The sequence below is a fragment of the Rana temporaria genome, chromosome 12 (genome assembly GCF_905171775.1).
Source record: "Rana temporaria chromosome 12, aRanTem1.1, whole genome shotgun sequence".
In the NCBI taxonomy this organism is placed as follows: domain Eukaryota; kingdom Metazoa; phylum Chordata; class Amphibia; order Anura; family Ranidae; genus Rana; species Rana temporaria.
Window position 1 is genome coordinate 31160363 of NC_053500.1, and position 144179 is coordinate 31304541.

The 144179-nt window shown below is 45.4% G+C and overlaps 1 protein-coding gene across 4 annotated transcripts; it reads right to left on the reverse strand.

Moving 5' to 3' along the window:
• Positions 1-20361: 20361 nt before the first annotated feature.
• Positions 20362-111690, reverse strand: GPATCH8 (G-patch domain containing 8). Of its 4 annotated transcripts, none has more exons than XM_040331516.1 (8): positions 111571-111689; positions 78767-78841; positions 61158-61230; positions 44881-44948; positions 40955-41041; positions 34042-34185; positions 26272-26402; positions 20362-24925 (listed from the first exon to the last, which is right to left on the reverse strand). In XM_040331516.1, the coding sequence occupies exons 1-8, from the start codon at positions 111616-111618 to the stop codon at positions 21370-21372; spliced, it is 4182 nt and encodes a 1393-aa protein (XP_040187450.1). In that variant the 5' UTR covers positions 111619-111689; the 3' UTR covers positions 20362-21369. The 4 variants fall into 4 exon arrangements, with proteins under 4 accessions (XP_040187450.1, XP_040187449.1, XP_040187451.1 ...); XM_040331515.1 differs by having other exon boundaries at positions 20362-24928; XM_040331517.1 differs by lacking the exon at positions 34042-34185 and having other exon boundaries at positions 20362-24928; positions 111571-111690.
• Positions 111691-144179: the final 32489 nt, after the last annotated feature.

Below are 144179 nucleotides of genomic sequence, written 5' to 3' on the forward strand. Positions count from 1 at the left end.
GTTTTATGTAAATCGATGATGACCTGACGTGATTGACGTTTTGTACGAACGGCGCATGCGCCGTCCGTGTACATATCCCAGTGTGCATTGCTCCCGAGTACACCGCAACGACGTATTGGTTTTGACGTGAACGTAAATTACGTCCAGCCCTATTCGCGAACGACTTACGCAAACGACGTAAAAAATTTCAAAGTGGACACGACGTCCATACTTAACATTGGCTGCGCCACCTAATAGCAGGAGCAACGTTACGACGAAAACGACTTAGGCAAACGACATAGAAAACTACCGCCGGGCACACGTACGTTTGTGAATCGGCGTAACTAGGTAATTTGCATACTCTACGCTGAAAACGACGGGAGCGCCACCTAGCGGCCAGCGTGAGAATGCACCCTAAGATACGACGGCGTAAGAGACTTATGCCAGTCGTATCTTAGGCCAATGTCGGCGTATCTTGCTTTCTGAATACAGAAAGAAGATACGCCGGCGCAGATTTGAATTTACGCTGCGTATCTATGGATACGCCGGCGTAAATTCTCTCTGAATCCGGGCCACTATTACTACTGTCACTACTATGACTAGCTACACCCAGCCATCTCTACAGTCATTATTACTACTATGACTAGCTACACCCAGTCATCTCTACAGTCATTATTACTACTATCACTAGCTACACCCAGCCATCTCTACAGTCATTATTACTACTATCACTACTATGACTAGCTACACCCAGTCATCTCTACAGTCATTATTACTACTATCACTAGCTACACCCAGCCATCTCTACAGTCATTATTACTACTATCACTAGCTACACCCAGCCATCTCTACAGTCATTATTACTACTATCACTAGCTACACCCAGTCATCTCTACAGTCATTATTACTACTGTCACTACTATCACTAGCTACAACCAATTTCCACAACTCTTGTTACTCGCTGCACCCAGCTTTCTCTACAACTGTCCCTAGCTACACTCAGCCTTCTCCACAGCTCTTGCCACTAGCTACAACCAGCCTTTTCCACAACTCTTGCTGCTAGCCATAGGTGTGTGCACAGGGTGTGCCAGGTGTGCCTGGGCACACCCTAATCACCCTGTGCTGGACAGATTCCACCTGCTTGGCTGCAGAGACAGGGACTGGGAAATCTCTGTCCTCAGTCCATTTCTCTGTCTCAAAGTGAGACATCAAGGGTCTCTTTAGACCCCTGATATTTCACCAAAGCCCCCCAGTGGGGCTCCTAAAAAATATTTGTATAAAACAATAAAAAAATGATAGTTAAAAAAAATATTGGAAAAAAATACTAAAATTGGAAAAAAGTAATAATAAAAAAAAATAACTACTACCCTACGACGTCCACTGCTCTACCAACACTGTCCATTACCCTAAAATATATATATATATATATATATATATATATATATATATATATATATATATATATACATACACACACACACACACATATACACACACACACACACAGTATATACACATACACACACAAACACGTGCATATGTGTTTGAGGGTGCACACTATGATACAATAGGCTGCACACACCTATGTTGCTAGCTACAGCCATCCCTCAACTCTTGCCACTAGCTACAACCAAACTTCTCCCCAACTCTTGCCTAATTCTCTTTCTCCAATCCCGCTTTCACAACTTCTAGCTATCTACAGCCTTCTTCATCACAATTACCAATAACTACACCCAGGCTTTTTTTTTTTTTACAAGTCAGTCTCTAGCTTTATCCAACTGTTTCACACCAGTCACTAGCTTCAACAAGCCTGTTTCAGCGCATCTTTTACTTGCTACACCCAACAGTCTCGACAATGCCTGTCATTAGCTACACTGAACCTTCTGAACAACCACTGGCAATAGGTGTATTCAGTCTTGTTTGCAAAACCCTGCTACTAGCTACATTCTACCTTGCACACAATTCATGTCACTAGCTAACTCAACCTTTTCCGAAACTAATCTACTGACTATGCAACAAAGAGAAAAAGCGGCACATCCAGAGATGAAGAAAAAATGTGTTGGTTTATTGTAAAAAAGGTTTAAATAACATGACACACTGTTCAGCAGATGTGTTTCACACAAAGTGCTTAATCATAAGCAATGATTAAGCACTTTGTGCTGAAACCAACAAATTCTTCTTCATCTCTGGATGTGCTGCTTTTTCTCTTTGTTGCATGGATTTTCCAGGTTTCGGACCTCGGCAGGCACCCAGTCTTGTTGCCACAGTAGTATCGAGAGATCTTTAATTTGCAAACAACCTTGAAACGGTGTACACTCCATCTCCCTTTTCTACTGGGCTGACTACACCCAGGCTTTTCCACCAGTACCATTTACACCAGGGGTCCTCAAACTACGGCCCGCGAGCCACATGCGGCCCACGGAGGACTTTTTACCCGGCCCACCCGACCCTGACAGGCAACGCCGGTTACACGGCAGGTTGTAACACAGCGATCCCGCTGTGTCACGGAGATCACAGTGTTAACAGTTCGGGCGTGCTGTGATGAATGTCCCGCCCTCCTCCTCCTAAACTAGCTTGTGTGATAGAGCCAGTGTTCTGTCTATCACACGAGCTGGTCTAGGAGGAGGAGGGCGGGACATTTATCACAGCGCTCCAGACTGTTACCAACACTGAGCTTCGTGACACAGCGGGACGGTGACAGCAGTAAGGAGAAAGGATGTGAGGGGCTTACGATGGTGAGGGAGGCTGATGATGATGAAATGATGCTGTAATGATGATGATGATGGTGGTGGGGGGGGGGGCTGATGATGATAAAATGATGATGTAATGATGTTGGTGGGGGGGCTGATGATGAAATGATGTTGGTGGGGGGGCTGATGATGAAATGATGATGTAATGATGATGGTGGGGGGGGGGGCTTGCAATGAGGGGCTGATGATGTAATGATGAAGAGGGGGGGGCTTGCAATGGTGAGGGGGGGTTGCAATGAGGGGCTGATGATGTTGAGGGGGGCTTGCAAAGGTGAGGGGGGTTGCAATGAGGGGCTGAGGATGATGATGTAATGATGATGGTGAGGTGGAGGGGGGGGGCTTGCAATGATCATGATCGTTTGCAATTAATGATTGTGAGGGGGGGGCTTGCAATAAGGGGCTTATAATGATGAAGGGGGAGAGTTGCAATGATCCTGAGGGGCTTGCAATGGTGAGGGGGGGCTTGCAATGATGGTCTGAAATGACGGTGAGGGTGGGCTTGCAATGATGGCTTGAAATGATGGTGAGCTCAAAATAACATATGTGCAGTGTGCATAGGAAATTGTTCATAGTTTTTTTTATAGTCCGGCCCTCTAACGGTCTGAGGGACAGTGAACCGGCCCCCTGTTTAAAAAGTTTGAGGACCCCTGATTTACACCCACCCATTTCTAAAGTCACTGTCATTATTTACATTAAGCTTTTTGCACCACTACTGTATCTGGCACCATTCAACCTTTTATACAACTCGTGTCACTTGCGACTCCTGATATTCTCCACAACCACCATCACTAGCTTCACCCAGCCTTTGGATACAGCCAGTATTCTCCACTTTCTCTACTGTTATTGGCTAGACCCAGTCTTCTCCGCCACTGGTATAATCACTTACTACACCCAGTATTCTCCACCACTGGTATAATCACCGACTACACCCAGTATTCTCCGCCACTGGTATAATCACTTACTACACCCAGTATTCTCCGCCACTGGTATAATCACTGACTACACCCAGTCTTCACCACCACTGGTATAATCACTGACTACACCCAGTCTTCTCCACCACTGGTATAATCACTGACTACACCCAGTCTTCTCCACCACTGGTATAATCACTGATCACTTCTCCCCTATTGCCACTATCAATAGCTACATTCATTCTCCTCTGCCATTGGTAGTATCACTGACTACACCCAGTCTTCTTCCCTATTGCCACTAAATAGCTATACCCAGTCTCCTCTGCCACTGGTAGCATCACTGACGACACCCAGGCCCCGTACACACGACCGGATTGAGCCGCTGAAACTGGTCCGACGGACCAGTTTCAGCGGATAGGTCCGGTCGTGAGTAGGCCCGACCGGACAATTGTCCGGCGGATCGGACAGTTTCCAGCGGATCAAAATTTCTTAGCATGCTAAGAAATCTATCCGCTGGAAACCTGTCCATCGGACGTGTTCGGTCGTCTGTACAAACTCACCGGACACGTCCGACCGACCGCCATCCCTCGCATGCGTCGTACTGATTTGACGCATGCGTGGAAGCTTTGAACTTCAAGGCCGCCCACTGTTTTCAGCGGACATGTCCGCCCGGAGATTTGTCTGATGGTTGTACACACCATGAGACAGAAATCCGCGCGTAAACAATACGCGGGGCGTGGCCGCGCCGATGACGCGGCGACGCCCACGCCCCGCGTATTGTTTACGCGCGGATTTCTGTCTGATGGTGTGTACAACCATCAGACAGAAATCTCCGGGCGGACATGTCCGCTGAAAACGGTCCGGCGGACCGTTTTCAGCGGATTGTCCGTCTGTGTGTACAGGGCCTCAGTCTTCTCCCTTATCTGCTACTATTAATGACCAAACCCAGTTTTCTCCACTATCACTACTCTTACTGGCTACACCCAGTCTTCTTTATTACAACTGCTATCATTAGCTATATTCACCCTTCTCCCCTACTTCTACTACTAAAGGCTCCACCATCACTGGCTAGGTGTAGACTTCTCCACTAACGCAACTATCACTAGCTACTCCCCATCTTCTCCACTACTACAATATACCCATAGCCTTCTTTTTTATAACTGTCTCTAGCCACTCAGGTCTCTTTACTACTACAATTTATAAGTGCATCTAGTTAATTTAAACTCAATATAGGCACTGGCTTCAGCTGCCTTTGAGCATCAGCTTTGAGTTATATATAAACGTATTTTATCATTGTTCAACTCCATCTTCTACAGCCTAATAAAACCACAAGTTTTTAATTTTCCTATACCGGTTTGCACCAAATTGTAACATAAAAATGGAACAAGCGTTAGGACTTTTCTATTCGGTGATCAAATCATGGAACGGGTGAACCCTGGCACTCATAGATATGGGCCACATTTTTGTAATTGTGCTCTGTAGGGGTTAATTTAGTGTTTGGTATTAAGTTAGGGTTAGTGTTAGGAACAATCATAAGTGAACTGGCCTGGGTTTGGTTCACTGGACATTGCTAAATAAGACTTTGTGAGGCAAATCTTGTTATTATCTTAATCAACGAATATAGGCCCCTTAGCCTTGTCGAGTGCTATGAGAGCAAGCCGCTTGCTCTGGGGGAACTTGTGCCCGCTTGCTCCATGCTCGCTGTGGCTCAGTCCCGTTCCCTGCTTTTTCCTCACTGGCGGTGATTGACAGCAGTGGAAGCCAATGGCTCCTGTTGCTGTGTCTCAGCCAATCAGGAGGGAGAGTCCTGGGAGAGCTACGGCTCTCGTGCACATAGCTCGATCGAGTTTGGACTCAGGTAAGTAATAATGGAGGGGGGGCTGAACTCTAAAGTTTTCTTTTACCTCCATGCATAGAATGCATGAAAGTCAAAAACCTTCAGTCTTTACAACCACTTTAAGATCACTGTATCATTTGACAACATGTACTAGATCGTATCACTGTATTGGAAAACATTTGTAAACCCTAATTAATTCATAAGAAAGTGTACTTGAAATCTTCATCTTAATGTGGAAGAACAATCGGGAGGCAGGGACAAAGCTTTGTCACCCTAAAACAAGAAATGCCCAAATAATGACCTCTATGGGAGGATTGCCATGTGGTATTAAAGGTTTGGCTTTTGAAAAAAAAATACAAATATGTTATACTTACCTGCTCTGTGCAGTGGTTTTGCACAGAGTGACCCTGATCCTCATAGTCTGGTACCCCATCAATGCTCCTGGCTCCTCCCCCTTGACCAGTGCCCCCCAATAGAAAGCCACTTGCTATGGGGCACTGGTGCATGCTCGCTCATAAGACCCTTGCCCCTCCTCACTCTCTCCTCATTGGCTCACTGGCTGTGATTAACAGCAGTGATGGACAGCAGTGGGAGCCAATAAGGAGAGGGAGTTCCGGGACTTCCGGTGCTCTTGTGCACATCGCTGGATCAAGAGGGAGCATAGATCCAGTATAGAATGCATGAAGGAAAAAAAACGTTAGCCTTCACAACCACTTTAATTTAATTAAATCTTTAGATTTAATAATACGAATGACTTTTGAAGTGATCTTAACATCCAAAAGATTATAGGAGATTTGAGTGATTGGGTTCACATACAGTATATTCTAACTTCATTCTGACTGGTGTTTCTTCAAAATATTTTTTTTAAATGAAAAAAGTAATTTAGTTGACGGTACAGAGACACGAGATGTTATTGTCTTTTGTATTGACTTTTGGGAATTAAAGTTATTTTGCCAAGTTAGTCTTGGCAAGAATACACTACCAACCTTTTATCTCAAAGCAGGTTTGGTTGGTTTATTTCACAAGTGACTATATACTATTGTGACCAAAATGTCTTCAAGTAAAATAGGGAAGACAAATTATTGGACTTTGTTTAGGAACCAGATTCTTTAGAAATTTAAGGATGACCCCCCCCCCTACCTTTTTTTTTTCTTTTTACATATACATCTAAGGGCAGCTTTCCTCCCCTTTTCCATCCAAAACCACAGGAAGTACACGCTCTTATCACTCAACACCAGCATCTCTATGTGCTGGAAACAAGCCATTCGTAGTTATGAGTGGACAATATGGTATCTTATGTTTTGGAGTCAGTAAGGAAATAAAGCATGTTTGACTTTGGGACCCACATAGTCCCCTTTAGGGGGAAAAAATGCTTCCTTTGTCACACATTCAATATATAAATTATATATATTGAAGGAATGTTCCCCAAACTTTTTCTCAAGTTGTCGAACAAGTTCTGCTTCTCTGACACTTAAGAAGTAGCGGCTAGATTGCCAACTGAAGATACTTGATGGATATCCCACAAAAATAACAAAGACATTGTAGCAGTGTACTGTTCATAAAGATTGCATTGTGTGATTGATAGCACTACGTTATATTATAAATAAAATTGAGCAGGCCTTCTGAATCGGCAGCTACAACCAGGGAGAAAAAATAAATAAAAATCCTCCTAAAGCCAGTTTGTTTCATTGTCATGCAGGTAGCCATCTTGCTGGTGTTGTTATTGGTACAGCCTCTGACTGAATCATGTGCAATGTAGAATTTGCATTAAGATGTTATCTTTCCCACAGCCTGTGACTGGATAGTGAAAGGAGAAGCAGAAGACTGATTAGTTAATCTCTGTGCTCTGTCCTTCCTTTTTTTTTAAATGTTATTAATGTGGCTTGTTAACCACTTTTTGCTATTTGACACTGCACTACTTTAACTGGTAATTTCCCACATGAAATGTATATAAAAAATGTTCACAGAAATAAAGAAGCTTTCTTTTGGTGGTATTATAAATATAAAAAAAGGCCTAAATTTAGAAAAAAAATTATATTTTTTTTTCTATTTTCCGCTATAAAGCATAGTTAAATTAAGGCCAAAATGTATTCTGTTACGTCTTTGGTAAGAAACAGAGAAGACTGCCCTGATTCCAGCAAACATAAAAGAAACTTTCAAAATAAATTTCCCGCCACTTCTTATTTCAATAAGAAGGTTACTTGAGAAATGGCAACATGGATTACATTCATGGTTTGGAAGAAACAATGTAGTTAAGATGAGCATTTTGCCAAAAATTATGTATTTATTTCAAACACTTCCAATAACGATACCATCGGTATTTATTCGGCAAATGAATACCCTCCTGATGGAATTCATTTGGGCAGGGAAGAAGGCGAGGATTAAAAAAGAGGTGTTGAGGTTACCCAAGTGCTTTGGGGGGATGGCAGTCCCGGACATTGCCAAATATTACCAAGCGGCACACTTAACGAGATTGATTGATTGGTGTAGGAACGGGCAATATAAAAAATGGGTGGAGGTAGAACAGCAGTTCTGCTCAGTAGTACTAAAGAGGGCACCTTGGTGTTATAAGTTACTGCCAATCGAGATGAAGAAACATCCCATAATTGGCACAACGTTGTTAATTGCGGCTAAAATCTGTAAGAATCCAAAATTTTCATCAGAACAATCCCCTTTATTAGGGAACACAGGTTTTATTCCAGGTTTAGAAGGAGCAATTTTTAATAAACTGAAAGAAAGGGGTAAGTTACAGGTATCCCACTTCCTGCAAAAGGATAGGTGGCCACCAATTGAGGCTTTAACAAAGAGAGGAGGGAATTTTGAGCTATCCCCTTGGCAAGCATTACAAATAAGTCACTTCTTAAGATCCCTGGGACAAGCATCTAACTTTAGGCGTCAATTAACAAAATTCGAACAATACTGCGATGAGGAGGAACCGATACAAAGAGTGAGATCAAAAATGTATAGTTTATTGAATGCCCCTCAAGAGGATTTCGAGTTGCCGGGATTGAGGAAATGGGAGAGAGATTTGGGGAGAAAATTCTCACAGTCTCAACGTAAACATATAATTTACTTAGCATTAAATTCCTCAATATCCACGCGATTACAGGAATCCAATTATAAATTACTGTCCCAATGGTATTATACACCGGAAAAATTACAAAAATTCTCTAAAGGTTACTCAAGAGTACTGTTGGAGATGTGGCTTGGAGCAGGGAACTTTTCTGCATATATTTTGGTCATGTGTAAAAGTAAGAGAATACTGGAAGGAGGTCCAGAGGATTGCGCAAAAATTTACGAAATTTCAGATTCCGGAGGACCCAGCACTATTTCTGCTCCATAGCTCACAAATCCCAGTACAAGAGTATAAAAAGTCGGTGATATGTCATAAGATAAATACAGCTAGAAAGGGAATAACACTACAATGGAGAGACAGTAGACCACCATCCATTGCGAGGTGGCTTAATAGGGTGAGAGAGACTGGAGCAATTGAGGACTTGATCCTCTCAGCCCGGAATAAAAGGGAACAATATGTAGAAACATGGACTGGTTGGAACCAATTTGTAAATACTGAAGAAGGGAAGAGATTACTGGAGGAGGAGGAGAGTGGGTAGTACTGAACTCAATCGGGTAGGAAGAAGGTGGGATAGGACAAGGGGTTTAAGCAGGGGGGTCCTCTGTCTCAGAAGGGGGGGGGGGATCTTTTGTTTTTTGTGGTGGGGTTTTTTTTTTTTTTGGGGTTGGGAGGGATTAAGTAACACATGTATGACAGAGTAAGGGAATTGTGGGGAGGTGGGAGTGGGGAGGCTCATATAGTGGTATTAAGAAAGGGAAAAGAAGCTAATGGTAAAAAGTGGAAGCGGTTTGAGAACAGGGTTAGGGGACGAAGGAGGTATGGGTGTGTTTTGTTTATATTAAACTGAGGAAACCTCCAACATTTCCCCGTCACCCTTATATAAGAGTACTGTGAAAGATTTTTATATATATATATATATATATATATATATATATATATATATATATATATATATATATATATATATATATATATATGTGTGTGTTTGTACCTACTGTATATGTTTCTGTTAATTCCCTGTGAATCTGACATATAAAGAAAAAAGGAAATAAAGAATAAATATGAAAAAAAAAAAAAAAAAAAAAAAGAAAACAGAGAAGACTGTTCCCTCTGTACAGAACAAAGCTCTGCGTAGACGTCTCCATTCCATCTACATGTTGCGGTCGCCTGGCTTTGGCATGCTGAAGACCAACTCCTTTGCGATCCGCATACAGCAGCCACCCGTGGTAAACATCTTACAGTGGCCTTTGAGGGGAACATTATAAGATGACATGCCCATTACTTTCTGGAACCATGTCAGTTTATTTTAACAAGTTTTCATTTGCGTCCAAAAATTTGATTACACTAGGGCGGTTGCACAACACAGAGCCCTGGACTTTGATTGGTTCTGGCCATGAATTATTAGCCGGATAATGCCGACTAAAAATCAGCATCCAGAACCCATACCCATGTTACAATGCTTGTAGGAGCCATCCTGCCGCAGTATATGTACTGTGGCTAGTCGGCAAGTGGTTAATAGGTAAAGCATACCTACTCAAACCTACACTTTCATGTGAAATTTTATTTGTTGAAAGAAGAATTCCCTTAGATGAGATTGAATGTTCGAAGTTAGGTGACAAAAACACATCCCTGAGCTATGCTGAAGACACCAATAGTCTTAAGCCCTGTACACACGATCGATTTGTCCGATGAAAACAGACCGATGGACTGTTTTCAACCGGACAAACCGATCGTGTGTGGGCCCCATCGGTTTGTTTTTCATCGGTTAAAAAAAATAGAACATGTTTTAAATTTTTCCTATGGATAAAAAAAAACAATAGAAAAAAAAACGTCTGTGTGGAACTCCATCGGTCAAAAATCCACGCATGCTCAGAATCAAGTCGACGCATGCTTGGAATCATTGAACTTCATTTTTCTTAGCACGTCATAGTGTTTTACGTCACCGCGTTTGGAAGCGGTAGGATTTTTGACTGATGGTGTGTAGGCAAGACTGATGAAAGTCAGCTTCATCGGATATTCGACGAAAAAATCCATCAGATATCCGATCGTGTTTACAGGGCTTTAATGTTAAAAGAAAACCCCAGGAATTTTTTACCCTGCTGCCTTTTCCAAAAAAACAGCTCTCCGAAAAATCGGTTGGGAGTGTAGCGATACCGTTAACGCCAACACCCTATTCATCCCTCCAGTGAAATCAATCACCACAATGGTGGCCCAATGGACTTCAACTGAGGCAACTAATTTTGCAATAAAAAGGACTGGAAGCAGAATTAGAATGGGCCGGGAGCAGTGAGTAAACTGAACCAGTGCACTCATAATAGTTTTCAGGGAGCTGTAACTTGAAAAGGACATCACAGAAGTAAATGTAATTAACATAATACACTTGCATCCCACAAGTCTTGTTTAAAGAAAATTTCTGGAACAGTTGAGAAACTTAAAGGGTCACTAAAGGCAAACTTTTTTTTTTTTTTTTTAAATAACAAACATGTTATACTTACCTCCACTGTGCAGCTCGTTTTGCACAGAGTGTCCCCTAACCCTGTCTTCTGGGGTCCCTCGGCGGCTGTCTCAGCTCCTCCTCGCAAAAGCTTTCCACCTTCATGGGAGCGAGCCGAGACAGCCGACGACACACCACACCGTAGCAGAGAAATGTAAATGAGCCCTGAAGTCTCCATGTAACCTAGCTGCTTGGCTGTTGCGCTGACCAACTGGTTTTAATACGTCGAATTACTGACCTACAATAAGTACATAGATCAGCAAAGAAGTCAGAAGACCGTATCTACATGGGCAGACACAAAGGTTTTAAGCAAGGGGGAAGTATGACAGCCAGGCACCTCCATTTTCAGATGCAGGGGCCATCAGTGGTACCCTATATGTTTCCTTTATTAAAAAGTGCATATGACCTATAGAATCCTCTAGTTTTGGTCCTCATATAGGACTAAAGAAATGAAAGCAAACACAGTTGGCCATGCTTTTTATAGAAGTCATAGCCATATCGCCTTGTAATCTTTGGGTTCTTTTCCGTTCAGTCACCAATCAGCTATTTACAATTTTTTTTTTTAAATAGGACCTTTTATCCATTTCCTGTGCCTTGTTTTGTCACATGGCTGAAGGAGATATTAGTCTGTGGTTTATGTACGGAAATAAACTGGCACAGAATGATAACTGTAAAAAGGAAGAAAAAAAAAAATTATATACCGCGGGTAAAATAAGTATTGACCCGGTCACGATTTTTCTACATAAATGTATTTCTAAAAGATGCCATTGACATGACATTTCCACCACATTGTCAGTAACAACCCTTGCAATCCTTACAAAGAAACCAAAACAAATACGTTCAGAAGTTAAAGGGGTTGTAAAAGGTACAATTTTTTTTTCCTAAATAGCTTCCTTTACCTTAGTGCAGTCCTCCTTCACTTACCTCATCCTTCCATTTTGCTTTTAAAAGTCCTTATTTCTTCTGAGAAATCCTCACTTCCTGTTCTTCTGCCTGTGACTCCACAGTAATGCAAGGCTTTCTCCCTGGTGTGGAGTGTCCTGCTCGCCCCCTCCCTTGGAGTACAGGGGAGTCAGGAAGCCCACTAACACACAGCTCCTTTCTCTATCTGCAACGTAGCGAGCGTCCTGACTCGCCTGTAGTCCAAGGGAGGGGGCGAGCATGACACTCCACACCAGGGAGAAAGCCTTGCATTACTGTGTGGAGTTACAGACAGAAGAACAGGAAGTGAATCCTCACTTCCTGTTCTTCTCAGAAGAAATAAGGACATTTAAAAGCAAAATTAAAGGATGAGGTAAGTGAAGGAGGACTGCACTACGGTAAAGGAAGCTATTTAAGAAAAATAAAATAAAAATAATTGTACCTTTACAACCCCTTTAAGTTATGTGTAATAAAATGTAATGACACAGGGAAAAAGTATTGAGCAAATGAAGTAAGGGAGGTGCAAAAAGGCATGGAAAGCCAAGACACCGGCTAAAATCTATCAGTAATTTGTACTGACAAGTGGCAGGACTTCTTTCCAATTACTATTAGCTGGTTCAGTCCCAACTGACGGCCTATAAAAAAGGTGTCTTATTACCAAGGTGTCACACAAGAAACATCTCATGATGGGTAAAAGCAAAGAGCTCTCTCAAGACCTTTGCAACCTTATTGTTACAAAACATACTGATGTCATTGGTTACAGAAGGATTTCTAAATGTCTGAAAGTTCCAGTGAACACTGTTGGGGCCATAATACAGAGGTGGAAAGAACATCAATTCACCATAAACCAAAATGTGATAAGAATTATCAGAAGAGTTGTCTAAGAGCCAAGGACCACTTGTGGAGAGCTTCCGAAAGACCTGAAATTAGCAGGTACAATAGTTTCAAAGAAAACAATAAGTAATACACTCAACCACCATGGCCTGTATGCACACCCACCACGCAAGATTCCATTGCTGAAGAAAAATCATGTTGAAGCTTGTGTAAAGTTTGCTGGACAACATTTAGACAAGTCTGTGAAATACTGGGAGAATACAGTCTGGTCAGATGAGACCAAAATTGAACTCCTTGGATGACATAATACACACGTTTTGAGGTCAAATGGCACTACACATCACCCCAAAAAAAACAAACAAATGATACCAACATTAAAGTTTGGAGGTGGCAACATCATGGTTTGGGTCTGTTTTTCAGCATACGGTACTGGCAAACTTCATGTTATTGAAAGAAGGATGAATGGAAAAATGTACCAAGACCTTCTTGATAAAAATCTGCTGCCATCTACCAGGATGATGATGAAACGAGGGAGGACATTTCAGCAAGACAATAAGCCCAAACACAAAGCCAAGGAAACTCATTTGTTTCAAAGAAAATAAAGCTGCTAGAATGGTCCAAACACCTGAGGCCTTGTACACACGACAGAGAAACTCGACGTGCCAAGCACGTCGAGTTCCTCGTCGAGTTCTGGGATGAAGCCGCCGAGGAGCTCGGCGGGCCGCCTTCTCCCATAGAACAACGAGAAAATAGAGAACATGTTCTCTATTTTCTCGTCGAGCTCCTCGGCGGCTCCATCGAGCCAAAACTGTACAGACGACAGAGTTTCTCGGCAGAATCCGGGTTTTGACCGAGTTTCTCGGTGAATTCTGCCGAGAAACTCTGTCGTGTGTACGGGGCCTGACTTGTATCCAACAGAAAATCTATGAAAAGAATTAAAGATCAGAGTTCATAGAAGAGTCCCACAGAACCTTCAAGATTTGCAGACTGTGTGGAAGAATGGGGTAAAAATCACACCTGAGCAACGCATGCCACAAATTTCTCCATAGAGGAGGCATCTTGAAACTGTCCTTACCAACAAAGGATTTTGTACCAAGTATTAAATAAATCTCAGTTAGCGTGTTCAATACTTCTTCCCTGTGTCATTCCATTTTATTACACAGAACTTAAATTACTTAAATCGGTTGTAAACCCGCATACATTTTTTTTTACACCTGCAAGGAAAAAGCCATAATGAGCTAGTATGCACCTCATATTAGCTCATTATGGAAATACTTACCTCGGAACGAGGTAGGGAACTTACCTGGTCCACGCCGAGCGTGTCTTCCAGGTATCGCCGCTCCAGCGCTGTGATTGGCTGGAGCGGCGATGACGTCACTCCCACGCATGCGCGCGGGAGATTTCCTTTCCGGCATTGGTCGGCCCTTCAGCCAAGGATCCCCCCTGCTCATGCGCCGCTGCAATCAGCGGCGCTTTGCAGGGGGAATATCTCCTAAACTGTACATGTTTAGGAGATATTCTTTATACCTACAGGTAAGCCTTATTATAGGCTTACCTGTAGGCAAAAGTGAAAAAAGGGGGTTTACAACCACTTTAACTTGTTTGTACTGGTTTTGTTATATGTATGGGCAGCAGAGTGGTGTAGTGAGTAGCACTCTCGCCTAGCAGTAAAACGGGTTCCTGGTTCGAATCCCGACCACGACACCACCTGCTTGGAGTTTGCATGTTCTACCTGTGCCTGCGTGGGTTTCCTCCGGGTACTCCAGTTTCCTCCCACACTCCAAAGACATGCTGGTAGGTTAATTGGCTTCTGCATAAATTGGCCCCGATATGTATATGAATGCGAGTTAGGGACCTTAGATTGTAAGCTCCTTGAGGGTAGGGACTAATGTGAATGTACATTATATATGTAAAGCGCTGCGTAAATTGACAGCGCTATAGAAGTACCTAAATAACAATAATTGCATGGGCTGTTACCAACGTGTGGTGAAAGTGTCAATAGCACCTTTGGAAATATATTTACCTAGAAATATGGTGACATGTTCAATACTAATTTTAGCCGCTGTATAAAAGTGCCTTGAAAAAGTATTTACACCCCTTGAAATTTTTCCAAATTTTTTCATGTTACAATGAAACGGAAATGTATTTTGTTGGGATTTTGTGTGATAGACCAAACACAAAGTGACACATAATTGTGAAGTGGAAGGAAAATTATAAATGGTTTTCAATATATTTTTACATATAAATATCTGAAAAGTGTGGCGTACATTTGTATTCAGCCCCCAATACTTTGTAGAACCTCCTTTCACTGCAATTACAGCTGCAAGTCTTTTTGGGAACATCTCTACCAGCTTTACACATCTAGAGAGGGACATTTTTGCCCATTCTTTACAAAATGGCTCAAGTTGTGTCAGATTGGATGGAGAGCGTCTGAACAACAGTTTAAGTCTTGCCACAAATTCCTTAATTGGATTTAGGTCTGGACTGTGACTGGGCCATACTAAACACATGAATATGCATTGATATAAACCATTCTATTGTAGCTCTGGCTGTATGTTTAGGGTCGTTGTCCTGCTGGAAGGTGAACCTCCGCCCCAGTCTCAAGTCTTTTGCAGACTCTAACAGATTTTCTTCTAAGCTTGCCCTGTATTTGGCTCCATCCATCTTCCCATCAACTCTGACCAGCTTCCTTGTCCCTGCTGAAGAAAAGCATCCCCACAACATGATGCTGCCACCACCATGTTTCACAGTGGGGATGGAGTGTTCAGGGTGATGTGCAGTGTTAGTTTTCCACCACACAGTGTTTTGCTTTTAGGCCAAAAAGTTAAATTTTGGTTTCATCTGACCAGAGCACCTTCTTCCACCTTTGCGGTGTTGGCTTCTCACAATTTTTTTCCCAACAATGGCTTTCTTCTTGCCACTCTTCCATAAAGACCAGAGTATCCCACTTATCACTGCAGCTCCTCCAGAGTTACCATGGGCCCTTTTGGCTGCTTCCCTGATGAATGCTCTCCTTGTCCGGCCTGTCAGTTTAGATGGACTGCCAAGTCTTGGTAGGTTTGCAGTTGCACCATACTCTTTCCATTTTCGAATGATGGATTGACGAGTGCTACGTGAGATGTTCAAAGCTTGGGATTTTTTTTTTTTATAACCCAACTCTGCTTTAAAGAGTAAGTAAACCCTGATAGGATTTACTTCCTCTTTTATTCCCTGCAAAGTAAAAGGATAATGGGCTTGTATGAATCACATACTAGCCCATTATGTGCCACTTACCTGCAAACTAAACCCTGTGATGTCCCCGCTGGTGGCTGCATCCATCTTCACCCCTCTTCCTTCCGGGGCCATGTATTTTGGCTCTGTGACTGGATTTTAAACTATCCAGATACAGACAGTGGCAGGAACACACGCATTAGTCTAAAGCTCGCCATTTCCTAAACATCCTCTAGGACAATGTTCATGGGTCAGACGGAAAATGGACCACAAGAAACAAAGAGTTACTCGGATTACCAACAATACAAACCTGATCACAGATGTGGAAATACAGGACAATTTAGGAAACAGCAAGCACAGGTCAATTTGTTTGTTAAAAAAAAAAAAATCACACAAAAAGTAAACATAAGGGGAATACAAGGACACTGAATTTCAAAAGAGCAAACTTCAATAAACTACGCTCCTTGCTAAAAGATATTAAATAGGATAAAATTCTAGGAACAATGAACACAGAGGAAACATGGATATGCTTTAAGAGCATAGTAAATAAGGGTATTTAGCCAGTGCATCCCCAAAAAGAAAGAAAATTCAAAAGAGCTAATAAAAGTTCTGGGTGGCTTAACCCAACGTGAAAATGCAAATAATACATAGCGGAGTAGAGGGTTAAAAAAAAAAAAAACTATAAATGGTAAAAGAGGGAGGACAGACCATATTGGCAACATAAAAATATGTCATGAAGGGAATCTGGTTACAAAGGATAGAGAAGGTTTTGAATTTATTCACCATGGAAATGGGGGGGGGGGGGGCTTCAGTCATCAAAACGGCAATGTTTATCCTCACGACATGTCACAGGAAGCACCCATATGGCTAACAGAGGATGGAATAGACTTGAAAAACTTAACATTAATAAGTCATCGGGACCAGATGGCTTGCACCCAAGGGTCCTTAAGGAACTCAGTCAAAGTGATTGCCAGACCATTGTCATACAGTCTGACTGGTATGGTACCAGCTGATTTGAGAAAAGCCAATGTAGCACCAAATCTTTAAAAAAAGTTACTTGATATATCCCTGGGAACTTCAGACCAGTTAGCCCAACGTCAATCGTATGCAAGCTCTTGGAGGGGATAAGGAATTATATACACAAGATTTTAGTAATGAAAACTGTATTGGCAGTATTGAGAATGGATTCATGAAGAATCATTCTTGTCAAACCAATCCATTAACCTTCTATGAGGAGGTGAGCTGCTATCTAGATAAAGGAAGACCCACAGACATTTCAGAGGGTGGTGATAAATGGGGAGTACTCAGAATGGTCCAGTGTGGAAAGTGGGACCCCAGGGTTCTGTCCTATGACCAATCCCATTTAATTTATTCATAAAACGATCTTAAAGCGGGAGTTCACCGTAAAAAAAAAAAAAAAATGTAACCTTAGATTGATGCTCATTTTGTCTAGGGGGAATCTGCAATTTTTTTTTAAAATCAAACCTTTACTTACCGCTTTAGAGAGCGATCTTCTCCGCCGCTTCCGGGTATGCGTTTGGGCATTCCTATTTTGATTGACAGTCTTGCGAAAGGCTTCCGACGGTCGCATCCATCGCGTCACGAGTAGCCGAAAGAAGGGTTCGGCTCTATACAGCGCCTGCGCACCGACGTTCGGCTACTTTCGGAAAACTGTGACGCGATGAATGCGACCGTCGGAAGCCTTTCGGAAGACTGTCAATCAAAAAGGAACACCCAGTCCCGCAGCCCATATCTGGAAGCGGCGGAGAAGATCGCTCTCTAAAAAGGTAAGTACAGCTTCGATTTTAAAAAAAACTAGCCGATTCCCCTAGACAAAATGAGCATCAATCCAGGGTTAAAAATTGCAATTTCCGGGTGAACCTCCACTTTAAGGATGGGATAAAACGGCTCAATCTCAGTATTTGCTGACAATACCAAGCTAAACAGGGCAATAACTTATTTGCAGGATGTGGAAACCTTGCAAGAAGATCTTAACAAATTAATGGGGTGGGCAACTACATTTACTAAAATTAGAAGAAAAGCAGGCTAACCTTAAACTGCGTGGTGTTCTTTACTGCAAAAACAGTAAGGATGTGGAATTCTCTTCCACAGGCAGTGGTTTCAGTAAGGAGCATAGATAATATTAAAAAAAAAAAAAAAAAAAAAAAAAAAAAAGAAAAAACACAACTATTAGATAGGCAACTAAACGACCACAACATACAGGGGGATATACAAACAAATATTGACATAAAAGCAAAACACACACACACACGCTGGACTTGTCTTTTTTTCCCAACCTCACCAACTATGCAATGGGGCTAAAGAAAATTGAGGAAGGTGTAAATTCCAAGACCAGAGGTGCAACATGACTCCACACTGCAATCATCACAACCGCCAGGCAGAAAGCAGCTCCAAAGCTGTCAGAATCAGACATGCTGTTACCATGTGTGATAGCGCAATATATAGGCGCAATGCCTTACGCATTCATAAAACAGACAGGTAGAAGCAGAGGATGGACAGAGGTGACTGGAGGCGGGCAGATTGACGTTCATATGGCACGTGGAAGTAGCAGATACAGCAGGGAGATGCTGTGCACACAATACTGTACCAACCGGATTACGGCAGCGCAAGCATGGAATAAAGCCTCCCTACCTACCCAATTACGGCAGCTCCCACTGTTCAACCCAACACACTAAAGGAGTCCCCTGAGAAAGGGCACGCTCCGACACGTCAGCAGCTCCAGACTTGGGAAACACTCCGCAGCCAACTTTTACTAGAGTGGAGTCTGGAAAGTGCCTCATGTGGAACCCTGTGCCCAAATGTCACTTCCAGGCTATTTCTGCAACATCCAATCCAGCAGGGTACCGACGTGAACCTACAAAATCCAAGCCGACAACTGTGCTAGATAGCTGCATTCAAATAGACAAAGCTCCAGCAGTGATGTAGAGAAGAGTCTTGACTAAGGGGGGGGGGGTGTGTGCGGTTCGAGTAAGAAGTGCTAGCAAGAAACAAGAGTGCTGAAAAAAGGACATCTAATAATTCTAGGACACTAGCAAAAAAAAATACACCATGTGGCATTATAGTAGTAGGGGGGGGTTTGTCTGATTGCCAATATCAAATCCTCCTGTGGACAGCAGTTGTAACTTGAAGATTTAAGACTGTGTCCTTCGATGGAGAAGAAATAGGGCATTCAACTCTGTCAAAGTTCAGCTTTGATAATGCCCCATTTGACCAGTGAGCAAAACATTGCTGGTTTGCACATTTTTACTCATTCTACTGCTCATCCTTTTAAAAAGAACCCATCTCCGTTACGTGCAGTTGGTTGTTTCCTGCTCCCAAATGCTACAACAGACTGACACCTGAGCATATCCAAAGTGCAGACACAACCCAATCAGCTGAAGACCTTTGAGCCACCTTTAGCCATAAACATGAAAGACAATGTAATGCAAGCATTTTATCACAAATATTTGAGTTTAGGCCAAGGGAGGCAGATACCTCAAGTAAAACCATAACAGTGGGACAAAGTTTGCATGCCAAATCACTATAAACTTGAAATCTGAGCTGCCAGATCAGTCATCTTCAACTCTCACTGCATGTAAAAAAAAAGGAGTAAATAGCGAAAAGGTCAAAGATCAAACATTTTCTACAGTATGCTTCACATTGCAGCTCCAGTCCAGTAATCTTTCCTAAGGCCCACTTCACACTAGCAGGCCGATTGGGTCCACCCATCAGTTTTTCACGAGGACCCGATCGGACCCTCTAGTCTCCTCTATGGAGCGGCGGGTGTCAACAAACGTGTCCGTTGACACCTGATTCTATCTGCTAAAGACAGATGGGAATCCGCTCTCCATCAGTCAGGTGTAAACAGACAGGCGATCCATTTACAAATGACCGCCCTTAGAGAACGGGCTGTGTTGGTGTCTGCTGTGCATATGCAGAGCAGACACAGACCAACAATCTGCCTTCTCAGCAGGGATTAGCAGACAGATTCCATGCCAAACATGCGGATCAGAGCCCACCCCGTGTGGAAGTGGATTAAGCTGTCAGTATGTTATGGACTGTTTGCAGTCACTAGATGAGAGGATGCAGGGGCAAGCCGATCCATGAGTCATCTAGGTCAGACGATCAGTCCAGGAAGTAGATGCTTTTGACTACTGTATTCTAAATTATTACTGGTCTGCCACTAGATCAGCCTTGTTCGAAATAAAAAGGAAACCATAAACCCGTCATAAGACAAATCAGATCGTACCTTCTAAAAATGGTACTTACCTGGCTGGCACCCTGGCTTCAACACTTGCATGTCATTTTCCGAGCACAAATTTTTGTATCAATGCAAAATAAGGAAGGAATTTAACACAAATCTTTTGTTCTTTTATTAAACCTTCGTATAATATTACATGGATTTTTCTTCAAACCTTAAGGTTCTCTTTTATTACTTTTTGTACAGTTGTATCATACATAAAACGTCAAAAAAAAAAAAATCTGATAAAATATACATGCCACAGCAGCAGAAAGTTTTTTTTTTTTGCAAACTAGTTAAAAACTATACTTTTTGCCCTTTCGGTTTAATATACACTACAGCAAGAAGAAAATATGATACAGAGTGCAGATGCCTTTTTAAATCTTCTTTTCAGACTTGTTCCATCGCTGCATCCTCAACATCATGATTTGGGTTGACATCATTGCAGAGAAGCAACTGTCCATTTCTGCCAGTGGCCTAGTCTATACAGAAAATAATCACTTTGGAAGTGTCAGGAGAAGACCCACCTTCATGTAGAATGCCCCCCCCCCCTTTTCTGGATTAATGCTATAACCCAGGTCAAGTGACCAGTTTTGTACTTAGAAGGCAGTTCCTGCCAAAAGTTAAATACACAACAAAACATATATAGAACGGTTTTACCTTCCCAAAAGGTAAGCACCCACACCTGATGAGGGCGAACTTATAATCTCAAAGCCTTTGCCGGCTGTGTCACTGCCCTAGCTTCATGAGTGATCAAGACTACAAATGAAGATCCCACTACTGGAGACATTCATTTTTAGGATTTCAAATTCTAGGCGATGGTGCCGACAGACTCCTGGTAACTACACTGAAAATGAAAAAGCAAAACAAAAAAAAAAAAACATTGTGACTTTAGAAGGTATACATTAGTGAATAATCCCCCCTTCCTTAAAGTTGAATTAAAATGGAAGATATGGGAACCTACAAACAAGGAACAGACTTCGCAGTGTAGGCCAAAGTGTCCTCACCCCTCCAATAGGACACAACGTCTTTGTACTGCATTAATTGCCCTTTGCAGCTTTAATGCCCCTCTTTAGTGCCAAAATCTGGTGCAGTTGTCAAGTTCATGAAGGTGGTCTCATGTCCCATGACTAGGAGGGTGTTGCAGGTCCTGGCCTGAGAAGATGGGGTGAAGCAGAGGGTGCAGATGCAAAGCTGTAGCTGCCGAGGCTTGCCGAGGAGCAAACAGAGTCGGGTAGAGGGCATGGGGTACATGGTGAAGTATGTGAGGTCCAGCATGATGGAGGGCAGAAGCTGGGATTATGTGTATGGGGTGACTAGCTAGGAAAGCATGTGGGTGGGCTGGGATTAGAGAATGGGTGAGATGGGAGAGTGAGAAAGGTGATAGATGAGGCTGAGGGATGTGGTGGATTTGGGACAAAGACTGTGGGTGGGATGGGATGCCCATGGCTGCAGCAGCTGCTGCATGCTGAAGGATGGCATGCTGCATAGTGGTTATGGAGGCAGCAGACACTGGAGGCTGTGCTTGCTGAATGTGAATAGGCTGAAGGGAAGGTGCTGCAGGCTGTAGGGCTTGTGGAATTGCCCCTCCTGGGAAACTTTTAACCTGCTTGGCCATAAACTGTTGCTGTATATGCTGCTGGGCCGCTTGCTGTAGCTTACTGTACTTCTCCATTTCTTCAGGCGTGAAAGTGATAGGCTGGCTCTCCAGAGGTGCCAGAGAGCCCTCGTCATCCTCTTCTTCCTCCACCCCCTCCTCTTCCTCTTCTAGACGGGGGGCATTTGAATCCATTGCAATAGGTGGGTATGCTGATGGGGGGAAAAATTCACCCTCAGGTGGTGGCGGCATCATCATTCCATGAATAGGTGGAAAAGGAAGACTACCATTGCCTAAAGGTTGTGGTACAGCACCTTCTGCAATTTCTGGAGGAGGCGGCTGAAAGACAGTGCCCTCTGCTGGCAGATGTTCTGCAGTTGGTGCAGGTGGCTCCGGCGGTGGAGTATTGTCCGGTGGTGGAGTATTGTCCACCTGTGAAGAAAGCTTAGTGTCTTTGTCCTTCTCCCCATCTGCAGTAACAGAGACCCCACCCAAATCGTTCTCCACTTTCAGCAGGCCCGTGACTTTAGATCCTGCTGGCAATTTGCCTATCATAGGCAGTTGCGAAGTTTTATTGCCAAGAACAGGTGGTAACTTGGGGCCAAAATATCCCTGAGGTGGATCCTTTACTTTAGCTCCTGGCTTTGAAGTTCCAACCTCTGCTGCCTTTTCCAAACGCCGTGACTGAATTTTCTCAAGCAGCTGTTTAGCTGTTAGAGAACATCGGATATAGTCCTTTTCTGTGCTCTTATGTGGCTGGTTGGAGCTGCTCATTCCTTTTGGTTCTGATCGACTCTCCTCTCTCCGGCTTCCAGAGCGAGTAAAATGTGGAGACTGAGAACGGTATATCTTCGAACGATTAAAATCCCGCCTACCACCTCGACGGCTATCTACACTGTCTCGCCCACGTGATCCTTTCCCAGAATGACTGCGAGTGCTTGTACTCCGTTCTCTACTATAACTGCGACTACGCTTCCAACTGTGACCTGTAATGCTGCGACTTCTCCTCTTACTCCGACTTCGGCTACGACTGCTAGACCTCCCTCTGCCTCGGCTCCTACTTCCTCTTGATCGGCTTCTACTTCTAGAACGACTGTGACTATAGTCAGAAGAGGAGTATTTATGCCTAGTGGAATGTCTCTTAGAAGCCACAGAATCGGAGTCTGAACCTGGTGACCGCCTTTTGGATCGCCGCCTCGACCCACTGCTGTAATCACTGTAGTCACTGTCTGAATAACTTCGATTGTGACTGTATCGACTTCTATCTGTGGAGCCACCTGAACTGGATGAGGAGGACCGGCGTCTCTTTCCAGACCTTGATCGACTTCTGGAGCGGTCACTAGTAGAATCATACTCATCACTATATCTAGAGGTGGATTTTTTCCTTCCTGCATCATCTTCACTGTCATCTTCACCACTACTGTGTCGGCTTCTTGCCTTGCTGGGTGTATTTCGGTGAGATGAAGATGATGGGACAGTAGCAGGAGGTGGGAGTGATGGTTTAAGTTCAGTTTTAGACTTTTTGCTTTCAGGCTCTTTGGAGGAAGCAGGAAGGTCCTGTTTTGTAGTGACATTCCCAGTACTGTCCTCTTTATTTACAGACTTTTGCATGCCTAACTCTTTAGTGTGGCTTTTCAAGGCAGGAGATGGACTAGGCTCAGACTCTACCTTTAACACTGTTTTTGAGGAACCCTTTGACTTCTTGTGCTTATGTTTCTTTCTCTTCTTCGTTTTCTGCTCTGACCCCTCATCTCCTTCAGTGTGTTTCCGCTTGCGTTTGTTGCTTTTCTTGTGCTTTTTTTTCTTTTTATGCTTATGAGACTTCCCTGTTGATTCTTTGTTCTCTTCCTCAATGGATTCAGGTTTTAGATCACCGAGAGGTGTTGAGGAAGCTTTTGACTGAGTACCACATGCAAGTGCCACAGCGATGCCTTCCTTCTTTACTGCGACGTGGTCTTTATTTGCTTCAGCGGGTGGTAGGCTATCTTTGCTAGTGCCTGGGCTGTCTTTCGTCTTGCCAGCCAGCTTTCCTTTGCCATCTTTGTTCCGGGAAAGCTTGAAGTCAAAATATAAAGGGTTACAGCTGTAGGAGATTGAAGGCTCTGCTTGGGTGAATATGAGGAGCTCAGTGGGCCACTGCAGGGTTGTGCTCTCATCTTTGCTTAAAACTGGAAAAAAAGGACCAGTTGGGTGTTTTGGATGCTCTGGCTGTTCTTTTGTAGGCATTGGGGATTTCTTAGGAGGGTCTTCATTTAAATTGGTGTTGGGCTTTTCTTTGCCTTCATCAGCCTCTTTCTTCTCTGCCTTAGGTAAACTTGGAGAAGCAATGCTTTCTGCTGCCTGAGTCGCCTTACCATCACCAGCTATGCTCTTCTCCCCTTTACTTTCCGTCTGTTTTGAAGGCTTGGCCTTGCTCGAAGCAGCCTGTTTCTTCTCTTTTGAAAGTTCGCACTCAGTCTGTGTTTGCTCTGTAGACCTCATGAAAAGTAGAAACTGAAAGTTGGGCTTCACCTTGCAATGAGCAGGTGGCATGTAGTGATAATACTCTGGCTCCCCTGCTTGAGCACATCTTTCCTCCTGTTTCATCTTGTTAAGTTTGGATAAGGTGCTAGCAAGAGAGCAGCCATCATCCTCTCCCTGACCTTCCTCTTCCTCCACTTTGATTTCACTCTCTTTGCTGCACTCTGCTTCCACCGGACTTTGAACCATGCTTATAATTTCAGGACAGGCTTTGTCTTCTTCCTTCTCTTCCTCAGTTATTCCCACTTCCTCACCATGGTCCTTGAAGACAGCTGCTGACTCCAGCTTTAATGGAGTTTTCTTGGCAAAGGAGAAAGAGAAGCCCACCTTCTGAAGTAGCGAGGCACTAGCTGGACTTTTAAAACCAAAAGTAACTCCTGTTGTAGCTGTTGGTGGAGTTGGGGCAGAGATTGTCTCGAGTATTTTTTCTTCCTCAATGTGTTTTGGGCTATCTTGCCTATCTTGGTCAGCTGAACTTGGCATATCTTCATCTTCTGTACCTTCTTCATCTGCTGCAACTGTGATGGCTTTAAACCTAGGGCCAATTCCTGGAGCACTACTAGGAAAAAATAAATAAAATTATCAATTCATAGAAACTTAAAACTGGCAAGAGTATTACAAATAAGATTAAATATGCTTGACCTACAAAACACTTTTACGTCAAACTTGTACTAAAATGAAAACAAAAATATAATATATAAAATATACAAGTGAAATCCAAAAGTCGTAAAAAACTGATCTGATTGCCAGTTTGAATACAAAAGCCCAAAGGTTAAAATTTATTTTTTATGGAACACATACTATGAAGACCTAACCAGGCAACCATAGGTGAAAAAGCAGTCACCTGGGTTGCTCAGTTACCACTGTTAATCCTTTCAGGTTGATGGCATTTGCACAGCACTTAAAGTGGAGGTCCGCACAAAAAGTGAACCTCCGTTTTTTGGAACCCTCCCCCCGCTGGTGTTACATTTGGCACCTTCCAGGGGGTGCAGATACCTGTATAATAGGTATTTTGCACCCACTTGCGGGAATAGACTCCCACAGAGTCAAGCCCCTACCCGCCCGCTGCCTTCTGGGAAACACACTTGTCTCAGGAGACAGCTGGGACCAGTGAGGATGTGACTCGCGCATGCGCAGTAGGGAACCGGGCAGTGAAGCCGCAACGCTTCACTTCCTGATTACCTCACCGAGGATGCCGGTGGGGCAGCCAAGAGACGAGTGATTGCTCGGCTTACGACATCGCGGGCACCCTGGACAGGCAAGTGTCCGTTTATTAAAAGTCAGCAGCTGCTGGCTTTTAATATAAATTTTTTTTTTTAGGTGGACCTCCGCTTTAAAAACACTGGTGCACAGATCAAAATCTAAAGTCTAAAGTTCAGCATAGCATTCTTTTAGTAGTTGCAAAGGCTGAAGAATTTTTAACTTCATGCATTCTATGCTCAAAAAGGAAAAAAATAAATAAAAATAAAATGTGCTGCTCCCCCCCACAGTTCCCCCCAATACTCATCTGAGCCCCTATCAATCCAGTGATGTGCACAGGAGCCTTTGATGTCCCGGGTCTCTCTCTCCTCATTGGCTAAGATACCACAAGTGAGCCAATGAGGAGAAAGTGGGGAGTGGGGCCGAGCTGCAGCTCTGTGTGCCTTATGGAGGCATAAAGCAGGGCTCAGGAATGGGAAAGCCCCACTGCGCCACTAGTGGGGGCACTGGTCAAGGGGAAGGACCCAAAAGCGAATCGGGGCTGTGCAAAATCATTTCACAGAGCAGGCAAGGGTTGTTGGTTAAAAACTGAGCCTTTAATATTACAATATTAAAAAAAAAAAAACTGGCATTTAACATGCACAGAGCATATTGCTGAGCAACCCCAAAAAATTACCAATCCTTTGGTTTTAAAGATTTTACCCTTCGGCTTGTTTCCTCTGCTCAGCCAGCTCAAGCAGACGTCGTAATGCCTTCTCCTGTTTGCGCTCATCCTTCCGTGACCGCGAAGAAACATTGCGGGCAAACTCTCGCTGCTTCAGCTCCTTTAGCCTCTGCAAGGTGGACAAAAACCTGTGTTAGCTGAACATATCTCCAGATCTTATTTTGACACAAGTTTTTCATTATCTGCTTGTGTACCATTATATCATGTGCTCTGGTAAAATTGCCCAGGTTTGACAGGCTCCCTCAAGTCAAGCTTTAAACCCGACTATTCTTGGTAAAGTAATAAAAAAAAGACAGAATTATTCATGCACTTTTAGATCACTACTGTGCCAAAAAGTTACTGTAAGCCTGTTTGTTCACTGAAGCAATGCTCACTCAAAGCTTACCAATAACTCATGCACAAAGACAGACTTTTTTTATGCCTTGTGTAAATTTCCCAGGGCTTTCCCGTGCCTGGGAAGCTGAACATGCCGCCTACAGCCTACCCATAACAAGGGAAACTTCCATGTTCAGGAAATACGCCTGGATGTGCATGCCCAGGCAAATACTTATACAAAGAAGCATCAGCGTTTATGAGCGACTGCACACAGCTATTCGCTTCTATAGCAGGCTGTGTATAACACATGCTGCTTCCCAGGTGCAGGAGAGCATTGGGAAAATTTACACTAGGCATAACAAAATTCATATAATTTTCCATATGTATGGCCCCTAATAGTATTGCAACAGCAACAGCAACTCTTTCAATTACAAAGATATACCCATCAGGTTCAGCACTCACTGCAAACCTCATTTTTGAAAGTCTACAAATGCTTGGTGTTGCAGCCTCCCCATCATTGGTTCTCTGGGGAATCACCAGCAACAGTCACTGTTCTGTGCCGTTATTACCTTGTCCTAGCTCTTTGGTCACATCCAAGATGGAAGAACTGCTCTGATTCACGTTTAGTAAAAACAATTACAAAAAACAGCCGACCAACACGATGCGCCTCTGATGAAGTCAAACAAACTGCATTAGGCATGCTATGCTGCAGCTGGTGTTTGTAATGTTTTTTTTAATTTGTTTAGAAAATAAGTATAACTCAACATATCATATTCTTGATATGCGCCATGTAGGGTGACCACGTGTTCCGGATTGCCCGGGACAGTCACGCATTTTGCAGGTCTGTCCCGGGCACCTTCATTCCAGGACAATACAGTGTCCCGGAATGAACTCGACACAGCCACCCCCAAGCCAAACGAATGCCCCCCAAAAAAGGCCGCCACATCACCGCTTCACTCACAGACAGTACTTGTGATTGGACACAAGAGGTGGGATTTATGATTTCTCCAATCACTGTGCTGTGATTCGTTACAGCACAAGCTGATTTTTGGGAAGGGGGGTGTCCCTGAATGGTAGTTTGGAAATGTGGTCACCCTAGTGCCATGTACCTGTATGAAAAAGTCTGTTCCTTGTATTGCTTCCCTTGTGTGTACCCGCTAGTCCCTCTGCTTTCTTATTAAAAACTGACCACACCAAGCAGAACACAGCATGGTCAGTTCTCTAGCTGTGCTGGAAAATCAGCCAGCTCTCCTCCAATAACTAGACATGTCCCGACACGCCCCCCACCCCCTGCACAGTCTTTCACAAAGAAGATCAGACCGAGTGCTTTGACACTGAGGCGATGCCTTGGCAGGACGTTTAAAAAAAAAAAACTCCTGCAAGCAGCATCTTTGGAGCGGTCAAGGAGCGATGTATACACTGCTCCTCCGCATTGAAATGAATGGGCAGTGCGGCCGAATCTCTAGCAAATCGCCGCTTTTCGGGTGTTTTTAACCCTTTTTCGGCCGCTGGGGGCATTTAAAAGCGCCCTGCTAGAGGCCGCTGCTAAAGAAAAAAAAATATTGGTGCTTTACCGCTGACGCCTGGGTGTCAGAGCGGCCTTACACTCAATCAAGGGGCCCCCAAACCTCCCCGGCTCCCTGATGTGACAGGCGATCTTCTCCGGTGTTCTGTCATTATCTGCAGAGAACGTGACCATGTGGAGCTCTGCCCGGGCCACTTTACACTATATAATATAAAATAATATAATATAATCTGTGTATGAAAAACTACAAAGTCCTGCAGCCTTTGCAGCTGCCGGCTTGTAGTTCTCAATGAACTACCACTTAGTTCATTGATGCTTCTCGTTAGTGTGTTGGCGGCACAATGTGCCACCAAACTACTTACAAAGTCTGCAAGAGCCCTGCAATACACCCATGATCTGCTGATCAAAAGGTGCAATGCTTTACAGGCTCCCCAAAAAAAAAAAAAAAAAAAAAAAAAAAAAAAAAAAACACACCTGCAAAAAGATGTGCATTCATTATTTCTTTTAAAAAGGTTAACTTATCCTTTAAATAAACCGATGTTGGTTTTATTTTCGCTCTGAACTCTGTATCATGTTCCTGCAAAATCTACTGAAGGATTTTTAATTTTAATTTTGCTGCGATTTGCATTTTTACTTTTTTTTGGCCAATTGGTTGTTGGGCAGATTAAAAAAATAAATAAAAATTGCCACAAAAACGCATTACATGCTTTTCTGCAGCTTCTCCATTGAACCAAAAAAACAAAATGGCACCGTTTTGCGTTAAAAAAGGCTCTGCCCTTTCCAAATACGCAGGAGCTGAAAAAATCATGGATGTGAACGTGTCCCATAGGAAAACATCTAAATGAACTGTAGTGTGTTTCTGCAAAAAGCACCAAAAACAGAGGTGCGACCCCGGCCTGAGATGTTTAGTAACATAATGGGGTTAAAAAAATAAAAATAAAAAAAGAGCAAATAATCGCTACTGTAAGGGGTTCATTTTTTTTACTGTGGGACAGTGAAAGTAATTTACAGTAGCCATTTGCTTTTTCGTTTTTTCTTTTAACCCCATTATGTTACTGGCCGATTAATCGATTATGAAAAAATAAATCGATTAGTTGTCGATCGATTAGTTGTTTCAGCCCTAGCTGTAACAAGCGTTTACAGACCTTCAGACATGTGGGTCTGATTTTTCCAATGAGCGCTGAATCTGATGGGTATACTGAAGGTTTGTATTTGTAAAGCATGGCTGTTGGAATACCTAAAAGCTTACATAAAACCATTAACACACATTTCACAATCCAAGGTTCCCATTTTTTTTACCAATTTTGCAAATTAGCTAAACTTAATTTTACCATTACACAAACTGATTTGTTTTTAAGTGTGGCGCAAATTTTACTAACTGCTTCATAAACGGACATTTTTTTTTCTTCTCTTTAATGTCAATTTCATGGTTGTCGTCCTGCTGCTTTAGGACTCCATGGGAAAAAGTCAGCCATGATTCACAAGCAGCCAAAATTATATGACAGAGAGAAAGTAGCCAATTAAAAAAAAAAAAAAAAAAAAAAAAAACACAGCAATGGCTGCTCTCTACTTCTATAACAGGCTCACTTTGAGTGGGGAAGAAGAAATGGAGGGGAAAAAAAGCACTCCGTACATGATATTTATTCATGCTGAGCAAAATCTTAAAGCTTATTGCGAAACAAATATATGAAGCAGTTGAGTAATTTAACTGTATTGGTTTCATAATAATATGCTGCACTATGACAAAAGCCATCCAAGGAACTTTAAAAAGCCTAGAAACAGATGCTATGCAGAAGTTTTATCCATAAATGGTTACACCATTTTCTTTATTATTACTTCACCAATTAGGACTTAATGTCCTCGCTATGCAGTGGGAATTTTTCTAAACAGTATTATACCCAATAGTCTCTGTGCAAGACCAATAAATAGTAAGAATAAAAAAAAATAACTAAACTAAAAAAGTTAAACATTAACAGCAAGTCACAATTGAATTGGTGGGGTGGGAAATGCTGTATATAGTGAAATATGAACACTGAATTAAAGGCTGTCAAATGGGAGGTCAGACACCCACAGCTCAAGAAACCCCTGGCAACCTCTGTAGGAGCCCTGGTAGAGAATGGCTGATGTAGAGTAAATTTATACATTACCAAAAGTATTAGGACGTCTGCCTTAACACGCACATGAATGGCATCCCAGTCTTAGTCTTTAGGGTTCAATATTGAGTTGGCCCATCCTTTGCAGTTATAACAGCTTCAACTCTTCTGGAAAGGCTGTCCACAAGGTTTAGGAGTGTGTCTATGGGAATGTTTGACCATTCTTCCAGAAGTGCATTTGTGGAATCGGGCACAAATAAGGCCTGGCTTGCAGTAGCTGCTCTAATTCATCCCAAAGGTGTTCCATCGGGTTAAGGTCAGAACTCTGTGCAGACCAGTCAAGTTCCTCCACCCCAAACTTGCTTATACATGTCTTTATGGTCCTTGCTTTGTCCACTGGTCCAAATTATTTGGTAGAGGGAGGGGGGGGGGGGGGGTTATGGTGTGGGGTGGTTTTCAGGGGTTGGGCTTGTCCCTTAGTTCCAGTGAAGGGAACTCTTAAAGGGGTTGTAAAAGGAATTTTTTTTTCATAATAAGCATCCTTTACCTGCAGACATTCCTCTTTTCACTTCCTCATTGTTCGTTTTGCTCAGAAGTTGCTCTATTTCTTCTCTGTTCCGTTCACTTCCTGCTTGTCTGATTGTTACTCACCACCGTGACGGGAGGCTTTACTGCGGTGGTCAGTAATGTGCTCACCCCCTCCTGGGAACTACATCTGTGTGGCAGGACGCTCTCTACATGTTAGAGACTTCAAGGAGGTGTGAATTACTGGGCGTGCCGCAATGCATACTGGGAAATGTAGTTCTTACATGAACGAGCACCGCAAACCAGGAAGTGAATGAGAGAACAGAAACTAGAATTCCGGAGGTGATATAGATGAAGGAATTTAATAGGTATTTACTCGTTTTTTTAACAGAATCGTTACACTATTCGGTCCGTCTACCTTGCAGACATTAATTGTAGGCAAAACATTTTTTTCCTTTACAACTCCTTTAAGGAGTCGGCATACCAAGACATTTTGGACAATTTCATGCTCCCAACTTGACTGGCCTGCACAAAGTCCTGACCTCAACCCAAAAGAACACCTTTGGAATGAATTAGAAAGCGAGTCAGGCCTTCTCACCCAACATCAGTTTCTGACCTCACAAATGCACTTCTGGAAGAATTCCCATAGACCAGGGGTCTCAAACTGGTGGCCCTCCAGCTGTTACAAAACTATAAGTCCCATGAGGCATTGCAAGGCTGACAGTTACAAGCATGGCTCCCACAGGCAGGGCATGATGAGACCTGGAGTTTCGCAACAGCTGGATGGCCGCCAGTTTGAGACCCACTGCCATAAACACACTCCTAAACCTTATGGACAACCTTCCCAGAAGAGTTGAAGCCCTTATAGTTTCAAAGGGTGGGCCAACTCAATATTGAACTCTACAGACCAAGACTGGGATACCATTAAAGTTCATGTGCGTGTAAAGGCAGTTGTCCCAATACTTTTGGTAATGTGGTGTGTGTCCCATGGAACCCTGGTTGAGAATGGCCAATATACAGAAAATACAAATATACCATAGGGCTTTGGTTAAGGCCCCTTTCACACTTATACGACTTGCCCCACGATTTTGGACTGCTTGACAAGTAATTTCGTATGACAAGTAATTCTCTGTTTTTCAAGGACTACCATTTATATTAGCACAACCAAGTCATACCGACTTCAAACTAGTTCCTGCACTACTTTTTTTTCTGAAGTCAGATAAAAAAAAAAAAAAAAAAAAAAGTCCGATCCCCATATTAACGAATCCGACTTTGGCACGAAAGGGAACTCCACACCAATTAAAATAGAAAACGGCATGGGTTTCCCCTCAAAGAGCATACCAGGCCTTTTGCACTGGTATGGATTTTAAAGGGGGACCCCCCACGCCGAAAAAAACGGCATGGGGGTTCCCCCAAAATCCATACCAGACCCTTATCAGAGCATGCAGGTCAGGAAAGGGGATGGGGAAGAGAAAGCGCCCTCCCCCCTCCTGAACCATACCAGGACGCATGCCCTCAACATGGAGGTGGGTGCTTTGAGGCAATGGGGGCCCTGTGCCCCCCTCCACCATCCTATGTGAATGAGTATGGGGGTACATTGTACCCCTACACATTCACCTGAAAAAAAGTGTCAATAAAAAAAACACAGTACACAGGTTTTTAAAGTAATTAGGCAGCTTCTGGGGTCTCTTCCGCCTTCTCCCCTCTCGCTATCCGGTGCCTTCTGTTCTTTTGCTAGCTCTTGCCCAGTCTTCTCCGTAGTCTTCTTCCTTCTGCTCTTCCGATGTTGACTCAGCGCTCTCTCCCGCTGTAATGCAGTGTGCAACATCTTATATTAGCATGGGGCGGGGTTACTGGGTGATGTCATCCGGAGACCCTGTCCCCTTATGACATCACCACCCGGGGCATGATGGGGTGGTAATGTCATAAGGGGTGGGGGTCACTGACATCACCCGGTGACTCCGCCCCAATATAAGTTGTTGCGCACACGGCATTACAGTGGGAGTGAGCGTCGAGTCAACATCGGAAAGAAGACTGAGAAGAGTGGGCAAAAGAGCAGAAGAAACCCGGCAGAAGACACCGGACAGCGGGAGAAGAACCTGGAGCGAGCAGAGAAGAGGCCAGAGAGGGGAGAATGCGGAAGAGACCCCCGGAGCTGGCTAATGAATTACTTTAAAATGCTGTGTAGTGTGTTTTTTTTTTAATTGACACTTTTTCCAGGTGAATGGGTAGGGGTACAATGTACCCCATACTAATTTACATAGGATAGGGGGGTGGGATCTAGAAGCCCCCTTATAAAAAGGGGCTCACAGATTCCGATAAGCCCCCTGGCCGCAGACCCCGACAACAAACGGTCAGGGTTGTTGGGAGGAGGCCCTTACCCTCATCAAAATGGGGACAAGGTGCTTTGGGGTGGGGGGCGCAGGGCACCCACTGTGCCAAAGCACCCACCACCCCCATGTTGAGGGCATGCGGCCTGGTACAGTTCAGGAGGGGGGGGGGGGTCGCTCGCTCGTCCCCACCCCCTTTCCTGCCCTGCCAGGCTGCGTGCTCGGATAAGAGTCCGAAGTGCCCAGTATGCACGTAAGGGGGGAACCCATGCCATTTTTTTGTTTTTTTAATTGGTGTGAAGTGGGGACCGGGGATAAAAGACAGGTCCCCTGTCATTGAAGTCGGACTTCAGTTCGCAGGCCAAAGTTGGATCCAGTCGTATGACTCTTCTGACGAAATCTTGGCAAAAATCGCGTGACTTTGGAATCGCATAAGTGTGAAAGGGCCCTAAGGATCTCTCCCATAAGTAAGCTATATGCACCTGACTAAGCAAATGATCCATACATTTACCATTAGAAATATTTGAAGATTTTATTAACATGGAACAGATTGTTTCACAACAGATTTACTGTAATATGAATGTGAGGGGGGGAGGGGTGCTGCCTCCACAGGACTGCTTTAGAAAACGCTAGCTGCCTGGCTTCAACATTTACTGACCCACTGATGCAAAACAAGCATGCAACAAATAAAGCTGAGGAAATTGGTTTTGAGTCAATGGCTCAAAGAATTTAAGACAAAGCATCAGCAAGACACTCAGGAAGTTAGCAGTTTCTGAAGGTGGTCAGGAATCGCAGCCTGCACATTGACTTCCCCTATAGAGGGCTTTGCCCTATCAGAGCTCTGCTGGGTGGGGGGTAGCAATCTCTCCAAAAAGCAAAGACCCAGCAAAAGATCATACCTTGCCCCAATCTACCCAAAAGGGAAAGCCCATTTTGAGTAGAGTTCTGCCTTCACTTTACCTGTTTGTGTGCGTGGTCATAGGAATTGATGTGGTTGTCAAACTCCTGGTGCTTCTGATACTGCTTGTCACATAACTCGCAGTAGAAGTTCGCACGTAGCTCCTCCAGGGCTTTCGCTATGGCTTTCTCCTTGTCCACAAATTCCTGCACAGATCACAGGACATCCATGTTTAGGTATTAGTCCGACAGGCTATGATAGGACTCCTAGTTCCATGACAGGAGACCCAGAAGTGTTCACTGCTAATATATAGCATTTAAGATTTTCAGTTCCACAGTCTGGCCAATAGATGTCAGTACAAACCTGTGATTATTACTTTGACACCTCTGGATGTCCCACACTTCCCGTACAACATGGAAAGCCAAAAGGATCTGACCAAGGCCAGCTATAAATCATTAGCAAGACAGCCATAAAGCACAAGACTTGCGAAAAGAAAAATCTCAGCCCACGCACAAAGCTAGCAACATGGAACCTGAGAAAAATAGTGTGCAAGGCGCCAATTACAACACGCCCTCCAAATCTGCATAGGTGGTAGTGCGTGGCAGGCTAGCTTCTGCTCAGACAGCAATTAGTTTATTGCCCTATAGGGGGCACAGCAACAGCTGCATGGTTATAATGAGAATAGGAAATTAATGTGAAAAATACAAAAGGTAGATAAGCTAATGATTCTGCAAACTCCTTTGGGAGCATTAGATGGGCTTCATGCATGCAATTAGAGTAAGTGCTTAGAAACAATATAGAAAGCTTTCAGAAGTCATTGATTTTAACCTCCTGCAAGACTGTCACAACTGAATGTTTACCATGCTCTAAAGTGTAAAATGTGTGCCAGGAAATAACGTTGAATATACCCATGTCCTGTAGTCATTATGGAGGAACCATTCGAGCCATCATGGGCTTTATTAGTACTGTATAAAGCAGGGGTCTCAAACTGGCGGCCCTTCAGCTGTTGCAAAACTACAAGTCCCATGAGGCATTGCAAGGTTCACAGTTACAAGCACGACATGATGCATGATGGGACTTGTAGTTTTGCAACAGCTGGAGGGCCGCCAGTTTGAGACCCCTGGTATAAAGACTTCAAAACACACAGATATAAAAAATAATAATAATAAATAATAATAATAATAATAATAATAATAATAAATAATAAACATATAGAAAGACAAATTGTGCCACAAAAGCGCAACCAATGCCAACCATGAGACAACATTAGCAGAAGTTGCCCAAAGGGTGGCGCTAAAGAGCAGAAAAACCATGTCGTTTCATGAACGTTGGCTGAAAACGTTCTGCCGTCTGTATGCAGAACAAGTTCACAGCCAATATCCTTCGGACAAAAAGCCACGGATTCGTCCGATGGAAATGTGATCGTGTGCACAAGGCTTTAGTCTCTAGGGTTCAATATTGAGGTGGCCCACCCTTTGCAGCTATAACAGCTTCGACTCTTCTGGGAAGGCTGTCCACAAGGTTTAGGAGTGTATTGCAACAAATGATTTAGAGGGGTTGCCCAATACTTTTGGCAATAAAGTGTGGATGAGTCCTGACCTCAACCTACAAAGGATGGGCCAACTCAATATTGAACCCTACAGACCAAGGCTCGGATGCCATTAAAGTTCATGTGCGTGTAAAGGCAGGCGTGCCAATACTTTTGGCAATATAGGGTATATGTTATAACAGAGCCAGATTCTTCTCGACATGTTTTGCAGATGGTCCGCTTCTTCAGGAGTTTTAAGAGAGCAAGCACAACATTTTTTTCTACAGAGAGAATAATAAAATTATTATAAACGATAACAGAAGACAATATATGCTTGATCACAGAGGCAGTATAAAAATTTTACCCAGGGCGTGACATGTGTAGCACCACAGTATACGTCTAACCCGGAAAACATGGGAACACTATAAAAAAGGGGGCATATATTACTGGTCTTGGGGTACAAAGATATATAAAAAAAAAAAACCCACAGAAGATGGTCTGAAAGGATGGACACATTTTTTTCGAGTCACACACTGTACCAAAAGATTGTAGTATCATGGCTAGGGGTGATTTCTGGGGCTACACATGCTTAATGGATTATTGTCACAAAACATCACTATCTGAATACCTAAAAAAAGTGAGAAGATTGGTCCAAGACCCCTTTCACACTGAAGGCAGTTTTCAGGTGTTTTAGTGCTAGAAATAGCGCCTGAAAACAGCATCTTTGGGGCGGTGTAGGAGCGCTGTATAAAGCGCTCCTACACCGCCCCTGCAAATTGGAATGCATGGGCAGCACTTCCAAAGCGATTCGGAAGTGCCGCAACACAGGCGTTTTTAACCCCCTTCTTTGGCCGCTAGTGGGAGTAAAAAAAATTGCCCCCTTAGTGGCCAAAAGCCGCCGCTTAAACAGCACTAAAGCGCCACCAAAACCAACGGCGCCAACACGGCCACAGTGTGAAAGTAGCCTAAAGCTCTGTAGGATAAAATAAATGTGGACGGTATGTCAATTCACCTTGGGTACATAAAGATGTAGTAGGTCCACCACAATGGTAAACAAAACAAAAAAAACAATGTTAGGCAACATTCCATTATGTTGTAATTTTAATCATCGTCTTTTCAGTGGAAAACATTTTTGTGCTTGCTCGCCAACTCCTGAAGAAGCAGACCTGTCCGCGAAACACGTGGAAAAGAATCTGGACTGCGCCATACTATTGTCCAGTTGATAGGGAGCATCTGGGTGCCTTTTTGCGGCAATGTCTTTTTAAGGGTGTTTTTGTAGGAAATATAATTTTTTTTTATACATCTATGTGTTAAAATCCTTATACTGTACCATTAAAGCCCATGACAGCCTCAAAAATAGTTCCTCTATTCCCTGAACCAGAAGTGGTTCTAACGGTCTTTTACCTTAATACATTCTATGCATTAGGGTAAAAACCTACTGGGTGCAGCCCCCCCATATACTTACCTGAGCCCCACCTCCAGCAATGTGCAGGAGAGCAGCAGCTCTTCTAAATCTCTCTCCCTCTCTCATTGGCTCACACAGCAGTGGGAGACAGACTCCGGTTGCTGTCAATCACAGCTAGGAAGCCAATCAGGAGAGAGCAGGGGGCAAGGCTGACCCGTGCTCATGTGTGAATGGGCACACAGTGACTCAAGTGCTCCCATAGCAAGAGGGTTGGTATTGGGGGAACTCGGCAAGGGAGAAGCCAAGACCGCCGGCAGGATATCCAAAAAGAAGATTGGGGCTACTCTGTGCAGAACAATTACACAGAGCAGGTAAGTATAACATGTTACTTTAAATAAAAATCCTTTAGAATCTATCTTTGGGACAGTTCCAACATTTTAATTTCTTCCCACACCCCTAGTTTCTTGCTGAATGTTTTGCCAATACGTTCGTACATTTCTTAAAATCTAAAACCAAAAAGGTATATACAGCTCCTCTTTCACTGGTGGTACACATGTGCTTCCTCCTCCTCACACCCTCCCCTTTATGGTCAGATGCTCATGCTGTTTGGGAATGGGAGATGGAACCACCTTGGAGCTGGAATGGGAAAATGCACTTATTTTTCAGAGGTTGTTCCTCATTATTAGTAGATTATAATAGGGTCTTGCTTTCAAAAGTAATGTGACCTAAAAACCCTTTTTATTTTGAGTGGAGTAGGGCAGGGTTTCACACTGAAATCTCCTAACCACCCCGGTACAGCAGAGACAGGCTAGGTTCAGCCAGTCGCAGTGGCATTACCCTCAATACATGAGGTGTGTCTAAAGTTTGGTGAACGGTCCAATATCTCAAACCGTAACATGGGCCAGGTGTGAATACATGCACATGGCTATCCAGCGATGGGAAGCACTACCTAGCGTGGAGCACAGGTGACCATCAGGCCAAACCTGCGGTGGGCAGTGGAACGTAGACCGTGTGAGAGGTTAGGTCACAGTGCAATGGAGCAACAAGTGAACATCAAGTTCTGCTACAAACTGGGGAAAACAGAAAAATGAGAAGTTGGTGCAACCATACAGGGTAGAAGACATGAGCAGAAAATGTGTTGACGAACACATGGTTCAAACACATTCACGAAAAGAAGGAAAGAACTTCACGTTCAGGTCTGCCGTCGACGCAGAACACCAGACATGTTTGAGAGAGTATGGCAAATGCTGGCACGAGATCAGCGACTGACTCTACAATTGATGGCGGAGGAACTGGGCATTAGCAATGATGTGCGCCTCATCGTCCACGAAGATTTGGGTAAGCGAAATTAAATCTGTTCCTGGTTTGTGCCAACAGTCAGTTGCCGATCTCGTGCCAGCATTTGTTGCACTCGCTCAATCATGTCTGGGGTTCTGCTTGTCGACGGCCGACACAAACCAGTCAAACATATTTTCTGCTCACAGCTTCCAGTCCGTACACCTGTACCAACATTTTATGGTTTCCCCAATTTGTAGCAGAACTTGATGCTCACTTGTTACTTCATTGCACCGTGACCCTACCTCTCACACTGTCTGTAGCGCGTTTACTCCGAACGTCACATGTACTCCACGCTAGGTGGCGCTTCTCGAGTCTCTGGATAGCCATGTGCATGTGTGCGCCCACCTGGCACATGATCAAGCTACCTAAAACAAAGGACATTGAGCCGCTTTGCAACTGTAGTTTGAATCCACCTTTATTGGTCTACAGTATAGCCAATAGAAGGGATTTAAACTACAATTAAAAATGTAGCACAATGTCCCGTTTTTAGAAAGTTACTTTTATCAGGAGCATACTGTATCAGAAACAAAGTCCTCCCTGGGAAATAAAAAGATTAGTAGCTCCTCCTATGATGCCAAAACCGGTTGTCTTCAGAGAGGTACCGCTGACTGAATATTTTTTTTTCACCGTAAAATCCCTTTCCCTGCGTTCATTGAAGTACACAGCCTAGTACTTTCATCATGACCGCAGACTTAAAGTGTTTATAAACCTTCTAAAAAACGGTCACTGCCAGCCCCTTTTTTACGCAGCCGCCATCTCACACACAATATTACGCCATTTTCCCCCAGAGATCTGGGGGAGATTTTCAGGCTGGTCACATGACTCCCGCCTTCTCTTCTACTCCGATGTACAGGCAACAGCAGGAGGGGCCAAGCTCTCCCTCTGGCATCAACCGGAGGTCACATGACCGCTGTGCTGGCCGCTCAGCCCCTTCCACTGTAGAAAGGGGAGGAGAGCGGCTAGGAGTCACGTGACCAGTCTGAAGATCTCTGAAAAAACAGTATGCACAGGCTCCGTTTTCCACAAATATTTACACTGTTATGGCTGCATAAAAGAGGGGCTGGCAGTGACAGTTTAAGACTTACTTTATTACTAATAGCTGGTGTACAGACAGACACAGGAGCCAACAGGCAGTAGTGAGGGGCTGAGAGCAGAGCTGTGGATGGCAGAGGCGCGTAAACTGACCAAGGCGTCATGCCTCAGCAGCCATGATAAACCATGGTCAGTGTACAGAGGGGAGGGCAGAACCAGGCAGGATCAGCCAGGTATTTTAGGTGAGAGAAAGAGCCAAATTACACAGCACAGGCGGCTCTTGAATGGGAGCCTGCCGGAAAGTGCCGGCAATGTGCGGGAATCGTGCTGTTCTGCGCGCATGCTCGGGAGTGACGTCATCGCCTCTCTGGCCAGTCACAGCGCCGATACCCGAAATCACTCCGGGTATCATGGCGGCCGACATGTCCGAGGGGGTTCGATCTAAGGTAAGTAATTGATAATGAGCTAGTATGCTAGTCATATGAGCTCATTATGCCTTTGCCTTGCAGGTTTAAAAAAAAAAAAAAAAAAAAAAAAAAAAAGGGGGGGTATACAACCGCTTTAAGGGTTACAAAAAACACCACCTGTAAAATCTTGTGGCCAAATATGCATCCAAGGATGCTACAATATTGACCTTGTAAAACTTAAGCCTCGTACACATGATAAGAATAATCGGATGAATGATGGTCCATTTTTTTGCATGCAAGTCTCACATTGAAAGCCAATAGGTTACTAAATTTAAGAAAATACTCGTACGACAGAATAATGTGTAATGTATTCTAAAGTTTGCGTATGCGTGGTCTTTGGCAAACTATTTTTTTTTGTACAAAATTACACGCAAATCTTTCATTCTGGTATAGTACGGGGATGAATTTTCATGCTTTCCCTTTGGATAATTTTGCATGAACTGTCGTAATCTGAAAGCTGTATTTTATTCCGTTTTTCTCATTGCGTGTACTAGGCATTAGTGGGGTGTGGACAGATGACCAAGTAGCTGCCTTAAAGACCTCAGGCATGAACGCCTGATGAAAACCCAGGATTCACGTATGCCCTGGTGCAAGGGTAGGCAACCTTGGCCCTCCAGCTGTTTGGAAACTACAAGTCCCATGAGACACTGCAAGACCCCGACAATCCCAGGGGCAGGTTCTAGGTGACTATTCTGTTGTGCTATTGCCCTCCTGGAGGTGACACTTTACAGTCTATCTACAGTCAATATTAATGTACCGGGCTGTGTGCTTTAATGAAAGAAGGATAAAGAAAATCTTGAGATTTTGGGTCTCGGGTGCCTGGCCCCCTATCTACAGGCTGTATTCCTTCCTCCACCACCTATGGCACAGCATAACACAGTTTTGATCTGTACCAACATGAAGGCAAGAGAAAGGAAGTACAGTAGCCAGCAGCAGGCAGCTAATACACTCAAAAGTGCCAGATGCCATGCATGTTTCAGCCAGCGGTGGTCCTGAAGACAGCAGGGTTGGAGGAGTAGCTATTCACCCATTTACTCTGATGACAAGGAAGCTCACTCAAAGGTGTAGCAGCCCTCTCAAAACATTAGATGGTGCAAAGGTCACATTTTCCATTGTGCGATAATGCAGTTTGGCAGGGAATAATTTTATGTTTGTAACATCTCATGAAGGCACAAGTGTGTTAGTATTGAGAAAGTATGAAAGACCTTGTATTTCTGTCTCAGCTCCTCTGTATCTTCTTTTTCCACCTCCAGTACACGTCTTCGCTCTGTGGCATCCTCTGCATAATCCAGCTGGTAAAAGATAGGAAAAAATAAAAAAAATAAAAAAAAGTTACAAAAAAATAAAAAAACAAGTATAAAGACATGTTGGTTTTGTAACAAATTACACAAATGCAGAATTGCTGACCAGGCCTTTCACAGACATTAGGGCAGGACCGACGCACGAGTTCACTACCATGTGTGAGCACGTTTTAATCACTTTTGCAAGGAATGTAAACACCCCTTGTGATGATAAAGAGGACCTGTCATGCTGTATGGAGAGAACTGGGGGGGGGGTGTATATATATATATGTGTGTGTGTGTGTGTGTGTGTGTGTGTGTGTGTGTGTGTGTGTGTGTGTGTGTGTGTGTGTGTGTGTGTGTGTGTGTGTGTGTGTGTGTGTGTGTGTGTGTACAGACAAATACTATGGCCAATTAAACCAGCAAGTCTGAAGTGTGGAAGGAAAGCACAGGGAGAAAATGCAAAACTCCATGCAGCTAGTGCCCTGACCAGAATCATCTGAACAGCAAGACTGACAACTTCAGTTTTGGGAACAAGAGTATAAGAGTATATTTGCAAATAATTAAACTTCCTGGAATCGCTACTTAAAGACCGCCACATCAGCAGTCTCAAGAGGTATACCAGTATAATGCATGCAGCTAGAGGCATCATCCCTGCATCGTTTTTTCCAGCCGGCGGCCAGCCTTAATGTAAAAGCCATTCAATCCGCTCGATTGCTTTTACAGGTGGCGGCGGGGGGGGGGGTCGAATGTGTAATCAGATGCTTTTGAAGCAGAGGAGACCCCAGATCTCTCCATAAAAAGAGTAGCTGTCACTGCCTATTGCCATCACAAGGGATGTTTACATTCATTCTAAAAGAAAATAAAAATAAAGCTTAACGCACCTCCATGCTCACGCGCAAAGGCGAACGCACGGGTTGGTCCTGGGCACATATGTAAACTGTGATTGCCCCACACATGGTACTGCTGTGAATGTCAGAGTGAGAGCAATAATTCTACCAAGTGTCCAACTCTAAACTGCTAAACTCTGAGATGAGAGATTTTTAAATACCATAGTCTGGTGCAATGAAATGAGCGTGTGCAATTTTAGACATCAGGTATTCAATTACATGACGCAACACCATCTTTTATATTTTACCAAAAACGGGGGTATTATATTGTGTCTGTGTACATTAAAATGGTAGTAAAGTCAGTTATTGTAAAAACCACTGGCAGGCAATTTTATAAAACAGAAGAGACCCTAGAAATTCTCTTTCGTCATAAATCCTCCTCCTGCCTGTGAGCGAGTATTGCAATCTGAGCTGCACATCCGCAGCCCAGACCACATTTACAGCCTGCTGTGTGCCGCTGTGGTGTGACTCCCGTGGGAGTGAAGTCGCCCCGACACAGCCAATCAAGCAAAGTTGGCAAACCTGGAAAAAGACCGGGCAAAGATGGAAGCTGCCTGGTGCAAGGGAGAGCAGTGAGCACAGCACTGGAGGGCTGTGCTTGAAGGCAAGTCTATCATAATGTACTAGTATGCAGCATACTAGTACATTATGGCTTTAAGGGGTTGTAAAGGTTCAGGGTTTAAAAAAAAAAAAAAGGAAGACAAACATGTCATATTTACCTCCGCTGTGAAGTTGGTTTTGCACAGAGTGAGCCGATCCTCCTCTTCTGGGGCACCTCAGCAGCGCTCCTGGCTCCTCTTCTCAAGTGCCCCATCAGAGAAGCGTTCTTGGACACCCGTTCAGGCACGCTCCTTTGTCTATTGACACCCCCCCCCCCATGTCATTGCATTTGATCAACAGCAGCAGGAGCCAATGGCTGTGCTGCCATCAATCTATCCAATCAGGACACAAGAAACCGGCCGGAGCTGGTGCGTTCATTCCTGTCGTGGCAAGTATAAAGGGGCTGGGGGGGACTGCTGAGTGACAGGTTATTCACCTTAAAGCAGAGTTTCACCTAAAAGTAGAACTTCCGCTCATATTATTGCCCTCTCCTCCATAGGGTATAGTTTTATTGCATTTATATATATATATATATATATATATATATATATATATATATATATATATATATATATATATATATATATATATATATATATATATATATATATATATATATATATATATATATATATATATTTTTTTTTACTACCAATGGCGGCGATCAGCGTTTTTTTTCGTGACTGCGACATTATGGCGGACACATCGGACAATTTTGACACATTTTTGGGACCATTGTCATTTTCACAGCAAAAAATGCTATAAAAATGCATTGTTTACTGTGAAAATTACAATTGCAGTTTGGGAGTTTGCCACTAGGGGGCGCTGAAGGGGTAAAGTGTGACCTCATATGTGTTTCTAACTGTAGGGGGGGTGGGGCTGGACGTGCAACGTCATTGATCGCCTTTCCCTATATCAGGGAACAGACGATCAATGACAGCGCCACAGTGAAGAACGGGGAAGCTATGTTTACACACACCTCTCCCCGTTCTTCAGCTCCAGGGACCGATCGCGGGACTGCGGCAGCGGCGCTTCAGACCGGGTCGCCTTACCGTGACTAGGCACTTAAAGAGGACGTACAGGTACGTGCTTGTGCCCAGCCGTGCCATTCTGCCGACGTATATGTGCAGGAGGCGGTCTTTAAGTGGTTAAAGTGTTACTAAACCAACAGTAAAAGCAGACTGTATATGCAGTAAAACATGCTGGTTATGCTCACTATGGAACCTAAGGGGTTAATCCTCTGCATTATATAAAAAGGCTGCTTGATCCTGTCCTCCGATTCTCCCCTCCCTGCACTGTCCCCCTGAACAAGCCCGGATTAGACAGTCTTTCGAGTCAAGCTGCACATGCTCAGTTTGCTGTGTATTGCTAAAGGTTTTTTTTTTTTATTCTTGGGAGAGTGCATGTGATTGGACAGTGTGATTGGCCTTGTGCTAGACAGAGGGGCAGGAGCCTCATTAGGACAGCTCAGTATACACTTCACCAGGAACAGATAAAAATCACAAGACTGCTATATACTGCCGATGAGAAAATGTATTTAGCAGTTTATATTTTCTAAAATAATTGCACTTCCATGTACTGTGGGAGAACACATATAGTGAACGCAGGGTCCTGGGATTAGTAACATTTTAAGTGGTTAAGACATGGCTAAGGAGGCCGACACAGTCAAGTAATGGATACTTTGCTATCAAACTGGTCTTCTGCATGAACACCAGTCCAAATACGAGATGCAACAAAGTATCCATAGGAGGACCTCTAATGTTAGCAGTGACATGCGTCTTAAAGCGGTAGTTCCCCCTCAAAAAAATTGTTACCCTTAGATTGATGCTCATTTTGTCTAGGGGAATCGGCTAGTTGTTTTAAAATCAAAGCTGTACTTACCGTTGTAGAGAGAGATCTTCTCCGCCGCTTCCGGGTATGGTCTTCGGGTCTGGGCGTTCCTTCTTGATTGACAGGCTTCCGACGGTCGCATCTATCGCGTCACGATTTTCCGAAAGTAGCCGAACGTCGGTGCGCAGGCGCCGTATAGAGCCGCGCCGACGTTCGGCTTCTTTCGACTACTCGTGACGCGATGGATGCGACCGTCGGAAGCCCGTCAATCAAAATAGGAACGCCCAGTCCCGAATACCATACCTGGAAGCGGCGGAGAAGATGGCTCTCTACAACGGTAAGTACAGCTTCGATTTTAAAACTAGCCGATTCCCCTAGACAAAATGAGCATCAATCTAAGGGTAATCATTTTTTTGAGGGGGAACTACCGCTTTAAGCTGCAGGATCTGGGTGAGATTTCTGCATTTAGCACCTCTGTGCACAAACCCTTTTGAGAATTTGTCAATTTGCTTACATAGCACATTCACTCACCTCCATTTCCATGCGGCCCATTCCCATGACATCATATTTAACAACAATGGGGATAGGATCGGTTCTGCCTGTAGAAGAAACAAACAAGGAAGCAGGTGAGCGAGGGGCGAGTGGGACAGACTGAAGTGGTTACACAATGGGTTTTGGGTGGTTAGAAAAATCTTGCCTTGGAGTGCAGAGACCAGAAAGCTACAGTGGACCAAACAAGAGTCATTCTCACAGCTTACTGCTATTAAACTTGAAGGCCCACAGTCCAAGCTGCAGACTGATATTCCCTATGAACTAGTAAATAAACTGGTGGAATAAAGAAATCAAATGCCCAACCAAAACAACGATGGCCAGGGTAACTGGGCCTCGTGTATGGAAGTGTCAGATGTGGAATGCTGCATTGCCCTTCATGTCCTCACCCGCAGCAGGAACATGAAAGGTTGACTGTGGGACCAAATCTCTGACGCTTCCATATAGAAGGCCCACCGAGCCAAACAACCACCAGAGAATCAAATCTGTATCCAAATCCCACCCACATAACCTGCTCACGTGACTGATCTGTAAGCTGTGAAAAAGACTAGATGCAAATAAAGAATTGACTCAACTAAATCAAACTAGCAGCAGATTGAATTTTATATTGTTTTATTGCTTCCAGGAGTATCCGAAATCCACTCACAACCAGCCAAAGCAAGGGAGGGAGGGGGGGGGGAGATAAAATAAGGAGCAGCAGACAGGCAATTCACTACCGCGGCTGATCTCAGACTGGTGCAGATTCCAGTTTAGATTACATCACAATGGGATGTAAGTCCAGGACACAGGGAAGGGAGAGGGACTTACCTGCTTGTATCACTCACCTTCAGTAAAAAGACAAAATGTTATGTGCTTGCCCAGCTACCTGGAACATTATGTGGCACACACCTGGACATTATACCATTGGGCCAGGACTGTTAACGTAATCACTAAAGCGCCAGCTCTACTTAGTAGCCTGCAGAATTGGCCAAAAGGCCCTAATCTTTACCATACTTGTATAAAAGCCCTGGTGCAGTCACAACTATAAAGAGATTCCCTAGATAGTTTAAGGGCTTTTTCTTCATAACAAGCAGACCTATTTGAAAGAAGAAATGTGGGTGCTTTAATTTTTCATGGTGGAGAATTTTTTGAAATTCTAGATGCAGTTATGGCAATTATACACTCTGCAAAACCCCATTGGAGTGTTCTCCCAACATATATCTGCCAAAGATCCATTAAAGAGCAGGCGATACAGAATACGCTACCAGGTACAGCTAATACTTTACGTTTTAGATAAAGAGTAGGGAATAAGAAAGACCTCTGGCATACAGCAGAAAGGAGATCTCAAAACAAGGGGATATTGCCATCCGACTGGCACTAGAACAAAAAGTTGCCCATTGGAACATTTGCCCTAACTAAAAGTTCCTGGAACAACGTAAACATTTTGCATTGCCTTCAGTACTGGAGACAAGGATGACCAAGACTAAATTCTAGCCATGCACGCCTTGGCATGCGATAGTTTTCATTTTTTAATTACACTCCATCCAAAAAGTTACGTTTTCACATTAGTTTAACACCTAAAGGAAAAATAAAAATCACTGCAACTGACTATACTGGCTAGAGAGGTGGAAGGTGGTCGTCAGCAGGCTGGCAATCAAACCCAGTACTGAACGTCCCCGCTGGCAAAGGGGTTCAGTTAACAGACCAGCAGCTTATAATTCTCAAACTTGATGGACTTTGCCATCGCAGGAAAGCCCAGAGGCTGTCAATGATAGTCTCCATAAAAAAAAGGTTAATGGATACTTGAAGATCAATGAACTATGAGAGCAATCGCCAGCACCCTCACAGTACATTGAGAAATGCAAACCATCAGCTGCAGTGGCGGATGGTACTTGTAATCTATTCATTCACCAGAGACTGCAGAGGCCCCTTATATACTGGTGTAACAAGAAATGTGAACTTAGCCTTTAACCCCCCTTAATTTTACAGCCATCAGACACTTTTTTTTCTAAGAGTTTAATGGGCATGATGGCAACCCTTCGTATTTAATAGGCTCCTGCTGACAGCACCAATCACGGAACAGTCAGGAGCAAAGGGAAAGCTGTGGACTACATCTAAAAAAGTAACCAGTAGGAGATTTGACCTGCTTTAAGAAATCGCTTAGCTGAAGAGCAATTACGGATTACATTGCTGTAATAAGTGCCAGGCAAGAAAATAAATCCCCACTCCTAATTCAGACTGACAAACAGTTGTTGGCTGAACGTATACGCAGGAGTTATTTGGGCTAGAGCAAAGACAAGGATCGGTTAAAATATTCTGGGAAAGACAAAGGCTAGTGTCATCCTTGCCTGGTTTGCATTTCATTTTCCTTTCTATGCACTCAGAGTTGTGAAGAGGATCAATGCGAACTGAACCTTTTTACGAGCATCTAGAGTAGCTGGAAAATTCTGATCAGCTGTTGCCTTGTCCATGTCAAAAAAAAATTAATTGGAGGGGTCAATTAGAATCCGATCACTAAAAACAAACCCTGGATACCTTGAAATGTTGATTTGTGCTGGGAATATGGTCATGTGAACTGCACCAGGGGAGAGACACAAGAGGTTTACTGAAACCTATCATAGATCAGAGAGGGACAAATGAATGAGGAACTCAGGAGTCAGTAGGTTCACACAAGTCATAGTTTGACAGATCAATTACTTAAAGTGGTTGCGACCCTAAAAAAGAAATCCGGTTCCTTTGAAAAAGGCATGATCTTCTATTCTGTTAGATTTTATTTTATGGTTGAACTGGATGGACTTGTGTCTTTTTTCAACCCAACCATGTAATACTATGTGATCTACAGCACAGTGCTTGTGCCGTCTAATTTGTCACTTACCTGGTTGATCCTGCCTGTTACTGTGTCCCTGTATGTGCAGACCACGGTAATCATGGCTGCTGAGCCATGATAATGTGGTCTGTTTACGTGCCTCCGTCATCTCTCTCTCTGCTCTGAGTCTCTCCCCTCTACCCCTCCCTACCCGTCAGTGTGAGAGCAAATCTCCTCCCTGCCCCTCCAATATGTGGCAAAAATACTTGTATACCCTCTGATTTACACAGTCATTAGCTACTATTTTTTTTTTTTAAATGATAATGCCAAAAACCTTTTCTCACACCGCTGCTGTGCATTCAACATAACCTCCCTCTGCTGACTAACGTCAGAGGGGAATCTTGGCCCCTACCGCTGCCCTCCTTAGATCAGGAAAGGAGCACGGAAGGGGATCACGTGACCACACAGCTGTGAAAAGGTATTAAGGCTCGTCATTTAAAAAAGAAAAAAAAAGAAAAAAAAAAGACTGTATAAACCAGAGGGGATACAAGCAATGTGACTTTACAAAAACTTTAATGTAGGCTGACAAGCATCAACAAGCACATTCCTCACTGCAACGTTCGCTCTGTGCAAGGGATGACGTTTTTTTTTCTTCTCTAGAATAGCAACATTAAAAATGGATCTATACTATAAATACAACCCGCCATGACCATTCGGCTCAACAAAATATAGCAATGGCTTTAAAACACTACCCTTTGTAGCAGAGACCAATCCTGAGGGGTCCTTTAGCTGTAATTGCATTAACAAAATTGTCCTCTGCTAAAGGGGGGATTGCAGATTCATTTCAGTCTCCTAATCCCTTACTAACGAGCTGGAATTTGGGCTTGTGCCCGACTAACAAGGTGCTCTAGTGCAGTTTCTAAAGGCCAAGTATCTTGGGGTTTTCCCTTACAGGGTTGTCAGCATGGTGGGGTGACTTATAACAAAATGATTTTATGACCAGACTTGACATTCTACAGGGATCAGACCCTTGATATGAACAGAGTGCTTTGGCATCAGCAGGAAAGGTACAGTGCCTTGCGAAAGTATTTGGCCCCCTTGAACTTTGCGACCTTTTGCCACATTTCAGGCTTCAAAACATAGATATAAAACTAATTTTTGTGCAGCAAACTCTACAGAAGTTCAGTGAGGATCTCTGAATGATCCAATGTTGACCTAAATGACCAATGATGATAAATAGAATCCACCTGTGTGTAATCAAGTCTCCGTATAAATGCACCTGCACTGTGATAGTCTCAGAGGTCCATTTAAAGCGCAGAGAGCATCATGAAGAACAAGGAACACACCAGAAGTTTAAAGCCGGATTTGGATACAAAAAGATTTCCCAAGCTTTAAACATCCCTTAGAGCACTGTGCAAGCGATAATATTGAAATGGGAGTATCAGACCATTGCAAATCTACGAAGACCTGGCCGTCCCTCTAAACCTTCAGCTCATACAAGGAGAATACTGATCAGAGATGCAGCCAAGAGGCCCATGATCACTCTGCATGAACTGCAGAGATCTACAGCTGAGGTGGGAGACTCTGTCCATAGGACAACAATCAGTCGTATACTGCACAAATCTGGCCTTTATGGAAGAGTGGCAAGAAGTAAGCCATTTCTTAAAGATATCCATAAAAAGTGTCGTTTAAAGTTTGCCACAAGCCACCTGGGAGACACACCAAACATGTGGAAGAAGGTGCTCTGGTCAGATAAACCAAAATTGAACTTTTTGGCAACAATGCAAAACGTTATGTTTGGCGTAAAAGCAACACAGCTCATCACCCTGAACACACCGTCCCCACTGTGAAACATGGTGGTGGCAGCATCATGGTTTGGGCCTGCTTTTCTTCAGCAGGGACAGGGAAGATGGTTAAAATTGATGGGAAGATGGATGGAGCCAAATACAGGACCATTCTGGAAGAAAACCTGATGGAGTCTGCAAAAGACCTGAGACTGGGATGGAGATTTGTCTTCCAACAAGACAATGATCCAAAACATAAAGCAAAATCTACAATGGAATGGTTCACAAATAAACATATCCAGGTGTTAGAATGGCCAAGTCAAAGTCCAGACCTGAATCCAATCGAGAATCTGTGGAAAGAACTGAAAACTGCTGTTCACAAACGCTCTCCATCCAACCTCACTGAGCTCGAGCTGTTTTGCAAGGAGGAATGGGCAAAAATTTCAGTCTCTCGATGTGCAAAACTTTTAGAGACATACCCCAAGCGACTTACAGCTGTAATCGCAGCAAAAGGTGGAGCTACAAAGTATTAAGGGGGCTGAATAATTTTGCACGCCCAATGTTTCAGTTTTTTATTTGTTAAAAAAGTTTGAAATATCCAATAAATTTCGTTCCACTTCATGATTGTGTCCCACTTGTTGAGCCTTCAAAAAAATTTTTTTTAAAAAAATTACATTTATATTCTTATGTTTGAAGCCTGAAATGTGGCAAAAGGTCGCAAAGTTCAAGGGGGCCGAAAACTTTCGCAAGGCACTGTACCATAACCTATTCATGGATGGTCTTAGCACCACCCCATAAATGTTAATATTTTTAATTAGTAAAATGACTAACAAAGTAATGCATATTCTTTGCCAAGATACCCCATTTAAGTCTGTGTCCTACTGCAATACAACCCCACTTCAAACTGGGAAACCCAGCTTTCATTGGCTGCAATAAAAAGTGATTAAAATGCATTGATGTTTAATTTTTGGCTGCATTAGCTACTCGGCTCCTAGGGTTTGTCCAGCCCTGTCATTGAGGGTCAAGGTTTCAAGTAAAAAAAAAAACAAAAAAAAAATGATGATGCCACATATTTGAAAGGGCAAGGGGTGTCAGAAAGCAATGTAAAAAGAGGTTAGGAACTAAGTAGTGCTGAGGCTTTAAGTAAACAATCTAGGATGGTAAACACATTATAATACTTTGCAAGCAGCCCCATTAAATGGGGTCAAGTAAGACCATCATGCAAGTCTATGGCCAATGATCAGTGTATGGCATTATATACAAGACTGATACACAAGAACGTTAGGGTGTAAGGTTCATTCTTTCAAAACCCAATGGTATAATATAGAAAGCAGTGGCCACAGCAAAAGGGAAAGGACCAAAGAGTACATGGAGTCCTGAAATAGTTGGCAAGGCAATTCTGTGTTTAAAGGATTTTTACTATGACCAATTTAAAATTATTTCTATATTGTAAATGCTGACTGTCAAATGACGGTTATATTACAAAGTTTAATATTAGAGGAGTAAAGGCTTAATATTTATCTATATTAGATTTGTGAATTTTCCATAGTTTAGTGAATCTCAGAGGAAGTTGTCACACTGAAAGGAAATGCCCCATCCCAACAGATCCCCTTATCAAAATAAAGCTTCGACCGTCATCAGGGGCCACGGAGGAAGAGTAATACAAATCGTAGTTCAGTTTACACAAACCAAGTGGTTATCTGGATGTGGACCCCCTTTGGTTAAAGTGTTATGTGGGGATAGGGCTGTGTCTGAGCGTTCCTTAAGCCCAGAGGGATGGAAAGTAGAGGGGCCCAGGGACCTTTCGGTAAGTAAATAACCAGGTCGCGTCCTGCCCAAATCTCCGTTGGAGTCTGAATAGACCCACTGGCTCTTCTGGGTCCAGATGTGAAGTTGTAGAGTGGCGTTTCCCCAAGTGGTATGACATCCAAGTACTGTAGTACCTTTCAGGAAAAGCTGGGCCAACCAATATACAGCCATTTACTTATTTATTAAGCTGGCCATACATGTTAAAATGTAATTCTACAATTTCTAGATTTACCAGATCTATGTAGTTTGAAGGGCCAACCTTAATGCTTACAATTTGTGTCCAGTTAGACAACCTTTGTACAATCAATTTGTATGGCAAGATTTAGAGACTCTACAATGCTTTGCTATGGCTGCACTGGGCCACAGTGGAGATGCTACCACTTGAGAAACCATAAATATGCCAAATAGCAAAGTACAGACCTTTAAAAAGGAGAATTAAGGAATCCAAGGCCATCACTCCAAGATATGGGGCATGAAAGATTGCACCAATCTGAAGGTTTACATTTTGAACACAAATACTGCACGGATTAAGTGCTCATTTTGTCCAAGGGAGAGGAGAAAGCTGTACACTCACCAGATCATCTGCTCCACCAGCAAACAGCCCGCCCCCACCAGCTAGCAGTGGATTGTGCCCGACGTCCTAGTGTTCAGAGCTGGTCCATTAACGCGATGTCAGGAACAGTCCACCGCACAAGACTACTAGAGCGCGGGGGAAGGAGTAGGGGTTGTCAGGAGCCACAGCGACCAGTCTTGTGCAGGGAAGATCGGAGGATCAGGCAAGTATATCTCTGTTCTCCAATCCCCTAGACAAAGACGGGCAGTTAACCCGTGCAGTGTGGGCACAGCTCCACTTCATAGAAAAAAACCCTTGGGCTGCAAGGATTAGTAAGCCGCAATATATTTTTGTTCTTGTTTTAATACTGCTTTAAAAAAAGATGGTGGTTTCAGACTCCAATTAGCCCTGATCTTGCCATACTACTAAACCAAGTCATGCCAAAATAAGCCAAAACAAGGTCAATGAGAACATTAGTAGATGAAACTGACAAGCTTATCTACAATACAATGTCTAAAGTTGAAGGCTACAACCTTTTTAACTAAATGTAAAAACAGAAGGGGAGGGCAAAATACTACCAGTGCATTTGTCAGCCATGTTATTTTGGCATCGCACTGACACTTGTAATGGGTTCCTCCAAATCCACCTCCCTGGCAAAAGCATAAGAAAACATTTGGAGAAGTTTTGCACCTTGACCTCAAATTAATGTTACTGTAAAGTGAAAGCGAAGCAAGAATATCAGATATAATATTTATGCAACATTCCCAGCTATTTATTACAGCTCAGAGATCACAATGCCTTCATCTGCTGCACTCTGCAGAAGAAATTCTTTAGGCATCATCCAGGGGGAGTCAGTATCTTGTGTCGGAAAGGACACAATAATAAAATCCTGGTGCCTGTGCAGTACTCGACTGTGTTGATAAATGTCTAACACTGACCAGCACTTGCTGCATCCTCAAACCTTGTGACTTTCTACAACGTACCAATGTACAGTCTGATTACCAGGGAACAGGAGATTGGGGAAATACCCCCTCTGCCAGCAGCACACGGATGATATCATCTCAGTGTAAAATGGTAGGAGGAGAGGAGCATTGGACCACTTGGTGTTTGCGATTTGTGGTTGTAAATTTGTAGCCAGCTCTTTGGTCCTTGAGACCCATACAAGTGGTCCCTGTGGGATCATGAAAACAGACTAAAGGATAAAATAAAAGTCACTTCCCGAGTAAAAGTCAAGACTGAGCCAGGTGGGCCAATAGGTCTTAGGAGATATAAGGGACCCTCTTCATTAGGGGTACAGAAACATGAGTGGGAAGTGGATTAGACTGGGATCATGGCTAGTAAGGACTGGATGCCTATTCCAGTTATAGTTTGATAGCCTACACTCAGGCTCCATTCACACCTAGGCGTTTTGTCGCCTGTAGCGCGACGCTATTGCAGCCTGAAATACGCCGGAGGGGTGATGCAACATTGTCGGCTATGGAGATGGTTCACATCTCCACGCCGAAACGCTGTACGCCTGAAGCTCAAAACAAGTCCAGGGCCCTTTTCAGGCGGCTTGTGGCATAGCCGGCAATGTTAATCACCCCTCCGGCGTATTTCAGGCTTAAAAAACGCTGCGTTTTGTCGCAGCAAAACGCTGCAATTTGTCGCGGTAAAATACGCCGCGTTCAGGTGTGAATGCAGCCTTAATGCCAGGTTTCAGTGTTCTAAAATATACAGGTGTGAATGCAGCCTTAATGCCAGGTTTCAGTGTTCTAAAATATACCGCAGCATAAGGGTAGCTGTTTAGCACCAACAAACCCTTCAACGTTTTTTTTTTTTTTTTAATCCTACATATCTAATATTTGGTGCACATCAAACAACAGTTTAAGTCGTTAACCGTAAACCACAAGCAAAAACAAAAAAAGGGAGCCATCCAGTGTTTGCAGTCACAACCAACGCCTTTGGGCTGAAGGTTATCTTAATATTTCTCCAATGTCAGAATATTGCGGAATACGGAACTGCCGGTATAACCGGATAATCTGGCTCCGTGGGTGGACAAGGATGGAAGACAACTGATCCTACCAAGGAATCTTCCTTTTGCATTATTTAACAAGTTTATGTCAAGTATTGGTTAGCCTCCAATAACCAGAGGACGCAAAATATGTAAAATTATGTGTGATCCAATACTCCCCTAATATTAAAAAAAAATAATTTAAAATAATTTCAGGCCAACTGCATCTGAAAAAAATAAAAAAAATAAAAAGAATGTCTGTTGCCTATAGTAACCAGATTCTCCATTTACTGCATGCTGTCAGTGCAGATTAGAAATCTGAAGCTGAATGACTGCTATAGGCAACAAACAATATTACTTTTCGCAGATGTTGATAAAAGGAGGTCTACAGTTGATTCTAAACCCGTTTTTAGCCAACGAAAACCTACTTTTCTGCTTAAGTCCTTTCCCTCTTAGTAGCCACAACCTGCAACCTATTACCCAGTTATTGCAATTGCTAGTAAAAAAATAAAGAGAAAAAAAAAAGGAGAGAGAAATAATCAAAATGTCACATGGGAACAATTTTTTTTTTTTTTTGTCCCCAGAGGACTCTATTGAGAAAACTTGAGGGAGAGTGGAAGATGACAGATATAGGGAGGACAGGCTGCAATTGGTTAATTTTTTCTCTCCCTGAAATAAAAACCCCCACACACACCCATTTCAACATGTCCCTTTTTATTGGACAGGGATCAGACACGTGTGCATGGAGATAGACAGAGGAAGAAAGGACGATCCAAGCAATATATATATATGAATGCTACGACAGAACAGAAAGAGGAAGCCTAACATTGGTGCACTGATGACAAAAAAAAAAAAAAGGTAGTCAGTCTGAACAGAAAGTTTCAATTACCACGGCTAAGTTTACCATCACAAGTCCAGGGGTATTATGCTGTAAAAAAGAAACACTTTTGGTTAGGCAGCAATCAGGAGGTGAGAGGGTGGGAGGTGGCTTAGCAGGAGGAAGAAGCTTCTTCAGGGTAAGGAAGGGGGAGAGGTGGTCTCCAGAGCTTGCACTCTGACCAACAGGGTAGAAAGCCAAAGAATGTTTAAAGAAGAACAGATGGGAAATAGAAAGAGTACCGAGCTGCTGCACCTGTAGAACTTAATCAGGATATTCACACTGGGTCCATCATTATACACAAGCCGTCTTCTGAACTACTCTAAGCAACAACCTATCACAGATAATCCCGTCCCTTTACCTAAAAATGTCAATCCTGGAAAACTAATCTCCCTTTTATACCAAGACAATGGCTACTCGCCATTGTCCAAGCCTCAACAAAGCTTCTCCCTTTCAGTTGTGATTTTGTGACCAATGGTTGGGTCAAGCTGTCGGCATCAGAGGCAGATACCATCAGTTTCCACAGAATAGTTAAGCATTTTTTTCTTTGCACCCGATTGAATATTTATAGTTTTAGAGTTGCAAGAAAGTTGGGTTTGATAATGCCATTGGGTTGGCCATGCATCTGACAAGGTTGTGGCCATTTCAAATAGAAAACAGGTCAAGGCAACCCATAAGCAATTTCCAATGACATCTTCACTTGATCAAATTTGATAAAGTGTTGGGATGCCTTGATCCATTTAGTTATTTTTGTGTATCAAAAGGCAGCTTAAAATCACCACAAAACTTTGAAGCATACGGTTAGTGTCAACTAAAAGTAGCTTGCCAGGTTAAAAAACTGCCTACAAAATGTGTGTTAGGCCCCTTCCACACAGGGCAGATCAGTTACAGCGGAGTCCGCCAGCTCAGCGGGAGATCTCTGTTGATCTCCGCTGAGCTTGCGGATGACAGGTCCCTCTCTGCCCACCGAGTGTGGGGGGGGGGGCTTGTCGAGCGCCGCAGATTCCTATGGAGAGAACAGCGAAAACTGACAGCATGTCCATTTTCCTCAGATCTCACACGATCCGCCAGGACAGATGGCGAACGTATCGCCATAAGTCTGATCGGACGTCAGCGGGCATGGTAACTGCCGACATCCGTCGCTCCATAGACTTGCATGGAGCGCCCGTTCAGGTGCGCCGAAAAAACAGACAGGTGGGCCTGAACGGTTTGCCCGTGTGAAAGGGGCCTTACACGCAATGTACATAAACTTTATGGGCTGTAAGACATATGGGGTGAATGTGAAAAGCCAGCCTTACTTCTAGGGAATGAGGCTTATCTTCAAGTTGGAGGATGTCTAGACCCTGGGTTTAGAGTGGACTTGGAAACAAAGGGCTCCGCGGGTTTACATAAAACAGATTATTGGTCAACCTGGAAGTGCCCAACTGACCACTATAACTGCACCCAGACTTCCCATCAAGCAGTTATCCAAAGGCATAGATGTGCACGCTCAACCCGCAGCTTTTTTTGGGCATGCGCAGATGAGCAAATGCATTTGACTCACGATTTAAAATTAGTTTAAGATGCTTTATAGTTCCTTCACATGTGCATTTAGCCCGCTTCCATCCTGCATTTGACCCTTGGAGTTGCATTTCTGCATTAACCTGTAAAGGAAAGAGCAAGTCTGACCCAAACAAAAGCCAATGTACACAGGTCCTTCGCACTTAAAACACTTGTATTTGGTAGGGCAGTACAAAGTAGAGTAACCACGACCACCAGATAAGTTACCTTAAGTCAGATCACTGACCATATATCAGTTTCTGGTTGGTTGCCATGATCACTGCACTTGGCTTTAGAACTTGTGCAAGTGCTTTTGTTTGCACCAAAACTGGTTTTCGTCCCATACAAAATCAATCAGAATGCCAAAGAACCAATTCAGAAGGGTCACAAAAGCAAGGAGAAAACACCCAAAAAGCATGCTGCATTTGCTCAACTAAACAAACCCTTATTTAGTAGGCTTTTTATGCTAAGGCAGGAACCTAGAATACATGTAGAGATGTCAAATTTAAAGACCATTACACAGGTAATCATCCGTAAATATAAGACATTACTGACCAATAATGAAGAGTAGGTGGCTAAAGGGGCTGAGCCTAAGCTCATGGGCTGAAGTGTAGATTTCCATAAGAGCATCCTGAATAGGAGGGCTCCTGGGGGGTTACAGCAGATATCTAAAATAGTATTTCAGACTACTACCGGTTTACTCCAAAAAAAAAAAAAAAAAAAAAAAAAAAAAGGAAATGCTTTTCAAAGTTTAAAAATAATAAAACTGGTAGCTTGAAGTGGTGAGGAGCATGAAATCCTGGCTACCGACACTGGGAATGTGACAACAGCAATAGGATACAATTTTATTATATTGCTCTAGGCAACATGCCAGGAACAACGCTAAAAGTACCAAAATAGTCAAATGTATTGAGCAATATAAAAAAAAAAAAAATCTAAAATATTGTAGATGGAAGCAGAATGATGAGCCTTTAGTTCATCGATGCAGAGATGGTGAAATAAGGTAAATCGCATACCACCACCCTAAGGTTTTTTATACCAGGCCACAATTTCATCTCATTGGCTGCTAAATTCACTCTTGAAACCAGCACAAGCTATAGTCAGGTTACTTTAATTTGGCCGTTTTAACAAGGTTCGTATTCTTTTACATTGATGATTATACTATAGTGGGGATTGGGGCATTACTCTTCAGATCCAAGGATGCTTCAGGAAAGTACAGTCCATCTAGACCAGTGGTTCTCAACCTTCTAGTGCCATGACCCCTTGATAAAATTTCCCAAGTTGTGGGGACCCCTAAGGCCTCGTACACACGATAGGTTAAAACAGAGGACAACGGTTTGATGGACCGTTTTCACCGGTCAAAACCGATCGTGTGTGTGCCCCATAGGTTATTTAACCATTGGTTAAAAAAAAGCCAACTTGCTTTAAATTTAACCGATGGGGAAAAAAACGATCGGTAGTAGGCACTGCAATCGGTTAAAAATCCACACATGCTCAGAATCAAGTCGATGCATGCTTGGAAGCATTGAACTTCGTTTTTTTCAGCGCGTCGTTGTGTTTTACGTCACCGCGTTCTGACACGATTGTGAAAACGTTCCACCGGTCTGTTCTCATTGGATGGACTGATCGTGTGTACGCGCCACAACAGTAAAATGATTTCCATAGCGTGGGTTGAAAGCAGGCAAGACAAGTCATTTGCATCCCTAACCCGCGGACATTTAGCGTTCCCTGAGTGCTTTCCACTCGTACTGTATTAAAACCCCTTATGGTACATTTTAGGATGTACCACTCTCTTTGTTCAACTTTCTTTCCCTTTCATCTCTCTCTATCCTAAGTCCTTGTTTTTTCCCCCCAATCCCTCCCTCTGTCTTTCTTGCTCTCTTCCCCCCCCCCTTTTTCTTCGTTCCTCCCCCTCTTATCTCCCTTCCTGGGAGAACAGTGTGGGCTTCAGGAACAGCCTAGGATCTGGTGACCCCTGGCAAATCATCATTTGACCCCCAGGTTGAGAACCACTGATCTAGACCTTTATGTTTAACATTTTAACTAGGGCCGAAACAACTAATCAATAACTAATCGATGAAATGAATCGATTACTATTTTCATAAATCGATTAATCGTAACATAATGGATTTAAAAAAAAAAAAAAAAAATCAGCCCTTTATATAGTACAAAAAAAAAAAAAAAAAGCAAATCACTACCGTTATATTAATATGAAAAATCTTTGTACATTCGCTGAATGAAAGAATGTTTGAAATTTTCACTTGCTTTTAACATCGTTTTAAAATTAGTGTAATTTCTGAACGAAAATTACATACACGGTCTGAAAATTCCTTTGACCAAGAAGTTTTCTATTCCATTTTTTTTGAAGGAAGACGTTTTAGGACCAGCATATAATATATTACAGATCGGTCTAACTTTTTTTTTTCCTTTAAACAAATTGTTTTTTTCTGATATTTACCAGATTCACCCTCGAATAGTATATACAGTATATCTATTCTGTCAGATATTATCAGAGTGGATTAGAGATTTTGCTCCCTAACCATATAATTGGTTAGTTATATTTACCACTTCATAGGCATATTTAGGAATAAACTGTCTTTTTAAACTTTACATATTAACTAAATTATACACCACACTTTTTATGGTTATTAACCGATCAAAGCAATAAAATTGGCCAACTAATCGATGATTAGGGTTGCAGCCCTAGTTCTAAAGTACACCTCTATAATAATGCTTTATGGTGCCTAGATTAAATTTTTAAGGTTACTTTTTATGCTCGGTACTATAAAAATTGTAATTTGAAATATTCTCAGTTTTGCACAATTTAAAAACATAGTTACCACTTGCAATCAATAAATAGGTGGCTTGCTGAGGAATTAGTTGATGCTCCTGTTTGCAGGGCTAGAACTGGCTTTTAATTGCAAATTCTCTCTAAATCGTATCCGTAGTTTTTTTTTTCACCCTTTTACATTCTATGAAACATCGTCATGCAAGGTGGTTGAACATATACAATTCTCTGTGAAGCAGAAACTAGGCGTTCAAGGACTCCTGAAAGTCACATATTTACTTTGCACAAATAAGGTTTCTAGTGTTTTATCAGAATGGGTCTCGTGACACTTTGAGGAATGAGATATATGGACTCTTTTTAATTAAAGTCTTCTTGAGTTGAAGCACAGCACAAGCTCAGGTGTCTGTTGTGGGATTAAATCCTCCTCCAAGAGGCCTTGAATTGCCCGAGCTCCACACACACTTCTACAACTGCCAACATCTGATGCATTGAGAAACAAGGTAATTTAAACCTGGGCCAGATGCAGGAGAGAACAAGGCTCTAAATATCCAGTTTTGGGTGTCGAGTTACTTATGAATATTGTACACAGGTCAGACAAGTCTACAAGCAGGTCTGACTGACAGGTTACAAGGCAGTACACACTAACCTATAAACCCCCAACCTACACAACTATGTCTATCCAATATAGGACCTTCAAGGTAGAACATATACTCAGGTTTACACTATAACTTGTACATTTGTTCATTACTCAACAGCTTTTGAAACATTCCAGTACTGTGGGGTACCTTTACTTAAACCCAAAACCAAATAAAGCAGTACCCAAAATGCGGAGGGGGTCTTTGCGGCAGTATTCAGCCGATAAGGGTGCGGTTTTACCCCGCTAGCGGCCGAAAAAGGGTTAATACTGCCAGAGGCGCATTGCCGGCGGTATAGCCGCGGTTTCCCATTGCTTTCAATGGGAAGGAGAGGTGGCGGAGCGATGAACACACTGCTCCTTCACCGTTCCAAAGATTCGGCTAGCAGTACTTTTGGAGCGCTCCTGCTAGCGCACCACTCCATTGTGAAAGCCCTTGGGGCTTTCACACTGTTTCAGGTTGGTTTGCAGGCACCATTTTTAGCGCAATAGCGCCTGCAAACCGCCCCAGTGTGAAAGGAGTATGGGGGTCTGCTGAACGGATATAGAAAAATTAAGCATATTGGCCCGTGGTCTCTTTTAGTGATGCAAGAGACTAAACACCCCCCCAATCTCCTTGTTGCTCCTCATGGATATAAAATAAAACGTGGGCCCATCAAAACAGCAATACTACCCAGCTGACCAATCTTGTAGGGTGAACCGATCAATTCGTTTCCCTATTGTTCCCTGGAGAAAAACTGGGTGGCAGAAGAGCCCGCTATCGACCATCTCCTAGCATGAACCAGTACCTTAATTCACAAATGCATTTAGCTTGCAAGAGACTTTTCCTCCCAAAATGTCCTTGCTGTTTATCATGGCTATAAAATGAATGTGGGCCCATTAAAGCTGCATCACTTCCTAGCTGATCAATCTTGTAGTGGGAACTAGAGTTGCACGATTAATCGCGATCTCGATTCACATGTAAACATGTCAACAGTCTGTCAGATTTACATATACTGTATTTAAGCACATAAGCTCCGTTTTGTGTTGAAAATAACTTTAAATATTTTTTTTTTGAGAATCGCGATCTTCACTCTATGCAAAAGAATCGCGATTCTCATTTTTCCCCAGAATCGTGCAGCTCTAGTGGGAACTGATCAATTGGTTCCCCTATTGTTTCCTGGAAAAAAGGAGCCCACTACCCTTCTGACCATCTACTTGTGTAAACTGGTACCTCAATATGTGAATGCATTACTTTTATTTATTTTTTACAAAAATAATCATAAAGCATGCAGAGTACATAATGATTAAAAACTACATAAAATGTTCCCAAGTTGTTGCTTGTCTTCTGTAACCAGATCGTCTTGTCGTAAATAAGTATTGAAAGGCAAAGAGCAAAAAAAGGTATGAAGTGAAAAGAAGGTGGGGGGAAGGGGGGGGGGGGACACATGGGCATTCAAAAGACAATCATTTTCAAGAATAAATAAATAATTGAAAATAAGTTAGCAACTGACTTACCCTGAAGGGATTTCCCCAGGCCTTGGCCAAGCTTCCACCCATGCTTCTGCAGTAAGCGATGTCCGATGTTATCCTGAACGGATAGGGTAAAGTAGGAAGGGGGAGAAAAAGAAACACGAAAATATTCCAGTAATAAAATTTGCCCCCCCTCCCTTTGATCATTTGCTCTCCACTGGTGACCGAAGTTTGTGAGAACTGACAGTCATGCAAAGAAAAAAAACAAACAAAAAAAACAAAAAAAAAGGTATATAAATATAAAATTCTACTGAGTAAATTACAAAGTAATAATAAAAAAAGAAAAAAAAAAAAGAAAAGCTAAGTGTATGGTGACATAAAACACTGTGCTCCCTACACTATGGTCTGAGAGGGTAAGGTGGTATTCTTACTGGCTCTCCAGTAATCTGCAGGAGCAAGTCATATGCTGGGGTGTCTGGTAGAGACATACATAGATACAAGTTCAAAATGAAACCGGGAAACACAAAGCATAAGACAAAACACCTAGCCATCACCTGGACCACAAGGAAGGTACTGTCCCAAACAGAGCCAATGAGAAGGGCCGAGTTGAAATTTCAAGAATATTGCATTTGCCCCAATAATTTGTTTATTAGGCCCCATGTTGGATATATAACATGTTCAGCTAGAAACCAAAACTCTCCAAAGTTGTATCGTGAAATTGGAGGTCTCCAATTGTATGAAGGTGCAATGAGTTTCCATAATGCAGTGTAAAGACAAGGCCAATATGAACTGGCATCTAGCTTGACAGCTTCAGCATCACAGTGAATGGACAAAGTTACTAAAGACTACTTTTGATTTATATCCTTCGGTAAAGTTAAAGGGCCAGTAAGCCTAAATGACCAATGTTCCTGATCACCAATTAAGATAAAAAAAAAAAAAAAATTTGGAAAGGATTTAAGATGATACAGGCATACATTAAAGCTAAACTCCAGGCAAAAAGCTTAAACGCATGAAATGCTTATATGGAACCAGTTTTACTAGCCAAAGAATTTGCATTTCTGTACATCCAACCCCAAGATTTAGCCACACAGTACAGGCCTGTCTGGCAGGGCAGGAGACCCGATTTTTCTCTGCTGCAGTTATAGGATAATGGCAGGTTTGGGAACATGTTATATGTTCTGCCCATTTTCAGGGTGGAACATGCAACATGTTCCCGCGGCACAGCGATCCGAACGGTCACTGACAGCAGTACAGGGAGATGTTCCCCATACAAGCTGTCAGTTTTTGAAGAGTGCGGCCATTCAGGGCTCTGCCCATATGGCTGCATCATTTAGAGCCCTGTGAATGAACTACAACTACACACAGCCTTTGCGGCTGTTGACTTGTCGTTCTCAAGAAACAACCACGGCACTGTTGAGTGCTATGGTAGTTCAACGATTAATTCTTTACCCGCAAAAATTTGCATTCAATTTTTTTTTTTTTTAGGTGAACTTCTCCTTTTAAAAAGGAGAAAGTACAGCCAAAGCTGTATCACAGGAGTGCAGTTCCTTCTGCACTCCTTTGACCCGTTTTCAGCAGACAGCGGGCTGAAGTCCACTCTCTGCTGACAGTCAGTAAAGGCTTGGGAAAGATCATGACCATATGGTCGGGATCTGCCAACATGCCTGGACTGGCACCCGGCTCAGCCTCTCAGCTAGCCGCTGAGCAGGCGGCTCGCACCCTAGCGCTTGAGCATGGGGGGCAGAGAGCCAGTGACTGACTGTCACCAGCTCTCTGCTCATGGAGCTCTGAGAACCGAGCTATAGGCAATGTTAGGGGACCGATGCTGCATCCACCTAGGCAAGTATGATTCTACATAAAAAGATTCCCGTACTTCTCCCTTCCAGGTCTGGTCTCTTCCTCAGCCAATGACTGGACAGTGACAGGAGAAGCAGACCGATGAGCTCATCTGTCTCTGCTCTCTATCAGCACAACCCAAAGGTTCCTTGCGCCGCTTCTCCCTCAGCCTTGCTGTAGAGGGGACTGCAAGAGGTAGATACGTGGTCAAATTCAGATTCTTATACCATCTGCATGATTTATTAATGAATACTGCTGTATCTTGTGTCTGAATCTGTCTGGAGTTCAGCTTCAATGGTCAAACGATAATAGGCTATGATCTCACAGCCTATCGTAGTTTAGGTTTATTGGTCCTTTAAATGGGAAACGATGCAAAACTCATACTTCAATTTTTGGGTAGGCCAGCTTCTTACAGCTCATAATTCTGCCCATCGGTCTGAATTTCAAGAAGTTTTGCTCTCGTTAACTCTTGATGGGACAGCACGCTTCATCCCCTGAGGGGGAATTCTTGAAGACACGGAGTTGTGAGTGACCCAGAAGCCAACATTGTAGCAAGACTCGTATATACCATTTGGCTTCCAACTTGGCTTTCTCAATGACATTTTTGATCATCTCAGACGTAACTAAAAGCATGCAGCAAAAATGTTATTTGTTTTCGGAAGAAACCATTGGTGTTAGTGTTATCCAGACAAGAGTAATCATGGGAGAGAAGTAAAACAGAAGAAGAGGTACACCTGTAGGCCTGGCTTTATCAAATGGGATTTATGAATGATTGCATAGCCTCTAATGCAAAAAAGGGGTGAGACAGGACAGGGTTAACAGCCAAGGATGTGTAAGTGCAAATGATAAAGCAAAAAACAGAGAGGCATGGGGGGTGGGGGACCCAGCAGAGTGTCTCATCTTCCCTTAACGCAATCTGGTCCTAATGGCTACAAGACAGACAGTAGAGGACCCAAAACATTTTTCACATGGTGGGAGCATACATCTCCTGGGCCAAAAAAATTAAAAAGCAGAGACAATGTGGCAGGTTGTTGCCATTCGGCAGCGAGGGGTTCGATTTTGATCAACAAAATGGCTGGCTGAAGACCAAAACGAAGAACTAAACCTAAACTAGCATGTGCCGGTACTGTAGATTGCATCAATACACATAATTCTACTGCTGCTACTGCAGTTTAACAGATCACTGTGCTTTCCAAAGACTGCATACAGACGATGCAGTCTACTACGGAGACAAGATTTCTGTGCAATGATGAAGGGAAGGCGCTACAAGGCACCAAGATGATGGGAGGGGGGAAACAATGGAGAAAAGGCTGAAGGAGGGGGGCGGTGGGTGACTCATACTGCAGGGTGGAACGTAGCAGGACATAGAAGGGAGTCTTGTTCTGCATTCCTATGCACAAAGGCGCATTGCAGAAGAAGAGCGGCGTAGGGAGCTGTTCAACGCTGCCTGCTAATGACAGCTATGGGATAGAAACATAGCTGCATCGTGAATAGTAAACACTTCCTAGATCCACATGGCTTTTCCAGAGATAAAAACATAAAATTATAGCTATTAAGCTGACTGTATATACACAATAACTAGCTGTCATAAGGGCCATATCCAAAATGCAACGTTCGTAGACATCCTATAGGATTAGAACATCACAGAAGATGTGACCATGCAAAGGTCACCCTGTGTATGCAGGCCTGTTTATAAATGGCCACATTGGTCTATGGGGACAGGCAGAATTATCTGAATATGCAAGCTATAGGCTGGTTGAAACAGCATTTTTTTGCCAGCAGAAAATGCTATTTGATGTAGCAGTTATGCTGGCTGGAAGGTATGGAATGGCCAATCCTTAAAGTGGGATTAAACCCAAAAATGTTATATACCTGTATAGCAGCCTACCAATCATTAGATGTGGTGGCTGCATCAATTTGCCCCCCCCCCCTCCACTGTTCCAAACAGCTCTGGATTATGAGAACAGGAGGCACAGCAGCATTGTCAGTCTGAAGGGTAGTGTTAAATGTATTAACAGATTTAAATACATTCAAAGCCAAACTCCATTTCACACTTAGTTAGAGCAGCAGTTTTGCTTTCAGGATAAACGGTTTTGCATGAATAAACAAAAGCTGATTTTAAAGCGTAGTTCCACCAACAAATGGAACTTCCGCTAATCTGATTCCTCCCCCCCTCCCCCTCTGGTGCCACATTTGCCACTTTTCAGGGGGGAGCAGATACCTGTCAAACCCAGGCATATGCTCCCACTTCTGGGGAAAGATTGCCGCACATTGTGCAGTGAACTATGCAATGTCCGGCCCCCGCTGCCTTCTGGGAGTTAGCAAGATTTTTAAAAAATTTTTGAACGCTCCACGGGCTTGAGCTCCTATAAATTGTAATATTGTGTGTAACCTGATGATATCCCGCTTAAACTGCTATCGCTATAACGCACATCAGCACACTCATCAGCACACTCTTCTTCTGCCTCTCTATTGATTATCAAGGCGTCTTCATGGACGGATACAAAAAGGTAGGAGGGTCGAGCTTTTTCATTTAAAGCAGTGATCCGAGTCCTGGGGGTCAGATGTGGCCAATTGCTTGCCTTTATCCATCCCTTGGAGAACTATTTCTCTCACTGATATGATACCGACACCAACGATGGGGGCGCTAGTCTTGATACCGACACCAACGATGGGGGCGCTAGTCTTCCTACCGACGCCAACGATGGGGGCGCTAGTCTTCCTACCGACGCCAACGATGGGGGCGCTAGTCTTCCTACCGACACCAACGATGAGGTGCCATTCCTCCCATGGACACCAGCAGCCGACCCCCTAAAGTCTAAAGGACAGTAAACTGGCCCATTGTTTAATAAGTTTGGAGACTCCCGATTTAAAGTCACACTATGCATACACAAGTGCAGTTTTGGAGCTTCCAGGGTGCTTGAGAAGTGATCTGAGATATGCATTACCCTCAGTTCATTCCCAACAGTGGTTAGATGTCAAAACACTAACAGGTGTAAAATAAGGGTCTTTCGCTGTAAAGAAAAACCGTATGGGGGTCATAACAGACCGACTAGCAGGGATTTCCGTGCACAAAAACCCCCACAGATCGGCAAAAAAGGCAGCTCTACACCCGCACCAGACCCGATCCCACCCGTTTGTCCTTTTCAAGTAGAACATAGTTCATGGTTAGACAGCTGTGCTGCACCAAAGACACAGCTGCTTAACCTTAAGGGCTGCCAGCAACTGGATCTTTTAGGATGCTCTGAGGGGGTGGAACCACACTAGTCAAGGTGTCATGGGATGGGTTTTCCCCCCCCCCCCCCCCCCCTTAAATCAGCAAAACAGTACATAGCTGCAAAGAATGGAAAACATGACAGCCTGCCAGAGAGATTCTCAACAACACCAAGTCTGCCAAAAAGAAAGAACAAAACAGCACTCAATCTTGAAGATCGGAAAACCCAGTATGACAGATTGTGGAGAAATATCTTGGAAAGCTCCAACGGTAATTAGGATCTGGGAAATGATGCAACTTAAAGTGAACTGGCTGTGCTCAAGAAAGTGTAGAAACAAACACTGCTAGTGGTGCCTGCAGACTGTGGTGCCCAAAGACTTTGGAACATTGTCCCCGAATGCATATAGGGCTTTTCTGCAAGTCTTGCCCCCTCCTGGATCTACGCCATACCCCTCAAATGAACTGTCAATTGACACAGCCTCTCTGCCAGAGAAATTTCTAGTATATGAAGGAGAATGGACCTCAATTTCGAGGTGGACAGCTGAATATTACTGGGGTTTGCCTTAAAATAATAACCGACAGCAATATATTTATTTACCCTCTCCACCCATCATAGGAACTTATTGGAAGCAGGGCTGTGGAGTCGGAGGAAATTTTGGGTACCTGGAGTCGGAGGAAATTTTGGGTACCTGGAGTCGGAGGAAATTTTGGGTACCTGGAGTCGGAGGAAATTTTGGGTACCTGGAGTCGGAGGAAATTTTGGGTACCTGGAGTCGGAGGAAATTTTGGGTACCTGGAGTCGGAGGAAATTTTGGGTACCTGGAGTCGGAGGAAATTTTGGGTACCTGGAGTCGGAGGAAATTTTGGGTACCTGGAGTCGGAGGAAATTTTGGGTACCTGGAGTCGGAGTCAGCAAACAATGCACCGACTCCAACTCCTACTAAATTTAGATTGTCGAAACATTTAGGAGTCAAAACATTTATCTACCGACTCCACAGCCTTGATTGGAAGACGTCCCCTCTATTCCTGTCCCGCAAGCAACTCAAAGTTTTGGATTTACCCTCAATTTTCATTACTGTTGACATTGGTGACCAGGACAAAGAATGGATCTCCATATTGGGAACACAAAGAGCAATAAAAACCTGACAATGCCTCTAACCTCATAAAAAAAAAAAAAAAAAAAAGTTTTGCCCTTAAGCTGGACAAAAAAAATCCAAATTCCTCCATTCACACAAGCGAGGTGGCTAGAGGAATCCTCCCTGCTGAGACATTGGGGTTGATTTACTAAAAGACAAACAGTTGGTGCACTCTGCAAGTGCAGTTGCCCCAGAGCTTAGTTAATAAGGTTAAGTGACACTTGTAAAGCATACCCAATCACATGCAAGAATTGTTTTTCCCTGAACATGATGGGATGATGAGTCGGCAGAGCTTTCCCTCATTTAATAAACTGGAGCAACTGTACAGTCTATTTGCCTTTAGTAAATCAATTCCATTTTATTCCGACAGTGGGGACTCTCTGCTTTCAGAATACACTAATCAAGGGCTGCAGCTGACTGAATCGAGCAAACGTTTCCTACAAGCCTGAAAGGCTTGTCAAGCAGGAACAGCCACACAGATAAAAATTATTCGGTCCCTACTGAACTGACGGAATTGGATCTATGGCCAGCTTAATTCACACTTTAACCACTAACCAACCTGCCGCCGTCATACTGTGGTAGGCTGGCTCTCCTAGGAGAGGGATCAATGTAAACAGACAGATCCCGTTCTGTCAGGGAGAGGAATCTGCACCTGCTGTTTTTAGAGATTAGAAGCAGCAGTGTCTCTCTACTCCCAGTCACTACACTCACCCCAACAGAAACACCTCACCCCTTGATTACCCCCTAGTGTTAACCCTTTCCCTGCCAGCCGCAGAGGTGATCAAATACCACCAAAAGAAAGCTCTATTTTGGGGGGGGGGCGAGTAATTTTGTTTGGGTAAAGCGATGTACAACCTCACAATTGTCAATTAGAGCAACGCAGTGCCGTATCGCTAAAAAAATGTCCTGGTCATCAAGTGGGCAAATCCTTCCGGGACTGAAGTGTTTAAAAAGGCGAATAATCTAGCTTGACATTACAGAAAGGTGCCTACTGGCTCAACAAGACACCTGCCCCTTGGCAATAATGTCAATATATACACTTTAGTAGACATAACTGGTTACCGTAAATGCCGTTTCCTCTGCCCTATGCATATTACAGTGTCTAACGTATGTGGCTTTTTATACACTTTATGAACACAAGTGGTAGTACCGCTTGCCAAAAATAGGCTCATGTATAACAAGGCTATCTGTATTCTATTTATTGAAAAGCAGCAGCAACCATACCAGCCATGTGCAAACTGTGTACACTGTGGAATGAGAACTAGGTTAAAAAGAGTTAGTTATAAGCAGATGCAACCACGTCTAATGCAGGCTAGCTTCATAATAAAGGTCATGCCTTTAAAGAGGCCAGTTAGACTAAAATAAAAATAAAAAATTAATTCTAAGACTGCTAGTAACACTTCACTATATTAAACAATTTGTGATCTACGGAGATGGCCGTGTCTCCAATCTTCCCTTATTGCTTGTCCTACTGCTAATGCGCCCCTCCGCTGAAATAAATGGGCCCTGTACAAGACCACAACAATGGGCAAATGACAAATGGGAGCAGAGCATTGTACCGACAGGCTACTCCTATCCACCACAAACAAAAGCAGTGATGGTGGATGATGGGGAAAAACTCCACAAGCTCAAGAGCTTTAGGAATCCTGCGCATTATCAACCAACCAAATACTAATTTTGTTTACTGGTGTATAATGATGCTTAAAATGTAAATCAGCCAGCTAGTTTTAACCTTTAGAAGTCTACCTAAATCGAAATGGCGCCACCTTTTGTAGGCCACAAATGCACCACTGTGAGGAGGCTCGACGCCATAACCTAAAGGGGCTCGACGCCATCACCTAAAGGGGCTCGACGCCATCACCTAAAGGGGCTCGACGCCATCACCTAAAGGGGCTCGACGCCATCACCTAAAGGGGCTCGACGCCATCACCTAAAGGGGCTCGACTCCATCACCTAAAGGGGCTCGACTCCATCACCTAAAGGGGCTCGACTCCATCACCTAAAGGGGCTCGACTCCATCACCTAAAGGGGCTCGACTCCATCACCTAAAGGGGCTCGACTCCATCACCTAAAGGGGCTCGACTCCATCACCTAAAGGGGCTCGACTCCATCACCTAAAGGGGCTCGACTCCATCACCTAAAGGGGCTCGACTCCATCACCTAAAGGGGCTCGACTCCATCACCTAAAGGGGCTCGACTCCATCACCTAAAGGGGCTCGACTCCATCACCTAACGGGGCTCGACTCCATCACCTAACGGGGCTCGACTCCATCACCTAACGGGGCTCGACTCCATCACCTAACGGGGCTCGACTCCATCACCTAACGGGGCTCGACTCCATCACCTAACGGGGCTCGACTCCATCACCTAACGGGGCTCGACTCCATCACCTAACGGGGCTCGACTCCATACAAGGTTTGAAGCGCGGCCGGTTCCTGATTCGAACAGTGTATAGGCAAGGCTGAATGTACCAAGTTGACAGATTGACCAACTGGGGTACAACTAGTCTGCTGTGTTTTACCTGCCATTATAGTGGGTGCTATAGGCGCTAGCAATAATCACAGTCTTCTCCCGGCGACGGCTTGCCCCCCACTGCGAAAAGTCAATGGCTCAGCAGGAGGGATGCCCACATTACTGTGTGTTGATGGGGGAATCTAGAGAATTTTTCTGCAACCCATGTTCGTAGGAAAAAAATTGCTCTAAGAATGGGCGGCCTAAAGCAGGCCATAGATTAAGCAATTTTCTTTCCTGCAACCTGCCGGGAGAGCACAGTGTTACTGCTAGCCGCTGTAGTCGCTGGCAATTATCTCATGATGGTTGGTATCCAACTTGGGTGCAATCCGCCTGCCCACAGATGGATCAAATCTTGGACGGTCACTGGTGGACAGATTCAATCCATCTATGGCCATGGAAAACTGCCAGCTCCATATGCAATCATTGCGTCCCAATGGACAATAAGGTTGCTCATTGGATATGGGTTATTTTTTTATATACACAGGACTTGCACCAAAACAGCTGTGACCCAATTAGCTGCCATAAAGAACAGTTAAAACTTGTTATGATCTGTGTCCCCCCCACGATAAAGAAAAGTAGTACTGGAAATATACGAAAGATATTAGTGCAATCTGGGAAAAAAAAAACCTTTATGCTCCGGAAGAGCCTCACTCATAGTATGGGCTACCTCTAAAAACACACAAATTATAGAATGTTTTAATTAGTAGTACATGAAATGGACCATAGCCAAAAATCCCACTAGAGCGCTACAGCGCAAAGACAAAGTGGTCATGACAAGGCTGCTCAGGGGAGGGGAGGCACTCTGCTTGGGTAAGAGGTGGAAAAATAATCACTATGAGCTTTCTACGAGAAAGGTTAAAAAAAGACAGACAAAATGGGGAAAGCATTGCTAGTTTCCAAAAGATAATACAAGTGGAGTGAAAATACGAACCTGGCTTTAAAAACAGGGCTGTCAAAAGGAACAATTAAATGTAACACAGTAAGAAACACAGATTTTGGTTTATCTATTTTAATGTTTTGTTTTTTTTGTTGTTGCATTGTCACCAAGCCACTGCTTGCAAGTTAAAGGCTTAATATAGATACGAAAGCAGGAGAAGTGAAATGAAAAAGGCATAGACAAAGTAATATGAAGGATTGTAAACTGGAGGGCTGGGCCAAGTGCTGGAGGGTTACAGAGGAGAGGAAATGGAAGAATGAAGAAGTTATAAAAAAGGAAAAAAAATGGAGAGAAGATGGCACTTGGTAAGGGGGTGATGGATGCACTTGGCAGACATTGGCATCACTTACAGAGCCAGTCAAGAGCAGTGCCTGCTGGGAAAAGTAATCCAGCCATTACAACCCTTGCTGAGGACTCGTACTTACAAGCCTTTGCAGCTGTCCCACTGCCTAAATCTCTGCTAGATGCAGCGTTGGTCATTACTTAGGACACTTTGGTGCATCATAAAGGCTCTCAAATGTCTGCCATGACACATGCCCTGTCTAAGCTTGTTGAAGCCCCTGGGCATGTTTGGAGTCACCATCTATGAAGCAGATGACCGTCAATTCTCAATGAGACTTTGCTGACCACTGGACTTATTCACCATATACAGCAATAGTCTCTATAGAGCCAACAAACGCCATCACGTGAGGGCTGGTGCAGCAATAAAGGCTCGTAAGTGCAAGTTCCAGCAGATGAAACCCACCCTGTTCATTCAGTCATTAAATTCTCTATGGCTGGAGATCCGTACTTCATTCACCGTTACCAAAACATTGAGGGCAAAATAGAGGTAGTAACTGAACTGTTCAACATACGGGATATGGTAAAGATCACTGCTACATAAAAATAATTATATAAATAATAATAAAAAAAAAAATTAAAACATGACTGCCCTGTAGATAATTTCCTCGAGAAGCGTGCCCTCATTTAAAAAAAAAAAAAAAACCTTACGGTCTGGGTCGCTAGCAGCGGGGACATGATAGCTGTTGAAAACAAACAAAGGGTGACTATTGGTATATGATGATCATGAGATCAGCAGAGGGAAAATGGGTCCAGCGACAGCTGTCTGAATATGGGGCATGCACAAGAAAGGACCATCAGACTGCCAGTGAACAGATAAGGCACCACCTCTATTTTGCCCTCATCAGTCCACCTCTACCAGCTCTTGAGTGGGTGTTAAGTTCAGCTCAGCGTGCTCCGTATTAAGAACTGAATGCTCACTGTGGTAATCTCATGCATACTTGCAGGGCTGAGAGACCCCAACCAGCCCCTCAAAACCAAGCCCTGCAGCTCACTACAAGTTGACACCACCAAGGCCGGACAGAGGAAGTTGTTGAGTCAGGCTATGCCGTGCAGCGCCCAACTTGGTGCCAGCAAGTAACCCTTCTCACTTGCCAACGGCCTGGTTCCTTTCCAAGAACCTTCCGGTAGGGGAAGGGTTAACGTTGGCCAAGCCGGACCCAGGCAGTCTCAGAGTCCACAGATCCTGCCAGATGCACTCCATGGGAACCTGCAAGTTCTTCCTTCACCACAGCACCAATTTTCCCCAGGATACCATACCGAAGAAATGCATTTAAAGGGGTTGTAAAGGTTCGTTTTTTTATTTTCTAAATAGGTTCCTTTAAGCTAGTGCATTGTTGGTTCGCTTACCTTTTCCTTCGATTTCCCTTCTAAATATTTTTTTTCCCTTTGAATTTCTCACTTTGTTCCTCCTCAGTATGCTGTTCTGGCTGACTAACCCCCAGACAGAACATGGGGGCAAGCTTACTGAGGAGAAACAAAAAGTGAGAAATTCAGCCAAAAAAAAAAAAAAAAACACAACATTTAGAAGTGAAATTGAAGGAAAAAAGGTAAGTGAACCAACAAACGCACAAGCTTAAAGGAACCCATTTAGAAAATAAAAAACTAACCTTTACAACCCCTTTAAAAGGCAGCCCAGACACCCATATTCACAACACTCCAAAATCATTTTTTATGCAATTGTAATTTGCAAAATAGACTATTCAGACATTTTCCGATGTTGGAAGGGTGATGTTTGCATACCACAGATTGGTCTCTGCTTGTACAGTACTGTTCACGTAAAGACTCCAAAAATTGGGAGCGAGTACCGGGACAAGTACATAATTTATACCTTGGCTGCTCACCTGGAAGTGCAAGGCTAGAATCTGTAGACTCCCAGAGATCTACCATAGCCCAACACCACACTCTTCCCCACAGGTATTGCTGCAGAGGCCGGCTAACACTCCCTCAGGAAACTCATCCTTACCTCAACTCCCCAGACAACCAACCGTTACTAAACATCCTGCAAATGGAAACCCTGACATCCTGAATGACGCAGAACTGGTCCAGCCTTCATCTACTGCTTCATATATAAAAAATGATTTCTAGCTTCATTCTACCGCTTTATGAAATTGAAGACTTCCGTCTATAAAAGCCACCATAAAGGGTTCTCGATACAGCTTTGAATCCAACCGTTGGGCATTTTATCTTCGCAGTCACAGTGCATAACCTTGGCTGTGAGGAACTGAAAATTGAAGGTTGTCCATCATCTTGTATTATAAAAACGACTTGTGGACATAAGGAACAAATTACCAAATCAAAAGGGATCTTTTAAAACAGAATTCTAAACCTGTTGACAAACCAAAAAAAACACAGGAGAGCGCCATTATGCCAATTCCAACTTGAGCCTCCAGTTATGGTGTGCTCCCTGTGCCGATTCTTCTTGTTTTTAGGAGAATTCTTCGACTTTCGTCAGGAGCCCTCATCAAGTGATCTCAACGATGCCCACCCTTCCCCACCATTAATCAAAGCCATGCTACAGCTTTTACGAATGACAGGATCTCTGAATAGGTGAAAGTTGGATGATCGATTGTTCTGCCCCCTCCAGAAACCCTGTGTCATTCTTGAAAGCTGTAGATTGGCTTCTAGGAATGGTGGATACAGTAGGCATAGTTGAGCTGTCTTGACGAGAGCTCCTGACAGCCCTGTAGTTGTATAGACCCCTGCTGCACCAGAACATTATGGGGGTGGGCAGGAAAAGATGAAGATTTCTCCTAAAACATGAATCAGCACAAGGAACACATCTTAAAGCGGGAGTTCACCCGTAAAAAAATGTTTACCCTTAGATTGATGCTCATTTTGTCTAGGGGAATCGGCTAGTTGTTTTAAAATTGAAGCTGTACTTACCGTTGTAGAGAGTGATCTTCTCCGCCGCTTCCGGGTATGGGCTGCGTGACTGGGCGTTCCTATTTTGATTGACAGTCTTCCGACAGGATTCCGACGGTCGCATCCATCGCGTCACGAGTAGCCGAAAGAAGCCGAACGTCAGTGCGGCTCTATACTGCGCCTGCTCACCGACGTTCGGCTACTTTCGGAAAATCGTGACGCGATGGATGCGACCGTTGGAAGACTGTCAATCAAAATAGGAACGCCCAGTCCCGCAGCCCATACCTGGAAGCGGCGGAGAAGATCGCTCTCTACAACGATAAGTACAGCTTCGATTTTAAAACAACTAGCCGATTCCCCTAGACAAAATGAGCAGGAATCTAAGGTTAAAAAAATGTTAGTTCTGGGTGAACCTCCACTTTAACTGCACCTTCTGCCTATTTTCCGTTTAACTCAAGCTAAACTTAGGTTTCCTCTGAAAGAGGGGCCTGGGAGTAACCTAGTATAACCTCAAAAGGAGAAGCAGGTAGGTGCTCAGGAACCTGTCCTTTAACCAACAGCTATCCAAAAAAGATGCATTGGTTACAATTATTTACCAGGAACAGACCCGAATTGGCAAGTCCAGGGACGATGGGCTACTTTCAAACTAGAAAATTCCACAGCTATACTTTAAACTAGTAGGGGACATATCACCCTCCCATTCCTGGCCTTTGCCAAGACACATAGGGAGCCTGTTTAAAAAAAAACACCAAGGACCAAAAAAAAAAAGTCACCAGTACTTTCAAACAATAGGCAGCCTACTAAACACGGTCGGTCTCTACACTGGTGCTCCAAGTGCAGTGGTACCCTCCTCTGCAGCATTACCTTGTGCGCACTTTAGCTAGCAACATGCCAGCACATAGAGAAAGGGAAGATTATATAAATATAAACACACAAAGATATACGTGGTGTTCACTGGACCAAAACATAAAAGGAGAAGGGTAAGGGAAAGATGAGGAAAGAAGTCCTAGAATATTAAAAACCTTCACTGCTGGGGAGAGCAGTACCACCACACTGAAAACACCAGCAGTGAACTTAAGAAAAAAAAAAAAAAGGAAAATGTATATCATATATAAAAGAAATTTGAGGAAAAAAAATTAAATAAAAAAAAAAAAAGGCAGAGCGTGCAATACAAACCAGGTCATGAGCAGCTTAGCTAATATTGGGATCAACTGCTGTGGAAGAGAAAGGCCAGATAGGGCCAAAGTTGTGTAAAGTTCTGTAAACCATCTACACACAGACACACACGCACACACACAAACACAACACAGACCTACGACTGGGTAGAGATGCACACTGCTGCTCAGCTGGTTGCAGACATGGCAGGAAAGTGACCATAGTAGGAACTTTCTGCTAATCCTCACTGCATTGTGAGGGCTTTTCATATGGATGGGCTGTACTGGGAACAAGCCCTCAAACCAAGCCAGGAGGACCAGGCTTGGCACAGCGATAGGCTGCCACCCCGCGTCCTGAATCCTCACTTTTCGTTTGGTTTGAAGAGGATTCCTCAATGTTAAGCTGCAAAGCCAAAGATGATCGAGAAGGGTAGAAACTTTTGTCCTCCAGTCATTAAGGATTGTGTATTATGAAAACAATTTAGGATGAACATGCCGAATAAGAGGCACCATAGGGGTGCATGAACATAGCTCTTACGTTTAACGTGCCAATATTTTCTCATCTCTGGTTGTTCCCTCCCTCTTAATCAACCTGCCAATATATTTTCAGTGGTATCGCCATCAAGCAATCCAGTACACCAGTATAACAATGCGAGCCGTGTGCAGTGTTATACAGCCCAGCCAATACTACTCCACTGACCCAGCCTGACGCATTACGCCCCATGGGCAGGGCAAACCGCGTTAGGGGAGTAGCATTGGTGGAGTCTATACAACACTGCACACTGGTTGGGAGAACGAAGTCCTGGATGCTTGATTGAGATGCCACTGGATGTGTTGGTTTGAATGCTGGCACCTCTACATCTAAAGGACCGGAGGGAGAGAGGTTCTCCTCTCACGTGAAGTGGCGTACAATGTTTAGGCAAATACACTTCATTTTTTTTCTTTTAAAAAAGTATAAGTTCACCTTTGGGAATGTGTTACGTGTTCCACCCGTTCAAGGTGGAACGCGTTCCCAATGCTACAGTCGCTGCCTAATCTCCCCCTCCCTGTGACAGCAGTACAGGGAAAGTTCCCTGTACTGGCAGTCACTTTTTGAACGCAAGTGAGGCGGTGCGGTCATTCATATAGCGGTGTCTGTGAACGAACAAGACATCCTTTGCAGCCATCGGCTTGTAGCTCTCAAACTACCACGGTGCTGTGGAGTGCCATGGCAGTTCATTGATACTTTGTCAGTGTATCTGCTTGCCTGTACAGGATGTTTGGCCACACAGATCCCCTGCATATCTGTCCGTGTATCTGCTGATTTCTGCTGCAATGCTTTACAGTTTTGGAACTACATTTCCCATGATGCTCAAATACACTGCAGAGTGCAAGAGCATAATGGGAAATGAATTTCCAAAACATCTGGGGTGCCAAGGTTCACCATCACTGCTTTACAGACTCAAAAAAAAAAAAAATGCACTTTTTTTTTACCTGCAAAAAAAATGGGCATTCACCATTTTTCTAAAAAGTGAACTTATTCTTTTAATAACACCTTAACATTTTAATGACATATCTTATTTTAGACCCAGTGATGTTCTCACCTGGCCCCAGTTTCTCCATGTCGGGGTCAGCAACCCATCGATCACGGTCCACCTGTGGACCGCCAGCAGGTGACAGGTGGACCGCGAACATGTTCCTGCGCCGCTGACCCCCGCCGTCTGTGTGTGCTGATCCTGGTCTGCCCTACCAGCCGCCTCTGCGGATGAGCCATCTATGTCCCGGTGTCTCTCTCCCCCTCCCACCTCCATCGCTGTCATCAGTGAACAGCAGAGACCAGGAGGAAGCACAGCTCAAGGTGGACGGGAGGAGGAGCTGGCCAAACAAACATAACTTTTTATGTCAAACCGCTGGCGATTGGTTGCTAGCACACAGGGTGATCCTAAGCAAACACTCACCAGCTTGCAAATACGAAAAGTCACTCTGCTAGCTCCCACCCTCTGTCCAATCGCCTGCTAGAATCAGCAGACTTACGATACCTCCGAGAGCACTGAATGCCTACATTTCGCGCTGCATTCTCTGGTTCCACCTGCTGACTTCCAGGTTAACTAGTGTGCCTTAAATAGTGGTAACTAATTGGTAGAACCACAGTACTCAGCATGGGATGCAAACATCCAATAACCCCAGAGATGAAACGCCAATGATTCTAGCAGGCCTTGTAGCTCTGCAATAGAAAAAGTTTATACTCGGCAGCTGGAATAGCAAGTTGAAGGATTGTTCTTTTATAAAGGTGCTTTTCTCATCCTCAACCGAGTCTTTTATTAAGTCAGCAGCATGATTTTACCCGATGATCAGCCACTAAAGCCAAGCTGCACTGTTGGTTGGAGAGATCTGTGCCTGCTCAAAGGACTTCAAAAGTTCCCAGTGGTGTCAGAGGGATTTTAATACATTGAACAGACACGGGGCCTATTAAAGCAAAATTTTCTTGCAAAGAGTTTCTTTAAGCCTTCCCAATTGAATTTAAAAATAAAGTTCCTTTTAATATTAAGGGCTCTTTCACACGGGGTGGACCATGTGTAGACGTTCCGTCGATCCCCGCTGTCCCGGCAGGTGACAGGCCGGTCTGTGCACACTGTGCAGGGACCGACCTGTCAGAGCGCTGCTCTCCCCTATGGGGGATCGGACGACGACGAACCGTAGTACGTTGTCACCCGATCCACCACACAAGATGGAAAATAGGGCTTTCCTCCGTCACAGTTTGGCAGATCGGAGTGGGTCGGATGTCAGCGGGCATGTCACTGCTGACATCCGTGGCTCCATAGAGGATCACGGAGCGCCCGTTCAGGCCCACCTAAAAAAATGACAGGCGGACCTAAGCGGGGACTGGGATAGAAGGGGGGGGGGGGGGAGAAAGAAGAAAAAAAAAAAAGTAATTACTATGATACTTTGACCCATTACATAACTGGGGACATCCGTTCTACATCAGCTTTCTTTGCAAAGTTACGGGGGGTAGACGCAGGCCTACCTTCAAAATGTCAAAAATGAAAAAGTTGTTTGTAAGCCACTGCTCACAGATAAACCAAAATGAACCCTAGTCACCCTCAACAGTTTAAGCGACTGCAAGTCCCAGCTGAGCGTCAATGTGCATTTAACTTAAAGTGGACCTGTAACTCGCTACACACCAAGTAGATGGCCTCTTGTAAGTTTAAGTTCTGCATTAGTCAAAACCCTGACTTCTACAAAACGTGCAGAATGAATACCGCTTAAATTTCCAAGATGGCTCCCTCTCCTGTGTGTGGCGGACACGTCCACTTTAAAAACAAAACAGGTGGATGGTGCCAAAACTGGCATTATAAAGTCCACCTATTCTCTAGACTATGCGAATACAATGGAGAACGCTTCTAACCTCTCATGCAAAGGGCCAGGATACATTGCCCCTTGACTTCCAAAGGCCTGCTGGATATTGCAGGGCCTTTTCAATATGCAAGAACTTTATACAGATTGCAAAGCAAAATAAAACAAAAGAAATCAAAATAAAAACTGTAAAAATTAAAATACCACCAATGATTGCTTTAAGCTGGACTCCTACATCTTCTAAAAGTCTGTCTCAGTGGGCAAGTAAACAAAAATAAAAAGGAGATACAAAGAATATGAAGCCTGACCAAAATGCACCGTCTTACCGATTCAATGGGCTTGTCCAAAGAGGCCTGTTCAATCTCCAACTGTCCATCCTCATATTGGTCAAAGTGGTTACCCTACAGAGAGAAAACACAGAAAATTAAAGGATAAACCTCAGAGAACCGTGAATCATCGCTTAAAAATTTTCTTCAAAAAAGCAGATTCTGAGCCCAACTCAACAGACATGGCATCACAAAGGGGCAAGAATACAGTGTCGCATTGAGGGCTTTTTTTTTTTTAATAGGGATGGGCATTTTTTTTATCATTTTTTTCCCACAAATAGAGCTTTCTTTTGGTGGTATTTGATCACCTCTGCAAAAAAAATTTTATTTGCGCAACTAAAAAAAAAAATGCTGAAAATTTTGAAAAAAAAAAAAAAAAAAAAAAAAAGTTAATTTTTTTCTGTAATTTTTTTTGTGAATAAGTACGTTTTCTTCTTCGATTACGGGCACCGATAGGCACCGGTGAGGCGGCACTGGTATGCAGCACAGATGGGCACTCATAGGCGACACTGATGGGCATTGGGCATTGATGGGCACTGAGAGGTGGCACTGATGGACACCGAGGGCATCACTTGTTTATCCCAGTGCCCATTTGTGGGCACCAATTGGCATCTTATCACTGCCCCCTTCCCTGGTGGTCCAGTGTGGGCTTCCCTGGTGGTCCAGTGTGGGCATCCGAGGGGGGGCTGCGCTGATAATCAGCGCGAACCCCCTCCTGTCTGTCAGACGCGAGTGAGGAAGAGCCATCAACGGCTCTTCCTGTTTACATCGTGATCAGCCGTGATTGGACACGGCTGATCATGTGGTAAAGAGCCTCTGCCGGAGGCTCTTTAACGAGATCACCGATCGCCGCGCTGCGCACCCCCACGGACACGCGCCGGCATAAAATCCTGCAGGACGTCAATAGACATCCAGTCAGGATTTCACAACCACTTCCCGGACGTCAATTGTCTATTGACTGGGCAGGAAGTGGTTAAAAAGGGAGAAAAAATAAAAATAAAAATAAAAAATAAAAATCGCAGAAAAAGCTTCTTCCTGGCCTGCTTTGATTTTAGGTAGAAGGAACAATCAGCCTCAAGACTACATTGAGACTGCAGTTAGATGAAATGGGAGATTTCAACTGGAGGTAGATAATGCATTTAAAGATGAAACATCTTCCATATTGGCCGGTTCTGCAGGGACCGGCCGAGATTCTAGCCATCTATGGGCAGGAAGATTGTACATAAAATCAATTCATCGTACAACCAGCATGTTGGATTTTTCATGCGATTATAGCCACTGGCAATGATTGCGTGTTCCCATGGCTCCCCATGTTGGAGTTTGCATACTTTAGTAACTTCTTTCTACTTTCAAATGCCCTTAATTTATAAAGGCTGTTTTCCTATTCTAATGCCATTTGATCACAATATTTCTCTTCCATTCATCTTCAATGAATCTTCTCAAATCAAAATCAAGGCCCATCACCAGCTCCTGTCCCCCACTGACTATGACTCCCAAACTACAATGGAGCGTGCCATTGCACACCTGATGAGCATGCAACACAGCCTTTATCTCGATTAAATATGCTGAATGACATCCACTACGCATTTTGCTCAATGGTGCCAAGGTGCTACAGTCGCAGAAACATGTGGTCTGATGGAAAGTCATGCGATTCTGAACGGGCATCCAAGGCTCAAGCTAGGGCTCACAAAAACAGAAGGGTTTGGAAATATGGGTTGTGTATTATTACAGGATAACAAAACCAGAGAACAAAAATTATTGCTTTTTACAGTCTTTAGAATTAAAGGCAGTGCTGTCGGTCCCTCTGTTAGGACAAAACGTACTATAAAGTGCATGTGCTTTTAAAAAAAAATTCTAAGTACCTTTATCACCTCGCCGATCAGCGGTCACGTGACTGCTCTCCAGTTTGCTTCTCCGATCTATGCACCAAAGAGGGGAGGGTCTAAGATCGCCCTCGGACATCTTCCAGGCTGTCACGTGACCGCAGATCGGCAAAGTGAAATAAGGCATTTAGAAGAAAAATATATATATATATATATATATATATATATATATATATATATATATATATATATATATATATATATATATATATATATATATATATATATATATATATATATATATATAAATAAAAGGAAACCACCACATATACACTTTATAGTGCATGATATCCTAACAGAGGGGCTGGCAGTAATTGTGAGCTGCTGCTCGGAACAGATAGAAGGGGAGGGGTGGCTCATGCAGGAACTGAGAGGCAGGGAGGGGTGAAGAGGACCGAGCAGCAGGATGACGGAGGCATGTAAACCGACCACGGTGATCGGCAGCCATGATTACCATGGTCAGGAACAGGCAGGATCAACCAGGTATTTTAGACCATACAATGGGAGAAAAAAAAAAAATATATGACAATGCACAAGCACTATGGGGTTTAACATGCTTTTCTATTTTTTTTAAGGGTTACAATCACTTTAAAATGTCTGCCTGTTTATTCAAGCAAATCTGAATTAAACATGTTGATCTTCCTAGAAATGTAGTGCTCGTCTCTTTCTGTGAGCAGATTATTATCCTTCCTAGCAATCTTCTTACAATTGATCTGCCCCTCATGCAATGGAGATACGGACGCGTCTGTAGTCCATGCAAGGAGAGCAGCCCAGTGTGACAACCACGGCTCCCTTCATAAATCAGGAGTGACAGACACCAAGGGACAGGAAGGGTGTGATGTGAAGGATTACCCAGTGAAAAATGAAAGCAAAAAGAAGCTTGAACACAAAACATGAATGCAGCCACCACTAGTAAACATATTGGTTGTGGTTTCAGGTTTAGATCCACTTTACATCCATTCACAATCAGGAAGGATATTTTAGTGGTCTAGATTTCCATCGATCTTTTGGCATGCGGCTTATACCGATGGGACCCTCTCACGCATTAGCAGTCACAATTTTTTTTTTACTTACAATTTATGCACACAGTGGTGGAATATATGTCAGAATAGGTTATGCTAAATCAAATCTGAATATAACCGAGCTGCAAATCCTTCCCGATCAATACCCATTAGGATTATGAATAGGCAGGAAGTAGAACCTAGTGCTACAGTGACTGCCTTCCCCATTCTTTCCCAAGGTAAAAACACATTAGCTGCATAACAATGGCAAAAATCTCATTGCGCTAAATGCACATTGTACCGGCAACCAACTAACTGCCATATAGTCCATTCAGAGATAAATACCAGGGGGGAGGAGGATTAGCTGCCCGTAGAAGGTCACCAAGCTGTACGTTCATTCACAGGAAAATAAAAATAAAATGCTACTATGCTTTGCCGACAAGCACACTCCAAGACCCCCGGATGGGATGACTGAGGACAGGGCAGCTGGCTTCATTTCCTCCGTACACATTGTGTTTGTGCACGACATGTGAACTCCGCCACCCACTCCACAATTAAAATTACTTAAGACTTCTGTTTTTTCCAAGATGTTCAGGATCGGCCTCTGCAGATGGCTTCAACGTGCTCACAATCTGGGTTTTGTTTTAGGGACCCGGAGGTTTAAAAGGAAAAAAAAAAAAAAAATGTCATGTCATGTCATGTTTCTCCTCTAGATCAGGGGGAGGCAACCTGGGGCCCTCCAGCTGTTGTGGCACTACATTTCCCATTGGGCATTGCAAGGCTGGCAGTTACTTCCAGAGGCATGATGGGACTTGTAGTTCTACAACAGCTGGAGGGCCCCAGGTGGCCTACCCCTGCTCTAGATTGTGACTTTACTTCCAAAATGTTATTTTCCTTCTTGAAGGGTTTCCCCTTACGCTCCTTGTGCAAACATTTGAAGAGATGCATACTTTAACCACTTAACCCCCGGACCATTTTGCAGCTAAATGCCCAGGCCAGGTTTTGCGATTCGGCACTGCGTCGCTTTAACAGACAATTGTGCGGTCGTGCGACGTGGCTTCCAAACAAAATTGGCGTCCTTTTTTCCCCCACAAATAGAACTTTCTTTTGGTGGTATTTGATCACATCTGCGGTTTTTATTTTTTGCGCTATAAACAAAAATAGAGCGACAATTTTGAAAAAATGCAATATTTTTAACTTTTTGCTATAATAAATATCCCCCAAAAACAAAAAAAATTTCTCAGTTTAGGCCGATACGTATTCTACCTATTTTTTGGTAAAAAAAAAAAATCGCAATAAGCGTTTATCGATTGGTTTGCGCAAAATTTATAGCGTTTACAAAATAGGGGATAGTTTTATTATTTTTTTTTAATACTAATGGCGGCGATCAGCGATGTTTTTCGTCACTGCGACATTATGGCGGACAATTTTGACACATTTTTGGGACCATTGTCATTTTCACAGCAAAAAATGCATTTAAATTGCATTGTTTATTGTGAAAATGACAGTTGCAGTTTGGGAGTTAACCACAGGGGGCGCTGTAGGAGTTAGGGTTCACCTAGTGTGTGTTTACAACTGTAGGGGGGTGTGGCTGTAGGACTGACGTCATCGATTGCGTCTCCCTTATAAAAAGGATCTCGATCGATGCAGCCGCCACAGTGATGCACGGGGAAGCCGTGTTCACATACGGCTCTCCCCGTTCTTTGGCTCCGGGGAGCGATCGCGACGCTATAAACGAATAGCCGCGCCGTAGTCCCGGATCGCTCCCCGCGGGTTAGCGCCCGCCGCATGTACCGGGGGGGGTCCCGATCGGACCCCCCACCTGCTAGAAGGCAGGGACGTACAGGTACGCCAATGTGCCTGTACGTGCCATTCTGCCGACGTATATATACATGCGGCGGTCGGGAAGAGGTTAATGAAACTTGTTCCATGTCCACTAAAGCCTCCCAGATGATTGTATAAAAACACGAAGCACTCCCAGCAAGATCTGCACTCACCAAGAACAGACTGGAGCTCAAGGCTACATCGAGGGGTTCAAGAAAACTATTCATGAATAAATGCTCTGCACATACTTGTTGGGAGTCGACGTTCCTGGGTTTGGGTGGAGCTGTGTCTTAAGTAACTAATCATTTATGCAATATGGCCAGGAGGCCTTTCCAGGTGGCATGAAGCCGACACGATGAAATAATAGTACAGCTTTCCGATAACCATCAGCAGCAATGGGCTGCTACAAGGAACTAATCCGAAATAATGTCTCAGCAGGGCAAATAGATACATTTCCCAGAGCTGCAATGGCAGTACCAATGGAAAACCATTGGGGAGATTATATATATATATATATATATATATATAGGATTAAAGGATTTTTTTTTTATCTTAATAGCTTCCTTTACCTTAATGCAGTGCTGTTTTCATGTCCTCATTGTTTGTTTTTGCTTTCAAGTTGCTGTAATTTTTCTCTGTTCTCCACACTTCCTGGTTGTCTGTTTCCTGATAACCACAGTGCTGGGAGCTTTCTCTCTGTGGTCACTAATCAAGGAGGTGCGATTACTGTGTGTCTAAAACCCCACAGCACCAATCAGTTTCGTTTTCCAAACCATCACTGCCCTGTATTGGCTCTGTGGCTCTGTACATTACAGGCAGGAAACATGCAAAAACGAAACTACAGGTACATTATTTGATTGATTTTTATCTATTTTTAATCGTTTTTAAAAAGGAATCAGTTAACTATTATGTCTCTATACCCTGTAAACAGTCATTTCAGCATAAAACAAAAATCCTTTACAACTCCTTTAACTTATGTTGCAACTCCTAGGCCGAAATCAAATAGGAAAATAGGCTTCTGTGTTCAGATAAAGCTAAACGCGGTCTCTGGTCGCAGCAGCATTCTGTGCTATGGCCGCACTCAAACCAGACATTCATCTGCAGCCAGAAGTGCCAGACTCTGACGCAACCTGTCTGCGTCCAGGGCCGATCAGAGCCCCTATTCACACATACTACTCAGATGAGCAGTTCCATATGAACAGCAGTGGTGTCAACCATACATTCATACAGGGTACATAACTGGCCGCACCGCTGCTTGCTGAAGGTACCGTATTTATCAGCGTATACCACACACTTTTTTCCCCTTAAAATAAAGGGGAAAACCGTGGGTGCGCTATATACCTTGATACCTGCGTTCAGTTTGAATGCCTGCGCCGACATATACAGAGCGCAGTACACTCGGGTACATTCGGCCACGCTCAGCTTCGCTCGTAGTCATGCTCTGTGACGTTTATGCGTGAGAAGCCGAGCGTGGCTGAATATACTGCGCTCGGTATATGTCGACGGAGGCGTTCAAACTGAGCGCGGGAAGCGGGGATTCGACACGGAGAAGCCGGGAGGACACCACAGAGGCCGCAGACGGACGCTGGACCGGACGAGGCCGCTGGGCAAAACACCAAAACTGTAAGTAGTAAAATTTTTTTTTTTTTTTACAGGATTTCGGGTCTACATTAGGGGTGCGCTCTATATGCTGGAGCGCGCAATACCCCGATAAATACGGTATCTCTCTGCTGCAGTTTCTTATGGTGAAGGAACTAATTGATCATCTGAATGGGCCTTTATTGTGTTGATCCATTGCCAGCACCTCTAGAAATTCATTCCAGCACATCAAGAAATTGTTTCCAAATGCATTTACAAAAGGGTAATGTATTGAGTGGGAGGCGAGGCTGAAATGTTTTCCAATGTTAAATGCATGATGGCACCCTGGCATGCTTTCTGCTATGCAATTATGAGCCAGCCTAGGCAGAAAACATGGGAATCCTGGTAACCACCTTCTTTCACATAATTCTGCAAATAAAGAGTCATTGCATGTTCGTCTGAAAAAAGATCTATTGATTTTCAGGATTTTGTGACAACCGCTTTTGTTCACATTGCCATCTCCATGCTAGAATTCACGGTATGTGAATGTCCTTTGTGCCTAATATTTACAATAAAACTAAGCAATAAAAAATAAAATAATAAAGTCAGTATATTGGTGGAATTATTTTGCTGAGCATTTTGGCCTTTATAGTTCCAGCATTAGAGAATCCAATCAACGCTACACTGAATTCACAATCATTGTATAATAAAAGACTGTTCAATCGCACCAGATTTTTTCCTTACAGAAATCATTTATATTTATTTATTCAGCGCTATAACATTTTCAGCTCACATCCCCCAGGGTCTTAATCGATATCAATGAAAATCCACCAATATATAAATGCATTTTTAAATGAGACTTGTCTAAGTACCTGAAACTGTAATTTTATCAGTCCCTTGTAGTCACCTGTATAGGAACTTGATTGATTCATTCAAGTGAATAGGGCCGTGCTACACCCGCCTGCACTAGACGCTGTAGTACAGGCCTTTCAGGAATAATTCCAGGCACCAGCTTGAAGGTAGGTCTGTAGGTAGGTATGCAACATACCTGGCCGGCACTGCTGGAAACTGCAAATCACTGAAGTGGATACATCTACTCCAGTGATCGCCACCTGCTTCCAGGTCCAATGCTGAGCAGCTGCACCTCTTCCTACAGGAGAATCTGCTTGGCACAGGCACCAGAGAACACTTTGTGTTTCTGAAAAAAGCATTCTGATTGGACGAGGTGCAGAGGTGGGGCTTTGACATCATGCTTTACACCTCATCCAATCATATCTGTGTTCACAATGCTGCAGGTCCAGTCATTCAGCACGGGATACGGATGTAAGTGGAGATCATTGGAGTAGCAGTGTGCTCTTCAGTGATTTCCAGCAGCATTGGTCAGGTATGGTATAGAGCAGAAATGGGCAAACTACGGTCCGGTGGACCTTTTAATCCGGCCCGCGGAGCAGGGCGGAAAACCGACCAAGGAATTTTTTTTACTGCCGCCGCGTGTCTGTCAGGAGCGGTTCGTCAATAGAGGGTGCCAGAGCGCCGCCTCCTCTGGCTCTCGCACAGCCACTAAAATATATAGATTCATGCATTATATGAATCTATATATTTTCGCTGCTGCCGCCCACTATTCAGCTGGCCGGATGTTGAGCGCCAGCCAGCTTAATACCGGCAGCTGGTTGGCTGTGTGGAAGTGCCTATCAGAGCCACCGGCTCTGATAGGCTTTCTGAGTACAGCCCTGAGGCTGTAGTCGGCTTCCTGAATGTTTATCCTCGGGACGTACCGGCGGTGCGTTCCTTGGATAAGACTGACAGGCGTCTCAGCCAATCAGGTAATTCGATTCTGGCAATCGGTAACCTGATTGGCTGAAGCGTCATCGAGGGTGGGACGAGGGACGGTAGAAGCACGGCTGACCCCAGAAAGGTAAGTGCCGGGGGGGGTGGGGGGGTATTTTACGGGGCACAGTGGCAAAGATGGCACGGCACAGTGGCTGCGTTTGATTTAATTTATATTAATTCACACATACATACCGTCCATCTACTCTTGGTCCGGCCCCCGGGTCCAATATATGAACCCATTGCGGCCCTCGAGTTAAAAAGTTTGCCCACCCCTGGTATTGAGTCATATTAGTTCAAGCTGGATTAATGCTTTAAAAAGTCGATGCCCTGGAATTATTCTTTAAAATAGGCTCTAAACCTCCCAGCTTCCTGTCAACTGTCCTCTGATCCAGATTGCTTTTCAGAGGGGTGGCAAGGACTGCTGCTAGCAAAAACAAGCCCTTAAAGTGGAACTCCACCCAAAAAGAGGACGTTTCGCTTTAAGGCCTACTCCCCAACTCTTTTACATTTAATTTGGGGGGGTTGACCATTCACTATGCAGCAGCGAAGCGGCAAGGTGTCACAGCCAAGTGCCCACAGTTAATATGCTGGCGCAGAGGACCAAAGATGGCCCCTCAACAGCCCAGTGCTGGATCCGGTGTTTTTGTAGCTGCCGAATCACTTTTCAGAAAACTGACTGGAGCTCCTCTTTAGGTGTGTCGCTTCTCCTTTATTGTATCTGCAACAAAAGTCAGATGTTCAGGTACTGCTGTGAAAAGCAGAGAGGATCCCACACCTGGCTATGCCGTCTGGCAGGGGGGGGACTGGGCCATAAGCCTAGTGGAATTATTACAAAAACTTCCGACAGGCACAACCGTTAATATATTTATTTCAGGTGTATTTAGCCGCTTAAATTGTACTGGGAACCTGTCTTAAGAGAAATAGGAGAGCTACCACTGTGGAACTACTTGCATGTCCTACGTTAGTGACCACAAACAGCAATGGTGGCCTCTAATTCTCCTATAACAGGCGTGCAAGCTCTGGACGGTGACCTTTTACCTCACAGTTAGTATGTAAAAGTCTGATCACAGGCAGATGAGAGTGTGGTAAAAAGGAAAAAAATAAATTTTACAGGACGACAGCAATTACAAACTGCAATTCACATGACTAATCCGGCTTTTACAATTGTCACAGTCACGTAACTGGAAGGGGGGGGGGGCTGCAGAATGTTCTAAGCTTCCAAATCGAAACGATGCCCTGTGTCTGACATTTCACATAAACACCTATTCCTTATAGCAGGGGATTGGCAACCTCGGCCCTCCAGCTGTTTTGAAACTACAAGTCCCATGAGACATTGGAAGACCCTGATAATCACAGGCACGACTCCTAGAAACAGAGGCTTGATGGGATTTGTAGTGTCACCACAGCTGGAGGGCCGAGGTTGCCCACCCCTGCCTTACAATGGCTGAAAAGGTTTATACCCGACCCTTGATCAGGGGCATTTCCTGAATGCAGTGGGCCTTTGTACAAGGTTATAAGCTGGACCAGGGCCAAGACATTTCCAAACGTAGTGAAGATTAGCACTTGCAACTGAAATCGGACCTATTTTTAGGGTCCTATAATACAGAAAGTCACGTTCAACCTCGGTTTTGACTAGACCAGGACCTGCAAACACATTTGTGTTGCCACTTGAGGCATACTATTTACCAAAATCTTAATTCCCCCCCCCCTCTAAAAGAGGAGGTCCACTCTAAAAAAAACATGTATATACCATTCCACCCAGCATACTGCCGACATGTACAGTATGTTTTTTTTTCTTCGCTGTACATACCGTTGTATAGCTATTCCCCCCCCCCCCCTGGCTTCCGGGTAGTGGCTCCCGCGTAGTGGCCATTCCTATTCAGAGACTAAGTGATTGACGTGATGACAAAAGCTTCCTCCCGGCGCATAATGCGCGTCACCAGTTTCCGAAAGAAGCCGAACGTCGGTGGGCAGGCGCTGTATAGCGCCGACTCGCAGGTCGGCTTCTTCCGGAAACTGGTGACGCGCATTATGCGCCGTGGGAAAGCTTTTGTCATCACGTCAATCACTTCGTCTCTGAACAGGAACGCCCACTAAAGCCGGGGGGGGGGGGGGGGGGGGAATAGCTATACAAGGGTATGTACAGCGGAAAAAAAAAAACAGCATACTGTACATGTCGGCAGTATGCTGGATGGAATGGTATATACATGTTTTAGGGTGAACCTCCGCTTTAAGTACTCTCAGCTTAAATTTGTATTCTGTTTGGGACCAGCCATTGAGCTCACTGGCAAATCCATTGAGTCAACTCATTTTCCCATGACATCAGCGGACAGATTCCCCCGCTGGGCTGGCAGACTCCAATGGAGCCATTGTAAGGGGCCCAATTCAGCAGGGACCGGACAAATTTTGATCCCCGAATGACTTATGGTTAGTTGTCAACTTGTTTACCCCCCCCCCCCCCCCTTTGAAAAATCTCTGCTCGATCAGCACTGCAGACTATAGACTGCAGCGCAGATCAATGTATCAGAATAAAAAAACACAGCGGGGAGGATTCCCCACATACACCTCGAATGTGTTCATGAAAAAAATCTGGGCAGCTTTTCGGATGGCTGCCTTTGAGAAGCAGAGATTCGACAGTGTAGCAACTACCTAAATGCAAAGTGTGTGGCACCACTGCCATTTGCATTTAATCCAAACAGTCAAGTCCCTTCCACATGGGGCTGATTTGCTCAGTAGGGGATCATCTGACAGATCACCCTGCTGTGCAAAGCAAAACAGGTGGGTGACCGTTTCAGGTCCGTTCAGTTTATGCAGAGCGGACATGTACTGAGCCTATGCCATGCCCTAGGGGCAGTCGTGCGTAAAGGGAACTAGCTGTCGCTTTACACCCGACTACCTTCTAATCCACCCACACGGAAGATGACAGATCCTTTTCCAGTTAATTTTAGCAGACCAGATAAGATCGGAGGTAAGCTGCCAGTCAATTTGGATACATGGACCATCCAATCACGTCCACCTGAAATACTGACAGGTGGACCTGATCGGATCACGTGTGTGTGAGAAAACGGTCTTTACATGCGATTAGGGACACCGATAGGTTATGTAAGCAGACAGTCAGGGTCCAGAGACATCAATTCTAGCCGCATACAAACTGGCTACAGCTAATTGTGAAGTTTGTATGCAGCCATAGCACAGAGTGCTACTACGTCTGCCCTCATTGATCCATCAGAACTAGCTCTTACAGATCGTCTTCAACACATTTGGAGTCACTAACTGGCTACAAACATGAAAACTAAGGGCAAAGGTTTGGGGTCAGTAGCTCAAAAACTAGTGAAGTCACAGCCAGAAAGAACTACATTTTCAGGAAGAGACACAACCGATGACAGCCAAAATATTGACTCCGTACAGGTTTCCTTTACCAAAATTACAGAAGAATTTAGAAGGTCATCTAATCTTGGGCCCAGAAATCAAGGCACAGAGTGCCTTTTATTGGCTGAAGAGCCTTGTAAGATAACGGGGCAGTGTCAAAGCCAAGTCGAGGCTTTTGCCCATCATGGGCAGCATGGAAGATAACCTGGATGCAGCCAAATATACATATGAGGGCTTTAATGCTTCATTAGTGAGTAGGCTTGTCCCGATACCACTTTGAGACCGAGTACAAGTACCGATACTTTCTCCGACCCCCAATCCACTGCCCAGGTATCGGGTGAAGCATCGGAGCATTTCAGCCGAGTACAAGTACTCTGGAAATGCTCTATCGATGCGAGTATCGGGACATCACTATTAGTGAGGTTTTGTGACAAACTTGGTAAATTGCTCGGGATTGGACGGATCTGTCCAATCGCGAGCAAGGGGGGAGTGTCTATACACAGCGCGGCAGGGAAAACAGCTATTCAAACGAAAGCTGACTGTAATGTTCCCTGCGCAGTGATTAACGCGGCAGCGGCATCATTTAGGTACGGGGGACATGGCTGCATATGTTTGGGGACATGGCTGCATATGTTTGGGGACATTTAAAAAAAAAAAATGTATCGGTATTGGCGAGTACATAAAAAAAAAAAAAAAAAAAAAAAAAAAAAAAAAAATCGGTACTTGTACTCGGTCCTAAAAAAGTGGTATCGGGACAAAAAATATATATATATATATATATATATATAAAAAATATATCACATGAAAATACTTATGGGGTTCAGATCAGTGCCTACTCCTGTTCCTGTGTGGTTATTTAAAAGAATTGTGTCTTAACCAGAGCTAAAAAACAAACATGTTCTATAAAATTCCCTATAGAATAAGATTGCAATCTTCATTACAGCCAACTCTGGAGCCGAGCCGGAAAACGGCAATTTATCATTTATAACAGCGATTGCTGATGCTGCAGTGGGGAAAGCATCTTGAAAACCTCAATGCAGATTTATTTAAAAAAAATAAAAAAAAAATCTGGGGAGGAGGAAGAAGAGCTGGCTATAGCATTCACGCTTCCATCTACAATTAATGTGGTATAAGAATAATGAGCCATTCCCTGGAAATCCTTTTTGGCTCCTCCTTTTCTTTCCCAGCTACACATATTCCCAGACTGTCCTTGTTTGCACTGAGATCTCCGCATGGATAATCAAGTCAAAGTCAATGCAAGGACTGTGCAAACCAAATAAACCCCTTATTTGGTATGAGGAGTCCAACATACAATCATCGCTGTGTCTACTCTATAAAAATGGGGACTGCTGTCCCTGGCAACCAGAGGTCTGCATTATGTTCAAGCTGAAGTGTTTAAAGTGAACTCAAAAGATCAAAACGCTCTTACAGTGGGGAAGATGATTTTGTAAGTTTGCCACCTTGCAAAGAATTGAAGGGTCTATACATTTTTATCATGTGTATTTTAAAAGAAAATTTCAACCAAAAATGCTTAAAAAACAAAAAAATGCACGATATAAATGTTACAAATTAGGTTGCAGTTCAGCGAGTTAAATAAGTATTTGATCCCCAAGCAAAACATGACTTGGTGGAGAAACCCTTGTTGGCAAGCACATAGGCAAGACGTTTCTTGTAGTTATTGTAGTCCACTTTTCGTTACAGATCTTCTCTAAATCTTTAAAGCGGGGGTTCACCCTAAAAACAATTTTCTAACATTACATTGAGCTCAGTCTCGACATTGACAGTATGCCGATTTTTATTTATTTTTTTGCTGTACATACCTCGTATAGCTATTTTCTTAGCCGGCTTCCGGGTAGTGAATCCCGCAGGAGTGGGCGTTCCGAAGCCGAACGTCGAGTCGGCGCCTGCGCACCGACGTTGAGCATCACGAGTTGCCAAACGTCGATCCGGTGCTATACGGCGCTTGCGCACCGACGTTCGGCTTCTTTCGGCGACTCGTGACGCTCCTTGTGCGACGGGGGTGGTAGTTTTTGTCATCACGTCAATCACTAACTGCTGCATAGGAACGCCCACTCCTGCGGGATTCACTACCCGGAAGCCGGCTAAGAAAATAGCTATACGAGGTATGTACAGCAAAAAAATAAATAAAAATCGTCATACTGTCAATGTCGAGAGTGAGCTCAATGTAATGTTAGAAAATTGTTTTTAGGGTGAACCCCCGCTTTAAGGTTTCTTAAGAGGCAACTCCCTTGATATACTTCTCTATTAATCCTATAGAATTTTTTTTTTATTCTCTTTTAAAGAATCATACTTACCTAGGTGGATGCAGCATCGCTCCGATGCTGCATCTGTCCCGACACCTCCAACACTGAGAACCAAGTGATTAAAAACAGCCGATCACTCTGTTCTCACAGCTCCCCGATCAGAGAACTGCTCTCTGCTCTGCCCCCCTTTTTGCTCACTGGAGCGCTGGGCAGTGGAGGGGGCAGGGCTGCCCATGCTCAGTCTCTCAGCGGCTCGCTGAGAGGCTGAGCCGGGTGTCGCTCCAGGGATCTGGAAAAGCCGAACTCTGATCGTGATGGAGCCTGGACCGACTTCTTTGATGTCAGCAGAGAGCGGACTTTTGCACTTTTAGTTTCTGGCTGAGGGAAGAAGGTTCTCATCCAAGATTTTACAGTACATGGTCAGCCTGTACCTTTAGCAGAGAAACTACCCCAAAAGCATAATGTTTCCAGTCGAGTTAATGCCAAAGAGCGCAATTTTGGTCTAATCTGACCGCAACTCTTTCTCCCAATCCTTCTGAATCATTTGGCTGTTCATTGGTAGACTTCAGATGGGCCTGTACATGTGCCCGCAAGGTCCCCCCTCAAGAAGGCACTGTATTATTTCAATTAATGGCGGCATATTGTGTTAAATTGTTTGGCGACTATGGTCCCAACTGCCTTGAGATCATTCACAAGCTCCTCCCCTGTAGTTCTGGGCTGATCCCTCACTTCTCTCATGATCATCCTCACACCATGAGGCAAAAATCTTGCATGGAGCTCCAGATCGAAGGTGATCGATAGTCATTTTGTACCACTTCCATTTGGGAATAATCACTCCAACAGTTGTCTCCTTCCCACTAAGCTTCTTGCTGATAGTCTTGTAACCATTCCAGCCTTGTGCAGGTCTACAATCTTGTCCCCAACATCCTTTGGTAGCTCTTTGATATTGCCCATGATGGTGAGATTTGAATGGAAGAAAGATTCTGTGGACAGGTGTGTGTGATATATACAAACACACACACACACACACACACACACACACAATAAGATGGCCAAGACCATACAGCAGTTTAACAGGACAGGTTCCACTCAACAGGCCTTGCCATTGTTGACCAAAGAAGTTGAATGCCCGTGCTCAGCGTCATATCCAGAGGTTTTCTTAAGCCCTGGTTCACACTGGAGTGTTTTAACATGTCAAATCAGCGGCAAATTCCATCAATGGCACCGCCCTAAAAAGTGTGGCGGCACTGCACCGATTTTAAAAAGTATCTTCTGTACTACTTTTTGCGATTTCGGGCTGCGATTTACATTGACATCTGTGCAGAAACCGGTCTCTGAAATCGGGACGGACATGCGGAAGAGAAATTGTGCGAGTTCAGCTAAACTCGCACAGCTTCATTCTCGCTGCTCAGTGTGAACCTGGGCTAATGACTCATGAGTGCTGCCAGCATTGCTGCAGAGGTTGAAGGGGTGGGTTGGGGTCAGCCTGTCAGTGTTCAGACCATACTCTGCACACTGCATCAAATTGGTCTGTATGGCCGTCGTCCCAGAAGGAAGCCTCTTCTAAAGATGATGCACAAGAAAGTCTGCTTGTCTTCAGCAAACTGTTTGCAGGCTAAGGACATGGATTACTGGAACCATATCCTGTGGTCTGATGAGACCAAGATAAACTTTGGTTCAGATGGTGTCAAGCGTGTGTGGCAGCAACCAGGTGAGGAGTACAAAGACAAGTGTCTTGCCTACAGTCAAGCATGGTGGTGGGAGTGTCATGGTCTGGGGCTGCATGAGTGCTGCCGGCACTGGGGAGCTACAGATCATTGAGGGATCCATGAATGCCAACATGTACTGTGACATACTGAAGCAGAGCACGACCCCCTCCCTTCAGAGACTGGGCCGCAAAGCAGCATTCCAACATAACAACCCCAAACACACCTCCAAGATGACCACTGCCTTGCTAAAGAAGCTGAGGTTAAAAGGCGATGGACTGGCCAAGCATGTCTCTAAACCCTATTGAGCATTTGTTGGGTATCCTCAAAACAGAAGGTGGAGGAGTGCAAGGTCTCTGACATCCACCAGCTCTGTGATGTCATCATGGAGGAGGGGAAGAAGACTCCAGTGGCAACCTGTGACTCTCTGGTGACCTCCATGCCCGAGAGTGTCAAGGCAGTGCTGGAAAAGAATGACGGCCACACAAAATATTGACACTTTGGGCCCAATTTGGAAATTTTTCACTTGGGGGTGTTCTCACTTTTGTGCCCAGGTGTTTAGACATTGTGCGTTGAGTTATTTTGAGGGGACAGCAAATTTACACTGTTATACAAGCTGTACACTCACTACTTTACATTGTAGCAAAGTGTAATTTCTTCATTGTTGTCACATGAAAAGATAGAATTTACAAAAATGTGAGGGGCGTACTCACTTTTGTGAGATCCTGTATATGCACTTTACCTGAAAATATATTTGCATTTATTATCTTGTTAAATGTAAAACGTACCCTTTCATCACATGTCTACAGGGAACATTTAGCAATTTCTGTGAGACATAAAGTTTACCAAAACATAAGAACAAGGAAGTAAAAAATATGAAAGTCGCATCAAAAGGTTACGATAAACACAAGTCGTGCGCTACATCTCCTTCAAAAAGGGGTTTTCTACTTAAGCCAATCGCATTAAACTATAATTTGTTATAACAAAACAGACTTAAAAAAAACACACAGAAGCACCCCCCGGAGGTGCTGTGCGGCTGGTGATGCATCGGCAATCTGCTCTGTCCTGTTAGGGGATCCTTGAACACAGGCCATCCATTCAGAGCGGCTAGGACTCATGCTATACATTGCGCAGACTAAGTGATAAACAGGCCTCGTCTGCAGAGATCGCATACCGCAAAGGTAGAACAGTCCAACTTAATATCCAACGCTGGCTCAAAAAGGGGACAAGACATGTGTTGAGGCTTCCCGAAACAGCGGCTTTCCAAGCAATACCAATTGTAAAATCGCATAGCGCCTCCACAGAGCTCAGCCTGTCCCCGAGACGCCGTACTCTATTGCATTGACAAATTGCAGCCAGATCTACGAGAGGCCCTGGAAATGCCTTCCCTACAATGGCCAGTATATTACTTACACATCAGTACCGTACAATGAGCATTTACTGCAATCGTCTTCATGATCGTGGAAGGCAGCCCAGTGATGGACTGTATCTGGTGGCAAGTAAAGCCAGATGGTGGCGGGGGTGGGGAGCTAATGGTACATTGCTGACATCAGTCAAGCTTTCCTTATCTACCAGCTAAAAAAACACGCTAAAAGCCTTTTATTGTTTTGCTCTATGGAAAGTCGTGAATTTGCAGTGCTGCCGTGCAATTCAAAATACAGAACCTGGAGAATCACAAGTGCTTGAGCATATGGGCTTGTTCACACCGTGTGTGATGAGCGGCATTAATCTGCACAGATCAACTCAGGCTCAATGCAAACGCTGCACTGGGGCGGGATGCATAAAAATACCGCACGTCACCCCACCTCTGATCACACACATGTTCAGAAGAGTAGAACAATGACATCACAATGGAGCGATCAGCTTTCATGTAAAATTGATTAGTGCGGCTCTAGAGCCACCCAATCACTTCTACAAGACTCAGAAGAGTCCCCTCCTCCCTGCGCTTTTTCTAGGCTCCATTCCCCGACACCAGTGATGGCGAACCTTGGCACCCCAGATGTTTTGGAACTATATCCCCCCCCCCCCCCCCCATGATGCGCATGCACTCTGCAGTGTAGTTGAGAATCATGGGAAATGTAGTTAAAAAAAACAGGGCTGTGGAGTCGGTAGATAAATGTTTCGACTCCTAAATGTTCCGACAATCTAAATTTAGTAGGAGTTGGAGTCGGTGCATTGTTTGCTGACTCCGACTCCAGGTACCCAAGATTTCCTCCGACTCCACAGCCCTGGGCGCAACACCATGTCTTAGTGCACCAGGTGACACCAACCCTAGTGACTCCACTGGCAGTAGAACATAGTACTGCCAGTTACATGCATTTCTGTCTGACGCCGGCCGCCCGATGACGATCGGCGTTCTTGCAGGAGGAGGAGCCTAGCTGAGCAGAGGGAGGAGGATTTTTCCAGGTTTCAGGCTACAGTGCGCAGAGGTGTTACACATTGACGTGCGCTGCGCCACCTCCTGAAGGCAGCAATATAACCTAGTTGTATCAGAACAACTGACCCTGTGCCCCTAATGAATATTTATTAATAGCCACAAGCGATCAGATTTTTATTTATTGGAAAACAGAGCTGCAGAAATGACAACCCCCCACGCCTTTGAAAATGATTTTAAAGAGCTGATATTTTCTGGAGAAGCCCTGTAAACATTCTACTAAATCGGAGCTTGTTATATAGGTCAGAAACGTAGGTACTGTCCTATTACTGTGCCTACTTATTCTATAAGCAGACTCCAGTAATCCAGAGGATTAAGGACTCCGATACATAGGTATGCAATATCCCCCGGCCCCTTATCTGAACACAGGAGGTAAAACATAACAGGGATCTGTAGAATGTACTATGGTGAGGACAGCAGAGGACTGGTAAAAGACACACAGAGGTGACTGCTGAGTCAGAACACTACAAAAATGTGTTTGGAAGAGTCCCCTGGTCGGCATACCTAGAATACCAAATGTGCACGGCGTACTCCTAAAAAGGCCAGACTGTCTCCTGCAAATACCACCGCGATATGTATTTTTCATTTGTTGGGCAGATTCAAAAATGCAAGACGCAGCTTCTCTATTGGGGAGGAGAAAAAAAAAAAAAAAAGCAGTTTTGCGTTTAAAGCCCCTGACCCTTTGCAAAAACGCACAAAAAATGCATTGACGTGAACATGTGCCCCATAGGAACTCATGGTTAAAAAAAAATAAGTCAGTATGTCTGCAATAGTGAAGCACTGGAACTTCGGCAGCATAGGCGTTTTCAATAAGGAGGTGGGTGCATATTTTTTTATTTTATACACTGACCAAATGTGCAGCAAAAAGGATTTTTACAGCAAAAAAAAAAAAAAAAAAAAAAAAAAGATACCCATAATGACAGACAATAAATCCACCAATTTCGTTTTCGGCCGGAGGGGGGGCAGCCCGCGTGCCCAGACTGGAAAGGGGGGGGGGGAGAGGGGGGCAGCCCGCGCGCCCAGACCTAGACTGCAAAGGGGGAGGGGGGGCAGCCCGCGCGCCCGGACTGGAGGGGGGATGGGGGGGCAGCCTGCGCGCCCAGACCCAAATTGGAGGGGGGGGGCAGCCCGCGCGCCCAGACCCAAATTGGAGGGGGGGGCAGCCCGCGCGCCCAGACCCAAATTGGAGGGGGGGGGCAGCCCGCGCGCCCAGACCCAAATTGGAGGGGGGGGGCAGCCCGCGCGCCCAGACCCAAATTGGAGGGGGGGGCAGCCCGCGCGCCCAGACCCAAATTGGAGGGGGGGGCAGCCCGCGCGCCCAGACCCAAATTGGAGGGGGGGGCAGCCCGCGCGCCAGGACCCAAATTGGAGGGGGGGGCAGCCCGCGCGCCCAGACCCAAATTGGAGGGGGGGGGCAGCCCGCGCGCCCAGACCCAAATTGGAGGGGGGGGCAGCCCGCGCGCCCGGACCCAAATTGGAGGGGGGGGGCAGCCCGCGCGCCCAGACCCAAATTGGAGGGGGGGGCAGCCCGCGCGCCCAGACCCAAATTGGAGGGGGGGGCAGCCCGCGCGCCCAGACCCAAATTGGAGGGGGGGGGCAGCCCGCGCGCCCAAACCCGAGGGGGAGAGGGGGCAGCCCGCGCGCCCAGACCCAAATTGGAGGGGGGGGGGGGGTAGCCCGCGCGCCCAGACCCGAGGGGGAGGGGGGGGGTAGCCCGCGCGCCCAGACCCAAATTGGAGGGGGAGGGGGGCAGCCCGCGCGCCCAGACCCAAATTGGAGGGGGAGAGGGGGGCAGCCCGCGCGCCCAGACCCAAATTGGAGGGGGAGAGGGGGGCAGCCCGCGCGCCCAGACCCAAATTGGAGGGGGAGAGGGGGGCAGCCCGCGCGCCCAGACCCAAATTGGGGGGGGGGGGGGCAGCCCACGCGCCCAGACCCAAATGGGGGGGGGGGGGGGCAGCCCACGCGCCCAGACCCAAATTGGAGGGGGGGGGGCAGCCCACGCGCCCAGACCCAAATTGGAGGGGGGGGGCAGCCCACGCGCCCAGACCCAAATTGGAGGGGGGGGGCAGCCCACGCGCCCAGACCCAAATTGGAGGGGGGGGGGCAGCCCACGCGCCCAGACCCAAATTGGAGGGGGGGCAGCCCACGCGCCCAGACCCAAATTGGAGGGGGGGGGGGGCAGCCCACGCGCCCAGACCCAAATTGGAGGGGGGGGCAGCCCACGCGCCCAGACCCAAATTGGAGGGGGAGGGGGGCAGCCCACGCGCCCAGACCCAAATTGGAGGGGGGGGGCAGCCCACGTGCCCAGACCCAAATTGGAGGGGGGCAGCCCACGCGCCCAGACCCAAATTGGAGGGGGGGGCAGCCCACGCGCCCAGACCCAAATGAAAGGATAGCCCGTGCATCCAGAGCTAGATTAAAAAAAAAAAAATTTACATTTCTACGTTTGGTGGAAGTATTCCTTTATAAGCCACAGCATACAGCACAATGATAGGACGCTCCATGTCACCATCCACTCTAATGACATTCATTTCCATGACACGCCAAAACTATTACTGGGAAAGGGGACATACTTGCGAACAGCTGACGAGCGACAGCTTCTCCAAATAGAAGCAACAGCAGCACCTGAAGCCAAAAAGAGTCTGTTTAACCCCCATACTGTCATTTCTACAGACTGCTCATCAGAACAAGTCATCCGTAATCATCGGACAGATCTGAAATATTATAAAATAGAAAGACGACTTTAGTGCAGCCACTTCAATACAACCCATTGGCAGGGGTGCGATTGGGCAAGTGTGCTGGGAAGGGGGAATGCCCCTGTAAGGCGTATCATTTTTTGGCAAGAATCTGTAAAGTTGTCTGAACACGTCTAGTTTCTATGTGGAATATTTTAGGGGCCGCCGCTACTCTGGGCTGACAAAGATGAACAATGGTAGCCAGTGTCACATACCCTACATGACCACAACAGATTCTGAATTACTACAGACTGAGGTCATCCTGTGCATGCGCCGCCGCTGACTCAATCAGGGGTCACATAACAATAGTGTGCATAAAGTGGGGGTGGAGCGGGTGCCCTGACAATAGGATCCATGTATGCTGTACACATGCAGACATTATGCAAATGTATACAGGCATACAGCAGAAAATACGCTCCATACACACAACATCAATGCAGATCTTTCTAGCTTTGGTTTATACCAGGGCTGTCCCGATACCGAGCATTTGTGCGAGTACATGCTCCCGATGCCTGATCCGATACCCGGATGTCGGCGGACGGAGAGGGGGCGGAGCCAGTGGGGTAGCGTGGACGGCGCCGGGTGCATAAATTTAGGGGGACGCCAGGCAGTGTGCGTCACTGCCGGATTCGTCCCCCTAATGTTCCTGTGAATGGTCATGTAACGGGGCGGGCGGGGCTATCCGTGATCACGGCGGGGCGAGGCTAGCCTATCCACAATCACGGCAGGGCTGGTCCCGCCTCCGGACCGATATGTTGTCTTCCTATCCTCCAGGCTCCCCCTCTCTTCACCTCCTCCAGGCTGATGGAACACACAAGCTGCAGGTGAGACTGTCAGCCAGAGAGAGAGGTTAGAGTAGTTTAGACAAGTCAGTATTGGTCAGTATGTAGTGGACAGAGCAGTGGTCAGTAGTGCCCTCCACCCGTCAGTGCCACCCACCCGTCAGTGCCATAATCAGTGACACCCACCCACCCGTCAGTACCCATTTTTAAAATGGTCACATGACATAAAAAAAAAAAATTAAAAAAGTATCGGCGAGTACTTGGAAAAAAAAAAAAAAAAAAAAAAAAAAAAAAAAAGTATCGGTACTTGTACTCGGTCTTAAATAAAAGTGGTATCGGGACAACCCTAGTTTATACAGCTAAACACGCAGACGCAGATGCAAAAACCAGCGTTTAAACTGCATTTTACCACGTTTGCGTTTATAAGCGTTTAGTTAAAGTGGAGGTTCCCCCTAAAAAAAAATTCTAACAATCCATTCAGAAGCCTGATTACACTGCGGGTAGGCTGGGGTTTATTTTTTTCCGTACATACCTCGTTATCGCCGTTTCATCCCTCGGCTTCCGGGTATGATTCTTGCTGGACCTAGTTGATTGACGTTCCTCCGACCGGCGCATACTGCGCGTCACGACTTTCCGACAGAAGCCGAACGTTATAGCGCAGGCGCCGTACAGAGTCGGCTCTATACGGCGCCTGCGCAGCGACGTTCGGCTTATTTCGGAAAGTAGTGACGTCAAGTATGCGTCGGTCGGAGGAACGTCAATCAACTAGGACCGCCCAGCCCCACAAGAATCATACCCGGAAGCCGAGGGATGAAACGGAGATATCGAGGTATGTACGGAAAAAAAAAAACCCAGCCTACCCGCAGTGTAATCAGGCTTCTGAATGTATTGTTAGAATTTTTTTTAGGGGGAACCTCCACTTTAAGAAACATCATAAGATCCTCCCTAAGCTCAAAAAACAGTATTTAACCATTTCAGCCATTTTGTGAGACCAGAGTGAGTAGCAGCTGAGAGCAGCAGTGTACCTGTATTTAGCGTGTCACTTGCCACATCACCTGCCACAAGTTGTGGATTGTCCACTTGCCACAAGTTGTGAATTGTCCATGCAAGCAATTAAATTTTTTTAATGGTTTTTCATAATTTATTTTTTTTACATTAGAAATCTCAAAAAAGTAAAAAACGCATATAAAACGAAATCGTGGCAAAACGCCGGTACCGCGTTTTTGCGTCTGAACCCATTTTTTTGCTTCTGAAAAAACGAGCATAAAACGCAACTGCCGAAAAACATGACTGTGTGCATGGACACATAGGATAAGGGCTCTTTCACACGGCTCTTTCACACGGAGCGGACCGTTTCTGTGTCCGCTCCGTGTGTCCGCCAAAGCTCAGCGGGGATCCCCGCTGAGCTGTCGGCGGAGAGGGCGGTCCCCGCACACAGTGCAGGGACCGCCCTGTCTCTGCTCTCCCCTATGGGGGGGGGGGAAATCGGATGCAGACGGACCGTCTGTCCGTCTGCATCCGATCCGTTCCGCCGAACGGAAGAAAAATAGGGTTTCTTCCGTTCGGAAAAGCGGATCCCGACGGACGCGGACGCTAGCGGATGCTCCCTCCGCTAACGGACGCGATCCCATAGGGATTCATTACAAGTCCATTAAGGGACTTGTAATGAACGGACGAACGGTCTGCTCGTGTGAAAGGACCCTAACATTGAATGTGTTCAGGGGCAGTTGAAAAAGCTGTCCAAATGCCTCTGAACACGCATTTACCAGCGTCTCGTGTGCATGGGGCCTAAGTCGGCATGCAAAGACATTTCGTCCAATTTCACGCTCTTGACATTGTGGAAACAGTTTGGGAATGGCTACTTTCTGTTCCAACATGACAGCGCACCAGTGCACAAAGCAAGGTCTATAAAGACATGGATGAGCGAGTTTGGGGGTGAAGGAACTTGACAGGACAGATGTGTATAATTCTCCATTTACGCACATAAACCTTCATTAACATGCAATTATGCACCTTATTGGCCGAACCATTCGGGGCCGACATGTCACCATCAATGTGTAGCCAGTGGAGACACAGCCACTGATTACAGACTACTGAAGTTTACATGATAGCCCTGAAGAAGTTGTCATTAGCACAAACCTTACAATGTGTACAGCATACTAACAACTTTAAAAGCCCAAATCTTTCTGCCGAGCTTCTGACAGATCCTGCGTCTGAGGGAGCCCTTAGACAAATCAGGCATTCATATGTTTAGTGTTACGGGGGTGGAGAACTCTGCAGTACACTTGGCTTTTCTAGCCATTGTCCCATCCCCTCCCCCAAAATAGAAGCCATTACGGGGGGGCACAGACCACCAGACATTATAATCCCTCTCTACTATATATATATATATATATATATATATATATAAAAAAAAAGCTTTGCCTTTAGTGACACTAAGATTCAAGAGCAGATAATGAAAATCGCACGACACACAAATGAGGAAATGATGTGGGCTAAATGTAACAAACAGTGGGAGGACAGCTTGCCTCTGACCTACGAGTCGTGTTGTCTGGAAGGCTTTGTTTACAAAATCTCCAGGGCAGGAAGATGGAGTAAACATTACATAACTGGAGGCCAAAGAGTCATGTTATGAGTAGAGATCAGTAAAGAGCACCGCCCTGATACATAGAGATCAACTCCCTCCATGGAGAGACATGAATGCAGCTCTGTACTCCTCAATATATTCTGTATTGTTCTTCAACGACAGCAAGGAGGGAGAGTGTCTTGTAGTCTCTGTACGGCCTTCCTTCTGGGGGTCAATCTGCAGCCATTTGAATGGAGAAGCTGTGATGATGTCACTCCTGCACATGAAGTCATGATTGTATCATCACTCTGTAATGACATCACACAGAGTGTAACTTCAGTTCAGAGTGCATCGTGACAGCACAATCCAGGGCTCGACAAACCCCAGATCGCCATGGTGACTGCATCCTGGCGCCTAGGAATTGGCATCATGGGGGGGGGGGGTTCAGCTGGGCACAACAGGTGTCACGGAACAGACCAGTCCTGTTAAAGCTTGGCGGGGGTCTTTAGGCGTCACAAGCCTTGCGTGCGCATGCATGATGATGGGGTGGGTTAAAGGAAGAGAGGGGCGGGTCAGGGGAGGAGGGGAACCCCTGGCAGAATATGTACCCTGTGTAGTTCTCAGTGAAATGGCAGTGTCTCCTACAGGATCACCGAGTGTGGGTCCAGGTAGACCCTTAGCCTCACCTCGGAGCAGGAACCGGTGGCACTGAAAGGGCTCAGCAATGGCCCAGATCCAGACACCCCCACAGGCTCAGGCTGTGGCTCCAACTCAGGTCTGGGCAACCCGATACCCCCTGGACAGCCCAGCCCCATTACGGCCCATCAGTGCAGCTAAAAACACTGATCTTTTAGCAAGAGATGAAAAACCATTGGTGGTCAATAAGGATGAGCTCTGGCGTGTTCGCATAGAACACGTGCAGAGCCCGCCAGGAAGTGTGCACGTAGCTACGCTAATAACAGCCAGGGAGACATTTCACGATCCCTGCAGCCGAGCATCGGGACAATGTCTCCCTGGCTGTGATTAGCACAGCGCCGTGCACACTTCCTGGCGGGCTCTGCACATGTTCTATGCGAACACGCCAGAGCTCATCCTTAGTGGTCAACCATCACCAAAAGAAAGCCATATGTGGAGAGGGGGGGGGGGGGGGGGGAGAATAAAAATCATGGGTACAGTGCTGCATGACTAAGCAATTGTCAATCAAAGCGTGACCGTGCCAAGATTAAAATCTACCTGGGCAGAAAGGTGGTAAAAGTAACCAGTACGCAAGTGGTTAAAATAAACCAAACCCCCAACTGGCTCCTAAATTCAAAGAAAATTTGTTACGCCCCGTCACTGTCTACTACAACTGATATTCACAAGTTTATCTGTAGGTACAAGCGAAATAGCGCCATTTACGATCGATTTAAAGTCAATAGCGTCTGGTGCACCAAAAACATCTCAAAAGTCCAAACATGGCACAAAATTGCAATGCATGTTTGCTGCCTTGGTCACTGTGGTGCCACTCAAAATAGATGGCAACATGTGTATCCCCTCATTTTGTTTCACTGCCCAGTATAACCCTTCATCACTCATATCCAAAACACAGATGTCTTCCTGTACATACACCAGCAATAAATCCAACTGATCACCACACTACTATCAGCACTCATACGGTGTAAGGGTTACACCCTGGGGGCAATGACGAGTACATCCCAGTACTCATTCCAGCAGCATGGAGAATCAATGAAGGTGCACCACATGCCAAAGTCAGACTCTTCACAGGGAAACAAGTTGCGAGGCCCAGTGGGTGCGACAATGCGATCTACATATACCGTGAATCATTTCTGTGTACACAGCTTTTGGCAGATAAGCAATATTTTGGAACGCGGGAAAATGAACGCCAACGTTTATCGCAATCATTTTTATACAGTTTCTCCCATGACAGAATCGATCTAACACCACGGCACATGATCGCACAATTACTGAGGACTATAGTTGGTGTTGGGGTGTATATTCAGGTGCAAACTTCACACCTATGCATTTTAGGACAAGTGTTCCTATTGAAAGCGATGGAAACGCATGAAAAATGCATGCTATGTTTTAATGTGTACCAGCTTGTGTTTTTACACACACTGATGCACAATACAAAGTGCAATACGTGCGCAAACGTTGAAAATGCTGCCTAAGATTTGGTTGTCAAAGGTTACTTGTTTGGGTGCAGTGTACACATCAACTGAAGGAAAGTCACATGGCTGTTTTTCTATGCAGCCCTCGGTGTACTTTGATTAGACAATGCCCCCCTGGTAGTTCTCCAGTTGTCAATGGCTTATTACTGTGCAGGAGGAAGGCGGTTCACCCCTGAAACGCGCAAGCCAAAATGCACACCTGAGGTAACTAAAGGTTACTGAATAGGATTCAGTAGGACAGTTCTGGCATTCAGTGGCCAGATCAAGGCTTCCCATGATATCTCTTCAATTTCGACCCACACATCATATGTTTTTGCACAATTTGCCATCTGAAGGTAATGTACCCACTTAATCCTAAATGCAGTGGTTCCTAGTAGGGATGAGCTTAGGCATGTTTGTACATTAGAACCCACCAGAAAGCTGCGAAAGCCAACAGCGGAGGCATTCCCTGGCACCACACCTATGCAAGGGGTGTGTACACATGTGACTAGAGGTCAACCGATATAGGTTCTTCTCTGTCCGATGCCAATATATAATGCGGCTGATAATGTAGGCAAATTTTTATTTTATTTCCCCCCCCCCCCCTTAGTCTCAAACTCACCACTCCATCGAACCCCCCCCCCCCCCGCGCTTGCTCCTGTCACTTTAACACACACACACACACACTAACACACACACGTTGTCCTCAGTACAGAGGGAGATCAAAATTGAGTTGATGTCGGGAGCTATCAACACCAGCCAATGGGATAGGATCTGGGTGGGCTGCTACGTGTGGCCCCACCCCCTTAAACAGCCCAATCATTGGCTGGTGTTGGATAGCTGCTGGGTCCCACCCACCGCTGAATTTGACAGCTTCTCTCTCTGCATTCAGTTACATGTCAGTTTCACACACACAGAAGAGCTGGCAAATTCAGTGGTGATGTCAGTGACCCAGTAGCTATCCAACACCAGTCAAATGATTGGGCTTTTTAACTACCTGGGATCCGCTAGCCGTCAAATGACAGCTACAGCGCGGATCCCAAAATCCAAGTGGACGTCAATTGACGGCCGCCCCTTTGGGCGGTCCCCGCGCGCGCTCCAGAGCGCGCAGCAGGGAAAATCTGTGTTGGCCGTGTCCCTTGGACACAGCCAATTACAGATCGCCGCGAACGGCCAATCAGAGTGGCCGTTTGCGATGCGATCTGTGCGGCCAATGAGAGATGATCTCATATGTAAACATATGAGATCATCTCTCATTGCCGTTTTACACAGAGACAGCGTCCTGTCTCTGGAGAGGAGACCGATCTGTGTCTCTTGTACATAGGGACACAGATCGGTCACCCCCCCAGTCACCCCCCTCCACCTACAGTTAGAACACTATATAGGAAACATATTTAACCCCTTCCTCACCTCCTAGTGTTAACCCCTTCAATGCCAGTCACATTTATACTGTAATTAGTGCATATTTATAGCACTGATCGCAGTATAAATGTGAATGGCGCCAAAAATGTGTCCGACATAACGTCGCAGTCCCAATAAAAATCGCAGATTGCCGCCATTTCTAGTAAAAAAATAAATAAAATAAAAATAATAATTCTGTCCCCTATTTTGTAAGCGCTATAACTTTTGTGCAAACCAGTCGCTTATTGCGATTTTTTTTACCAAAAATATGTAGAAGAATACGTATCGGCCTAAACTGAGAAAAAAAATGTGTTTTTTTTTTAAATTGGGATATTTATTATAGCAAGAAGTAAAAAATATTGTATTTTTTTCAAAATTGTCGCACTTTTTTGTTTATAGCGCAAAAAATAAAACCGCACAGGCGATCAAATACCACCAAAAGAAAGCTCTACTTGTGGGGAAAAAAGGACTTCAATTTTGTTTGGGAGCCACGTCGCACGACCGCGCAATTGTTAGTTAAAGCGACGCAGTGCCGAAAGCTGAAATTTCACCTGGGCAGGAGGGGGGTATATGTGCCCAGTAAGCAAGTGGTTAAGGGGGCAGGGACACACGTAGCAGACCACACAGATCCTGTCCCATTGGCTGGTGTTGATAGCTGCTGGGTCCCGACATCAACACTCAATTTTGACAGCTCCTCTCTCTGCATTCAGTTACATGTCAGTTTCACACACCGCTGCTCTGCAAACAGAGTGTGGAGAAGTGAGGAGAAACGTGGGCATGGTGCATTCAGTGTTAAATATCGGCCTAATTTGCATGATTGGCCAAGGAAGATTTCTCCAAAATTACCAAATATCAGCCGACCTCTACGTGTGACTGCGGGGTGGTGAACGAGGCCTCCTCCACCTATGGTTGGTGGCCAGCTTTGACAGCTTCCGGGTGAGATAGCTCAGGTGATTCAGTTCGGAACAGTGTCTAAACTCATCTCTGGTTCCTAGAATCATCAGCTGACCCCACCAATGGCATTTCATCTGCCAACGGCAATTTAGACACCTTGTTCATATTATAGACAGTTAGAATCTTAAAGGAGGATATTTGCTCGAAAAGAACTCTGCATCAATCTCTTCCTAACCCTAGTCTGTTTATGATAGAGATATATATAGAGATATATATATATATAGAGAGATATATATATATATAGATATATATATATATATATATATATATATATATATATATATATATATATATATAGCAACTGCAAGTGATAAAGTAGTGAAAGCCAACTCCCAAAACGCAAGAGGACTGCTCAGAAGATCTACAAAGAAGTGGAAGGGAGCGTCGGACTCCATGTAGTAGTAAGAATGTTTCTTAAAACACATACTTTCCCATAGCCGGGTGAAGTTCCTTTTTAATGCCCTGGGGTCAGAGCAATTTCACAGCACTAGTAATCAAATATTTGATTCATACATTTCTAACAAATGAAGACACAGCAACATCTGCAACACATGCCACTGTGCCTCTATACAAAAAAGCACAGCAAGTGCCGGTTAACACAGGGGCGACTTGTGCTACCCACAATGGTGGCGGCAGCACCCGATGGAAACAGCTGAAGTGCAGACAGACATCGCTGGACTCCAGGATTGGGGGGGGGGTACCCATTTTTTGACAGTTAGCCTGTCCCTACTTCTGACGTACCGCGGTGAGCTTCAATGGAAGTTGAGCACCCCTTCTGCCATCAGAAAGCAAGGCTTCACTACCGGGTTCCTTTACCAGCAATGGTGGCATCTGCACCCGACAACATTGGCTGGATTGCTGACATTGCCTGGGATTCCCGGACAAGCAAGTGTAAAATTATAAGTCAAGCTGTGCAGAATCACATGTATACGATATTCTGGGATCGAGCGTGCACCGCCGGGGGGGCAATCGCTCCTGCTGTAATTTTACACATCGGGTCCAATGTACCCGATGTACGCCGGCACCTGCTGTTAGTTTAGTACACTGACAGAATGCCAGTCTGCCCATATAAAACAAGGCAGATTGTCATTCTGTCAGTACAGAAGGCATGGATCCTGTGTCCCCCCCCCCCCGCCAAGGATGCCCACACCAGACCAGGGATGCCAATCAATGGCCACAATAAGCATCACCGATTGGCATGCATCAGTACATTCGTGCCACCTAGCAGTGCCCATCCATGCCACCAATCAGTGCCCATCAATTCCACCTCATCAGTGCCACCTCATTGGTGCTGCCTTATCAGTGTTCGTCAGTGCAGCCCCATCAGTGAAGGAGAAAACATACTTATTTACGAGGTTTTGTAACGAAAACAAAAAAAAGCATTTGTTTTTCAAAATTTTCGGTCTTTTTTATCAGAAAATAAAAATCCATTACTGGAACCATGTCCTGTGGTCTGAAGAGACCAAGATAACCGTATTCGGCTCAGATGGTGTCAGGCGTGTGTGGCGGCAACCAAGTGAGGAGTACAAAGAAAAGTGTATCTGGTCTACAGTCAAGCATGGTGGTGGGAGTGTCATGGTCTGGGGCTGCATGAGTGCTGCCGGAACTGGGGAGATACAGATCATTGAGGGAACAATGAATGCCAACATGTACTGTGACTTCACAGACTGGTCTGCAAGGTAGTATTCCAACATGATAACCACGCCAAACACACCTCCAAGATGACTACTGCCTTGCTAAAGAAGCTGAGGGTAAAGGTGATGGACTGGCCAAGTATGTCTCCAGACCTAAACCCTATTGAGCATATGTGGGGCATCCTCAAATGAAAGGTGGAGTTGACCTCCGGTGCTTGCCCCCCTTTGAGCGAGTACCCATATTATCAACTGATGAGAGGCTTGAGATGTGCCGGCCCAATGCTTTAAGTTCTAGTTTTTTTTTGTGTTTTATGCATTGGGGAGGTCTCCACTTTCGGCTCGCTACCCGGCCCTTGGGCCTTTGTGACACTATTTAGAGTAAAGATTTTACAAAAAAAAAAAAACACGGAAGGTGGAGGAGCGCAAGGTCTCTAACATCCCCCAGCTCTGTGATGTCGCCATGGAGGAGGGGAAGAGGACTCCAGTGGCAACCTGTGAAGCTCTGGTGAACTCCATGCCCAAGAGGGTTAAGGCAGTGCTGGAAAATAATGGCGGCCACACAAAATATTGACACTTTGGGCCCAATTTGGACATTTTCACTTAGGGGTGTACTCACTTTTGTTGCCAGTAGTTTAGACATTAATGGCTGTGTGTTGGGCTATTTTGAGTGGGACAGCAAATTTACACTGTTATACAAGCTGTACAATCACTACACAACATTGTAGCAAAGTGTAACTTTTGTGAGATGCGGTAAAAGTATCTTGTAGACCAGAGCATTTGAAAGCAGTCAACAGTAACTTTTCCAGTACGCCAACAAGTCTGGTGCTCCTGTAGATCCCCATGGAAAAACATGGCTAACAACTATACTAAAAGTACAGGGGGTAGTCCGTACACAGGTCTGGGGGGAAGAATGGGGGGTGGGGTAGTCCATACACAGGACAGGGGGGTGGACATATAATGAGGGGGGGGGACACAGAAGAGAAGATTGAGTACTGATATGTACACACGGTGTCAGGTATCCGGCGTGGAGACATAGATGGGAGGACAGTGTCAGGTATCTGATATACAGACACAGAATGTGAATAATGACACTGGAGTATCAGGTATACAGAGAGAGGATGATAGTACTGAGGTCTGGTACACAGAGAATGATGGGGGGGGGGTCTAGTATACAGAGAATGATGGGGGTGATGGGGTCTAGTATACAGAGAATGATGGGGGTGATGGGGTCTAGTATACAGAGAATGATGGGGGTGATGATGGGGGGGGTCTAGTATACAGAGAATGATGGGGGTGATGATGGGGGGGGTCTAGTATACAGAGAATGATGGGGGTGATGATGGGGGGGGGTCTAGTATACAGAGAATGATGGGGGTGATGGGGTCTAGTATACAGAGAATGATGGGGCGATGATGGGGGGGTCTGGTATACAGAGAATGATGGGGGTGATGTGAGGGGGGGGGTCTAGTATACAGCGAATGATGGGGGTGATGATTTGGGGGGGGGGCTCTAGCATACAGAGAATGATGGGGGTGATGATTTGGGGGGGGGCTCTAGCATACAGAGAATGATGGGGGTGATGATTTGGGGGGGGGGCTCTAGCATACAGAGAATGATGGGGGTGATGATTTGGGGGGGGGCTCTAGCATACAGAGAATGATGGGGGTGATGATTTGGGGGGGGGGCTCTAGCATACAGAGAATGATGGGGGTGATGATTTGGGGGGGGCTCTAGCATACAGAGAATGATGGGGGTGATGATTTGGGGGGGGCTCTAGCATACAGAGAATGATGGGGGTGATGATTTGGGGGGGGGCTCTAGCATACAGAGAATGATGGGGGTGATGATTTGGGGGGGCTCTAGCATACAGAGAATGATGGGGGTGATGATTTGGGGGGGGCTCTAGCATACAGAGAATGATGGGGGTGATGATTTGGGGGGGCTCTAGCATACAGAGAATGATGGGGGTGATGATTTGGGGGGGGGCTCTAGCATACAGAGAATGATGGGGGTGATGATTTGGGGGGGGGGGCTCTAGCATACAGAGAATGATGGGGGTGATGATTTGGGGGGGGGGCTCTAGCATACAGAGAATGATGGGGGTGATGATGGGGGGGGGGCGCTAGCATACAGAGAATGATGGGGGTGATTATTTGGGGGGGGCTCTAGCATACAGAGAATGATGGGGGGGATGATTTGGGGGGGGCTCTAGCATACAGAGAATGATAGGGGTGATTTGGGGGGGCTCTAGCATACAGAGAATGATAGGGGTGATGATTTGGGGGGGGCTCTAGCATACAGAGAATGATGGGGAGGGAGTCTAGTATACAGAGAATGATGGGGGTGATGGTGGTTTAGTATACAGAGGATGGGGGGGGGGTCTAGTATAGATGAGGGGTCTAGTATAGAGGATGGGGGGGTCTGGTACACAGATGAGGGGGGTCGGGTATACAGATGGGGGGTCTGGTACACAGATGAGGGGTCGGTGGTCTCAGTGGGAGGAGCCTGTGTACAGCAGCTGGGTTCATACAAGGTGAGGCAGAGCGGGGGAGGGGTGTACGGAGGAGTCCCTGATCTCCGGGGTCACTGTGTGGGGGAAGGGAGGCCCCCCTCGGCCTCTCACTATAATACAGACTGGTTCCCCCACTGACTCCCCGCCGTCCCCTCCCCCATGTCCCGCTCCCCCCGCCCCGCACCTGAAAGTCTCGGTCCTCGTTAAACCGGGAGAATCTATCCGCGGCCATCTTCCTGCGTCTGCGGGAACCAGAATCGCGTACATCACACTCCGCCCACTCGTCATAGGACGCAGCGACAAGCTCATCCCATAGAACGAGACTACGCACTTTCCCTCAGTCACGTTTTGCGTGCAACAACAGCACCGCCCCCTTCTCTCTTCTGCCTCTCCGCCTTCTCAGCTGTGTGATTGGCTGTTGTTTTCATGGAGCCTCGAGAGGAGGAGGGGCATGGCACCATTATACCGGAGTATGGATGGGTCAGTATACACTACAGTACTACCAAAAGTATTGGGACACCTGCCTGTGTGGCAGGGGTGCAGCCGTGCCATTCTGCTAATGTATATGTACAGGCAGCGGTCGGCAAGTGGTTAAAGTGTGTACTTTTTTTTATTTTTTTATCTGATTGTGTATAGAAGAAGAGTTAAAACCCCTGACATTTTTTTTTTTCATCTGTGTACCATTGGAGTTCCTGTTGCCAGAGACACAACAGGAAGTTGGAGGAAGTCTCTCAAAGTTTGCGATTTCTACCAGGTGTCCCTATTGGAAGATGCACTCTCACCTATTGTTCTGGGATCAACTCCAACATTTTGTATTTCCCATTACTTTCTTACAGTACTTGGTGATAATGGTCACCACAATACAAATAGAGGGTGACTCTCCCCAATGGGGACACCTCAACACAGTCTGTCCTTTCCCCACTATATCAGGAACAAAGAAAGGGTTTGGTTTTACTGAAATACACCTTTAACCACTTAAGGACCGCCTCCTGCACATATACGTCAGCAGAATGGCATAGCTGGGCACATGCACTTACAGGTATGTGCTGTGCTATTGTCCAGCCGGGCGCGCGCCCGCAACCCGGGCCGAAGCTCCGGGACCCGCGGACCCGATCGCCGCTGGAGTCCCGCGATCGGTCCCCGGAGCTGAAGAACAGGGAGAGCTGTATGTAAACACAGCTTCCTCGTTCTTCACTGTGGCGGCGGCATCGATTGTGTCATCCCTTTTATAGGGATTCACAATCGATGACGTCACACCTACAGCCACACCCCCCTACAGTTGTAAACACACATGAGGTCACACATAACCCCTTCAGCGCCCCTTGTGGTTAACTCCCAAACTGCAACTGTCATTTTCACAGTAAACAATGGCCTAGATTCAAGAAGCAATTGCGTCTGCGTAACCATAGTTACGCAGCGCAATTGCTTACTTGCGCCGGCGTTACGAATGCTCCTGATTCAAGAACCTTGTTACGCCGACGGCAGCCTAAGAAATGACTGGCATAAGGCTCTTATGCCAGTCATATCGTAGGCTGCATTCTTACGTTGGCCGCTAGGGGGGCGTTCCCGTTGTGTTTAGCGTATAGTATGCAAATTGCATACTAACGCCGATTCACAACGTTACGCGAGCCCTGCGTACGCAGTTTACGTCGTTTGCGTACGTCGGGTTTCGCGTAAGGCTGCTCCTGATAATAGCAGGGGCAGCCAATGTTACGTATACCCGTCGTTCCCGCGTCGCGAGGTTTAAATTTTACGTCGTTTGCGTAAGTGAATCGTGAATGGCGCTGGACGCCATTCACGTTCACTTTGAAGCAAATGACGTCCTTGCGACGCCATTTGCCGCAATGCACGTCGGGAAAGTTTCCCGACGGAGCATGCGCCCTACGCTCAGCGCGGGAACGCGCCTAATTTAAATGATTCCCGCCCCCTACGGGATCATTTACATTAGGCGCCCTTACGCCGGGCATTTTTGAGGAGCGCCCACGCAAATTACGTGGCTACTGCTTCATGAATGAAGCGTAGCGCAGATAATTTGCGTAGGCGCAGGGTAAAAAGGGTACACTGCGCCTTCGTAAGGAGCGCGCAGCTGTACCTGAATCTACCACAATGCATTTTTTGCTGTGAAAATGACAATGGTCCCAAAAATGTGTCAAAATTGTCCGAAGTGTCCGCCATAATGTCTCAGTCACGAAAAAAAATCGCTGATCGCCGCCATTAGTAGTTAAAAAAAATGTTTTTTATAAAAATGCAATAAAACTATCCCCTATTTTCTAAACGCTATAAATTTTGCGCAAACCAACCGATAAACGCTTATTGCGATTTTTTTACCAAAAATAGGTAGAAGAATACGTATCGGCCTAAACTGAGGAAAAAATATTTTTTTTATATATTTTTGGGGGATATTTATTATAGCAAAAAGTAAAAAATATTGAATTCTTTTCAAAATTGTCGCTCTATTTTTGTTTATAGCGCAAAAAATTAAAACCGCAGAGGTGATCAAATACCACAAAAAGAAAGCTCTATTTGTGGGGAAAAAAAGGACGCCAATTTTGTTTGGGATCCACGTCGCACGACCGCACAATTGTCAGTTAAAGCGACGCAGTGCCGAATCGCAAAAACTGTCCGGGTCCTTTAGCTGCATTTTGGTCCGGGTCTTAAGTGGTTAACTTGTGTAATTCTTGGTGTAAACGTCTGTATGTACAAACAGGCCCAGCATGCTTACAACATACCTCCCAACATTTTGAGACGGGAATGAGGGACACCTATCAGCAACAGTATGCAGGCATAGGACACACCCCTTGCCACACCCCCTTAAAGGAGAATTGTAAAAAAAAGATTTCTCAAACCCACAAGTGCTTTTTTACCACTACTATTCTTTTATATTGGCTCATGGTATTTACAAATGCAGCAATTTCGAATTTGGATGAAAGGTTTAGCACTGGAAAACACTTTTTGATAGATAAAAAGTGCATTTTATATACAACTATATAGATCAGACCAAAATGAGGGACAAATGAGGAGGAAGGAGGGACAGAGGGACATTGCTCCAAATCAGGGACAGTCCCTCCAAATCAGGGACAGTTGGGAGCTATGCCTACAATAATGACAGGGTGACACATAATGACATTTATTCTTCCTGTCTGTCTCTCTGCGCCTCCATAAATCACACATCATAGTGCCTGTGATTGCACAGGACTGCACATGACATGACAGCTGTGGTCTAATGTGACAGCTGTTATGTGGTCAGGACAGTCCGTCAGTCAGTCAGACTTACCTAGGAAGAAGACACTGGGCTAGATTCAGGTACAATTGCGCTTTTTTTACGGAGGCGCAGGGCAGTTTCTGCCCTGCGCCCCCGCAAATTTACTGCGCTGCCCTTGATTCACGGAGCAGTAGCTCCGTAAATTGCGTGGGCGCGCCGGCAAAATGCCCGGCGCTAGAGCACGCAATTTAAATGATCCCGTAGGGGGCGGGAATCATTTAAATTAGGCGCGTTCCCGCGCCGATCGTAGAGCGCATGCTCCGTCGGGAAACTTTCCCGACGTGCATTGCGGCAAATGACGTCGCAAGGACGTCATTTGCTTCAAAGTGAACGTGAATGGCGTCCAGCGCCATTCATGAATCACTTACGCAAATTACGTAAAATTCGAACGTCGCGACGCGGGAACGACGGGTATACTTTAGCATTGGCTGCCCCTGCTATTAGAAGGGGCAGCCTTACGCTAAACACGCCATACGGAAACGACGTAAATTGCGTACGCAGGGCTCGCGCAACATTGTGAATTGGTGTTAGTATGCAATTTGCATACTATACACTGAGCACAATGGGAGCGCCCCCTAGCGGTCATCGCTAGAATGCAGCCTAAGATATGCGTGACATAAGAGCCTTATGCCACGCAGATTTTAGGCTGCAGTCGGCGTTACGATGTTCCTGAATCAGGAGCATTCGTAACGCCGGGGCAAGTAAGCAATTGCGCTGTGTAACCTATGGTTACACGGGCGCAATTGCTTCTTGAATCTGGCCCATTGTTATCAGATTACAAAGTTAGTACATTCATAGAGCTCCTTACAAATACGTAGTTAACCTCTTCCTGACAGCGAAATGCATATATACAGTCGCAGGAAAAGTGGGCTTAACGCCAAGCATCGCATATGTGTGCTATCTCTTCTGTCATAAAGCCTGCCTACTGTCAAGATTTATGTACCCTGAACCACGCATGCACAGCTCAGCGTACATTTATGGCACCGTTCTGTGCCATGATGAAGTGATGCGCATGCATGGGAGTGACGCCGCCATATGCTGGCCAACCAAGCAGTCAAAGGCCTGGATTAAGGTAGATCAGCGCATCTTTATGCGGGCGTAGCGCATCTCATATGCGCTACGCCGACGTAAAGTAGAGAGGCAAGAACAGTATCCACAAAGCACTCGCTCCCAACGTTGCGCCGGCGTAGCGTAACTTCCTAGGCGTAAGCCCGCCTAATTCAAAGTAGGTGGACGGTGGGCGTGATCCATTTAAATGAACCGTGACCCCATGCAAATGATGGGCCGAACGAACGGCGCATGCGCCGCCCCGTGGACGCTTCCCACTGCACATGCGCAGAATCACGTCGGAAAGAACGCTTAAGATACGTCGAATCACTGATCGTAACCTACGCCCAGCCCTATTCACGTAGTACTGCGTAAACAACGTAAAATACGACGGCTGTTCCGTGGTCCATACCATTGCATGGGTTGCGCCTCCCTATATGTGGAATAACTTTACGCCGGACGTACGCCTTACGTAAACGGCATATATTACTGCGACGGGCGCAAGTACGTTCATGAATCGGCGTATCTCAGCCATTTGCATATTCAACACGTAAATCAATGGGAGCGCCCCTTGCGGCCAGCGTAAATATGCACCCAAGATACGACGGCATAGGAAACTTACGTTGGTCGGATGAAGCCTAATTTCGTATCTAGTTCTATGGGTACAGCGCATAGATACGACGGCGCACATTTACACTTACGCTGCGTATCTCGAGATACGCCGCGTAAGTGCTACGTGAATCCAGGCCATAGAGTCCAAACCTGGAAAGATGCCTGGGAGTAGATGGCAGCGGATGCCTGTGACAGACGGGAACAACACTGGAGGGTCTGCCATCCAGCCATCCATAATGTGCCAATATGCAATGCATTCTAGTACATTATGGCTAAAAGCTCCTGGGGCCCAAAAAAATTATAATAGTTTAAAGTAGGTGTTAACTCTCAAAAGAAAAAAAAAAAACATGCAAGACAAAGGTATAATGAGCTAGTATACTTTGCATACTAGCTCATTATGAAATACTTACCTTAGATTGAAGCTGTTGCAGCTGTCCCCACACACCACTGTGTCCGGCGACCTGTCTTCTGGAGTTATTTCTGGGTTTGTGGGCTCCGGTGCTGTGATTGGCCGTAGCCCCGATGACGTCACTTGCACGCTGGATCCGCAGGTCACGGCTTGCCAGTTCTTCAATGCGCATGTGCCGGTGACATCGGCACATGCGGATACAGTCAATATCTCCTGAATGGTGCCGGTTAGAAGATATTCACAGTACCTACAGGTAAGCCTTATTATAGGCTTACCTGTTGGCAGTGGCGGTGCGTCCATAGAGGGCGCAGGAGCGCCGCCCCCTCTCTCTCCTGCACCGCCACTGAAAAACAATACACAGATTCATGCATTGCATGAATCTATGTATTGTCGCCGCTGCCCACTATTCAGATGGCCGTCCCCCTGGTGAGCGATGGCCATCTGAATAACGACAGCTGGTTGGCTTTGAAAGTGTCTATCAGAGCCAGCGGCTCTGATAGGCTTTCCGATTACAGCCTGAGGGCTGTTAACGGCTTCCAAATAGTTAACCAGGGGACGCACCGGGTGTGTGTTCCCTGGTTAACACTAACACCGGTTCTGGTTACCGGTAACCTGATTGGCTGAAGCGACATCGAGGGTGGGACTACTTTGAGGGATCATAAAAGGAGGATCCGAGGATGGCCGACCAAGAAAGGTAAGTGGCAGGCGGGGGGGGAACAATCTGGCGGCATTTTAGGGGAAAACTGGTGGCAATTGATGGGCACAGTGGCGACAATTGATGGGCACAGTGATTGATGGGCATAGTGGTGACAATGGCATGGCACAGTGGCGACAATTTATGGGCACAGTGGCAACAATTGATGGGCACAGTGGCAAAATGGCATGGCACAGTGGCTGCGTTTGGCATGGCACAGTGGTGACAATTGATGGCACAGTGGCTGCATTTGGCATGGCACAGTGGTGACAATTGATAGGCACAGTGGCGACAATGGCATGACACAGTGACGACAATTGATGGCACAGTGGCTGCGTTTGGCATGGCTCAGTGGCGACAATTGATGGGCACAGTGGCGACAATGGCATGGCACAGTGACGACAATGGCATAGCATAGTGGCTGCGTTTGGCATGGCACAGTGGCCACAATTGATGGCACAGTGGCTGCGTTTGGCATGGCACAGAGGCGACAATTGATGGGCACAGTGGCGACAATGGCATGGCACAGTGGTGACAATTGATGGGTACAATGGCGAAAATTGATGGGCACATTGGCAACAATTGATGTCACAGTAGCTGCGTTTGATGGCATGGCACAGTGGTGACAATTGATGGGCACAGTGGCTGCATTTAATGGCATGGCACAGTGGTGACAATTTTATGGGACAGTGGCGAAAATTTTATGGAACAGTGGCTGCGTTTGATGGGCACAGTGGCTGCGTTTGATGGGCACAATGGCGGCAATTGATGGGCACAGTGAGGCTGCAATTGATGTGGGTTTTTTTCGTTTGTTTGCGCCCCCAAAAAATTTTGAGCACCAGCCACCACTGCCTGTTGGTAAAAGTGGTGTGTAAGGGTTTACAACCACTTGCCTATTGGCCACTTTTAAACCCTTCATGACCAGGTTAGTTTTCACCTTTCAGCACTGTCGCACTTTGAATGACAATTGCATGGTCATACAACACTGTACCCAAACTAAACTTTTATAATTTTTTTCACACAAATAGAGATTTCTTTTGGTGGTATTTAATTACCAATGGGTTTTTATTTTTTGCTAAATAAAAGAAAAAAGACCCAAAAAAAACCTTTTTCATAGTTTGTTATAAAGTTTTGGAAACAGGTAGTTTTTCTTCTTCACTGATGTGCGCTGAGGAGGTGGCTCTGATGGGCACTGATAGAATGCTCTGATGGGCACTGATGAGGCGGCACTGGTGGGCACTGATGAGGCATTAATGGTAACTGATAGGGCTGCACTGCCCTATAGGAGACACTGGTAGGCAGCACTGATTGGCTCTGGTAGGCGGCACTGATAGGTGACACTGAGGAGGAGACACTGATTGGCAGCACTGGTGGGCACTGGACTGCACTGATAATCAGTGCCCTGATTATCAGTGTACATGTCCCTTTTAGAGAAGCCAGTGTCAGCATGTGGAAAGGAGTGCCAGCTTCTATTTACATCCGTGATCAGTTGTGATTGGACACAGCTGATCACGTGGTAAAGAGCCACTAATTGGCGCTTTACCTCAATCTGTGATCAGCATTGTTCTCCTGGACACTGTGATCACAGAGCGTGCCGCCCGCGTCCGGCAGCGGGCACACCGCAGGCTGTCATATGACAGCCTCCCAGAACTAGCCGTCTGCGCTGTAGCTGATGGAGGCTTCGTCTCCCTCTTATTCTAAGACACGGGCTGGAGGGGCGTGACACAGCCTGTGATCTTGATGAAAATAGTCATACTTAAATGTTGCTAAGATACGAGCGGTGTAAGTCTTCCTACGCCGTCGTATCTTAGCTGTCTATTTACGCTGGCCGCTAGGGGCGTGTACGCTGATTTACGCCTAGAGTATGTAAATCAGCGAGATACGCCTATTCACGAACGTACGCACGGCCGTCGCTGTAAAGATACGCTGTTTATGTAAGGCGTTTTTAGGCGTAAAGATAAACCACCAAAAAGATGGCGCCTCCAATGTTAAGTATGGACGTGGGAACCGCGTTGAATTTTTCAATTTTTACATCGTTTGCGTAAGTCGTCCGTGAATGGGGCTGGGCGTAATTTACGTTCACATCGAAACCAATAAGTCTTTGCGGCGTAATTTAAAGCATGCGCACTGGGATACGTCCACGGACGGTGCATGCGCCGTTCGTTCAAAACGTCATTTACGTGGGGTCATGCTTTATTTACATAAAACACGCCCACCTCTTCACAATTTGAATTAGACGCGCTTACGCCGGCACATTTACGCTACGCCGCCGTAACTTAGGACGCAAGTGCTTTGTGAATACAGCACTTGCCTCTCTAACTTGCGGCGGCGTAACGTAAATTACATACGCTACGCCCGCATAACTTTAAGCCGCCGTACGTGAATCTGGCTATTGGTGTTTACAAGTTAAAATCAGTTTGTTTTTTTGCTAGAAGATCAATTAGAACCCCCAAACATGATATTATTTTTTTCCAGACACCCTAGAGAATTAAATGGCGGTCCTTGCAAGTCTATGGGGGTTGTTTAGGAAAGGCAAATCCACTTTGCACTACAAGTGCAAACTACAAGTGCAAAGTGCACTTGAAATTGCACTGAAAGTACACTTGGAAGTGCAGTGACTGTAAATCTGAGGGGTAGATCTAAAATAAGGGGAAGCTCTGCTGATTTTTTAATCCAGTCATGTGCAAGCTAAAATACGTTTTTTTTTATTTCCCTTGCATGTCCCCCTCGGATCTACAGTGACTGCACTTCCAAGTGCACTTTGCACTTGAAGTTTGCACTTGTAGTGCAAAGTGGATTTGCCTTTAGTAAATGACCCCCCTTATGTCACACCGTATTTGCGCGGCGGTCTTACAAGCACATTTTTGGGGAAAAAATACACTTTTTTAAAAATAAAAAAATAAGAAAACGGTAACGTTAGCCCAATTTTTTTTAAATTGTGAAAGATAATGTTACGCTGAGTAAATTGATACCCAACATGTGGAATGGCGGCAAACTTTGACCCTTAAAAATCTCCATAGGCGACATATAAAAATTTCTACAGGTTTTGAGTTACAGAGGAGGTCTAGTGCTAGAATTATTGTTCTTGCTCTAATGATCGCGGTGATACCTCACATGTGTGGTTTGAACACCGTGTTCATATGTGGGCGTGACTTACGTATACGTTCGCTTCTGCACGCAAGCTCAGCAGGACGGGGGGGGGGGGCTTTAGATTTTTTATTTTATTTTTTTCTTATTTATTTTACTTTTTATTTTTATTTTTACACTGTCCTTTAACCACTTCCGGACCGCCGCATGTACATTTACGTCGGCAGAATGGCACGGACAGGCACATTGGCGTACCCGTACGTCCCTGCCTAGACGTGGGTCGGGGGTCCGATCGGGACCCCACCCTTGTACATGCAGCGGTTCCTGTGGCTTCAGGAGCGATCCGGGACGAGGGCGCGGCTATTCGTTTATAGCCGCCCCCTCGCGATCGCTCCCCGGAGCTGAAGAACGGGGAGAGCCGTATGTAAACACGGCTTCCCCGTGCTTCACTGTGGCGGCTGCATCGATCGAGTGATCACTTTTATAGGGAAGACTCGATCGATGACGTCAGTCCTACAGCCACACCCCCCTACAGTTGTAAACACGCACTAGGTGAACCCTAACTCCTACAGCGCCCCCTGTGGTTAACTCCCAAACTGCAACTGTCATTTTCACAATAAACAATGCAATTTAAATGCATTTTTTGCTGTGAAAATTACAATGGTCCCAAAAATGTGTCAAAATTGTCCGAAGTGTCCGCCATAATGTCGCAGTCACGAAAAAAATCGCTGATCGCCGCCATTAGTAGTAAAAAAAAAAATAATAAAACTATCCCCTATTTTGTAAACGCTATAAATTTTGCGCAAACCAATCGATAAACGCTTATTGCGTTTTTTTTTTTACCAAAAATAGGTAGAAGAATACGTATCGGCCTAAACTGAGGGAAAAAAATTTTTTATATATGTTTTTGGGGGATATTTATTATAGCAAAAAGTAAAAAATATTGCATTTTTTTCAAAATTGTCGCTCTATTTTTGTTTATAGCGCAAAAAATAAAAACCGCAGAGGTGATCAAATACCACCAAAAGAAAGCTCTGTTTGTGGGGAAAAAAGGACGCCAATTTTGTTTGGGAGCCACGTCGCACGACCGCGCAATTGTCAGTTAAAGCGACGCAGTGCTGAATTGTAAAAACCCCTTGGGTCATTTAGCAGCATATTGGTCCAGTCCTTAAGTGGTTAAAAAAAAATTCATTTGGGGGTCACTTTTATTGCTAATACAAGGAATGTAAACATCCTGCCGCGGAGACCACTTTTGTCTGAATGCGGACCGCCCGCTGTTGAAGAGGATACCTGGAGGATACCTGGACAATACCATCCATCCATCGCCTATTACTTAGAACTATTGGTTGGATAAGACCTCCTATGGTCACTAGGGGGCGCTCTTGTACTGGAGAACACAAGTGAACTTATCTCAGATATTTTTTTTCCTTCTATGAAATGTACAGGAAAGGTGACATCAGGGATATGCTATGGGTAATATAAACACCTCATTACTTCAATTATAACATACAAGACAACCAAAGTCCCCTGACAAATTCCCAAAGGCTATGCTTACCTTTATAACCTGTTACATGTTGGCTGTCTATTCTTCATATTCTCAGTGGTATGTGGAAATTGCTGACTGTCATGCTGATCCATTGGCTTTCCATTTTCATTATTCACTGACCTTTAACCACTTCAGCCCCGGAAGGATTTTCCCCCTTAATAAAAAGGCATTTTTTTTGCGATTCTGTACTGCGTCGCTTTAACTGACAATTGCGCGGTCGTGCGACGTTGCACCCAAACAAAATTGACATCCTTTTTTTCACACAAATAGAGCTTTCTTTTGGTGGTATTTGATCACCTCTGCGGTTTTTATTTTTGAGCTATTAACAAAAAAAGACAGAGGCCCGGATTCTCGTACGAGTTACGCCGTCGTAACTCTGAGTCCGAGCCGTCGTATCTATGCGCCTGATTCTTAGAATCAGTTACGCATAGATTTGTATTAGATCCGACCAGCGTAAGTCTCTTACACCGTCGGATCTTAACTGCATATTTACGCTGGCCGGTAGGGGCGTGTACGCTGATTCACGCCTAGAAATATGTTAATCAGCTAGATACGCGAATTCACAAACGTACGCCCGGCCGACGCAGTACAGATACGCCGTTTACGTTAGGCTTTTCCTGGCGTAAAGTTACCCCTGCTATATGAGGCGTACCAATGTTAAGTATGGACGTCGTTCCCGCGTCGAATTTTGAAAATTTTACGTCGTTTGCGTAAGTCGTTCGCGAATAGGGCTGGGCGTCATTTACGTTCACGTCGAAAGCATTGGCTTCTTGCGGGTTAATTTGGAGCATGCGCACTGGGATACTTTCACGGACGGCGCGTGCGCCGTTCGTAAAAAGCGTCATTTACGTGGGGTCACATAAAATTTACATAACACACGCCCACATCTACCACATTTGAATTAGGTGGGCTTACGCCGGCCTATTTACGCTACGCCGCCGCAACGTTGGTTTGAGAATACGGCACTTGCCTGTCAAAGTTGCGGAGGCATAACGTAAATGGGATACGTTACGCCCGCACAAAGATACCGGGTTCTACGTGAATCCGGGTCTAACAATTTTGGGGAAAAAAAACTATATTTTTTACTTTTTGCTATAATAAATATCCCGCAAAAATATAATTCTTCATCAGTTTAGAACAATATGCATTTTTCTACCTATTTTTTGGTAAACAAATCACAATAAATTTAAACAAATTTATAGCGTCTACAAAATAGGGGATATTTTAATGGCATTTTTATTATTATTTTTTTTTTTTACTAGTAATGGTGGTGATCAGCGATTTTTAGCGGGACTGCGATATTGCGGTGAACAGATCGGACACTTTTTTGGGACCAGTGACATTATTACAATTATCAGAGCTAAAAATAGCCACTGATTACTGTATAAATGGCACTGGCAGGGAAAGGGTTGACACTAGGGGGCGATCAAGGGGTTGTGTTCCCTTGGAGGTGTTTCTAACTGTGATACCCCCACGGACGGCGTGTGCGCCGTTCAAAAAAAACGTAGATTACGTGGGGTCAATAGGAATTACCATAAAACACGCCCCCATCTTATCCATTTGAATTGCGCGCCCTTACGCCGACACAGTTACACTACGCCACCGTAACTTACGGCGCAAATTCTTTGAGGATACGGAAAATACGCTGTAAGTTACGGCGGCGTAGTGTATCTGAGATACGCTACACCGGACGTATAGATGCGCCAAGGTACGTGGATCTGGCCCAAAGTATATGTTTGCGCTAAACGGGCAAATGCGCCCATCTGCATGAAGCCATAAAGTGCTTGTGTAGTGTGTTAGATTTCAATGTGAATAAGATCAGCTTAACATAAACCTCAACGTGTGCTAACCTTGTTTCTACCTATATTTTCGAATTGTATCTGAACATGGGGTCAGCCATATTCACCCGTATTTGCTCATTACAAACACAGGCTTTGCTTTTATGTTGGTTCTATTATTCCAGTGATAAGCTCTGCCTGGCTGGAAAAAAACTGACATTGCAATCTCTTATTATGTCAAATTCCCACAATGCACCTGGTAGCCCGGGTCTGATTTATCTTCGCTTGGGTAAGTGACAAGCTCACAGCAACTTTCTTATCCTTGGCAAGAACATGGGGCCAGATTCATGTACAATTCCGGCGGCGTAACGTATCCCATTTACGTTACACCGCCGCAAGTTTTCAGCGCAAGTGCTTGATTCACAAAGCACTTGCCTGTAAACTTGCGGCGGCGTAGCGTAAATCCGTCCGGCGCAAGCTCGCCTAATTCAAATGGGGCGTGTATTATTTAAATTAGGCGCGTTCCCACGCCGAATGTACTGCGCATTCTCCGTTTTGTCATTTCCCGCCGTGCTTTGCGCGAAATGACGTCGCACCGTCGTAATTTTTTGAACGCCGACATGCGTTGCGTCCTTTCCTACTCCCGGACGACTTACGCAAAAAAAAAATTTCAAAATTCGACGCGGGAACGACGGCCATACTTTAACATGGCTGGTCTAAATATAAGCAATGAAATAGCAGCCGTAACTTTACGATGGGAAAAGCCGACTAGCGACGACGTAAGAGAATGCGACGAGCGCGCGTAGCTTCGTGGATGGCCGTAAACAGCTAATTAGCATACCCGACGCGGAAAACGACGCGAACTCCACCCAGCGGGCGCCAAAGTATTACACCTACGATCCGAAGCCGTACGCCTGTCAGATCGAAGCCAGAAGCCGTCGTATCTTGGTTTGAGAATTCAAAGTAAAGATACGACGCGGCAAATTTGAAAATACGCCGGCGTATTTTGACTGTGAATCTGGCCCAAAGTGCCTTTTTACTACAAAATATTTTTTTTTTTGTAACACTGACTTGTGCCCGGTTGGTTAATGTGTCAATTTCTCATAGTTGGACCGTCCCTAGTTATTTCTTATAATAAAGAGTTAAATCAAACCTGTTTATAAACTCAGATTTTGCTGGTAGCTGACAAAGAAGCTGCTGGCCCAGACCCCTCTTGCACCACCTTGAGCCCACATCAAATGTCGTGACTTCCAGTAATTAGAGGGTATGTGTGTGTTTGAAGGACAACAGCATGAGCATGTATTGTGAAGTACTGTGAATATATACTGTATGCATTATACCTTCCTATCCATCGGGTGGCACTGTAGTGTGTATTTATGGTAATGTTCAGGGGAAGTGTTATCTCTCTAAGTGTGTGTAGTTGTATGCTCCTTGTTCCTGTTCCCTGATAAAGACATGTTCTAATATTCTCTATAAAAGCAAAGCCGTTTGCTGTATCCAAGATGCTTTCAGGGCATAATTTCAATACTCTGCACACCTTTTCACCCATTACCAGGCCCAGGCTCTGCCATTTGGAGAACTTGAAGGCTGAAGTCGCTTTTCAGGCGTTTTAGCACTAAAAATAGCGCCTGAAAATCGACTCTCAAGCCTCCCCAGTGTGAAAGCTCGAGTGCTTTCACACTGGGGCGGTGCGCTTGTAGGACCGAATAAAAAGTCATGCAAGCAGCGTTTTTGGGGCAGCACACAGCTCTCAAACTGCCTCTGCCATTAAAATCAATGGGCAACGCTGCCAAAACGCTTCAGCAGCGGCACTTTGCGGGTGGTTTTAACCCTCTCCATGGCCGCTAACAGGGTTTAAAGTGCTGCTAAAACTAGTGGCACTTTACCACTTTACTTTACCGCTAATGCGGCCCACGCCCGTGTGAAAGGGCTCTTAAAGCGGAGTTCCACCCTGAAACTTTTTTTTTGTATATTCACAGACCTATAATAGTAATAATAAACATTTGGGGGGATTTTTTTTTATATACTTACCAGAAACGTCCTGTTGCTTTGTAGAGGCTCCTAACCTGCCACTTTCTGGTCCGTGGTGCTCCTTGTCACTTACTCCCTCGCCTGTGCTCCTGGGAAATGTGAGTCGTAATTTCCCAGGAGTCAGTGGGCAGTACTGTGAGCAAAAATCGCATTATTTCCCGACAGGAAATTATGCGATTTAACCCCTTAAGGACCAGCGCACGACTATATTAGTCCTCTTTTTGAAGAGTGATATCTCGGTAACGGCAGCAGCTGCTGCCACAACCGAGATATCCATCTCTTCAGGCACCGGTCCTGTAAACGATAATGGTGGTCTCTGCGATAGATTTGCAGCAAGATCACCATTATTGACGGTGGGAGAGGGAGGCGCTCTCCCGCGCCCTCCACCGCTTACCGGAGCCGTTGGTAGCGGCGGAGGCGATCCGGTCCTCTTCCTAGCTGGGTATGCAGACGAGTGAGGGGAAGATGGCCCCCACCCGTCTCCATACCATAGCAGGGTGGAAGCGGTGTCAAAACGTCCCGCGGTCACGGAGCTTCAGACCGGGTCGCGACGCCGGCGAGCTCGCGACCTCACGGCTGGGCTTAAGGAATCACGTACGGGTACGTGATTGTGCCCAGCCGTGCCATTCTGCCGATGTATATCGGCGTGAAGGGGTCCTTAAGTGGTTAATTAACTTCACAAGGACTTTTTTTTTCAACTACTATTCCTTTTATATTGGCTTTTAAAATTTGCAAATGCAGCAATTTAGAAATTAGATGAAATGTTTAGCACTGGGTGACACTTTTTGAAAGATAAAAAGTGCATTTTATTTACAACTATATAGATCAGACCAAAATGAGGAGGAAAGAGGGACAGAGGGACATTGCTCCAAATCAGGGACAGTCCCTCAAAATCAGGGACAGTTGGGAGCTATGCATTCTGCAAAATACAGTAGTACGATTCCAGTAAGTGAAATCATGATACAAAAAGGAAAGAACAAAGTCATACTGTGTGTGTGTACTGAGCAGGCTATCTATGAAGTGACAACCAAGCAGGGGTGGATCCGGGGGGTGGGGGGGCAATTGGGCAATTGCCCCTCCGAGAATGCGGGTGAGAACAGGCGGCTCTGCGGGTGACAGCGCGGGCGGTTTCCGCAAGTTCGTGGGCGGCTCCACAGGCGAGAGTGCGGGCACTCCGTCGGTGAGAAAGGGGAGTAGCTGGGCGGCTCGGTGTGTGAGCGAGCTGCTTGCCAATCAGGGAGCCAGCGGGCACGGGAGCAGAGAGATGACATCATCTTCCGGTGCCCACCCTGCATCCTTAAAGTTCCGCCCTCACTGTGCAGGTAACAGCCGTGGGCAGCAGAGAGATTACAATATCTCTCTGCTGCATGACTCTAGGAGAGAGCACTTTTTTTTATCAAAGGGCCCGGAGGTCCCCAGGGCCCTGTATGGCAACCCCCTTTTTTTTATAAAAAAAACTATTTAATTTTTTTTTATATATATATATTTTTTATTAAAGGGCCCCGGATGGTAACCACCATTTTTAAAGATTTTTTTTTTATATATATATGAATATAGATTTTGTTTTTATTATTATTAAAGGGCCCAGAGGTCCCCAGGGCCCCCGGATGAAAAAAAAAAAAATTAAATGTATTTATTTTTTTAGGAAAAAAAGGGGCGCCCTCTTTTTTATAACAATTTTTTTTTTACATTTTTTTATATATTTTTTTTATTTCTTTTTTCTTTTTACTAAAGGGCCCAGAGGTCCCCAGGGCCCCGGATGGCTACCCCCCCCCCCTTTTTTTTATAATTTTTTTAATATATACTTTTCTTATTTTTTATTTGTTATTGTTTTGTAAAGGGCCCAGAGGTCCCCAGGGCATAGAAAGCATTGAGCAAAGAAGAGAAAAGAGGGAAAAAAGAAAAGAAAAATAAATACCATATTTATTGGCATATAACACGCACCTTCATTTTAAGAGGGAAGTTTCAGGAATTTTTTTAATTTTAAATAAAGAACTTTGAAGCAAAATAAGGGTCAGTGCCCATCAATGCAGCCTGATTAAGGCCCATCTGCAGCCTCAAAATTGCCCACCAATGCAGCTTGATCAATGCCCAGCTGCAGCCTCAAAATTGCCCATCAATGCAGCTTGATCAATGCTGCCCATCTACAGCCTTACCATTGCCCATCAATGCAGTTTAATCAATGCCAATCTGTAGCCTCACAATTTCCCATTAATGCAGCTTGATTAATGCCCATCTGCAGCCTCCCCATTGCCATGAATGCAGCCTGGTCAATGCCCATCTCAGGGAGGGGTGCCGTTAGATTACATACTGCAAGAATATACTGTTTACTCGACGGCCTCTTTAATACAAAGTCCCGCCTTCTGGATCGGCTTCTATGATAGACAGAACACTGGTCCAATGCTGACCCAGGAGACAGGACTTCCTATTACAGAGACCACTGGGTAAACAGGAGATTCTCGCTGTATGTAATCTGACGGCGCTCGTCCCGCCCCCCTCCCCGTTCCCTCCGAGGCAGCCCAAATTGCAGTATCGGCGTATAGCACGCACATACTATTTGCAACCGATTTGTAGAGTGAAAAAGTGAGCGTTATATGCCAATAAATACAGTAAATAATAATAATGGTGATAGGTAAAGAAATTAAAGGAATGTGGTGGCGTGTCCTAGTGGGTAGCACCAGCAAGGGCTCCCAGCCAGCAGACCGAACATCAAAGAGGGCTTTCCCCTCTTCGAAGTAGACAAACATGTTCCATAACGTCCAGGTTTTAGAATGCCTCTCAAATTTTATGCTGCGCGGTAAGCACTAGATCCTCCATCTGGTTTAGCTCTTCTACCCTGCGAAGCCAGAGGCCTATGGTCAGTGACTGCACGCATTTCCAATTAAGGGGAATGCATGATTTGGCAGCGTTGAGGAGATGGCAGATTGTGGAACTGGAAATTTTAGGAGGTATTGCATCATCTGAAGACCGGAGATATGTCCAAACCCAGCATGTCATTCAGTCCAACCAGTGGCGTAGCTGGGGGGGGCAGGGGGACCATGGCCCCGGGCGCAAAATTTTGGGGGGTGAATTTTCACGCTGCCTCCTAATTTAAGTTCCTTGTGTCCCCTGCACTCCGGCCGCCATGTTGAGTGTCCGGCGCCCTGTGATTGGGCGTATGGCGGTCATGTGTCTGCAATAGCGGTTGCTGCTGAAGTCCTGCCTCCGGAAATGACCCCCATGCGCCCAATCACAGTGCGCCGGACACTAAACAAGGTGGGGAGACAAGCAAAAATGTGATCCGCCTCCGCTGCTGCCGCCGCCAATGCCTCCTCCTCCGCTACCACCTCCTCCTCCTCCACTGCCACCTTTGCCTCCTCTGCTGCGGGAGAGACAACCAAAACAGTGAGCAGCCTCCACCTCCGCTGCTGCCACCGCTACCTCCTCCTCCGCCACCGCTGCCAACCAAAACTGAGCCGCCTCCGCTGCTGCTGACACTGTCGCTACCTCTGCTGGGAGACAAACAAAAATGTGAGCGCCGCCTCTGCCTATCCACCGGAGCCGCGGCCATAACGCTAGGAAAGGCCACGGCTTCGGCCTAGCTCCGGAGCCGCGGCCATCTTGGTACACCCGGCGGCGGCCCTCCTCTGTTTACACCCACAGAGGAGGAGCCCGCACTTGTGGGGAAGAAGCACACGCTGGGAGTGTCTGTACTGCCCGAGGGGGGTCTCTTGCCCCTAGAGGAGGGGGGGTCTCTTGCCCCTAGAGGAGGGGGGTCTCTTGCCCCTAGAGGAGGGGGGGTCTCTTGCCCCAAGAGGAGGGGGGTCTCTTGCCCCTAGAGGAGGAGGGGGGGTCTCTTGCCCCGAGAGGAGGGGGGGTGTCTCTTGCCCCAAGAGGAGGGGGGATGTCTCTTGTACTGAGAGGAGGGGGGTCTCTTGTACTGAGAGGAGGGGGGGTCTCTTGTACTGAGAGGAGGGGGGGTCTCTTGTACTGAGAGGAGGGGGGTGTTTGCACTGAGGGGGTACTATAGTTGGTGGGGGGGAGATGTGTATATTACAGTGGGGGGGAGATGTGTATATTACAGTGGGGGGGGGATGTGTATATTACAGTGGGGGGGGATGTGTATATTACAGTAGGGGAGAGTTTTTTGATCCGTTGCACACCTAGTGTAGTGTAGTATGGTGGTCACAGTGTAGTATGGTGGTCAGTGTAGTGTAGTATGGTGGTCAGTGTAGTGTAGTATGGTGGTCAGTGTAGTATGGTGGTCAGTGTAGTGTAGTGTAGTATGGTGGTTAGTGTAGTGGCCAGTGTAGTATGGTGGTCAGTGTAGTGTAGTATGGTGGTCAGTGTAGTGTAGTATGGTGGTCAGTGTAGTATGGTGGTCAGTGTAGTGTAGTGTAGTATGGTGGTTAGTGTAGTGGCCAGTGTAGTATGGTGGTCAGTGTAGTTTGGTGATCAGTGTAGTGGGCAGAATAGTACATTGGTCAGTGTAGTGTAGTATGGTGGTCAGTGTAGTATAGTATGGTGATCAGTGTAGTGGACGGTATAGTACAGTGGTCAGTGTAGTGTAGTATGGTGGACAGTGTAGTGTAGTATGGTGGTCAGTGTAGTGGACGGTATAGTACAGTGGTTAGTGTAGTGTAGTATGGTGGACAGTGTAGTGTAGTATGGTGGTCAGTGTAGTGGACGGTATAGTACAGTGGTCAGTGTAGTGTAGTATGGTGGACAGTGTAGTGTAGTATGGTGGTCAGTGTAGTGGACAGTATAGTACAGTGGTTAGTGTAGTATAGTATGGTGGACAGTATAGTGGTCAGTGTAGTGTGTAATGGTCAGTAAAGTAATCAGGTTGGTCAGGGACTCTGGGAGTGTCTAAGTCTGCAGGTTGGGGGGGTGCAAATTTCTTGCCTTGCCTTCCCCCGGGTGCTGACAACCCACGCTACGCCACTGAGTCCAACAGTACCCACACGAAAGTGGACTGTAGGTTTAGTATGGAGTCAGCTTTTAATCACACTTTAGCTTCACACCTTCGTCACATTTTTTTTGTAGAACACAGCTCGATGGTGAAGCCTCTTACTGGCTCACTGTGAGGGCACCTCAGCTAATCCCCTAGTCCCTTCCATTCTGCCCCCTGACAGATGTCTTGGGGATCTAAGCCTCAAGAAACAATCACATGCCTTTCAAGTCTAAGTGTCCCCATCTCTGGCTGACAGAGGCCGAGGCAGAGTCACAATGATTCCCCGCGCTGGCAGCTGAGTTGTGCATGCTGTGCCCAGCTCTAGTAAAAAGAAGCTCATTAACTTGCAATTACTGATTCACTCTCCGTAATAGGGGGCCCAGTCCTCTCACTGCCAAGCAATTCGGCCAAATAAAAAACAGGTCGCCTGCCCTCATCTTTCAGGAAAAGCCCCCCTTTCCCCCTTTTGTCTCCTCAGGAGGATTGGGGATTAACCTCTTAGCAACTTGGGGAATAGTGTCATTATTGTTGCAAGAGTTGAAAGGACATGTTTTATGGGGACAGCTGAGGAAGAACGAGGAATGCAGTAATGTGACGGGAAGAGCTTTATGGACATGGGGCACTGAAATGCCTACAATACAGGAAAAAAGTTTGTGAACCCAGAATCAACATAGTAAACTAACTCAACTCCAAAGCTGGCCATACACATATAGATTTCATTAGTTCAGCCTGCGGACTGAACGAAAGCTTACAGTAGCTCCCAACTGTCCCTGATTTCGAGGGACTGTCCCTCGTTCGGAACAAAGTCCCTCTGTCCCTCTTTTCTCCTCATCTGTCCTTCATTTTGGGCTGATCTGTATAGTTGTATTTAACCACTTCATTACTGGGCACTTAAACCCCCTTCGTGCCCAGACCAATTTTCAGCTTTCAGCGCTGACGCATTTTGAATGACAATTGCGCGGTCATACAGCCTGTGAGCCTCTATCTCTCCACTCTACTTCCTTAACACGGGTGCTAATTTCCCTTTTAAGCCTATCCTGCCTGGGGCTTAACCCCTTCAGGACCAGAGTCCTAGTAGTCAAGGTTTGCAGGTTCTTCCTACCCAAACCTCCAAAATCCTGTGCCCGGACTGTCAAACAAGAGAGTACTAGAAATCAGTTGTCTATCTAGCCAAACACCCCCTGGAACATTTCACCCCGGTACAACAATGTCTCAACAACTGTCCCCATTAATGGAACCACAACCTACATTTTGGGTAAATGTACCTGCCATCCAGGACACACTCCCAATGTCCTGTACAATAGTTGTATGAATTGTTGAATGAGAATGAGACCTTTACATTGGCAGCCTGCATGGGGTTTCTGCACAGACTTTGGGCCAGATTCACAGAGAGATACGTCGTATCTATGCGCCTGATTCATAGAATCAGTTACGCATAGATATGCCTAAGATCCGACAGGTGTAACTGTGTTACACCGTCGGATCTTAACTGCATTTTAAAAATGGCCGCGGGGGGCGGTCTCGCTGATTAATATATAGAGATACGCCAATTCACAAATGTACGCGGGCCCAAAACAGTTTGTTACGACGTTTACGTAGTGGTTTTCCCGGTGTATACTTACCCCTGCTTCTATGAGGCGCAGCCAATGTTATAGCCTTCGTTCCCGCGTCAAATTTTTTTTCTTTTACGTTGTTTGCGTACGCCGATTCTCAAACCCGATCGTCGCAAGTTACGCTCACGCCGAAATCACTGACGTCCTAGTGACGTCAGTGGGAGCAATGCATGCCAGGAAATTTCGCGGACGGCGCATGCGCATTTAAATCGGCGCGGGGACGCGCCTGATTTAATTAGTACACTCCCCCTAGCCGCGGAATTTGAATTCCGCCGGGGGATTTACGATCCGCCGCCGCAAGTTTGCAGGTAAGTGGTTTGTGAATTACCCACTTGCCTCTCAAACTTGCGGCAGCGGATCTTAAATCACATAGATCACGCAGATCTAAAGATCCGCTGATCTATGTGAATCTAGCCCAGTATGTCTAATGTTTTATACTATGTGGGGAATGTTGATTGGGGAAAATAAAGATTTTTTTTTTCTAGCAAACATCCTTGGTAATAAGGAACCATCGGGCTACATGCTGGCCAGTCTTGTGTTGCTAGTGGAGATTGGAGAGAGAGAGGTATGCCAACAGGGGTGGACTGGCAACTCATGGGGCCCCCGGGCAATAGGAGATTATGGTGCCCCCGGTCAATAGAAGCTTATGGGGCCCCCAGGCAATAGGAGATTATGGGGCCCCCGAGCGATAGGAGATTATGGGGGCCCCCGGGCAATAGGAGATTATGGGGCCCCGGGCAATAGGAGATTATGGGGCCCCCGGGCGATAGAAGATTATGGGGGCCCCCGGGCAATAGGAGATTATGGGGCCCCCGGGTAATAGGAAATTATGGGGTCACACAGTATACACATACGTACACAGTATACACACACAGACACACAGTATACATACACACAGAATACACATACACACACTGAAAAGGTACTGGAGAGGCGGGACAGCTATAATCTTGGGATTTTACTGAGGTTTTACTGAGGCTGGCAACCCTGATGGGGCCTCCTAGTTGCATGGGGCTCTCGGGCAGTGCCCGAGTGCCCGAATGGTCAGTCCGCCCCTGTATGCCAACCACTTCCACTAATGAGGCCCTGTCATCTGTAACACAGGAAAAAAATATGTCTTTACTGGTCTAAATTATTTTTATTATACAGGATTTATATAGCGCTAACAGTTTGCGCAGCGCTTTACAACATCAGGGTAGACAGTACAGCCACAATACAATTCAATAGAGGAGGGATCAGAGGGCCCTGCTCGTTAGAGCTTACAGTCTAGAAATCAGTACACTTCTGGGACCACCAAGAGTTTTCTCAAGCTGACTTTATAATATGGTGACCATGTGGTGGGCAGAAGTTTCCCTTTCTACAAAAGAAAAAGATCACTTATGAATCACATAGATTTTCTGATTCCATCTATTGCAAAAAAAAAGGGCTGTCCATGCCTGTCCTGGGTTTTATGTAACTGGTAATGATGTCATTTTGTTGTACATGATGACATCACTATCTCGGTCTTCTCCATATCAGGATCCATCGCATATTTAAAATTTAGAATTGACCATACAGCTCCCAAGATAAATGTCTAGATGACTTGGGGAAGAGGAGAAGCTGTCATACACATATGCCAATTGTTTGTCAGCCAGCTGTTATAAAAACAATGCGGCTCAAAGTGACCAAATGCTCTATTATTTTCTCAACGAGCCGGCAGAGACGTCCTTTAAAAACACTTCTCTACACCTGCCTCTGAGACACAGCTGAAGACACAGACCTCAGAAACTGCCAGTCATTTCAACTGCTGGATAAAAGCTAATCGGGCATCACTAACACACACTGGTGGGCCTAATAACTACCCATTGAGTCCAAGGAAAGCCATAGAGATGAGCGGAGGGATTTAGCCAAAATTGTTTTAGTTGTAAAATTGTCCTCAACGACTTTGCTGATATACCATTTAAATATTACATTAGCTATTGAGATTCAGGGTTTCCCAAAGGCTAAATGCTAATGTAGCGATCACAAGGCTTTGTCCATAACAATGGGTTAGTTAGAGATAGCGTTAGCATTAGATTTATGCCGCGTACACAAGTAGGCATTTTGGCTCAAACTTGAGTTGCATACACACGGTCACACAAAATTACGACCGTCAAGAGTGCGGTGACGTACAGCACTAAAACAAGCCGAGAAAAATTAAGTTCAATGATTCCGAGCATGCGTCGAATTGATTGCGTGTTTTTTTTTGCACGTCGGAACTGCATACAGAGGATCGGAACTTTTACCGTCGGAAAAATTGAGAACCAATTTTTGCTGTCGAAAAGTCTAATGGGGCCTATACACTGTCGGAATTTCTGACCAAAAGCTCACATCGAACTTTTCAAGTTGGAAATTCCGACCATGTGTACGCGGCAGTAAGGTTCGGGTTCCTCTGTTCTAACATCATTGGGCCAGATTCTCAGAAGAGTTACGACGGTGTATCTCAGGAAACACCGTCGTATCTCTGTTTCTGAGCCCGGGTATCTATGCGAGTGATTCCTAGAATCATTTTCGCATAGATACGGCCAAGATCCGACAGGTGTAAGTCACTTACACCATCGGATCTTAGATGTAATGCGACGCCGGCCGCTAGGTGGCTTTTACGTTCAGTTCTCATTTGACTATGCAAATGAGCCTGATACGCCGATTCCCGAACGAATTTGCGTCGCGTAGTCGTCGCTTACGTCGTTTCCGTAAGCGTAAGGTTACCCCTGCTATAAGAGGGGTAACCTTACGCCAGTCCGCCGTATGCCATGTTAAGTATGGCGTCGGGTCAGCGTTGTCTTTTTCCGTCGGTTACGTCGTTTTACTAAGTCGTCCGCGAATACGACTTTACGTCAATGACGCTCACGTCGGCGTCATTGACAGTTTCCGTCGTGAGCTGGAGCATGCGCACTGGGCTCTTTTTCCGCCCGGTGCATGCGCAGTTCGATCGGCGCGGGGGCGCACTTAATTTAAATACAAGCCGCCCCCTTTGAATTACGCGGCCATACGTTGGGCCATTTACACTACGCCGCCGCAAATTACGGAGCAAGTGTTTGGCGAATACGGCACTTGCTCCAGTAAGTTGCGGTGGCGTGGTGTAAATGGCTTACACTACGCCAACGCAGAATATTAGAGAATCTGGCCCATTGTTCCCAGCTAACAAGCGGCTGTTTTATTGGCACAGAAAAAGGTCCAGCATAGTTGAAAGGAACTTCTTTTGCCCTCAGGAGCCATACAAAAACCTATAACTAAAAGAAGAATTCCAGGTAGGGATATTTTTACATAGTTACATTGGTCCAGCTTGGACCAATGTATTGACGCATATGCCATACCTGTTGGATCCCCATGGAAGCTGGAAATCGCTGTAGCAGACACTGCTGTATTTGCCGGTGTAAAATGCGACCGGGCGTATAGGACGACCCCCTAATTTTACAGTTTTTAAGATTTTTTGCCTTTACTTACCGTATGAGATGACCCCCCTTCCGATGCTTCATATTTCTTCCTTCTGGAGCCATATTCTTCTTCCTTCTTGCTGGAACTGGAGCCAATCACGGCGAGCGATGTATTCTATTAATGAATACAAAGCCTGCTTGGATTGGCAGAGGCTGTAACATCATCAGCCCACGCCTCTCTGACTCTCAAAGCCAATCCGAGCAGGCTACTGTATGTAGCCTGCTCGGATTGGCAGAGGTTGTTACTCCTATCAGAGCAGGCTCTGTATTCATTTGAATACATCGCTCACCGGGATTGTCTAAGCGGTATATACTGTATGTAGCCGAAGCTACATACAGTATTACCGCACATCCCACAGGCATCTGAGCAGCTGACCGGCGTGTAAATCGACCCCTGTTTTTTGGCAAGTTTTTTTACGTGTAAAAGGTAGTCTAATGCCCTGTACACATGATCGGTTCATCCGATGAAAACGGTCTGATGGATTTTTTCATCAGATATCCGATGAAGCTGACTTTCATCAGTCGTGCCTACACACCATCGGTTAAAAAAACGATTGTTTCAGAACGCGGTGACGTAAAACACAACGACGTGCTGAGAAAAATGAAGTTCAATGCTTCTGAGCATGCGTCGACTTGATTCTGAGCATGTGTGGATTTTTAACCGATGGACGTACCCACAGACGATCGTTTTTTTCTATCGGTTAGTTAACCATCAGATAATTTTCAAACAAGTTCCTAGTTTTTTAACCGATGGGGCCCACACATGATCGGTTAGTCTGATGAAAACGGTCCATCAGACCGTTTTCATCAGACAAACCGATCGTGTGTACGCGGCATTATACGTCAGCAAATACAGTATGAAAAATACTGAAACAAAAACATCAATTGCAGCCACTGTGCCCATAATATGCAGCCGCTGTGCCCATCATATGAAGCCAACTGTGCCCAGCAAATGCAGCCACTCTGCCGATCATATGCAGCCACTGTAGCCATCATATGCAGCCACCGGTGCGCATCATATGCAGCGCCTCTGTGCCCATCAAATGCAGAAAACTGTACCCCATAAATTGCAGCCTTGGTACCCACAATATGCAGCCACTCCCCCCCCCCCGCCTGTCTGCCCGGCACTTACCTTATTGTGGTAGCGATTCAGGCGGTGAGCTGTGGGATGGGTAGCATGGCGATGGCTCCTGTGTCCTCCGTGCGCATCTTCCAGTTCCCCAATATCACACAAAAGACATTTATCATTGCTTCTCTAAACACCTTGCCAAAAAAAATGATTTTCTAAGACAATAACTATTGTTTCCCAAGTTAGGGTCAGTACCAGGGGAATTTGCTCAGTGCAATAATTTGCAGGGTTGTCCAAAATCATCATGCACGTCCAGGAGCGGACTGACCACTCGGGCACTGCCCGAGGGCCCAATGCCACTAGGGGGCCCCATCAGGGTTGCCAGCCTCAGTAAAACCAGGGACAGTATGTAAAAATCTATGTTTTAAAAAAAATCCAGAAATTGTAGCTGCCCCGCTCTCCAGTACCTTTTCAGTGTGTGTATGTGTATTCTGTGTGTATGTATACTGTGGGGTAGATTCAGAAAGCAATTGCGTCTGCGTATCCATAGATACGCAGCGTAATTGCTTAGTTGCGCCGGCGTATCGACTTCTCCTGATTCAGAAAGCTCGATACGCCGACTGCAGCCTAAGATATGACTGGCATAAGGCTCTTATGCCGTCGTATCGTAGGCTGCATTCTTACGCTGGCCGCTAGGTGGCGTTCCCGTAGTGGTCAGCGTAGAGTATGCAAATTGCATACTCACGCCGATTCACAACCGTACGCGCGCCCGGCGTTCGCATTTTACGTCGTTTGCGTTCGTCGGTTTCTGCGTAAGGCTGCTCATGCTATTAGCAGGAGCAGCCAATGCTAAGTATACCCGTCGTTCCCGCGTCGCGATTTTTGAAAATTACGTCGTTTGCGTAAGTGAATGGCACTGGTTCACGTTGAAGCAAATGACGTCCTTGCGACGTCATTTACCGCAATGCACGTCTGGAAAGTTTCCCGACGGAGCATGCGCACTACGTTCGGCGCGGGAACGCGCCTAATTTAAATGATCCACACCCCCTACGGGATCATTTAAATTACGCACGCTTATGCCGGCCAGTTTTACGGAGCGCCCGCGCAAATTACGGAGCTACTGCTTCGTGAATGAAGCGTAGCGCAAGTAATTTACAGAGGCGTAGCGTTAAAACGGTACGCTGCGCCTCCGTAAGAGTGCGGAGCCCTACCTGAATCTACCCCAGTGTGTGTATATTGTGTGTCTGTGTGTGTATACTGTGTATGTACACTGTATGTGTGTGTACACTGTGTGGCCCCATAATGTATTGCCTGGGGGCCCCATAATCTCCTATTGGCCAGGGGCCCCATAATCTCCTATTGCCCGGGGGCCCCATGAGTTGTCAGTCCTCCCCTGAGCACGTCTATGAAAGGATGATTTGATAGTTAGACTTCCACTTGCCATTTCATGTTTATGGCTAGCTTATGGCATACAGAATACCAGTTGTGCAGAGGCTCCCTACTAACTAAATACATCAGTAGGCCAGACTTAACCATTTTAACATTGAGGAACCCTTGAAATAACTTTTCAAGCTGGGGGGACCCCTGCTGATAATTACTGTATCTACAGTTAACCGTAAGTTAGTATTGATGGTCACTGGGAATAGTGCTCCTTACATTTACGATCAATGGGAAGAACTCCCAACTTACAAATAGCTAAAAATATCATTGGTGTCAGCGACAGAACAAATCTGAGAGGCAGAAGTTGATCATTGCTCAAGGAACCCCTGTCAGCCTTTGGAGCAATGGTCTCCAAACTGCGGCCTGGCGGCCAGATGTGGCCCTTTAATTGCTTTTATCTGGCCCTTGGAGCATTATCCCCCCCCCACCCCCCACTGTCAGCAACAACAAGGCATAGTTCCTGCCATTGACCCCAACAATCGGGCACTTGTCCTCTCACTGGCACCAATAATCGGACACTATTCCTCCCACTGACACCAATGATCGGACACTATTCCCCCCACTGACACCAATGATCGGACACTATTCCCCCCACTGACACCAATGATCGGACACTATTCCTCCCACTGACACCAATGATGGGACACTATTCCTCCCACTGACACCAATGATGGGACACTATTCCTCACACTGACACCAATGATCGGACACTATTCCCCCCACTGACACCAATGATCGGACACTATTCCTCCCACTGACATCAATGATCGGACACTATTCCTCCCACTGACACCAATGATCAGACACTTTTCCTCCCACTGACACCAATGATGGGACACTATTCCTCCCACTGACACCAATGATCGGACACTATTCCCCCCACTGACACCAATGATCGGACACTATTCCCCCCACTGACACCAATGATCGGACACTATTCCCCCCACTGACACCAATGATCGGACACTATTCCTCCCACTGACACCAATGATGGGACACTATTCCTCCCACTGACACCAATGATGGGACACTATTCCTCACACTGACACCAATGATCGGACACTATTCCCCCCACTGACACCAATGATCGGACACTATTCCTCCCACTGACATCAATGATCGGACACTATTCCTCCCACTGACACCAATGATCAGACACTTTTCCTCCCACTGACACCAATGATGGGACACTATTCCTCCCACTGACACCAATGATCGGACACTATTCCTCCCACTGACACCAATGATCGAACACTATGGCCCCATACACACGATAGAATCCATCCGCAGATAAATCCCAGCAAATGGGTTTCTGCGGATAGATCCTATGGTGTGTACACGCCAGCGGATCTGTTTCCGCGGCGAAATCTCCTCTGGGATGGATTCCAGCAGATCGGATATTTGCTGACATGCACAACAAATCCATCTGCTGGAATCCATTCCAACGGATGGATCCGCTGGTCTGTATAGACTCACCGGATCCATCCGTCCGAAGGGATTCCCCGCACGCGTCGTAATGATTTGACGCATGCGTGGAATTCCTTATATGACAGCGTCGCGCCCGTCGCCGCGTCATAATCGCGGCGACGGCGCGACACGTCATCGCCAGAGGATTTCCGCGCGGATTTCAATGCGATGGTGTGTACACTCCATCGCATAGAAATCTGCGGAAATCTTTGAGAGGATTTATCCGTGGAAACGGTCCGCTGGACCGTATTCGCGGATAAATTCTCTCGTGTGTATGGGGCCTATTCCTCCCACTGACACTAACAATGGGGAATTTTTTACTCCCACTTACACCAGGGCACTTTATTCTCCCACTGGCCACAGTCCAGTCCCCATAAAGTTGGAAGGTTAGTTGGAGACCCCTGCTCTGGAGGAACCCTGGTTGAGAATGGCTGGTATAGACAGATGAAACGGGACAACTTGTGCTTCTGGGCCCCATACCAGTTGCACGATCTGCTATGAGCTAAAGGCCCATACACACAATCAGACTTTCTGACAACAACGGTCTGACGGACGTCTTTTATCGGACAATCCGACTGTCTGTATGCTCCATCGGACAATTATTGACGGAATTTCCACGGACAAATGTTCGCTGTGCATGCTCTCAAACTTTGCGACAACAAATGTCCGATGGAGGATCATCCGATCGTGTGTCCATCGGACTAGAATCCAAAGTACAAACACGCATGCTCAGAACCAATGCTAAACATCAGACAACAATAGCAGAAGTTGCCCAAAGGGTGGCGGTAAAGAGCTGAATAACCACGTGATTTGGTGAATGTTGGCTGAAAATGTTCTGCCGTGTATATGCAGAACAAGTTCACGGCCAATGCCCTTCGGGCCAAAATCCACGGAAGGGACGTCCGATCGTGTGTACGAGGCTTTAATATGACTAGGATGGCTGAAGACTATAACAATATGGTGTTTTATGAGCAATGGAATGTTTTCAAATGAAATTACCAAACAATGCTTGACAAGGGTTACAAACTTCCAGCTCTCATCTAAACAATCTTTCATCGAACTCTTACGCTTGGATCTTATTTTATGTGTGCACACATACAGGGTCTGTTGTGTAAAATGAAAAGTGTTTTTTTTTTTTTTGTGCCGTACATAATTTATGACTCGTGTATGAAAACCCATAAAACAGTGAAAGTGAGTAACTGTTTTCATGCGGCCAATTCCCTTCTTTTACCCCTCTCATCATCCTCCCCCTTTTAATCACTTCCCTCCCTTTCGCTCTGCGTGGCCCTTAATCCATCTTTCTCAGTGGGAAGGATTAGCACAGCCATTCTCTCCACTTGCTTAGCATGCTGAAGCGCACAGGATTCAATGGCTGAGCCTGGCAGGGGTCTTGTCCGACATGCAGACCAACCCATCTCCCCTGCCGAGAGGGTCAAGGTGCATCCATAGCTAGTGCTCACCCTGCAGGGGGGGGGGAAAAAACCCTTTCACTGCCCGGCCACACTATATCACTGCATTACATGACTTCTTTAAGTTTCATAAAATTGTAACAAAAAAAAAAATGTGTTTGTAGCAAGGTGTCCCTATTGAACGTAGCCTATAGACTACAGTTTGTGCCTAATAGGAACTCAACTCTCTGTGGTGTCCGTTTATGTTATATTGCTGCAGTTTGTTTGGTTCAGCTATGATGGGAACAATGCATGACTATGGTATAACAGATGTCCCTCCTTTTACTAACAACCCACCTTATCCAACCAACCTCCAACCCATTACCTTATTAATTGAGACCACACCGGAAGTTGGGGAAAATATAGGCCGTAGCAGCCTTATTTATTAAACAAATATTACATTAAGGCCCCGTACTCACGACCAAACATGTCTGCTGAAACTGGTCCGCAGGCCAGTTTCAGCAGACATGTTTGGTCGTGTGTGGGCGCGAGCGGGCCGAATTCCAGCAAACATTTGCCCGCCGGGCCTTTTCCCAGCGGACAAATATTCCTGGACTTGTTTTAAAACAGTCCGCTGGAATCCTGCCCGCTCGGACATGTACGGTCGTCAGTACAGACCTACCGTACATGTCCAGGCGCCCGCCGTCCCTCGCATGCATCGAATGACTTTGACGCATGCGTGGAAGCATTTTAAAGGCGGGCCGCCCACGTCGCTGCGTCATTGTCGCGGCGACACCGCGTCATCGACGCGGCGACACCGCGGACACGCCCCGCGTATTGTTTACGCGCGGACTTCTGTACGATGGTGTGTACAACCATCGTACAGAAGCCCTCTGGCAGACATGTATGGTGAAAACGGTCCGACGGACCGCTTTCACCATACATGTTTGGTCGTGAGTACCCGGCCTAACATAACATAATAAACATCTGTTATAGCTCCACCTAGTGTTGGTCTCTGCAGGAAAATATCAATATATAATTGTTAACCGGGGGGGGGGGCGGGAATCAGAGTTGTTGAGCGGGGGTGGGGTTCTCCTACCTGCAAATACCTCTATTACGAATCCCCGCCAGCGCCATCCACCTGCAGCAGCACCCCCTTCCACCTGCACCACCATCATCCACCATGGTCCGTATTTCGCGCACTGTGATTGGGCGTATAGCGGTCATGTGCGGAGGCGGAACTTCTAGACGATCGCAGACAGGCCAGCCTCACGACGCACATGACGCCAATACGCCCAATCACAGGCTAGGCACCGGACAACAAACATGGCAGGGCAAATTGAAAAATGGAGGCACGGAATGTAGCCACCGGTAATGTCGCGCCCGGGGCCCTGTTTTGCGGGAATCTAGTCTAGTCCGCGGGACCCCAGGACACACTTAGAATTCCGGGAGGATCCCGCGGAATCCGAGACGGTTGGGGGGTATGCATATATATTGCACTGCGGTCTCTCTCACTTAAACTAACAGGCCTCAAGCCGACCGGCTGGCACAGGGACAACTTGTGACCGCAGTGCCCCGAAAACAATATTTCCAGTTAACCTCCGTTCTCTGAAATCCCAATAACCGCACCCATACCACCGACAGGTCCTAAATTCCGTTTTCCGAGGTACCATCCCTCACCCGCAGAGACCAAACACCCGCTGCCACGACAACTCTCCATCGACTCCTGTGCAGTAAAACAAAGCAGACACAAACAACACAAACAGACCCACACATACGAAAAAACAAAGCATAGGGGAGGGTGGGCGGGAACTTCTCTCCACGCCGTGTGTTGCCCGGGGGCGGGCTCCGCTCCTTTTTCTGACCTCCCAGTCTCCCCCCACCTTCTCCACGCCAATCCTGTTGCATATAACAAACTCTAGCTAAAGCTTACTGAAAACCCAGTTCCCTGTTAACCCCGTCATGCCAGCCCTGCACCTATTCCATGTCATTCCATTGCTCCGGGCTTTTCTTGACTATGGTATAACAGATGTCCCTCCTTTTACCAACAACCCACCTTATCTAACCAACCTCCAACCCATTACCTTATTAATTGAGACCACACCGGAATTTGGGGAAAATATAGGCCGTAGCAGCCTTATTTATTAAACAAATCATAACATAATAAACATCTGTTATAGCTCCACCTAGTGTTGGTCTCTGCAGGAAAATATCAATATATATATATATATATATATATATATATTGCACTGCGGTCTCTCTCTCTCACTCAAACTAACAGGTCTCAAGCCGACCGGCTGGCTCAGAGACAACTCGTGACCGCAGTGCCCCGAAACCAATATTTCCAGTTAACCTCCGTTCTCTGAAATCCCAATAACCGCACCCATACCACCGACAGGTCCTAAATTCTGCTTTCCGAGGTACCATCCCTCACCCGCAGAGACCAAACACCCGCCACAGTGCCCAAGGGTAAACCCTTAACCTTGGGAGCCCCTCCACACCCTGAGAGCTCTCTGGATGCCATCCTGCAGCCCCAATGCCCACATGTCAATCCCCACTGCATTAAGGTGTACCCCATCCCCCTAAGGTAACACCAGGTGTCCACCTCCAAGTCTAAGTGGCGCACCACCAACCCCCCATTCCTCACCATAAACCTGGCCACATCCCAATTTACCTTTCTCCTTGCCTGATAAATTCCCTCTAATGACCTAGCCAATCGCCATGTGGTCCGAGCTATCATGTCGGACCACGCGATGACTGTGTCCGGGAATGCCATACGGAGCCGAAGGACATCAAAATAACACCCAGCACTAAAACGTCAGGCGGCCGGTCCAAACGCACAAATCGTCTCTGTGCTTCTCTATGCAATACAAGCAGATCATGGTTGGTGGAAGGCCCAGCTTCCTGAGAATATCGTAGCACTCTGCCTCAGTACTTCTCTCGGGAGCCCTTGCAGCTCTTG

What these genes read in the sequence shown, in the direction of transcription:
- GPATCH8 (XM_040331515.1), bottom strand. Translation starts at nt 111,618, where the DNA reads ATGGCCGCGGATAGATTCTCCCGGTTTAACGAGGACCGAGACTTTCAG. An exon ending in AGCTGAGACAGAAATACAAG is followed by an intron (nt 34,186 to 40,954) that starts GTCTTTCATACT and finishes TGATCTGTGCAG; the next exon opens with GAATTTGTGGACAAGGAGAA. An exon ending in ATGACCACGCACACAAACAG is followed by an intron (nt 26,403 to 34,041) that starts GTAAAGTGAAGG and finishes TCCACCTTGCAG; the next exon opens with AGGCTAAAGGAGCTGAAGCA.